Raw genomic sequence first — 125000 nt, 5'->3', positions numbered from 1 at the left:
CTACTACTACCACTGAACTACAACTACTACCACTGAACTGCAACTACTACTACTACCACTGAACTGCAACTACTACTAAACTACTACAACTACTACTACTACCACTGAACTGCAAATACTACTAAACTACTACAACTACTACTACTACTGAACTGCAACTACTACTAAGCTACTACTACTACTACCACTGAACTGCAACTACTACTAAACTACTACAACTACTACTACTACCACTGAACTGCAACTACTACTAAACTACTACAACCACTACTACTACCACTGAACTACAACTACTACTAAACTACTACAACTACTACTACTACTGGACTACAACTACTACTACTACCACTGAACTACAACTAAACTACTACTACTACCACTGAACTACAACTACTATTAAACTACTACAACTACTACTACTACCACTGAACTACAACTACTGCTAACGACAACAACTACTACTACTACTGGACTACAACTACTATTAAACTACTACAACTACTACTACTACCACTGAACTACAACTACTACTAAACTACTACAACTACTACTACTACCACTGAACTGCAACTACTACTAAGCTACTACTACTACTACCACTGAACTGCAACTACTACTAAACTACTACAACAACTACCACTGAACTACAACTACTACTGGACTACAACTACTACTACTACCACTGAACTACAACTACTATTAAACTACTACTACTACCACTGAACTACAACTACTATTAAACTACTACAACTACTACTACTACATTGAACTACAACTACTATTAAACTACTACTACCACCACTGAACTACAACTACTATTAAACTACTACAACTACTACTACTACCACTGAACTACAACTACTATTAAACTACTACAACTACTACTACCAGAGAACTCCAACTACTGCTAACGACTACGTCATGTTACCGACAGACAGGAAATGACGTCCCATGACTCAGCCTGAGCGTCCACAGTGGAGGCCGGTGCAGACGACAAGCTGGTGTATCACTGACCCGGTGCAGCAGCCGGTAGTGGTACCGTAGGCTGCAGACACGAGGCTGCAGACACGAGGCTTATTTCAAAGGAAACATTAACTAATTATTATACATCATTCAGTTTCAATGTCACAAATCCCGTGATCCCTTGCCCACACAATACCGAGCCATTTCTTTACACTTGAGCTGACCGGCCTCTTTAGTTATATTTATTTATTTATTTGTTTGTTTCATTATTTTGGATGCAGGAACCACTGTCACGGGCCCCAATAGCAACGTCAGCAGGCAGAAGTGCCGGCGCCACAACTTTTCACTTTTCTGGATAAATTTTATCTCCTTTTTTAAGCTCTTTCACTCAGCAACGCACTGTGCCATCTTCACAAGCTCCTGCACCTCCACCCCAGCCGGTTTAAGGGGATGGTGCAACGTGTCCAGCAGCTCCTGGCAGGAGTTCTGCGGTGGTCACCAGTCACATCTGCTCTGCAGAGGCACCTCCTCACAGCTGCTCACACGCTGTGGTATCTTAACGGAAAAGGACCCTCGCGATAAAAATAAAAACAGTTTAGAAGACAGATTAGGATGTAAAGTAATGATTTATGGTGAACGGTTGCACAGAAAAAGCTCGAACAGTTAAGACATCCGGCTCAAAGTCAGATATCAGGTAGAATTCCCTGGAAGAGTTCATCGATGCCACCACTGAAACTACTTCAAGCCCTCAGAGAAGTCCCCTGCATTTCTGGTTATTGGACATTTCACACCTTTATATAGTTTTTCTCCCCTTACAGTTATTTTTAACTCTGTTTCTTTTGTACTTACAACTTGGGTATTTCCAGATCAGTATCTACTGTGTGGAGCAGGCACAGTGGCACAGTCGCCTCACAAGGCGAAGGCCTTGTGTTCAAAGACGAAGGTCCTCAGAAGGTCCTGGGTTCCAACCCTCGGGTGGTCTAGCCTTGGGGGTCATCCCAGGTCGTCCTCTGTGTGGAGTTTGCATGTTGTCCCCGTGTCTGCGTGGGTTTCCTCCGGGGGCTCCGGTTTCCTCCCACAGTCCAAAGACATGTAGGTCAGGTGGATCGGCCGTACTGAACTGTCCCTAGGTATATGTGTGTGTGTGTGTGTGTGTGTGTGTGTCACGGCCCTGTGATGGCCTGGTGGCCTGTCTAAGGTGTCTCCCCACCTGCTGCCCAATGACTGCTGGGATAGGCTCCAGTATCCCCGTGACCCTGAGAGAAGGATAAGTGGTTCGGATAATGGATGGATAGTGGATGGATGGATAATGGATGGATAACGGATGGATAATGGATGGATAGTGGATGGATGGATAATGGATGGATAGTGGATGGATGGATAATGGATGGATAATGGATGAATAATGGACGGATGGATAATGGATGGATAATGGACGGATAATGGACGGATGGATAATGGATGGATAATGGATGAATGGATACCGGATGGATAATGGATAATGGATGGATGGATAACGGATGGATGGATAACGGGTGGATAATTGATAATGGATGGATAATGGATGGATAATGGACGGATGGATAATGGATGGATGGATAACGGATGGATAATGGATGGATGGATAATGGATGGATAACAGATCGATAATGTATGGAGGATGGATAACGGATGGATAACAGATGGATAATGGGTGGATGGATAACGGATAGATAACAGATGGATAATGGATGGATGGATAACGGATGGATAACAGATGGATAATGGATGGATGGATAACGGATGGATAACAGATGGATAATGGATGGATGGATAACGGATGGATAATGGACGGATGGATTATGGATGGATAACAGATGGATAATGGATGGATGGATAATGGATGGATAATGGACGGATGGATAACGGATGGATAATGGACGGATGGATAATGGACGAATGGATAACGGATGGATAATGGACGGATGGATAACGGATGGATAATGGACGGATGGATATTGTCTCCATCATATGCTGATTGGATGCTGAATGCGGACATGGCAGAGTTGGTGCTTTAGCAGAGCTAACGTTAGCCTGTCTGAACTGAAGTGAATGCACATTCTGGCTTCCCCGTTGAAAATGTGTATTCCCATAAACACCTACTTCCAATTACACGTCTAAGGCAACAATCCCGTATAGTTCTGTTCACAAAGACACACAGCAGCTGTGTTCTGCATCTATCACACTATTTTGCTATTTCACTTAATGTAATAATAATAATAATAATAATACATTTTCAAGGACACCTTACAGAACACAGTGAGAAACAAGCAGAACTAATCACACAGCATAAAGCAAAGCAAAGCGGGGTAGACAACAGAAAGGTAACACAACAGGTGAGTATAAAATCATCACCTGCCCAAAACCCAGTGAAGCGTGGGTCAGACTGAGTACGCCAGCTTGGAAAGCTGCGTTCTGGGACGGGATGTGAGGGTCGGAAGAGAGTCGGTGTTGTGTTTATTGCATTATCACACTGCATTTGTTAACCCTTCTGTTGTCTTACAGTGTGTAACCGCAGGGAAAAGACTCCACGTGATATTTGCCAGCCTGACATGTGATGACTACAGTGACCCGACATTAGAGCAAGTATAACATGGCTTTGTTCATATTTCCATGAACGCTGTACACCACCAGGGTACCGAGACTAGGGTCATGTGTGACCCTAAGACATGTGCTGGTCATGTGTGACCCTATAAATGGTTAAATGCAGTCTTTCTGCACGGCGAAGAGGGGAACCCCAGGTAGTCACACGGTTTGTGATGAAGGACAGCTCGTTCCTTCAGGTTGGGGGTTTAAAGTGGAATTAAGCTGCTTTAATCTGGAGGTTTAATGGAGGCGCCCTTAAGACGAGGGCGGTATACATCATGTGTGGGGTAAAGTAATACTGCATTGGTAATAGTGGGTTTCTGGTAACGTAAAGGGCCATTACACTGAAATGCACTTTAAAGGCCTCGCGTGCCCGTCAGCCTCCAGAGCCTGATCTGGACACAACCTGTGGCGGTGTGTCGGACAGCGGCGTGCCGTGATCACACAGTTTTCTTTCTCTCGTTGGGTCGGCGGTCCAGCTTGTCGGTTGCGGTATTGTCCATTAATTCGGGTGGAGAGGCGCTGAGCCCGAGCTCGGTTCTGCCTCACCCACTCTCGTGGCCGAGTGGCAGCCGGCCTGCATCAGACGCCGTCATGTGGACAGGTCGCTCACTTGGCCTGCTTTGCTATCAACGTGACCTTTAAGGTCGCCGTGTCACCGGCGGGCGTTATCGGGAGGCCGCGTGGGGCAATATTAACTCGGTAAACATCACCACGCGGGTCTCTTTACTTTTAGAGGAAGATCTTATTTGAGATGGGCTGTCAGGACGCACTGACCCAACTTATCAGCGGTACAATGGTTAATCTGTAAGCCGCCGGCGGTCTGAGGACAGGGCCCGCGGCGGCGGCGTGCTCGCTTTTGGGCGTCGCTAGGATTTGTGATAGGGACGCTCGGGACCACACCTGTTTTCGAGCAGGGCCGCTGCATAATCTGCATGAACCCGGAGAGAGCCGAGAGACAATATAAGCAGGGACGGCGAAGGAGCTTGTAAGTGCTGCTCACCTGCGAGTCTCAACCCGTCGCAACTTGGAGGTTTTCTAGGTTACTGCTTCTCAGCTGCTGACCATGGCTCTCGGACTTCTATTCAGGTACATTTCTCCCATGTCTTAGGCGCCGCCGTGAAGTGAGGCTGTGCGGCGTTTTTTTTTAACTCTATTAACCTCTTGTCGTGCAGGATTTCTTGCGTTTGTTTGCTGCTGTGGCACGGCATCACTGCTTCACCGGTTCAGAAGAAAGGTAACGAACGGCCTTTTCTCTTCAATGGTCCATCAGAAAGGCACAAAATTGTTTTTTTTCCCCTTGATTTCTTGTTTCTTCCCTCTCATGTCTTTTATCTTACAGTCGCGACTCCCGCGGAAGAGGTGCCCTTCAACATATTTGCAGGAGTGACCACTGATCCAGGCGCCCCACTTGAACTCCCGCCCATACCGTCCAGCTACATTGTTCAGATGCATACTAGCTTCGCGCGAGCCAAAGACCACTACGCGGAGCTGGGCTACACTAGGGATGTTCCTGTCATTGAACCAGCGAACCCAGGCCAGAAGGTCAAGACTCCCCAGAGGTAATGAACGGCTTCACAGCTCACTGACAGAAATACGTCTGACCTCGGTTCACTGACTTGCGCCTATCTCTCCGCAGAGGCGGATATTAACCCATTTGGATGTAAAAAGCTCCACTGCAACAGGTAAAACTCATGACGGCTGCAGCACCTCGGCTCCAATAGGGGGAATATTCAGTAATCCTTTCTTTCTGTCCAGCAGGTTCAGCACTGCCACCCTGCAGTTTGTGGTGTTGGCGTGAGTGAAATGAAATAAAACTGCTTCTATCCAACTTTAGTGAGTGGCTCATTTCACCTTCACAGCTATTGTATTAATGCCCGGGATTGCCCATTCAGTTCTGACAGAAGGACACGTGCCTCGATATTGACTTAAACTGGCTTTGGGAGTTCATAGCAAGATGTAAAGCGATGCAAAACTTCTCAGTTGAAAATACTAACTTCTAATTAAAAAGCCACTGTACTGATTTGGGAATGGGGAGGGGGGGCAGATATCTCTAATCTGAATTCAGCTGTTCATGCAGTCAAATCTGGCAAGCTTTCAGTTTCAGGACAAGGAACTGCAGAAAACCCAGTTTCCCCTAACGCCTATGGCTGACTAAGACAAGGCTGCACAGTGTGTTGGTATGCATTTTGAAATATTGGAATAAAGACATTGATCAGTGAGCTGTGGACTGTGCCAGGGTTCCCACACATCCTGTAATACCCACAAATTTATAGACTAGTTTTCCAGCCATGGGGTAAAAAAAACTATTTAAATTGTTGAGATGTTCTGGAAATATTAAGGTCATGGTAAATTGTAAAGTTAGGCTATAAACTGCATTTTTACTATTGAGGTATCTGTTTTTGCATAATCGTAGCTAGCTTGCATATCTTTATCCATATTTCACCACATTTTTATTTTCATGCATAATTGTAGCTAGCTTGCATATCTTAATCCATATTTCACCACATTTTTATTTTCATGCATAATTGTAGCTAGCTTGCATATCTTTATCCATATTTCATCAGCGCCGATGGCACATTAGTATTTGAAAGTTTGGGTGGTCTGTTCAAGTCAAGGCAAGTCAAGTTTATTTGCATTGCCCAAAACCACAAGGTAGCCCTGAAAGGCTTTACAATTAGTGCAATACACAACAATATACGACAACATGCAACATCCCCTGAATGAGGGAAAACTCCACAGGAAAAACCTTACCAGGGAAAAAAATGGGAGAAGGTAAAATTTGACCAGGTGAAAGTTAAACAGTCCATTTAGAGACTGTTTAGACTTCCACTGGTCCTGAGTAACGGGACCTTCTGTCACATTATTCAGTTAGCGTGTACATCCAGGCACAAGTCCTGCAGAAAACGCCGTAAAGAGTGAAAGCCCTGCGTGATTAATCACTAAAGTCCAAAATCACAATCAGATTGAACTTTGTGTTTAAAAACCTTTTGGTATAAAATACTCAACTTTTTGTTGTTGCTGTTACGTCTACAATGACTGTTTTTATACCTTTCTAACTGTTCTCAGTTGTCTCAAGAACTGTCAGGGAGTGGCCCAGTCCTTCTTAATATTCATCAGCGGACCTTTGAGTGACAAGTACGAACGAGTGGGCGGGGTTTCATATTTTGATTTGCTCTATGTTAATGAGTGGGTCTGACGTGAGGCTCAGAGAAGGTTGCAGAAATAAGCTGAACTAAGGGGAGCTTTTTAAAAAGAGAAGTAGAAAACCTGCCTATTTGTTTGTTTTTCAGTTCAAAGAGAACAAAATGCATGACAGAGGTACAGAAAATATCTGTGTTTTAATATCGGTCCAACTTCAACTGAGAATGATTATTTGTGCATGGGGGTGGTGCTGTAGCCCCAGCATAACGTCCTGAATGGGGTGGTCAAAGAGGGGCCAGTCGTTTACAGTAATTCTTTGCAAGTGCTGTTTTATATAGTCATGCAGTCAAGAGGAGACATTTGGATCAGGCAACAGGTTAATGAACCCACTGGAATCCAGACCAAAAAATAAATACAAAAATAAAATTAAGCCCTGCGGTAGACAGGGCTTCAAACACTAAGGACGTCCAGACCTGCAGGAGCTCGGCATGACAGCTGATGTCAAATCTCAGGAGTCTCGCAGATCTGCAGCACTCTGCACTCGAGCTTGCACGCTCTGCACTCCGATTTGCTTCAACTTGAAGTAAATCCATCCATCCATGATCCAAACTGCTTATCCTGCCCAGGGTCGCAGGACGCTGGAGCCTATCCCAGCAGTCAAGCCAGTCCAAAACAACAATTCAGACCTTTTTCACGACCTTGACTGTGACACAGACTCATTTGCCTCCAAAGTCTGATCAGGTCATCTACAGACCGTTGCCAGCCTTCCCTGAAAAATGTGAACTTTTACTGCAGCAGGCTTTACGCAAGGTTTTTTTAGCAATCCGCCAGACAAACAAACCACATCCGAAACGACACCCTTTGCAGCAGGGGAGAAAAACAGCACATGTGTAGACAGTGAATGCAAACCCTTGTTAGACTAAAGGTGTATGGCCAAGGGTACATATGCCATGCATGTGTGTTTATAAGAGCACTAACCGTTGTGTGGGTGTGTTGGGGCAGGATTTAACCCCTGGTTGGGGAAAGCTGAAAAAGGGTTTCAACACCATATACTATATGTAGCAAACTGTGTGAAGGGGAAGAGGATGTGAAGCCTACATGTGTACAGGGGTGTGTTGGTGGTTAATGGTGGGACCGAGGTAGGGGGCTAGTCTATGTGAAGGCCAACAACAAGATAAAGTACAAGAGGAAAAATGCACCAAAAACTGCATCAGCAATAAGATAACAAACAGCACCAACATAAACGTTTAAATAAAAGTAAGGCCGAGGAGGCCAAATTTAAGTGAGGGCTTGAAAACGTCAGCTAACCGAAGATGCCACGAAGGTCCAAAGGTGGGCCTTTCTAAAGTCAAAGCCCACAGCTCGGGCTGGGTCGCCTTATTTTTTTGTTTTAGCGGTGGTTAAGAGAGCTTTGGTATCACCTCTATCCATGGATTTTGAGAGAAACCTCACAAGAAGATCTGATCATCAGCATAACAACATCAGACCGATTCTAAACTTGCTGGTAGCCGGTGCAGTGACTTTAGACGTACACCCGAATGAGCTTGGACTGTAGCTCACACCTCTTCCTGTCAGCTGTTTTACCTGTGCTCAGCTAGTAGTATACTTATTATTTAGGGATATACTTATTACTTAGGGATATACTTATTACTTAGGGATATACTTATTATTTAGGGATATACTCATTACTTAGGGATATACTTATTACTTAGGGATATACTTATTACTTAGGGATATACTTATTACTTAGGGATATACTTATTACTTAGGAATATACTCATTACTTAGGGATATACTTATTACTTAGGGATATACTTATTACTTAGGGATATACTTATTACTTAGGAATATACTTATTATTTAGGAATATACTTATTATTTAGGAATATACTTATTACTTAGGGATATACTTATTACTTAGGGATATGCTTATTATTTAGGAATATACTCATTACTTAGGGATATACTTATTACTTAGGGATATACTTATTACTTAGGGATATACTTATTACTTAGGAATATACTTATTATTTAGAATATACTTATTACTTAGCGATATACTTATTACTTGGGAATATACTTATTATTTAGGAATATACTTATTATTTAGGAATATACTTATTACTTAGGGATATACTTATTACTTAGGGATATACTTTAGGTTTCCAGAGTCCAAAGTAATATCTTAAAATCAACAGCCAAAAAGAAAAAAAAGAAAAGAAAAATCAATTATTCATTTCACAATGATACAAATCAGAGCAAGCAAATCGTAGCATTTATGAAACTGCAACTGTTGCACCCCTGCAAAGGGGAACAATAAAGGAAAAACACAAGACACGACGTCGCTTCAGTCACCTCCAGTGCTGGAGGGTAGAGGCTAGTTGCCATCGATGCAGAGAACGGTCAACTGAGCATGCGCAAGTACTCGTGGCCTCCGTTGTTTGGGTAGGTTAGGGTTAGGGCGGGGTTAGGGTTAAAGTCAGCTAATCAGACGCAGAGTAGGGGCGGGTCTTCCTAGAATCCCGGATGCTACGCGGGGCGTGTGGCGGCGTGGGAGAGGCATTTCGCGCATGCTCAGTTGACCTTTCTCTACTCCATTTCCGTTCTCCGCATCGATGGGAACTAGCCTCCAGTAGGGAGAAACGAAGGTCACGTGCTCCCCTCCACCAATAGCTCAGACATAAGCAATCAGGAACCGATCAGTGATCAGCGGAACGCTCTCAAAGAAACAAACGTTGAAGAAAAGAATACCGTAGAAAACAATATAAAACCGTAATCAGGGAGATTTCCCCAAAATATCACCAGAAATTAGTAATGTTTTAAACACTGATTAGCCTTGTTAGTTTATCACTCTATATGCTTACTCGATGAGCGACTCAAACGATTAATCAGCTACCAACACGGTTATCGATTAATTTCCTGTCTATCGACAAATTGATCGATTTACCAATTGTTTCCGCATTGACACCCAGCGCAGCTCCTCTAGACCCCACCTGAGAAATGCATCGTCCGTCCATGGCGGTCAGCGGCAGACATTTTAGCCCAGTCAGAAAAGAGCTCTGGCTTACGGGTAGCATAGCGGGCTATTCCGTTGCCTAGCAACGCGGGGATATCCGGTTCCGATCCCCGCGTTGCCTCCGGCTTGGTCGGGCGGCCCTACAGACACAATTGGCCGTGTCTGCGGGTGTGTCCTGGTCGCTGCACTAGCGCCTCCTCCGGTCGGCCCAGGGACCACGGCCCTGCCTGGAGCTGTGCCCGAACAGGTAACACCGAGGGCGGTCTGACGGTACGCGGAAGCGGGGCAAGCTAAACTAACTGCTAGCCGGTCTGGCGCCGGCCTAGCCTAGCCTAGCCTCGCCTGTGTCTTTTGTGTTGTCCTGTGGAGTGCGGGGAGGTGTGTGGAAGGTGTCTGGCTGAGGGGGCCTGGTCTGCCGCGTCCTGTAGGCCCAGGGACCACCACGGCCCTGACTGGAGCTGCGCCCAAAGAGGAAACACCGAGGGCAGGCTAAGCTAACTGCTAGCCCATTCAGACGGGCAATTCCCAGTCTTCCTGGCTGGCGTTTGTTCTCCTGGATAGTGACCCCCCCCCTCTAGTTTAGATATGTGTTAGTTAGGATGTTCTTGTAGGTTTTGGATGTGTTTTTGTCTTTGTGTTACATAGAACCTGGAGAGGTGGAGGTATGCACTGCAGAGAAGAGGGATGAAAGTCAGTAGGAGCAAGATGGAATACCTATGCGTGAATGAGAGAGAGGACAGTGGAATGGTCAGGATGCAAGGAGTGGAGGTGACAAAGGCATTTGAGTTTAAATACTTGGGGTCAACTGTCCAAAGTAATGGGGAGTGCAGTAGAGAGGTGAAAAAGAGAGTGCAGGCAGGGTGGAGTGGGTGGAGAAGAGTGTCAGGAGTGATGTGTGACAGAAGGGTACCAGCAAGAGTTAAAGGGAAAGTTTACAAGATGGTAGTGAGACCAGCTATGTTATATGGTTTGGAGACAGTGGCACTGACGAAAAGACAGGAGGCGGAGCTGGAGGTGGCAGAGTTGAAGATGATAACATTTTCACTGGGAGTAACGAAGAAGGACAGGATTAGGAACCATTATATTAGAGGGACCGCTCAGGTTGGACGGTTTGGAGACAAAGCAAGAGAGGCAAGATTGAGATGGCTTGGACATGTGTGGAGGAGAGATGCTGGGTATATTGGGAGAAGGATGCTGAATATGGAGCTGCCAGGGAAGAGGAGGAGAGGAAGGCTAAAGAGGAGGTTTATGGATGTGGTGAGGGAAGACATGCAGGTGGCTGGTGTGACAGAGGAAGACGCAGAAGACAGGAAGAAATGGAAACGGATGATCCGCTGTGGCGACCCCTAACGGGAGCAGCCGAAAGTAGTAGTAGTTTTGTCTTTGTGTTACACTGCTGTGGGCTGGGGGGGAATGACAGCTGATTCTGATTTCTGATTCTGATTCAAATCACGTTCTGTCACATGTATACGGCGCATTTGGATTTGTTGAAGAATAAGGTTGTAGGAGGACATCTGCTCTGATCATCTGCTTTCATACTATTACATTACAGATGGTTAAGTTTAGGGATTCTTTATTCAAATTGTACTTTACAAGGCACAGCAAATGGACATTGGCGTCATTTTTGCAAAGGAAATGCTTGACTGTTTGGGTTTTTGATTGGAAGCTTTGTACAGCAAAAAAAGCAAAAAACAAACACTTGTAGCATATTTTCTTTTGCAACAGATTGTTTCGCCACAGTCTCTTGTGGGAAGCTGCTGGTCTTTTCTTTCCATCAGTAACTTCTGTTATTTCAGAAGATTAAAGTTAAATGAAAGTTGAGGTTGGCTTGCAAGAAAGGGGCTTTATTCAGACAGAGAAGTATTTTTATTCATAAATAGATGCTGCAAAGCTTGGTAAGAGGTCTATCAGAGTTCTTGGAGTTACATTAAAATAGCTGATCCAAAAATGGCCAAAGCACCAGTTGACAACCTCATTGGTTAATATTTATTTCAGCTAAAACAAAGATAATCAAACTGATGAAAAGGCAGAAACAATATTGAAGATGACATGGTTTTGATGAGAGACTCTTAAATACGTGGGCTTGGTTGTACAAATATGTATTATCTAGTACAAAATGGGAAGATGGACTTGAGAAAGAAAGCCACTTTATTTTGCCATTGTATTCTTACAACTGATTTGTTCTCTGCATGTAACCCATCCTATTGTATAGGAGCAGTGGGCAGCTGCAGCGCCCGGGGACCAACTCCAGTTCTTCTTTCCATTGCCTTGCTCAGGGGCACAGGTAGGAGTTTTAACTCTAACATGCATGTCTTTTTGGTGGTGGGAGGAAACCGGAGCACCCGGAGGAAACCCATGCAGACACAGGGAGAACATTCAAACTCCACACAGAAAGGACCTGGGACAGCCTGAGGTTCGAATCCAGGACCTTCTTGCTCTGAGGCAACAGTGCTAACCACTGGGCCACTGTGCCAAGAGGAAGCAAAAGCATACGTGTACGCAGAAAAAGAGGGAAGTATAAGATGACTTGATTTAGTCTGAAGACATATATATGGTCAGCTTCTGCTGCGATATAGAGAAGACCAGCTTGTGCAAATGGCTGTGTTTCTGCCTTCAGAAGAGCCCCAAATACAAATTGAAATCGGGGATTATCAGGAATTCCCCAATACCGACGATAAGGAACGTCTAACAGAGAAGAGCCCAAAGTCAGGTAAGAAGTCAGAGAGGTACCGGTTGGTTTTGTTTCAGTGTTTGTTGTTTTCGAAATGACATGGTTAAGTGCAAATGGCTGTGTTTCTGCCTTCAGAAGAGCCCCAACTACAAATGGAAATCGGGGATTATCAGGAATTCCCCAATACCGACGATAAGGAACGTCTAACAGAGAAGAGCCCAAAGTCAGGTAAGAAGTCAGAGAGGTACCGGTTGGTTTGGTTTCTGTGTTTGTTGTTTTCGAAATGACATGGTTAAGTGCAAATGGCTGTGTTTCTGCCTTCAGAAGAGCCCCAACTACAAATGGAAATCGGGGATTATCAGGAATTCCCCAATACCGACGATAAGGAACGTCTAACAGAGAAGAGCCCAAAGTCAGGTAAGAAGTCAGAGAGGTACCGGTTGGTTTGGTTTCAGTGTTTGTTGTTTTCGAAATGACATGGTTAAGTGCAAATGGCTGTGTTTCTGCCTTCAGAAGAGCCCCAAATACAAATGGAAATCGGGGATTATCAGGAATTCCCCGATACCGACGATAAGGAACGTCTAACAGAGAAGAGCCCAAAGTCAGGTAAGAAGTCAGTGGGGGACCGGCTAGTTCTGTTTCAGTGTTGGTTGTTTTCGAAATGACATGGTAAAAAGTATAATATTTCTTATGAGTGTCGTTGTTTTAAAATGTAATTGTTCATTTTACAGAGACTCCACATGTACGTTTATGTTTGAATTGATAAATCCATAAGATATGAATAAGACCATTTACCCCTTCACCATGCTCATGCTCCTGTGTGTGTGTGTGTGTGTGTGTGTGTGTGTGTGTGTGTGTGTGTGTGTGTGTGTGTGTATGTTGAACAGAGAGAAGAAATCTCAGTTTGGTTATTTTTACCCTGGGGCTGTTGTGTCTCATTCAAGCTATTCTCAACATTTCTCTGAGGCTTGCTTTGGGTGAGTACTGTGATTTCAGACCGTTTCGACCAATTCATACCAATAACCTGCTGAAGTAATGAAAATATGAATGGTGGATCACAGGTATATAGAATATGACACCGTGGAATGATATAATCTGGTCCATCTATCCAACCATCCATTATTCAAACCCCTTATCCTGCACTCAGGGTCGCGGGGATGCTGGAGCTTATCCCAGCAGCCACTGGGTGGCAGGCGGGGAGACACCCTGGACAGGCCGCATCTAGTTTTTTTTTTTTTAAAAAAAAGCTTTGCAAATTATACCACATTGAAGTGAAGTGAATTGTCTTTGTTTTGCATTTTAAAGGCGGCCTATTGACTTTTTCATAAAACCCATGTAAAAGTTGTTTTTTTTTACATTTTATAGACATAGAGGAATGTATGAGGAAGTCGGGAGTGGCAGAGAACTATGTAAGAGTGGGGAGTGGCAGAGAACTATGTAAGAGTGGTGCAGGATATGTGTGAGGGACGTGTGACAGTGGTGAGGTGTGCGGTTGGACTGACAAATGGATTCAAGGTAGAGGTGGGATTACATCAAGGATCGGCTATGAGCCCTTTTTTTGTTTGCAATGGTGATGGACAGGTTGACGGAAGAGATCAGGCAGGAGTCTCCGTGGACTATGGTGTTTGTGGATGACATTGTGATCTGTAGTGAGAGTAGGGAGCAGGTTGATGAGAGCCTGGAGAGGTGAAGGTGCACTGGAGAGAAGAGGAATGAAAGTCAGTATCTGCACAAGATGGAATACATATCTGTGAATGAGAGGGAGGACAGCAGAATGGTGAGGATGCAAGGAGTAGAGGTGAAGAAGGCGTATGAGTTTAAATACTTGGGGTCAACTGTTCAAAGTAACGGGGAGTGCAGAAGAGAGGTGAAGAAGAGAGTGCAGGCAGGGTGGAGTGGGTGGAGAAGACTGTCAGGAGTGATTTGCGACAAAAGGGTACCAGCAAGAGTGAAAGGGAAAGTATACACGATGTTCATGAGACCAGCTATGTTGTATGGTTTGGAGACAGTGGCACTGATGAAAAGACAGGAGGTGGAGCTGGAGGTGGCAGAGTTGAAGATGTTAAGATTTTCATTGGGAGTGACAAAGGACAGGATTAGGAACGCGTATATTAGAGGGACATCTCAGGTTGGATGGCTTGGAGACAAAGCAAGAGAGGCAAGATTGAGATGGTTTTGACATGTGCGGAGGAGAGATGCTGGGTATATTGGGAGAAGGATGCCGAATATGGAGCTGCCAGGGGAGCGGAAAAGAGGACGACCAAAGAGGAGGTTTATGGATGTGGTGAGGAAGGACATGCAGGTGGCTGGCGTGACAGAGGAAGATGCAGAGGACAGGAAATGATGGAAACGGATGATCCGCCCTGGGGACCCCTAACGGGAGCAGCCAAAAATAGTAGGAGTATAAACATATATATATATATATATATATATATATATATATATATATATATATATATATATATACACAATTCCCTCTCACCCTTTTTCGGGTGGTGTGTGTCTCCCTCAAGCTCGGGTCTGCTACCAGAGGCCTGGGAGTTTAAGGGTTCTGTGCAGTATCTTAGCTGTTCCTAGGACTGCACCCTTCTGGACAGAGACCTCATGTGTTATTATGTTATTCCTGGAATCTATTGGAGCCATTTTCCTAGTTTGGGGGGTCACAGCCCCTAGTGCTGCTATTACCACTGGGGCTACTATGGATTTCACCTTCCACATCTAATCTAGTTCCTCCTTCAACCCTTGGTATTTTTCTAGCTTCTCATGCTCTTTCTTCCTGATGTTGCCATTGCTCAGAATTGCTACATCGATCACTACTGCTGTGTTCTGTACCTTGTCAACCACCACAATTTCTGGTTGGTTAGCCAGCACCCGCTGTCAGTCTGGAACTTGAAGTCCCACAGGATCTTAGCTTTGCCATTCTTGATCAACTTTGGCGGTGTCTCCCATTTGTACTTGGTGACTTCCAGTCAGTACAGATATTCCTGTTACATATCCCAGCTACTTTGTTATGTCTTTCAACGTATACTTTCCCAGGTAGCATTTTACACCCTGCTATTAAGTGCTGGACTGTCTCAGGGGCATCTCTGTATCTGCATCTTGGGTCTTGTCTGGTGTGGTAGACCATTGCCTCAGCCAATCTGGTGCTGAATGCCTGTTCTTGTACTGCTATGATCAGAGCGTCTGTGCTGTCCTTCAGTCCAGTCTTTTCTAGCTAGGAAAGCTAGGTAAGATTTCTCAGTACCATCCATGTCTTCTGGCTGTCGATGGCACATCCCAAGAAGGGGCTTGGTCTTCCATGATACCTCCTCTTCTTCTTCCCCATTCTCTTCATCTGCTGCTTCAGGTACTCACTCAGCAATTCATCCTTGGGGGCTCTCTTTCTGATGTACTCATGGATGTTCCTTGTTTCATCCTGGATAGTGGCCCTGACACTCACTAACCCTCAGCGCCCATCTTTTCGTTTATCACACAGTCTCAGGCTGCTGGACTTTGGGTGGAACTCGCCATGCATTGTGAGGAGTTTCTGTGTCCTGATATCTATGGCCTTTATCTCCTTCTTTGGCCAGTTTATTATTATCAGCTGGGTATCTGATGACTGGTTGGGCATATGTGTTGTTGGCTTGGATCTTATTCTTCCCATTGATCTGACTCCTCAGGACCTGCCTCACTCTCTGGAGGTATTTGGCTATAGCTGACCTCCTTGCTGCCTCCTTATGGTTTCCATTTACCGGTGGAATACCCAGGTACTTGTAACTGTCCTGTATGTTGCAGTGTATGTTGCCATCTGGCAATTCAACCCCTTCAGTCCTCACCACCTTTCCTCTTTTTGCAACCATTCAACCACACTTGTCCAGTCCGAATGACATCCTTATATCGTCGCTGTAGATTCTGGTGAGGTGGATCAGCGAGTCAATGTCTCGCTCATTCCTGGCATACAGCTTGATGTCATGCATGGAGTAGGTGGATGATGGTAACGCCACTTCTGAACCTCTATCCATATCCAATCTTTGTGATGATCTGACTGAGGTGGTTCAGGCCTATGCAGAGCAGCAGTGAGGACAGTGCATCACCTTGGTATATACCACATTTGATGGTTACCTGTGTGATTGTCTTTGAGTTGGCCTCTAGTGTTGTTTTCCACTGCCGCACTGAGTTCTTGATGAAGGCTATTAGTGTGTTGTTGGCTTTGTATAGTACCAAGCACTCCAGTAACCATGTGTGGGCATTGAATCATAGATTTTCTTGTAGTCAGTCCAGGTTGTGCTCAGGTTGGTCTGTCTGATCTTAGAGTTTTGGGTGACTGCTCTATCAACCAGTAGCTGATGCTTTAACCCTCTGGTGTTGTTCCCAATCCCTTTCTAAGTTCTGCTCATGTATTGGCTCATGTGTCCATTTAGCTTAGCTGCTATGATGCCTGACAAAATCTTCTATGTTGTGGAGAGGCAGGTATCGGCCAGTCGTTTGAAGGTGTTGTACCCTTGTGGAGATCCTTCATGATCAGTATTGTTCTCCTCTGTGTTAGCCAGTCAGGGTGAGACCTTGATGTTAGTAGCTGGTTCATCTGTGTTGCCAGGTGTTCATTGACTGCCATTAGCTTCTTCAGCCAGTAGGCATGAATCATGTCAGGGCCTGGTGCAGTCCAGCTGTTCATGTTTGAGACCCATTGTTGGATGTTGGCCACTGTGATGATAACTGTTTCTTGTTCTGGGATATTGCTGTTGTCTGCTCTTACGTCCACCAGCCAGCTGCTGGGCATTGGTGCTGTGTGATGCCTTCTTTTCCCGTATATCCTTCCAGTATCGCTCAGTCTCTGCTCTGGGTGGGTCTGATGTTTTTCCCTTGTTACTCTCCAGCTGGGAGTACACTTTGGATGGTTCTTTGAGGAACAAACCATTTACTGTTTTACGTTCTGCTTCTCCAGTGTATCTCTTCAGTCTGGTGGCCAGAGCTGCGAGCCTTTGTTTGGCATTTTCCAGAGCCTCGCTTATGGACATCTTGGTGTACTTCATCAACCAGGGCCTGTCTAACATCACACCTTACCTCTGTTAACTGGCTAACATCTCTCCACGCTGCTTTGATTTTGGCTTCCAGCCTTCTCTTCCATGGAGGGTATTGTTGGTTACCTGTGTTCTTAATCCTGTATCCAAGCATCTTCAGGTTTATAGTTGCAGTGCCATTTACACGCTTGTTGGTCTCTGTTATGGTGGCAGTTGAGATATTACGTAAGGCTGTGTTCACATCCCTAAGCAGGCTTTGTGATTGTACTTTGTCACTGAATCATAGAAGCCATGCCCATGAGTTGACTGTCTTTAGTCTGGCCATGATTCTCATTTGAACCTCAGTAGCTTCAGCTGTCATAGCTGGTAGGATTGTTTCAGCTAGCTAGAATCTGTCCTCGTGTATCTTCTGTCTACTGGGTGGCCGTTCAGGGTGCTTAATTGTATTGTTATGCTGTTGGAGCCTCTCCATCTCAAGTTGTGACAGTAGCTTCCTTCTATAGCTTTCAAGTATTGAGCCACTAGCTGCTTCTGATTCAGTGTAGAAGTAGGTCATCTACTGGTCCACAGTTCTCTCATACGCTTCATATTGACCCTCTCCTGGGGCCTGCTGTTACAGTAGTATTCCATCAGTTCCATGTTCTCGGCCCTTGTCCATGAATATCTTGTTTCAGTAGCCCATTTCTCATCAGGTATCCCTGGTTCCCCAACACCTGACACGGACCTTGATAACCCGGGTGACGTCGGAGCCGGTATGACTATATTCGTGTTACTCTCACTCATGGGTTTGGAGTAAAGTATGGACATATAATGTAGGACAAGTCAAATTTATTTGTACAGCCCAATATCACAGATTACAAATGTGCCTCAGGGGGCTTTACAGCAACACAACATCCTGTCCTTAGATCCTCGCATCGGATAAGGAACAACTCCCTGAAAGCCCTTTGACAGAGAGGAAAAAAATAGGAAGAAATCTCAGGGAGCACAACAGAGGACGGAGCTCTCTCCCAAGGCGGACAGCGTACAATGGATGTTGTGTTTACAGAATTAACAGAATACAACATTGGAAGAGGATAACAGAATTATAATGGAATTATAAAATATATGAAGAATATAATACAAGTCAAACTACCTTTAGGGTTTTATTCACTTACACAGAACTGATGCAAATGCAACCAATTTGCATTTTATTTCTTGTGACTTGACAATTGGATGGAAACAATACAGTTGATGTGCTTGCTGATGTGTGATGTATTGGTTTTTTTAAAATTTGTTTTGTTTTCTTTTTTCTTTTTGGCTGTGTGATATGGTTTAACAGGAGAAAACAGCTGCCTACAGGGGTGGATAGTATTTGGTTCAAGCTGCTACTACGTCTCCTCTGAGAGGAGGAGTTGGAACAAGAGCAGAGAGGAGTGTCAAGAGAGAGGAGCTGACTTGGTGATCATCAACAGCAGAGAGGAACTGGTCAGTCTACTTTCTGTTCACTTCCTAGGTCAGCGTTTCTAAAAAATGAAGCAGCAAACAATAGGCTTATCTGTCATGTTCAGCTAAGATCTGTGTAAAATGGTATAGCTGACATTATCAAACACGCATGTTTTCTTTGAGACAAATTCTTAATATGTGCAAACTTACCTGGCTGTCAATAAAGTTGAACTTACATTTTGATTGCTCAGGAAGACAGCGCTTGTTTGCACTTTATTTTACAGTACACTAACAAGTCGTACTTTGTATCAAATTTGACAAAAACTAGAACTAATATGTTCTTTATTAGACAGTAAACAAACACAGTTAGACCCTTATACGACACCCTCTAAGAAAGTCTAATAAGGGCCTAATGGTGGGAAATAAGGATGCAATGTCCTGGCAGTTTCCATAGCCTAATTTTAACTGGGTCAGAGAGTAACATGGCATTAAATGGTCAAGTCAAGCCAAGTCAATTTTATTTGTATAGCCCAATATCACAAATTACAAATTTGCCTCAAGGGGCTTTACGGCAACACAACATCCTGTCCTTAGACCCTCATATCGGATAAGGAACAACTCCCTGAAAAATTTAATTTAACAGGGAGAAAAAATAGGAAGAAACCTCAGGGAGAGCAGAGGCGGGACCTCTCTCCCAAGACGGACAACATGCAATGGACGTTGTGTTTACACAATTTACAGAAAACAACATTGAAAGAGGATAACAGAATTATAATGGAATTATAAAATATATGAAGAATATGATGAGGAGGATGCCAAGCAGTGTCAGCACACCACCAGAACAGCCCAGGGACCCAAACCACACGACAAGCATAAGCAAAAATTGGTCACACCTTAGTGAGAGAAGGAAATAACATTAAAACAGGGTAACAAAATTATATGTATTTGTAGGATATCCATCCATCCATTATCCAAGCCGCTTATCTGAATTCGGGTCACGGGATGCTGGAGCCTATCCCACCATCCCGTGACCCGTTACAAGGTATATAAAAAGAAAATGCGATGAGGGGGATGCCAAGCAGTGTCCAGGTGGCGACCACCATCACCATGGTGACCTAGGAGGAGGACAGACTGCATGCACGTGCGCACAAGGGAGACTCACATGACACCATTCACACAGAAAAAGAGAAAGGAGAAGACATCATTCAGCGAGAGAGAAAAGACATGTGAGAGAAGAGATTATTATATAGATTATGACTATTTGCAATAGTCATAATCTATATGCTATAATCACATCAGCCGAACAGTGCTTGGTAAATTCATTGAGACAGAAACCAACCCGCCATGCAGTACAGGTTCTGAAACACTCAACTTAAAGGCAACTAATTGTAGGCTAGGCAAAAGACGAGTTTTAAGTTTGGATTTAAAGGACTCAACAGCCTCTGATTGTCTGATGCCAGCAAGCAGGTTCTTCCACAAGAACGGATCCAATAGGGAAAGGCCCTGCCACCAGCTGACTTCTTTTTAACTTTGAGTACACACAAGAGCCCTGTATTTTAAGAGTGAAGAGCTCGAGATTGAATGTACAGTTTAAGGAGATCAGACTGGTAAGATGGCGCAAGCCCACTTAGGATTTTATAAGTCAGCGGAAGCACCTTGAAGTCTGATCTAACATGGATAGAAGGCCAATGAAGGGAGGCAAGAAATGGCGTAATATAGTTGAATTTTCTAGTTTTAGTTAGGATTCTAGCTGCAGCATTCTGAACCATCTGAAGACTTTTAGTACCAGCATGTGGCAGACCTGAAAACAGAACATTACAGTAATCAAGTCTGGATGAAACAAATGCATGTATTAAAGTCTCTGCGTCAGCCATGGACAAGAAAGACTGAATTTTAGCTATGTTATATAAGTGAGAAAATGCAGTCTTGGTGATTTCTTTAATGTGCTTATCAAAGGAAAGGCTGGAATCAAACGTAACACCAAGATTTTTGGCTGCCACAGTTTGTGAAATCACAGAATTGTTGATTGATAACATTACTTGATCAAGTTGGTGTCTGTGTCTAGCAGGGCCGATGACCAGCATCTCAGTTTTATCCAAATTTAAAAGCGGAAAGTTTAGTGACATCCAATTTTTCACTGCAGCCAAGCAGGCCTCTAAATTCGTCATTTGAGTATGATCATCAGCCCTTATAGGCACATACAGCTGAGTATCATCAGCATAGCAATGGAAATGTATTCCACAACCGCGTATAATTTGGCCAAGAGGTGAAATATAAGGAGAGAAAAGTAGAGGGCCAAGAACTGAGCCCTGAGGTACACCATATTTAACGTCAGGGAATTTTGATTTAATATTAAAATAGCAGACACAATGTGTTCTTCCAGATAAGTAGGACTTTTTTTTTCTTTTTGGAGGGATTTTTCTCCCCAGTTGTACTTGGCCAATTACCCCATTCTTCTGAGCCATCCGAGTTACTGCTCCACCCCCTCTGCCGATTCTGGGAGGGCTGCAAACTGCCACATGCCTCCTCTGATACATGTGGAGTCGCCAGCCACTTCTTTTCACCTGACAGTGAGGAGTTTCGCCAGGGAGACATAGCGCATAGGAGGATCACGCTATTTCCCCAGTTCCTCTTCCCCCCCAAACAGGTGCCCTGCTCGACCGACCGACCAGAGGAGGCACTAGTGCGGTGGCCAGGACACATACCATCATCCGGCTTCCCACCCGCAGACACAGCCAAATGTGTCTGATCCCTGTGTTGGTAGGCAACAGAATAGACTGCCATGACACCCGGACGCCCCCAGATAAGTAGGACTTAAGCCAAGAGAGAGCTAAGCCAGAGACACCAAAATTAAAATTTAATCTGTCTAATAGTATACAGTGATCAATGGTGTCAAAGGCTGCACTGAGGCCCAGTAGCAGAAGCACAGAAGCGGAATCAGAATCCATAGCTAGTAAAACATCATTCACCACTCTGGTCAGAGCAGTTTCAGTGGAGTGACAGGCCCTAAAAGCCGATTGAAAAGGTTCATATAGATGGTTTTCTTCTATATGGCTCGAAAGTTGTTGATACACAACTCTCTGCAGTACTTTAGCAAAGAATGGAAGATTAGGGACTGGTCGATAGTTATTTAGAGACCCTGGATCGAGGTGCTTTTTCTTTTTATGTAGAGGTTTAACCACAGCTGTCTTAAAACCACTGGGAACAATGCCAGTAGTAAGTGATAAATTAACAATGTCTAGCAATGTAGGTCCCAGGAAAGGCCAGAGGTCTTTAAGAAGTTTTGCTGGTAAAGGGTCAAGTAGGCAAGTAGTTGGTTTAGAAGCTGACACAAGCTTAGTCAAAGTATCGAGAGAGATGGTCTCAAAAGCTGTTATAACAGGGACTATCAGTGACTCGTCGTATAGATATGAATTTAGTAAGACAGGATCTGCAGGAGTAGCTGGAGTAGAAGAACTAATTTTGTCACTCATCACTCATCTCAGTGACCTCTTCGGAAGACTGAAGAGGTCACTTAGATGAGTGATTAAACATATCTGTCAATAAATGTTGTATCCAAATGAACTGGTTCAACCTTCTTTGAATATCACTAAATGTTTTGTATCGTCAAATCAAATCACATCCCACCCTACGTTTTGTCCCGCCCCAGTATCCTGTTTTACTTCAAAATACAACTCATTATGGAGGCACGATATGGCTTTTTTTCCCTTCTTTATTTGGGTGAGGGTTTATTAAACAGTTCATAGTCTTCTACCATGTTCAGGGAGCAAGATATGCTCTGAACTGTGTATCGTACTTACATAGTCAGACAAACTTGTGGATACTTTTTTTTTATGTCTGTGCATGCAGTTTGAAGGTACATATGTTGAATTGTAAATAGCCTAGCTTAGCTCAATTGCTGGATGTCTACCAGGATCATTAGCGTTCCTCTCTAAAGAAACTCCAAAGCCGATTGTTAATACTGTTTACTCGTTAACCTAGTGTAAACAAATTTTCTTAACCAACGTTTTCAGAAGTACATGAAAATTCCCCAAAATTTGATTATATTTTCAAACTAGTTTTCCATAATGCATAGGATATGTATCTTCCTCTATGGCAAATCATCTTCTTACATGGATGATTTTTGAAATTCTGCCACACATGGATTGATTTAATCATTCCCCAAAGACACGACTTCATATTTTGATGACTGGACATGGGGTCTGGGTTTTCTATGGGTATTCCAATGACTGAATCGCTGATATGATCTGCCCTTGGATTTAACTTACACTGTCAGTTCATACCATTATTTTCTGACATTTCTCTGACTGCACCTAGTTTTCTTTCCCTTCAGACTGTTCCTTGAAAAAGGGGGAGCCACAAAGGACCGAAAAAGAATAGTAAAAGAGGTCCAATGGTGTTGATAAAATGTAATTGGTTGTATACAGTTACTAAAATGTAAGACACCGTATACTATATTGTGTTTTGTAATCTGTGTGCTGTTGTATAAATCAGTGCCTTATGGACACGCTCAACTCGGTAAATTCTAATTCATATGTAAACTGTCCTTTGTTTTTGGGGGTATTTTTTAAGAGCATCTGGATTTATGACAGGAATTTCTGCTGAGACAGAAAAAGGCAGCGTGGGTCGGAATGACGGACCGGGCTAAGGAGGGAATTTGGACGTGGATTGATGGGACACCAGTGACTACTGACCCGTAAGACAGATGTTAGGCTTCAGTTTTCTACTGCTAAATACTGGTTCAATGCTGTATACAAAAGTTCACTGCTAACTCCATCCTGAGCTCCATCACAATTTGATTTTATACAGACAGTTGATATGAGTGCAGATTTTTGAAATGAATTAATAAAGAGATAAACTAATGGAGTGGGAATGACCGAGTGAATTCATGTAGCATAATTTAAACAAGCAAGTTCTATCGTTTATTCCCTCTGAACACTGATTTCAATGTGGCGGCTACCTGTTATCTCTCATCAAGTTAGCATATATGTGGCTAAATGTAGCCCACTTTTAGAGAAGAGAAGAGTCTTTAGGTATAAGATCAGCAACAGCATGAAGATATGGGAAAGAGTAATAGAAGCTAGGTTAAGAGGAGAGGTGATGATCAGCAGCAGCAGTATGGTTTCATGCCACAAAAGAGCACCACAGATGTGATGTTTTCTTTGAGAATGTTGATTGAGAAGTATAGAGAAGGCCAGAAGGAGTTACATCGTGTCTTTGTGGATTTAGAGAAAGCATATGACAGGGTGCCGAGAGAGGAGGTGTGGTATTGTATGAGGAAGTCAGGGAGTTGCAGAGAAGTATGTAGGAGTGGTGCAGGATATGTATGAGGGAAGTGTGACAGTGGTGAGGTGTGTGGTTGGAATAACAGATGGGTTCAAGGTGGAGGTGGGATTACATCAAGGATCAGCTCTGAGCCCTTTCTTGTTTGCAATGGTGATGGACAGGTTGACGGACGAGATCAGGCAGGAGTCTCCATGGACGATGATGTTTGCGGATGACATTCTGCTCTGTAGTGAGAGTAGGATGCAGGGCGAGGAGAACCTGGAGAGGAGGAGGTATGCACTGGAGAGAAGAGGAATGAAAGTTAGAAGGAGCAAGACGGAATGGGTGAATGAGAGGGAGGACAGTGAAATGGTGAGGATGCAAGGAGTGGAGGTGACGAAAGCGTATGAGTTTAAATACTTGGGGTCAACTGTCCAAAGTAACGGGGAGTGCAGAAGAGAGGTGAAGAAGAGAGTGCAGGCAGGGTGGAGTGGGTGGAGAAGAGTGTCAGGAGTGATTTGTGACAGAAGGGTGCCAGCAAGAGTTAAAGGGAAGATTTACAAGATGGTTGTGAGACCAGCTATGTTGTATGGTTTGGAGACAGTGGCACTGATGAAAAGACAGGAGGTGGAGCTGGAGGTGGCAGAGGTGAAGATGATAAGATTTTCACTGGGAGTGATGAAGAAGGACAGGATTAGGAAGGAGTATATTAGAGGGACCGGTCAGGTTGGATGGTTTGGAGACAAAGCAAGAGAGACAAGATAGAGATGGTTTGGACATGTGTGGAGGAGAGATGCTGGGTATACTGGGAGAAGGATGCTGAATATGGAGCTGCCAGGGAAGAGGAGAAGAGGAAGGCCAAAGAGGAGGTTTATGGATGTGGTGAGGGAGGACATGCAGGCGGCTGGTGTGACAGAGGAAGATGCAGAGGACAGGAAGAAATGGAAACGGATGATCTGCTGTGGCGCCCCCTAACGGTAGCAGCTGAAAGTAGTAGTAGTAGTAGTAGTAGTAGTAGTAGTAGATATTTGATTTGGCAAAGGTTTTACACCAGATGCCCTTCCTGATGCAGCCCTCCACATTTATCCAGGTTTGGGAAGAATGCACTGGCTTGTGCATCCTAAGTGGCCGGGTTTCCTCAGTCACTTTGGTTGCGTCACACTTGGACTTCCAGGCTCCCTAAATTTGCAATTTTTGAGGAATTTAGGTTTTACGTAGCACTGAACTTGTGGACACTTAGCCTCTGACTGATGAGGATTAACTCAAACCGTGTCATAGTCATGTGACAAGACAGACCCATATGTGAAAGTAGAAATGAGTGACATCAGATGGAACATAGGTGAACGTTCAGTTCAACGGTGACTCTGTTTATAATAGATTATAAACTTACTTTATCTTTTTTGTCTTTATTCTTTTTTGTGGTTTTCAGTTCCTTTTGGGCTCGTGGACAGCCAGACGGAGCCTTTGGTGGAGAAGACTGTGGTGACATACGTGCAATGGAAGAGTTCGTCGGTTTAAATGATTTCAGGTGTAGCGCGTTATCTCACTGGATCTGTGAGAACAATTGTGGTAGACAATAACTGAGACCTTGTGAAAACTCAGTTTGTCAAGCTCATATTAAAACCGAAAGGAATGTGTGGGCTGCCAGTTGCTCTTAAGTAAAATTTGCTTTTCTTTCTGCATGGTTCATAAGATTATATAAAAAAAGGCTCTCAGATGTGCTTTGATGCATGTGAAAAGAAGGCGAATGGTGTTTTATCTTAAAGCTGTGTTTCATTAGGACCTTCCAGGAACCTGTTCATGTTCCTTGATCCTCATAAATATGTCATCTCATCTCATCTCATCTCATCTTCAGCTGCTTCTCCGGGGTCGGGTCGCAGTGGCAGCAAGCTAAGTAGGGCACTCCAGACGTCCCTCTCCCCAGCAACGCCCTCCAGCTCCTCCCTGGGGGATCCCAAGGCGTTCCCAGGCCAGATTGGACATGTAGTCCCTCCAGCGACTTCTGGGTCTACCCCGGGGTCTCCTCCCAGTTGGCCGTGCCCGGTAAACCTCCAAAGGAAGGCGCCTTTGGAGGATATATATGTATATATATACATATATATCCATCTATCCATTATCTGAACCGCTTATCCTGCTGTCAGGGTCGCAGGGATGCTGGAGCCTATTCCAGCAGTCATTGGGCAGCAGGCGGGGGGCACCCTGGACAGGCTGCCAGGCCATCATAGCCCCCCCCCCACACACACACACCTATTCATACCTAGGGACAATGTAGTATGGCCAATTCACCTGACCTCCACGTCTTTGGACTGTGGGAGGAAACCGGAGCCCCCAGAGGAAACCCACGCAGACACGGGGAGAACATGCAAACTCCACACAGAGGACGACCCGGGATGACCCACCAAGGTTGGACTACCCCGGGGCTCCAACCCAGGACCTTCTTGCTGTGAGGCGACCGCACGAACCACTGCACCACCATGCTATATATATATATATATATACAAACCACCAAACCACTTATGGCATGAAACAGACTCGTACCTCTCTTTTTCGGGTGGTGTGTGTCTTCCTCAAGCTCGGGTCCTCTACCAGAGGCCTGGGAGTTTGGGGGTTCTGTGCAGTATCTTAGCTGTTCCTAGGACTGCATTCTTCTTGACAGACACCTCACATGTTGTCCCTGGAATCTGCTGGAGCAGCTCTCCCAGTTTGTTTGGGGGGTCACAGCCCCTAGTGCTCCTGTTACCACGGGGACTACTGTGGATTTCACCTTCCACATCCCATCTAGTTCTTCTCGAAGCCCTTGATATTTCTCTAGCTTCTCATGCTCTATCTTCCTGATGTCGCTGTCGCTCGGGCTCGTTACATCGATCACTACTGCTGTCTTAGATTCCTTGTCGGCCAACACAGTGTCTGGTTGGTTAGCCAGCACCAGCTTGTCAGTCTGGAACGTGAAGACCCACAGGATCTTAGCTCTGCCATTCTCAACCAGTGGCAGTGTCACCCTTTGGACTTGGGGGCGTCCAGTCTGTATTCAGTACAGATGTTCCTGTATGTATACTATCCCAGCCACTTGGTTATGCCTTTCAGTTTGCACTTACCCGGGCCTTGACCGATCCAGTATGGTCTTGTCAATCTGCATAATGATTCGGCAAAATTTTGCGTCGGATGCCCTTCTTGACACAACCACTAACCCTATGGACGGGGGCACAGGTGACGCGCTGGAGAGCATCCCAGTATTCATGGACTTGCGCCCAAACGTTCTACTACCGAGCAATATACAACAAATATTCTCAGATAGAGAAGGGGAACAGAATTTGAGGGGGAAATTAAACTGCAAAAAATTACGTGTTTTGTACAACTTAGAAGAGCATGGGGATTTCCACCTGAGGTGTAAAATTGTGGAGCAGTGTGAGCATGGAACTCAGTACAAAGTACAAACACTACACAGTTCAGGAAGGACAAAGGTCTGATTATCAAGAGATATAGGGATGATGAAGAGTTGTGTTAACTATAAGTTTTATTTATCTCTAAATATCTCTTATTACCGCCCCCCCCCCACACTTTTCTTCCCATGACACCGAGTGGCTATTTGGGTTGTACGTAGCATTGAGATCTGTCCATTCTTGGTACATGACTTTAGGATGTGTTTTTCTTTTTCTTCTTTCTTTCTCTCATGTGTTTTTGATTTGTGTTTTTTTCTTCTGTTATTTTCACATTAGCTGAGTTTGTACTGTGCAACACAACTCGCATGGAATTTGAATTATACAGTACAGTGGGGATATAGTAGCAGAGTTAACTTAAGAGTAGGGGAGAAGGGGTAGGAAAAAACAAGTGTATACTTCCTACTACTGCTTTTCCCACATGTGACAAATGCATACGGAGATGTGTTCACTGGGTTTGATGTGTGGATTTGTTGATCACTTCACATTATTGGCAATAGCTTATCTGCACGTTATAGCCTGCTTATTAACATGTTTGAAATAAATCATTCATTCATTGAAGTTTGAGCATTGAGCAACTAGCTGCTTCTGAGTCAGTGTGGAGTGGGTCTCCTACTGGCCCACGGTTCCCACGTTCGCTTCATATAGTCTCTCTCCAGGGGTCCGCTGTTATAGTAGCACTCCATCAATTCCAGGTTCTCGGCCCCTTGTCCATGAACGTCTTGTCCCAGTATTCCATTTCTCATCAGGTTGCCCCGGTACCCCAACACCTGACATGGCCCTCGTTAACCTGGGCGACGTCTCAGCCGGTATGACTCTATTCATGTTACTCTCACTCCTATCTGAGGTAGCTGGCTTGTATAGCATCAGGAGTCTAAGCCACAGACTCTTACTGGACACTTGTCCCACCCGGGGTTTGAACCCCCAATCTCCGGCATGGAAAGCTGATGTTCTTACCAACTGAGCTATCCATCCCCCTCTCACCCCCCCCACACCCCATTTGCAATGAATGTGACCCTGAACACTCAAATAGCGTCTACACGCAGGTCACAGTTTCTCACGGTCACACATTTTGATAACACCGGAGAGATATTCTAGCGTTAAACAGTAATACTGAGCAACATAGCAAACTGATTAGATGATCAAATTAAGTTTCCTTTATTAGTCCCCTAGGGGAAATCCAGTTACTGCAAATTAACCCACCCCAGCTGTGATCTGTGTAGCTGGGAGCAGTGGGCTGCCGCCTTCGTGCTGCGCCCGGGGGCCCAACTCCGGTTCTTTTCCCACTGCCTTGCTCAGGGGCACAGGCAGCAGTATAAACCCCAACATGCATGTATCTTTTCGATGGTGGGCGAAACCGGAAAACCCACCGCAGACACAGGGAGAGCATGCAAACTCCACAACCCCCGGGGTTCGAACCCACGACCTTCTTGTTGAGAGGCGACAGTGCTAGCTACTGTGGCGCCCAATCAATCAATCAATCAATCAATCAATCAATCAATCAATCAATCAATCAATCAATCTCTCTCTCTCTCTCTCTCTCTCTCTCTCTCTCTCTCTCTCTCTCTCTCTCTCTCTTTCTCTCTCTCTCTCTCTCTCTCTCTCTCTCTCTCTCTCGTTAGTATCTATCAACGCACCCCTGCTAGTTGAAATGTGCCACATGCAGTCATGAATGCAAGTACTCCAGGCCAAAAACATATCAGCCCCACTGATCAGAGGAACATTTTGATCCCTCTTTCCAGAAAAGACCCCCCCCCCCACCACCAAAAATAGTATCATATTTTCGAGCATATTTGGCCTGTGTTTCCTGACATTTATAAAAAGGATGAGATGGGCTGTGTAGATAAGGGTCAGTGATGGTGATGTGGCTTAAAAAACACACAATGATTACACTGCGTGTACACAAACTGGTCCAAGTGAGCAGCGTGGTTCACATATTCATCTATGTACTTGTGTGTTTTTATTTAATCTCCCGAATGTTAACATACACACTTTGTTGTTTAAATCGCTGTCACAACTGCCGGGCTACCCAGCGTAACCTGCAGTTGGTTAACACAGTGGTTCTCCACCTTTTTGGGGTCCTGGACCCCCTGCGTATTTTTGATCTACCCTGAGGACCCCTCCACCTGATCTTGGGAGAGGGGGGTTGCAATTTGATAGAAACAGTAGAAACTGCATTTTAAATTGCATTATAGCATTTATTCACTCTTTGGGGCAAAATAAGAGCTTTCAGTTGTAACTTAGATATATGTAACAAAACAGAATTCTTATGCAGTAACTTTCAGATATATGTAACAAAACAGAATATGTATTCAGTAACTTTCAGATATATGTAACAAAACAGAATATGTATTCAGTAACTTTCAGATATATGTAACAACACAGAATATGTATTCAGTAACTTTCAGATATATGTAACAAAACAGAATATGTATTCAGTAACTTTCAGATATATGTAACAACACAGAATATGTATTCAGTAACTTTCAGATATACACTACCGTTCAAAAGTTTGGGATCACCCAAACAATTTTGTGTTTTCCATGAAAAGTCACACTTATTCACCACCATATGTTGTGAAATGAATAGAAAATAGAGTGAAGACATTGACAAGGTTAGAAATAATGATTTGTATTTGAAATAAGATTTTTTTTACATCAAACTTTGCTTTCGTCAAAGAATCCTCCATTTGCAGCAATTACAGCATTGCAGACCTTTGGCATTCTAGCTGTTAATTTGTTGAGGTAATCTGGAGAAATTGCACCCCACACTTCCAGAAGCAGCTCCCACAAGTTGGATTGGTTGGATGGGCACTTCTTTGAGCAGATTGAGTTTCTGGAGCATCACATTTGTGGGGTCAATTAAACGCTCAAAATGGCCAGAAAAAGAGAACTTTCATCTGAAACTCGACAGTCTATTCTTGTTCTTAGAAATGAAGGCTATTCCATGCGAGAAATTGCTAAGAAATTGAAGATTTCCTACACCGGTGTGTACTACTCCCTTCAGAGGACAGCACAAACAGGCTCTAACCAGAGTAGAAAAAGAAGTGGGAGGCCGCGTTGCACAACTGAGCAAGAAGATAAGTACATTAGAGTCTCTAGTTTGAGAAACAGACGCCTCACAGGTCCCCAACTGGCATCTTCATTAAATAGTACCTGTTAGAGCCTGTTTGTGCTGTCCTCTGAAGGGAGTAGTACACACCGGTGTAGGAAATCTTCAATTTCTTAGCAATTTCTCGCATGGAATAGCCTTCATTTCTAAGAACAAGAATAGACTGTCGAGTTTCAGATGAAAGTTCTCTTTTTCTGGCCATTTTGAGCGTTTAATTGACCCCACAAATGTGATGCTCCAGAAACTCAATCTGCTCAAAGAAGTGCCCATCCAACCAATCCAACTTGTGGGAGCTGCTTCTGGAAGTGTGGGGTGCAATTTCTCCAGATTACCTCAACAAATTAACAGCTAGAATGCCAAAGGTCTGCAATGCTGTAATTGCTGCAAATGGAGGATTCTTTGACGAAAGCAAAGTTTGATGTAAAAAAAATCTTATTTCAAATACAAATCATTATTTCTAACCTTGTCAATGTCTTGACTCTATTTTCTATTCATTTCACAACATATGGTGGTGAATAAGTGTGACTTTTCATGGAAAACACAAAATTGTTTGGGTGATCCCAAACTTTTGAACGGTAGTGTATGTAACAACACAGAATATGTATTCAGTAACTTTCAGATATATGTAACAACAGAATTTTTATGCAGTAACTTTTAACAATGCAAACGGGAGCGAGATCTCTTATTAAAATACAATAAACTACACTTGTGAAACAGATGTAATTAGAGAAAAAAGTCCTGTTACCCTTTATAGTTTAGGTAGATAAAGGTCTCAGTCACATTTGAGTAAAATCCTATTTCTATAAATGTCATAGGATCTTTTTTTTTAAAGATATTTTATTTTCACGGACCCCTTGCAATTACACCACGGACCACTAGGGGTCCGCGGACCCCCGGTTGAGAAACACTGGGTTAACAGACATCATAGCGAACGCTCGCGGTGACGTCGTTCACCGCAGGGCAGGAAGTGGACGGCAGAGGGCGGCAGATTGACCGAACGAGCTGGAAGCTGCCGGACAGACTCACGAAGAAGAACCTGCCGCGTCGTCGTTTGGGGGCGCTGTCGTTTGGTCTTCACAGAGGACGACGCGACTGCGTAAATAAAGAGACGTTATTGTCCACAGACACTTTGGGGCCCTCTTGTGCGATTATAATCACCAGGTAGGCTTATTGTTCCCTGCTGGCGTCGTAAACTGCCTCCTTTATAGAATAAGCCGCGTCGCCCTTTCCGGAAGTGGTTTGCGTTTTGTTTCCGCATGTTGACGGGAAGCTGCTTGTTTATGGTGTTTTGTCCGTTTAGGTTTTCATGGCTGATCTTTTTTTTTAAAACAGAAAGAAAGAAGTGCACCACTAAGTAAGAAAGGAGAAAAAGATACTGAAAGTTGGGATACTTTTCTTACAGTAGATCACATGGCTGTGCCAGGTTTCCTGTATGGACGTTCAGCACAATGGACACAATGTATCCATCTCTTGTGGAGTAAACTCGCCTGGCCCTCTCATTAGATACTGTACCCTCAGAAAGCAGGGGTTTCCCTATATTGTGTATTTCTTGCACAATATTAATCTATTGGGTTTTGTGTCGGTGGCTGTGCTGATGGCTTTCTGACTGGCTGTCGAGAGAATTTTCATTGGATAAAAAAAGATTGCATGATTTTGGAATCGTTGATGGACTTTTTAGGTCTCAGTTGTTGCTTACAGAGTTTGGGATAACCAGGGGAGAGTCAGGAATATCTTGCAAAACAAATAAACACACAAATAAACAAAAGTCCTAAACTTTGCACAGAAGAAGTTATGACAATTAGCCCAGGGCGAATCTATGTGGTGGCCAAGGCTTTAACATAATCTATATCTGGGCACCCCTGCAAATACAGTTAACAAAAGTACAGGAAGGAGGATATCTACTCACATATTTTCGGAATGTGTGTGTGTGTGTGGTGTTAGTGTGTGTGTTGTGTTAGTTAGTGTAGATAGGACGACCGAAAACTGAAGCACTTATGATCCTAATTCTTTTTGGAGGTGGTAGGTATTGTCTCAGAGAGTAAGGGAAAAATCCCAGAAAATTAAAATTATGCATAAATATGCAAAATATGCACTTTTCTAAAAAATGGCTAAAAACCACTTTTCTCGGCATTTCAGATGATTCTGAGCATCTTTGATTTTTGATCTAAAATTTTTTTTCTGGGACTTAGAAATGTTTTGGCATTATGCAAAATATATGCATTTTTGCAAAAATGCACTTATGATCCTAATTTTTTTGGAGGTGGTAGGTATTGTTCCAGAGAGGGCCAGAAACAGCAGAAAATTAAAATAATTATAATAATTATGCAAAATATATGTATTTTCTAAACATGGCTAAAAACCACTTTTCTCGGCATTTCAGATGATTCTGAACATTTGGGGGGAGGGAGTTGCAGTGGGGGGGGGGTTAGGGGCAGGATGAAGAGGAGGGAGATTTAGACGGGTGGATAACCAAACCCCTACATTGTAGCGGGATTCTTCTAGTATGATATATAATTTTAAGAACAGTATGAGTGCCTCCCTCCAACAAACGTTGGCCCCTCTTTGCCCCCCTCATTTAAAATGTTCCGATGTCACTGCAATTTACTAATTGCAACAGGATTAGGAAATAATTTAAATGACTTTTTTTTTTTTTAACGGTAGCACGGTGGTGCAGTGGTTAGCACGGTTGCCTCACAGCAAGAAGGTCTTGGGTTCGAGCCCTGGGGTAGTCCAACCTTGGGGGGTCATCCCAGGTTATTCTCTGTATGGAGTTTGCATGTTCTCCCCATGTCTGCGTGGGTTTCCTCCCACAGTCCAAAGACGTGTAGGTCAGGTGACTCGGCCGTACTAAATTGTCCCTAGGTGTGAATGTGTGTTGGCTCTGTGATGGCCTGGTGGCCTGTCCAGGGTGTCTCCCTGCCTGCCGCCCAATGACTGCTGGGATAGGCTCCAGCATGCCAAGACCCTGATTAGGATAAGTGACTTGGATAATGAATGAATGGATGGATGGATGTTTTTTACACGTCAGCACGTTTTTGCCAATATGCAGAATGTCCAATCAAGTTTATGGTTCTAGATAATGAGTTATTATGCCCCACATTCTAACTCAGACAGAGGACACTAATGGTATTCACAAGCAGAGGAATAGTATCGCCTAGTGTATGGAAAGAAATAGAAAAAAACGAATTGTGATTATTATCTGATAAGGAAATAATTTGAGTAAGAACATATCGGATACTTGCTATCTAGATTTTTTTAAATTCTCGGTTTAATGTACCAAATTAAGGTGCAAGAACCACTAAAATTTGCACAGACGAGGTTGTTCATATAGTCTTGGAGAACCCAGCTGAAATTTGTGCACGATGTGTGAATTTCGCCTACTTATTTCCCTGCAGTATTCAAAATATGCTCATAAGTCATGAGCACTTAACAGATCTGTCCTTTGGATGGAATTTGCTTGTAAAAGCTAACACTTGGGGGGCGGCGCGGTGGTGCAGTGGGTAGCGCGGTTGCCTCACAGCAAGAAGGTCCTGGGTTCGAGCCCCGGGGTAGTCCAACCTTGGGGGTCGTCTCGGGTCGTCCTCTGTGTGGAGTTTGCATGTTCTGCCCGTGTCTGCGTGGGTTTCCTCCGGGGGGGCCGGTTTCCTCCCACAGTCCAAAGACATGTAGGTCAGGTGAATCGGCCGTACTACATTGTCCCTAGGTGTGAATGTGTGTGTGTCGGCCCTGTGATGGCCTGGCGGCCTGTCCAGGGTGTCTCCCCGCCTGCCACCCTTTGACTGCTGGGATAGGCTCCAGCATCCCGTGACCCTACTTTGGATCAGCGGCTTGGATAATGGATGGATGACATTGTGTTTTAGATAAAGCACACCTGAACTCCAGGCATTTTCAGAAACGTCATGTTTGCCCCTGACAACATAAATGATTTTTCCGTGGTCACGTTTGAAGCCGTTCCCTGAAACCACAGTCTGATTCGCGGTCCACGGACACTTCTCCAGTTTAGTGCAATGACCCGCTTTGCTTGTAGTATACACAAATATTTATAAAAGTATACTCTTTTATTTTGTAGCTGTAGGGTGACCGGGTGTAGGCCCAGAATAAACAGCTTGGAGTCCCAGGGGAGTTTTTTTTAGACACGATCTTATCTGTCATGTTGACGATTTCTTGCCAGCATTTCTTCATTTTGGCACATTCCCGAAGGCAGCGATGAAGTGTTCCTCACATATAATGCCAGTATCGGGAGGATGTTATTGTTAAACGGATGCATTTCGAGGGGGTTATATATGTGCTATACGTGCGCATCAACCATTTGTGCTGGACCAGTCTCAAACTTGTGTAATAATCACTGTTAGTAGGTTCTCATGTTTTCATATTGAGGACCAACACTGCCAGGATCCACAATCTCACTGTGTGTGTGTGTGTGTGTATGTGTGTGTTTCAGATAGATCGTTTGCCGTCATGACAACCAAGCGTCGCCTTATCACCGACTCGTTCAAGGTGGTGAAGAAAACCCGGAGAGGCAAAAAGCGAGAGAAAAGGAGCCCTTCGCCCGTGAAAGGTGACGAGCATACTGTAGCAGTACTGACACGTGTGAGTGTTGTTGTTTTAAGGTTATCTTAAGTGGTGGTGTGCGGAGCTGGTTTTGGATCTTGTTTGCATCTTTCTGCCGAAAAGCCAGAGAGGTCAGAAGAGTCAGGAGACACGCTTCCTGTCATGACGTAACGTGTCCCAAATTACCCGTTATGCGCCTGTTTAGAGTTGTATGAAGTCCCGGAATGCACAGGAATAATCCACATCAGAAACTCAGTCTGTCATAGCCGCTCTCGGTTCCAGACATTCCAGTCCTGGTTTCTATGTCTCATGTCCTGTCCTGCTCTGACAACACCACCCCAGTCCAGAATCCTGTCCAGTTTTCCTCTGTCACCCATTTGCCCCAAAGCTGTTGCTGATTATTCAACCAAGTTTCGGTGTAATGGGGGTATCCGGGTAGCATGGCGGTCTCTTCCGCTGCCTACCAACACAGGGATCATCGGTTCAAATCCCCGTGTTACCTCCGGCTTGGTCGGGCGTCCCTACAGACACAATTGGCCGTGTCTGCGGGTGGGAAACCAGATGTGGGTATGTGTCCTTGTCGCTGCACTAGCGCCTCCTCTGGTCGGTCGGGGTGCCAGTTTGGGGGGATGGGGAACTGGGGGGAATAGCGTGATCCTCCCACGCGCTACGTTCCCCCGGTGAAACTGCTCACTGTCAGGTGAAAAGAAGCAGCTGGCGACTCCACATGTATCAGAGGAAGCATGTGGTAGTCTGCAGCCCTCCCCGGATTGGCAGAGGGGGTGGAGCAGCGACCGGGGACGGCTCAGAAGAGTGGGGTAATTGGCTGGATACAACTGGGGAGAAAAAAAGGGGGGGGAAGTTTCTACATAATTAAGTTTGGCTGTTTAGTTTGTTGGTAGTCAGAGCATTCCATCCACCATGGTACCACCATGGTACCACCATGGTACCACATACCACATCTGTGCCATGTCACTGTAGAGTTATTGTCATGTGTGTTCCTGATACCCTCGTGTTTCCTGCCAGTAAACCTGTAATTTAACCTGTTACCGCGTCTACATTTGGGTCCTCAATTCATGCTGCCACTGGGACATCGTCACTTTTCATGGCTCTGAATTACTTTGTCACCAGAATAAATACATAAATAAATAAAGAAGTGCAGTGGTTAGCACGGTCGCCTCACAGCAAGAAGGTCCTGGGTTCGAGCCCCAGGGTAGTCCAACCTTGGGGGTCGTCCCGGGTCGTCCTCTGTGTGGAGTTTGCATGTTCTCCCCGTGTCTCGGTGGGTTTCCTCCGGGGGCTCCGGTTTCCTCCCACAGTCCAAAGACACGTAGGTCAGGTGAATCGCCCGCACTAAATTGTCCCTAGGTGTGAATGGGTGTGTGTGTGTCTCGGCCCTGTGATGGACTGGCATGCTGTCCAGGGTGTCTCCCTGCCTGCCGCCCAATGACTGCTGGGATAGGCTCCAGCATCCCGCGACCCCGAGTAGGATAAGCGGCTTGGATAATAGATGGATGGATGGATAAAAAAGAAGGACACTTTCTGATTTCCAGATTCTAATGTGAAATGTAAAGTTGTAATAATATTTTTAGCATCATTTACGGGTGCTGAACTGATTCAGGAGATACCATTCTGCACATAGTGTTGTATACAGAAACATGCAGAGTCTAAATCCATTCCACATGCCACACGGTAATGTCAGGAATTAACCAAGGAATCGTTTTACGCTGCTTTTTTGTGTTTAATATTGCTCCATTTTCTTTAAAAAGTTTTGAATAAGTATGGCATACTAATGAAAGTAAGCTACTTGCCTATTAAAACACATCAAATTCCCGTCTGCACGGGAAAAAAGCAGCAGATCGTTGTGTGTGGATTCAACAAAGTGGCTCTGACTATATCGACATGTTCTTGCATGAAAATTACATATCTCGTGTTTAATAACAGTCACACAAAAAAGCATAAATATTCACTTCATTTGAAACTGACACTGAACGGGGACAAACTGCTGACACAGACTGATAAGTAAGAAGTCAGGTGTAAGCGTTGATGTATAAGTTATTATATTCATTGTGCATCACAATCTTTCTCCGTCTGATTCGAGCAAGTTGTTTTGCTTTGATTTGTTATTTTAATTTATGGACTAAGGTTTTAATCTTCTCTTCTCGTCTTTTCCAATGTTATATTTTTTGACCGGTCAGAGGCTGAAACCGGCCCTGTGACAGAAAGAGAAGAGGAGCTGCAGAAACTGAAGGAGTTTGATCTGGACTGGCGATATGGCCCCTGCACAGGTAACACATAAACATCATTCATACATCATGAATGGTTTTACACTTACATCTCGTTCATAATGCTACACATCTCGTTCATGATTCTACTGTAACACTTGAAAGCATATTACACCTTACTTGGGGTAGCAAACCCCAGCCAGACAATGGTGAAGCGTGCTAATATTTCCAGAAGCCTTTATTTATCTTCAGCTGTCAGCAGTATTTTGAACACAAATTTACTTTCCCTCCTGTTAAACCTTTCCTTTCTGAAACACCATAAGAGCGTTAAATCAACCAAATAACAGATCACTGTAGATAATCATAAAACATATCGAGTCACACTATACCTTGTTCCTTTATATTTATATTGCTTTATATTGCAGAGCAATGTCGTGTAACCTCCCTTCCTTCTGTTCTCCGTCAATTCGCATACTTTTAAATGCGAGATCCCTATTCCACCGCAAAGGCACACGCAAGATCCCTATTCCACTGGAAAGGCACCAAAATAAAACACCCAGAATATTTAAAAAGGGCACTAACAAAAGAAAATCTTGCAGGAAGTGCATACCTTATTAAAAGACCTTCTTAAGTCATTTACACTCCCGCCAACTATGAGTGAATGGAATGGAGCGGCATACAGTTTGCATCAAGCATGAATGATGTCAAACTGAAAATGAACTTCCCTATCTATATAAGAGCACAAATAACTCATGCAAAAGGTGGAAACCCCTTATAAACTACGTAAGATTATGACTATAGGGAGCGGGTATGAACTATAGGGCGAGTGAGCAGATTTAGCCAGTCTCCAGCAGCAGGACTGGCTTCTGGGGCCTCATGTATCTATCGTTACTCTGGGCAAATCTGTGCGTATACACCCATGGATTTTTTTAGCCCTCAAGTTTGTCTGACAGTCAGCAGCAAAGCATGATGGTTATTTGTAATTCCTTTCTTCTTACATCTATTGTCTACCTCTTGCAACGAGCAATCACCCAGGCCTGCAAAGACATCAGTGTTTAGCCAATCGGTGTCTAAATTCAGGGGTTACCCAGGTTCTACACTGGTCTCTGAAACAAACTTCAGAGCTAAAAAATCCCATGGGTGTGTATGCACAAATTTGCTTATAGTAACAATTGCTACACGAGGCCCCTGGACTGGGCACTCGACTTCAGACATCTTATGGAGACGCTCCCCTTTCTTGCCAAGCTTCCCGTCACCGAGGGAGACCTTAACTCTCCTTACTAGTCTGTCTTTGTCAGTAGTGGTTTCTGAAACTCTTCCCAATGTCCACTGGTTCCTGTGCACTGCCTCTCCTTTCATCATGACACTATCTCCAACCTTCAGATTTCTTTTTGGAGTATGCAAGCGCTGTCTGAGAGCGATGTTGGCAAGGTATTCTTTTCACCATTGACTTAAAAACTGTTCACTTGGGGTAGGTTAGGCCTTGACAGATTTCATAGTCAGAATATGATTAGGGGTCAGTGGCTCTAGGCTATGGGGATCACTGAGCTTTTTAAAGGTCACTGAACGACTGTTGACAATTGACATAGCTTCAAAGAGGAAAGCCTGTAGCAAAGCGTCATTCAGCCTGCCAGAGGAAAGGGTAAGCGTGGACCTTAGGATGCCCCTCACTGTCCTAATCTGTCTCTCCCACAGCCCTCCAACATGGCTTGAATAGGGTGCCTTCACGCTAAAGTTGCATTATTGCTCGGCAAGAAATGCAGCCAGCCAGTCTGCATTAACTTGCTTCAGAGCTTATTTGGGTTAATTTTTGGCTCCGACAAAGTTGCTTCCTTGATCGGATTTGATCTGACGAACGGTGCCACGTATGGCAATGAAACATCGAAGGCCATGATGAGGGCATCTGTGAACATCAGGAAGGAATCAAGAACATTTTATTTGTCATTTCACCTCATATACTTGCGCATATGAAAAAAAAATCACTGTTCAAGGGAACAAAGGCCAGCCAGGATGACTGTTGGAACCGCTGGTCTTGCATGGGCTAGCAGTTAGCCTAGCCTGCCCCGATTATGCGTCCTGCCAGACTGCCCTCCGTGTCCCCTCCTCGGGTGCAGCTCCAGGCAGGGGCCGTGGTCCCTGTGGTAACCGGACGAAGCAGACCAAGCCCTCCCAGCTGATCCAGCGCCAGCTCTCCCAGCTTGCTCCCCTAGCCAGACACCCTTGACACACCTCCCCGCACTCCACATGACGACATCAAAAACACCAGTCAACGCCAGGTGAGGCCGCCGCCAGACCACCCTCGGTGTTATTGGTACTGCCGGTCTGCATGGGCTAGCAGTTAGCTTAGACTGCCCCGCTTCCGCATCCTGTCAGACCACCCTTGGTGTTACCTCCTCGGGTGCAGCTCTGGGCAAGGCCACGGTCCCTGGGCCCACAGCGCAGCAGACCAAGCTCTTGCAGCCGATCCAGTGCCAGTTCTCCCAACCAACAAACGAAGACAAAAATTTAGATGCAGACATGGACAAAGACACTGCACCGACTGCACTGGGTGAGGTCGCCGCAAATGTGAATTTGCACCGCCATCTTCCCACAGCGGTACTGGGTGAGACCACTGCGAACATGAATTCACGCTGCCACTTCCCACACCGGAAGCGGAACCCTTCCGGAACATGTCATGTATCTTAATATGAATGGCACAGGAGCTAAGGCAAGTGAAGAGAAGTTCATACCTTTTGTTATCATTTCTTCCTTGCTTCGTAAGGAACAAGCCGAAGCAGTCCATTCTGCAGAAGGTGAAGTGGGGTGATGGTTCCATAGGTTCAGAGGGTAGATCAGCCATCCTTTTCCTCTTCCTCAAAGAGGAGCTGGTTAATTGAGTCCACAGGAAATCGAGGATATATTGAAGCTCTCAAATTCAAAAAGCTTTGTTACCTGACCTACTAGGCACTAAAGCTAGCTGGATGCCACGGGAGAGAAACAGGCTACGGGAGTAAACCCCTACAGAAAATCAATGTCTACAGTGCTGTTGTTTTTTTGTTTTTCTTGCCCTTTTGTATTTGTTTAAGTCGGAGAGTACCGCTGGTGTCATGTTTGGCTGCCGCTTCTCCCTCTCATAGCCCCCCTTCCTATCCACCCCTATATGTCTGTGTTACGCTTATCTGTTGTCTTGTTTCACTGCCGTTTATTTTAAAGTGACTTTGGATGCTAGAAAAGTGCTATATAAGTTTGATTTATTATCATTATTATTAAAGCTCAGGGAGCATTAGTTTGCTGACGTTTCCAGAGCATCAACCGGATGGACACTCCATCTAAGTTTTTCTTTAGATTGCAGAAGAAAAATGTGCAGAGCAGGTAAGTCCACACCTTAAGTCAGCTGACTCAGAAGAACTCACAGAACCTCATGGAATCCAAAGACTTACAATGCCGTTCTACTCTGAGCTGTACAAAACAGTATGTGGAGAGTGAACGGCTGTTTGAGTGTTTCTGTGAGAGTTTTCCCACAGTCTCCTGACATGACCATCCTGAGCTGGAGGAGCCACTGGTCTTAGAGGAGCTGTATGCAGCCCTGCAAGGGATAGATGGAAGAAAAGCCCCGGGCATTGACGGGCTTCCTATGGAGTTTTATAAGACCTTCTGGGATGAACTTGGTGGAGACCTTACAGAGGTTTTCAATGAACGTTTTAATAATCTGACTCTGCCTCTGAGCTGCAGGAGAGCAGGAGACTTTCAGGACATTAAAAACTGGTGGCTAGTCTCCCTCCTCTGCTCAGATTATAAAAACTTGTCCAAGGGTCTGGCTAACTGGTTGAAACATGTGGTGGATGAAGTAATTCACCCGAACCAGACTTACTGTGTGCCTGGTAGGTCCATCACACAATGTTTCTTTAATCAGGGATGTTTTGGATGTCTCTAGTTCTTTGTGCACACATTTTTGGTCTCATCTCATTAGACCAAGAAAAAGCATTTGACAAGGCTGAGCACCTTTATCTCTGAAAGGTTTTGGAGTGGTTTAGTCTCAGCCTTCGTCTCATTGCTATGATCAAGGTTTTGTACCGAGATATTCAGAGTATATTGAAGATAACTAGGGGGGCCGAGTGTTCCCATCACAGCACATAGAGGTGTGAGACAGGGCTGCTGTCTATCTGGAATGCTCTATGCATTATCTATTGAACCTTGTTACACAAAATGAGGTCTTGTATTGATGGTTTGGTTTTATCAGGTTTTAATACTGCTCATGTTTCGTGTGCTTATGCTGATGTTGTCATGGTCCTGACTGGAAACCAAACTGAAATTAATATTGTTGACAACATTGTGTTTGACTTTGGTCATATACTTGCTGCAAAGGTATACTGAAGAAAAAGTGAAGCACTGGCAATTTGTAACTGGTCTGGTGGTCTTCTCGTTTTACCGGGGGGTTTGGGATGGAAACAAGATTGTATCAGATATCTGGGTGTTTAAGTCAAGTCAAGTCAAGTCAGTTTTATTTGTATAGCCCAATATCACAAATTACAAATTTGCCTGAAGGGGCTTTAGAGCAACACAACATCCTGTCCTTAGACCCTTGCATCGGATAAGGAACAACTCCCTAAAAACATAAGAGGAGATGGTTAAGAGAAACTGGGAGGGCATGTTAGAGAAGATAAAGGGAAGGTTAAACAAGTGGAAATGGCGGCTCTCTCAGATGTCTTTTAGATGAAGAGCTCTCGTCATCAGTGATATTGTAGCATCAGCACTATGGCATCGTTTAGCTTGTATGGAGCCACCTACCTGTTTACTCCCAAAATTACAAGCAGTTTTAGTAGATTTTTTCTGGGATAAGATGCATTGGGTACCTCAAAGTGTGCTTTACTTACCAAAAGAAGAGGGGGTCAATGCCTGGTACACCTAGCAAGTAGAGTGGCAACTTTGCACAGAAATATCTAACTGGGTTTAAATACCCAGTGTGGAAGGAGTTTGCAAGTAGCATTTTGAGAAGAACAGATAAGTTAAGACTTGATACTGTAATGTTTTTAATGGATTCTGGGTTTTTAAGTTTGTTAGGTTTGCCTGGGAGTTTTAAAGGCGTGGCATCTTTTTAAAAAAGCAAACTTTTGGAGCCACTAGTCTCCCTGTACTGGTTACTGGAGGAACCTCTTAGTGGTGGATCCAGAATGGACATACTGGACAGTGGAACACCAGGCCTCCATCACGCACTCTGCACTGCTGGTGCTGCAACTCTCAGATGGATAGTGGATTTATGAACACCGAAGCTGTGGCTGCACTGGTTGGATTGAAATCTGTTCGCCATGTGAGGACCATTTTAAATGGCTGGACTGCAAAATTAACAGAAGCAGATGATGAACTGTTGAAAATGCTTCGGGAAGGTGAGGAGTTTCCAGATGAAGAGGACCCTTTTCCAGATTTGGGACTGTTACGAGATTTAAACTGTTGTTCCGATTTATTGTTGGATGTCAAACAGAGAAAAGACAGTTTGGAGGGAACAACTTGGCATCAGCAACAATGTGAAGCCAGTTTGGAGAGTCGTCTATAAACTGCCTTTAAACAAGCCAACAGGTGACTTGCAGGGGAGAATACTACATGGAGCTGTTGCAGTGAATTCTTTTATCTCTGTAATTAAACACACGGTTTCTAACGAATGTCCTTTCGGTGGGTTGGTAGAAACTGTTTTCCATTGTTTTTTAGGCTGCAGAAGACTTGGGGAACGTTCTGGTGTTTCAGATTGTTTGTTTACTTTAATGAAGTGTGGTCTAAAACTGCTTTTATTTTCGGGGCAGGATACCAGAAAATGAATGCAAAAAGGGGCAACTTTTAAACTTCCCTGCTGGCGAAGCTAATCTATCTATCTATCTATCTATCTATCTATCTATCTATCTATCTATCTATCTATCTATCTATCTATCTATCTATCTATCTATCTATCTATCTATCTATCTATCTATCTATCTATCTATCTATCTACATACATACATACATACATATATATATATATATATATATATATATATATATATATCAGCAGAAAGGACAGGATAGAAGGGAAACTGTGTGAAGAAATAGTCCATGTGTTCACCCCTCTAGTAAAAGGCAGAGTTTTATTTGATTTAAAGTTCATAAATTAACGAATAGCATGGTTGTGTCTGTACATCAGTGGTGTTATAATGACGCCCTTTCTTCAGTGATGGACGATGAATTCATATTTTTTTTATGTTTTTTGGATCATGTTATTTCTATAGCTAGTTAACAGTCTGTCTGTCTGTCTGTCTCTCTCTCTCTCTGGCTCGCCCCCCCCCCCCCCTACAGGTATAAGCAGACTCCAGAGATGGGAAAGGGCAAAGCTTCATGGATTGAACCCCCCTGAAGACATCAGAGACCTGCTGCCGTGCACAAACACAGATCCCCAGTACACACAGAGGTAACACACACACACACACACATCAAGCGTCACACAACACTTGTGAAGCTTCACAGTAATAATGATTGTCCTGATGTGTGCTTGGTCTTTCAGCTTGTGGAACGACTATCCCTTGTGAAGAAGATGGCAGAAGAGAATAACGCTGGTAATGGAAGAATGTCAAAAGTTACCTTGTATTTGATTGTTTTTCTTCGTTTGTTTAGTGCACACTAAGTTTATTTAGATTGAAATGTTCAATATTATTACCAAAAGATCAGCTTTTTTCTCTTTGGACACACACACACACCCACACCCCAACAGTATCCTGATGGAGTTAGATGTTGTTGTGTTTTGCTGTGGCGGTGACGGTAGTGAGTAGACACGTGAGTCTCACGGGGAAGTGAAAGGGAAAGTATTGTAAATGTAAACATATTAAAACAGCCAGGTTGTGAATTAGTCAGTTACACTCACCTGTTGTTAAGTGTAGTGGACTACCATCCATCCATCCAGCCATCCATCCATTATCCAAGCCGCTTGTCCCAGTCGGGGTGGCGGGGATGCTGGAGCCTATCCCAGCAGTCACTGGGCGGCAGGCGGGGAGACACCCCGGACAGGCCGCCAGTCCATCACGGGGCCAAACTACTACCTGGTAGAATAGAAAAACCAGCCTTCTGGTGGTCACACGACAAAGTCATTGCGATCATGATTAGTGACTGTCGGGTCATGTGACTTCATTTTTACCTGTCTGTGTTTTCCTGTTACAGAAAGAGACTGTGAATAGCTAGAGATGACAGTAACTATGTTAATGGGGTATGTTTGTGATCTTATATGGAAATGTGTCATTTTTAGTGGTCCATTTTAGTGCGAAGAACAGCTTCTGAAGCCTTTAAGCCTCTTAGGAGAGATAAGTGAAGTGTCATTGTGTGTGTGTGTGTGTGTGTGTGTGTGTGTGTTGGGGCTGGGGGGTGGGTGTAAAAACTCTAAATAGCGTGCAAACAACTTACTTGTCACTTTGTCGTTTACTTGTAATGTGACGCCAGCTCTCTGGGTGCCAATTCCTAAGTTGGTCGATGTTTTAAGTCATTCTGTGTTCAGCTTATTTTGGGTTTGGTTTCCGGGTTGTTTGAATATTTATTGCGTTGGCGTAACCACATTTATATTATAACCGATGTTACGCATGATGAAAGTATACATTTTTTATTCCTTTGTATTGATTTGTCTTCCTGAATTAATCGAGCCACTTGTTTCACTTGATTAATACATATGCTAGCCTTGCAACATGTCCAAGGCCACGATAGGCCACCACTTTTACAATTCCTGGCTCCTATGTGCATCTTCACAAGGTGACAATAAAATGGTAACACACAACACCAAATACCGCGCTGAGCTCTTTGCATGTTAGCACGGGGCTGTGTCTTGTTCACGTTCACTCTTGGCTTTCTTTCTTTTTCTTTTTTAAGGTTCTGGTTTGAGTGACGTTTGTACGAGGTCAAACCTCAATTACATGACTCCCCCCCCACCCATCCACATTTGGCTGCTGTACATCCATCGTACGGCAGGCCGTTTTGTCATTCATCCATTGTAAGGCACTAGGAACCAAAATCTAAATACTAGTACTTATTTTTTAGACAGTAGTTGCTAGTCTGACTCTCACTAGGCACTATTGTAAAGCCACTTCACTAGCAAGGACCACACCATGACGAGTGAGTTTACAGGTTCAGTGAGGGATTATTGGGTGATGGGGATGGATGATGGAAGCGAGGGTGAGGATGGATGTGGAGGTCGTAGGATTAGGCCGGTCTGGGACATCTTGACATACAGTGGCAGGGGAGAAGGAGGCTCAGCGTGGGGGTTCTGTCTCAGGTGATGGTTTTCCCGAGCCCACTGCGTACCCCCCAAAAAGTCAGATCCTTGAGATTATTGCAGATGTAAGAACAATATCTGAGATGCCCAGTCTGGCTGCTGTGGTAGCCGGTCCGATACAGAAGGAATGGATAGAACAGTGTTCTGGAAATATGCCGGAGATGCGAAGAATATGTCGGAGATGCTTGTTAAACCAGAACCTGGTGGCCATTATCGCGGTTCAAGTAAGAAAGACCGGGTCTTGAGGTGACGCGTTTGCTGCATACCTGGAACGGACATATTTAGATAGCAGGATACTAGTTCTATCAGAATGAGCACAAGTAATCAATCCTATCATGACTTAGGACCTTTCTCTTTTACTAATAATTCAATAAACACTAGTTCTTTTATGTATTGTTGATAACGAAAAAGCAATAGTCGCTCTTCTAAAAGAGGTTTGTTACAAATGGATCTCTCTTCCTGTTGAGCTAAGACGAACTAAGTCTCTAGCTTCTTTTAAATCTCGTCTCAAAACTTTTCTTTTTATGAAAGCTTGTGCAGATGTTTGATATTTGTTTTTATTTCTACTCTTATTTGATCTTACTCTTATTCTTGCCTCGTGTGGTTTTATTGTTTTTGGGGATTTTTTTGGTGAAGCACTTTGTAACATTGTTTTAGAAAAGTTTTATATAAATAAAATTATTATTATTATACAAATGTCCTTTAACTTCATGCCATAATACAACATAATAACTGGGCCCATTCCTTGGGCCTGGGGTTAGAATGAGGTAGAAGTCTATTTGATGGATGGTGCCTTTCTTAGGATGTGAGATGTTCCAAGTAGTGCCAACTTCTGTAGTTCCTGTATTCTGATGTTCCCCGTTGGGTGTATTTCTCCACCCCTTTTTACCCAAGGAAGTCCCAGGGCTCCTATCACTACTGGTATTGGTGTGGTTTTCATTCACCACATTCTTTCAATCTCAAGGTCTTTATATTTCGACAGTGTTTCAGTTACTTTCACTGAGGTGCTCCTTTCAGTCGGGATGCACGTGTCAATGAGTAGGCAGCTTATTATTGTAGCGAATTCGGGGGACAACGCAACCACAGGAACTGCCGCGGCCGGGAAGCGAACCCGTACCGTCCGCACCGCAGGAGACATCGTTAACCGCTAGACTAAAGGGTCAGACCCGCCAGCCAGCGGCCAGCGTGTCTTCTTATCCATGCACGTTACATTATTATTAGTATTATTATTATTATTGTTGTTGTTGTTGTAAACTACTAATAAGACACGTTAGCCCCTAGCTAACGGGTCTGACCCTTTAGCAGAGCGGTTAGTGATGTCGCCTTGTGGTGCAGTACACCCCGTATCGAATCCCGCACCGGGCAAGAAAATAACCGGTTATAGTTGTGTGTATGAAATGGTTATTAGTTAAAAAGAAAAATGAGTTTCATCAAATTTAGTAACTGTGATTTACAATAGCGACTCGTGACGGTCAGAATAGCAGATAGTGTTTAAAAAACTGCAGATACAATACAATAAGCAATAAACTAAAACAGTGTTTCTCAACCGGGGGTCCGCGGACCCCTAGTGGTCCGTGGTGTAATTGCAAGGGGTCAGTGAAAATAAAATATCTTTAAAAAGATCCTATGACATTTATAGAAATAGGATTATTTTACTCAAATGTGACTGAGACCTTTATCTACCTAAACTATAAAGGGTAACAGGACTTTTTTCTCTAATTACATCTGTTTCACAAGTGTAATTTATTGTATTTTAATAAGAGATCTCGCTCCCGTTTGCATTGTTAAAAGTTACTGCATAAGAATTCTGTTGTTACATATATCTGAAAGTTACTGAATACATATTCTGTTTTGTTACATATATCTGAAAGTTACTGCATAAGAATTCTCTTTTGTTAACTATATCTAAGTTACAACTGAAAGCTCTTATTTTTGCCCCAAAGAGTGAATAAATGCTATAATGCAATTTAAAATGCAGTTTCTACTGTTTCTATCAAATTGCAACCCCCCTCCCCCAAGATCAGGTGGAGGGGTCCTCAGGGTAGATCAAAAATACGCAGGGGTCCAGGACCCCAAAAAGGTTGAGAACCACTGAACTAAACAATAAACTAAAAAAGAAGCATAAAAGGTCCTGCCACCAGTCGAGCTCTACGTTATCACGCAATTTAAGCGCTTCGTCCCGCCTCCGGTTCGACAACGCCGCCATCCTATTGGCGCACAGCGACGCCAGTTTGACAGCACATGATGCTGATTGGCGTACGAGTCAGTCGGTCTCGACGCGAGCAGGCGGACGGCGCGGTGGTTGGTCAAGGCGTCGGGATGACGAAACGGATGCGACTAGCGCAAGCGTTCAGCGGGCGGGTTCTAGAGCATACCGTGAGCCCATTGGCCGACGGGGCGCGACGGATTTCTTCCCAGAGATGTGATTGGTCCACCTCCGGCCGTCGCCGCTTCCTAGGAGGAATGATAAGACAAACACCGTTAATTATACGGACTGGTCCCGTCGGCCTGCGAGACCCCCCCTTCTTCTTCTTCTCATGGTGCAGGAGTGCGCCAAACCGACGCGGACAGACCAAACGAAACGGGGCATAAAGGAGACACAACTAGCCTTCATTTAAAACGGAAGACACTTTCTTCTTTTCCCTGCCAACAAACCAGACGTCGTTTTCTGTGTCGCGTAGATTTCCACTCATGAGCCGCTTCCTATAGAGAGCCCGTCGGGGGGGAAATAAAGGGGAGGGGGGGTTGTTCCCAAGTTTTCTCCTGCCGCTTTCCTTAACGTTAAACCAGCCGCTTCAGCCACCCCGGACACATGGTGCTTTGTGCCGCCGCGATATTCTACCCCTTCGCAAAGCTGCAGCGTTAGCCGGCGGACGGACACAACGGGGGGATACGCGGACACCGCAGCGGTAAGCAGCCCGGGAGGGCAACCTGTTTCTGGGAGAGGGGGGGTGGGATTACGCCTGGCTACTTCCGGCTAAGCTAGCGCCTGGAAGGCCCCAACGGCCGTTTGAGCCCGCTGGTTCGAACGGCATCTGGACGCGGTCTTATACACGACCCTGGAGCGGGCTTGCCCTTCCTAATAAGGAAGGACACGTCTGTCCGCCGGACGGATGGAGGTGGGAAGCGGTTCCGCTGTCGGCTTTCTACGCTAGCCCGCCGTAGAGGTCCCTGTATGCCGACGGCTCCGGAGCACGAAGCGGCGTTATTCGGGGCTAGTCACGTATCGCCGAGGTTCCGATGGTGGCGATTCTGAAATGGGCCACAGCTGATTCGTGCGAAGCTAACCGGCCATTCACACAAACACAGCCCTGAAGTAGACGTTAAAATCAATTTGACCGGATCGATTGTCTTGTCACAAACCCGGTGGCTTGCCCCCCCCCCCGCCGCCGAGGCCCGGTGGGTCTGTCTCTGCGGGGACCAGCTGGAAGGGGGGGGGTTGCCTGGTTATGCAGCCGATTGCTCAGCCAGCAAGCGCTGCAACAGGGTGGTAGATTCATGTAACAGGTGCAAAGAAACACGAGTGTGTTGTGTTGCCTGTCGTCTGGTTGTCGTAATGAACGTGCCGTTGAGAAAGGTGCGCCGCCGTGTATGGGGAAGGGCCATTTAGGAGGCGTAGAATGTAATGGGAGGTCGTTGTGCACCTGCTAATATTGGGGCTGGGCCGCAACCGCCAGAGTCAAATGGCACCATGTATTTTTTGCGTGAATACCTTTATTTTGAAAATCTATCTCGCTGACGACCATTGGTGCGTTCACGGGAAGTTCATTAGTAATGTGGACGTGATGACCGATGTTGTTCGTTTCACTCATAGAAAGCAGTTGAGTAAGTTCAGAAAACTTTACACTTCTCCGTAATGCAGCCCTTAAGACCAGGGGATGACAACATATGCAATAACCCATGTTACCAGAATCGAAATCCTACATGATACCTATTCCTGAATCATGATATAGATATTATAACAGTATGTTGACAAGCTCTATTGATTATAAGAGATACCCGTTTCATTCTTTTTGCATTTCCCTCTCTGTCCTTTGCTCCCTGTTTGCCTCCCCCCCTCTCTAAATGCCCCCCTTCCCAACAACTCCCTCCCCCATCCTATTTATTCATTACTCATCTACCTCAACCTCCCTCCATCACCTGATCCACCCCATCTCCTTCTGTTCCCTGCCCTTTTTTCTCTTTTAATGCAATACTTTTCCACCCCTTCACTTCCTGCCCCCCCCCCCCCACCCTGGCTCCATGTGTAGGAATGGATAATGCCCATACAAAAACGGTGGAGGAGGTTCTGGGGTATTTCTCTGTCAACGAGTCCACAGGCCTGAGCTGTGAACAGCTGAGAAGGAGTCGAGAGAGATGGGGGCCCAACGGTATGGACACTCACTGGGAACATCTTCACTTTTTTGACAGATTGTTTAGTATTGTTTTTCACCATCAGCGACATTTCACAACAAGCAATAGAACCTCCTGTTTGCGTCACATGCTGAAAGCCACTTTTTTTCCGGTTTAAGGACCACTGCAAAATTTTCACCCATTGTGCAAACTACAGAAGAGAAATTTAGCAGGCTGAAATTTAGAATGTTAAAAATGTTCCTTTAAATACACGTTTCCCGTTCCTGTCTCCCAAAAGGTGATTTTTCCATTCAAGCCTCCCAACAATTTAATAGATAAAGCTCATGAATTTTATAAGAAAAAACAGAATGCATAACACGTCTACATTGGACTTACACATTTCCTTTTATTTCTTTTGTTTTGTCTTTCTTTCTCTTTTTTCACCATTAGAGTTGCCAGCTGAAGAAGGTAAGTGACTCACCTCTCTCTTTCTCTCACTCTCTAATGTTGACTATATGTTTCTCTATCTTGTTGCTTTTTTAAAAAAAATTATTTTAGGGACTTGTTCCTTATCCGATGCGAGGGTCTAAGGACAGGATGTTGTGTTGCTATAAAGCCCCTTGAGGCAAATTTGTAATTTGTGATATTGGGTTATACAAATAAAATTGACTTGACTTTTTCCCTCGGCACCATTTCCTCTCTTCTTCCCTTCTCTATCACTAGTTCTGCATTATTACTATTGCCTTTCTTTTTCTTTTCTTTTTTTCTTCCTTTCACATTATATCCTCTCCACTTCCTTGCAGGCAAATCTCTTTGGGAGCTGGTACTGGAACAGTTTGAGGATCTTCTAGTTCGAATCTTGCTGCTGGCAGCCTGCATCTCCTTTGTAAGGCTGCATTCGTTGTACTCAAGTTGTATTAGCACAAGCAAACACCTACACACTTGTATGCTGCATTGGTTGTACTCAAGTTGTATTGGCACAAGCAAACACCTACACACTCGTATGCACAAGTAAACACACAGGGACATGCATACAAAGACCAATACTAACAGAGATAATATGTGAAAATAAAATGTACATAGAAGAACACTTGCCCCATACACTCTAAGACTTGACAATGCATAAAATCTTTCTCTTTCTTCATTTTCCTGTTTTCCCTGGCAGACCCTGGCATGGTTCGAAGAAGGACAAGGGACAATTACAGCCTTTGTTGAACCGTTTGTGATCCTCCTCATCCTCATTGCCAATGCCATTGTTGGAGTGTGGCAGGTAAACCGTATGGGTTCTGTATGCGCTTGAGACATGACAGCTTCAAATAGAATGCATTCACGTTGAAATATCAAGGAGGATTGGGAATTTTATGCTATTACAGTTTATATTTTCACTTAATCACTATTTGGAAGATGAACTGTTCAGCAGTGTGTGCATGTGTGTATATTGATGTGTGTTTGTGCGTGCGTGTATGTACGTGTGTGTTGCGGCCCTGTATGATGTAGTCAATGTGAAGGTTTAGTTGTCTGTATGCTCTAGCAATTTGAATGGCTGTTTCTTGAAACAATTTCAGTTTTCATGTATTAGCGCTACTGGATATACAGTGCCTTCCGAAAAAAGACACCTTCCTTGATCCTAATTCTGATTTCTAGAAAGAAAGTATATACCCCCTCAGATTCAGTTGGTAGTTTGCCCTTGGGGAATTTTTGCCCATTCCTCCATGCAAAGTGGTTCCAACTCTGCTATATTAAAGCGGGTACACAGTATATGATTTAAAGTTTGATAATAACCCCAATTTTTCTGTGATGTCAAGATGGTGTAGAGTCTGCACTGTACTGCACAAATAGTGCGGGTCACCATGGCACATGTTAACTTTAAAGCCAAGACCCACCAGGCCGACGGTCGGCTGTCGGCAAACGTCGGGCCGTCGGTGAGCGTATGTGGCTCTAGTTTTTGTGGTGTGTCCCGCACCGTTGGCACTAGTCGGACCCCTGTCGGCAACCTTTCGGCCGATTCAGCATGTTGAATCGGCGGCGGAGCCTGTCGGTGAGAGAGATCACTCTGATTGGCTACTCAAACGACGAAGTCAAGAGGCCACACGGAAGGCTCTCCTCAGTTTTTGTCTTCATCTCACCTGAACATTTCAAGAATTTTTCCTCTTACGCAGGCACAGAAAGTACACGCTAGTTGGCCGTTGGTCGTAGTCTTTGCCGTGTGTTTGAGTGCTACTTTTTGGCCAAGACACAGGTGACGTGAGGCGACGCAACAGTCGGCCTCCGTCACCGCAAGTTCTCTGATGTGGGTTTGGTGTGTCTGGGCCCTTGTAGTGTGTGGAGGTTTAATCAAATCACTCTCCTCCTGAGCGAGCCGTTGACCAGTCAGCCATCATAATCATGTCAAAACTGTTCATAGAAAGTTGAATCATTTCATCTGGACACAACGTTTATTGAGAGAAATGTTTCATCACTCATCTAAGTGACCTCTTCAGTCTCAACTGACTGCAGGAACCCCACCCTTATAAACAATACAGTGGCATAACAACCGAAAACAATGATCGGTTTCATATGCAAATTAACGCGACCATTAACTAGAGTTACAATGGCCATGTGTACTATTCACAGAGGATTGGGTAATTGTTGCAATCACAGCATTGTAAGATGGCGACAGGTGTACTCTTAGTACTCTTAGCCCCCCCGCCCCCCCCCCCTTCAGGGATCGTCATTCCCTCTTCATATAGATGGCCTCTTTGACTCTCCGTTCAAACCAGCGTTCCTCCCTATCAAGGATGTGCACATCCTCATCCTTTGAAAGAGTGGCCACTGGCCTGTAGGTGGTGTAGACTGTGGAGTCCTGGCCTGACGTGTTAGCTCTTCTGTGTTGTGCCATCCTCTTGGCCAGCGTCTGTTTAGTTTCCCCGATATACAAGTCATAGCAATCCTCCTGGCATTTTAATAGCGTACACTATATTGCTCTGTTTGTGCTGGGGGACCAAATCTTTCGGGTGGACCACTTTTTGCTGCAGCGTGTTTTGGGGTTTGAAAGCAACTGAGACGCGGTGTTCGGAAAATACGCGTCTCAACTATTCCGACACTCCCGCCGCATACGGAATCACCACTGGTTTATGCTTAGGCAGCTGTTGTCCTTCTTTCTTCGATCGGCTGGCGCACTGTTTGGGTGTCTTCCTGGCTTTGACAAATGCCCAGTTAGGATAACCACATTTAACCAGGGTCTGTTTAATGTGGGATTTCTCCCCTTCCCCGGCCGCTGTGTCGGTGGGGACGTTGTCAGCTTGGTGGTACAGCATCCTGATGACTCCTAGTTTGTGCTCCAATGGATGATGAGAGTCAAACCTTAAGTACTTATCAATATGTGTTGGTTTACGGTAAACATCAACAATCAAATGTCCCCCCATCACCAATTGCAATTTCACAGCCTAAGTACACTAACCTGTCGTTTTTCACATCCTCCCTGGTGAGGTCGACCACCAGGGAGAAGGACAACAACTGTCTTAAGGCTCATTTATGCTCCCTTTATGTACGTAAATAGATGCGTCCGTTTCAAATGTTCTAAACGTCACTGCCCACATACTTCCCATCCGTGTTTTATGTTGGCATGTTTGTTAAGCAATGCATCCGCTAGAGAGTAGTTCAGAGTTAAGTTCAGAGTTCACTTTCGAGTTCAGGGTAAGGTGTCTAGGCTGCTGGAAATTCACACGAAGAAGAAGAGAGCAAACATGGCGACGGCCGAGGAGCTCATGATGTATCTGTTAAAAAAGAGGCAGCGTAGTAGACGGCGGTGGTCTGTGCATCCATTAAATACATCGCGGCATGTGGACAGAGAATTCTTCTCCCAACTGTTCTTTAGGAGTTGTTTGTCTCTGTGCCCAGGCGAGGTAACATCATAAATATGTTTGTGACTACATACCAACTCACACAGCCTTTCCTCAAAAATTTCTGCCATTTCTTCGTCTCCTTTGTTGTGTGTTGCTGGCTGGTCGCGCGTGAGCTATTAACTACATTGTGCAACACTGCCCCAACGAGTACCTGTGGTATTTCCAGTGGTACTGCTCCGTTTGTACAGCTCCGCCAGCTCCCAGAAAACGTGCAGAAATACGGATGAAATGAACGCAGAGTATGGACAGAAGGCTCCGTCCATATACGTATTTAACGTTGAGCATAAATGAGCCATTAAGTGTAAACCAGTGGCGACTCCAAGGATTTGGTCCCGCGGCACAAACAGAGCAATATAGTGTACACTCGCAAGTGCCAGGAGAATTGTCGTGACTAGTACATTGGGGAAACCAAACAGACGCTGACCAAGAGGATGGCACAACACAGAAGAGCTAACACGTCAGACCCGGACTCCACAGTCTACACCATCGACAGGCCAGTGGTCACTCTTTCAAGGATGAGGATGTGCACATCCTTGATAGGGAGGAACGCTGGTTTGAATGGGGAGTCAAAAGAAGCCATCTATGTGAAGAGGAAACGACCATCCCTGAAGGGGTCGGGCGCTAAGAGTACATCTGTCACCATCTTACAATGCTGTGATTGCAGCTATTCCCCAGTCCTCTCTGAATAGTACACATGGCCATTGAAACCCTAGTTAATGGTCATGGTAATTTGCATATGAAACCGAACGTTGGTTTGGGTCGCATTGTGTCAGTTGAGACTGAGGAGGTCACTTAGATGAGTGCTGAAACGTTTTTCTCAATAAACGTGTCCATGAACTGATTCAACCTTCTGTGATTTCCTTCCTGGATTATTGAGCATGCATAAAGACATCAAAACTGTTTGATTTTTACATCTGTAATGTGGACAAGTCCGAGCTCGGTGTGCACACCTCTCTGACTGCAGTCGTAACCGTTGTGCTTGTTTAAGACTGTCTGTTCTTTGAAATGTCTGTTTTTGTTGAGCCAGGCTGTGAGCCAAAGACTTTGTGGGACAGTAAAAAGAACTGAACTATAAAAAGAACTGAATTGAATTACATCTGTAATCTGTGAAAGTCAGATATTAAGTTTGTGGTGCAGAGTCTTCCCAGTCAATCAGGATTTATGAGGTGTCCAAGTTTGTTCTGTCCTTTGGACGGAGAACAAAAGTGGACAGCGATTCTCAGGTCATAGGATTTAGTCCTAGCTTTGGGTAGGCCATTCCATGTACCCCCTTTCCACCAAAATTAGCGCGTATATGTGGGTTTTTAAACATGGGAAAATCCACTAAAAATAGGCGATTGACTCCTTTCCCATTGCCAGTGGATGAGTATGCCAGAAAAGGGAGGACATTTTGCGTGTCTACTTGGTTGTCATATTTCCGTCACTGCCGATTGGAGCTGGAGCTGATAAAATATCCTTGAATACTGCAGAGTCATTTGTCCTGGGAATGAATGCTGATTGTATCCTTTCCCACTAAAGACAAAAGCCAGAAGGGGCATTAGTTGTGTTTTTTTTCTGTGCTTTGGGTCATTGTCCTGTAGGAACATGAATCTTGGCTTTAAATGCAGATTTCTTGCTGACTGAAATAGGGTCGTCTCAAAGATTTGTCTGTATTTGCCTCCATCCATCTTGTCCTTGGTGACAACAAGTTTTCCATTCCCTCCTGCTGGAAAGTAACCGCATATCATAATTCTTCCACCACCGTGTTTGACAGCAGAGATGATGTTAGCCGGGGTGTTGGGCCGTTCGGTTTGCACCACACATAATGCTTTGCTTTCAGGCCAAAGAGTTCATTTTATAAATCGTGTCGGATCACAAAGAGCTCAGATTTTGTCACACGGCTTTTGGCAGACTCCAGGCTTGACTTTACTGTTGGACGTCCCCGAAGTGGCTTCTTTCTAGCAGCTCCCCTAAAGAGATTGTAAATCCCAAGACGGTTTCTCTCATTTCATCCGATGGGCTCTGCAGCTCGCTCAGTGTTGTGATGGCCTCTTGGTCGCTTATCCGAGTTTCCCTTTTTGCTCAGTTTGGTAGGATGTCCTGATCTGGGTGCGGTATTTTTTTCCCCCATTTTCTAACAATGGACTTTAAAGTGGCCCTGAGGAGGTTCAAAGCTTTGTCAGTCATTTTACAACCTTCAGCTATTTGCCTCCAGACATTATTTCAGAGCTCCACAGACAGTTCTTTGGTCTTCATGTCAGCAGGATTGATCTGGTCTGCTTTTTAAGTTGTGAGACCTCATGGAGTTGGTGATATTTATTGTGCAATCATGGAAATAAGCACACTGGATTCAAAAGCCACGAGGTGGACTTCGTAAGATCTCTCAGGAAAATTGAATATACCTGGTCCAGTTAAAGTTGTCCATACAAAGAGGTTCATTACTAATCATTCAAGTAATTTTCAGGTTTTTATTTTTGATAAAACTCTTAAGACATTGTTAAGAATGACTTCTATAGAGGTAGAAATAACAGCAGGTCAAATATATTTAACGTTCATGTTTTGCAGCACAGCAAAACAAGAAATAATCAGTGGGGGGTGACTACTTTCTGAAGCCACTGTACATGTGTGTATGCTTGTCTCCCTACTCATATAGTACAAAATGTATGTATATGTATTCCAACCATGACTTTGTGTGTGACACTTCTAGGAGCGTAACGCAGAAAACGCCATTGAGGCTCTGAAGGAGTATGAGCCGGAAATGGGGAAGGTCTACCGACAGGACAAGAAGAGCGTCCAGAGAGTCAGAGCCCGAGACATTGTGCCTGGAGACATTGTGGAAGTGGCCGGTAATTAAAAAAAACAAACAAACTACAAATTCTAGTCAGTACTCACACAATGAGTAGTGGGGGAAAAAAACTATTGTAGCTTTCTTGTTATACAGTGGAAAGGAGTTTTTTTTTTAAATAGGTTTGCAAATATAACAGGCTTACAGTTAAAGACAGAGCCGAATAGATTTTTCAGCTGAAAATCTCTTGATTGTCAGCTGCCTCCAGTGAAAATTCACAACGTAGAAATTAAACGAATCCATCCATCCATTATCCAAACCGCTTATCCTGCTCTCGGGGTCGCGGGGATGCTGAAGCTTATCCCAGCAGTCATTGGGCGGCAGGCGGGGAGACACCCTGGACAGGCCGCCAGGCCATCACATGGGTTTCCTGCGGGTGCTCTTCTTATAAATACACGGATGTTATGATAGATGCCATCCTATTGTGGACTTCTCATATAGAATTTATTTGTAAGTAGATACAGCAGCGCATTTACTTTCTTCGTAGACTCAGATCTTTTGGAGCCAGTACCAACATTATTTTTCTGTTTTTTTATTTTTTAAATCAGTTATTCAGAGTGTCATGCTATACTGCAATATGGCCTAGCTCAGCAGCCTATCTGTGAAACTTAGAACTAAACTATATAGGGCGTCCTGGTAGCATGACGGTCTATTCTGTTGCCTACCAACACGGGAATTGCAGTTTCAAATCCCTGTGTTACCACCGGCTTGGTCGGGCGTCCCTACAGACACAATTGGCCGTGTCTGCGGGTGGGAAGCCGGATGTCGGTATGTGTCCTGGTTGCTGCACTAGCGCCTCCTCTGGTCGGTCGGGGTGCCCATTTGGGGGGGGGGACTGGGGGGAATAGCGTGATCCTCCCACCTGCTACATCCCCCTGGTGAAACTCCTCACTGTCAGGTGAAAAGAAGTGGCTGGTGACTCCACATGTATCAGAGGAGGCATGTGGTAGTGTGCAGCCCTCCCTGGATCGGCATAGGGGTGGACTAGCGACCAGGATGGCTCGGAAGAGTGGGATAGTTGGCCAGTACAACTGGGGAGAAAAATGGGGAAAAATCCACAACCCCCCCCCAAAAAGCTAAACTATATAATGAAATCCAAATCTGTGTGAAGGTTATTGGTCAACCTGTGGCACACTCTTTTCAGGCAACTCACAACAAGAGCACGCTCTCACTAGACTTGCCAACAGTATCTCTTCTGACGCCTCTCATGTTTTAAACGGAGAACACCCAACTTCTGCCCTCCAATAGGCCATTTAGAGTCCGATTTAAATGCAACAGGCTGAAGAATTCTTTTAGACATCAGTCTATCGTGTTGCTAAACCAAAATCGGTGTGCAGCTAAGTGAGATCTGAATCCCGAGAATATAATCTGATATGTGTGTTTGTCATGACTGTTTGTGTTTTGTATGTCTGTGATAAGTGTCACATGCGTAACTGTGTTTGTGTGTTAATCTCTTGGACGGAGCTGCCTAAGGATGCAAAATGAATTGTAGTGCAAACTGACAGTTTTATTATATCAAACTAAAAGATTACAAATACCATCATTTCGTAGTCATATTGATAGCAGAAGTGATGGGTAACGAATAACTGCTGAACCTGAGCCGTTGTACTGAGGGACATTGGAGCTAGTTGGTGTCTTTAAAAGTACGATTTCCACTGTCCTCCATTCAGAGCCTCCATATAGATCGAGTACGTGGCTATAATCTCAGATCAAACAACTGTGGCCATTTAATTGTTATGAACCTGCATGTTAACTTCACCATAATTCTGCTTTTTGGAAGTTCCTCGACAATTAATCACTTACTACTTCAACTCTCAATAGGGGTGCAAGATCATGGCCCAAATGATAATCCACATTATTTTGCTTGATATTGTGATCGTGGTTATTCATCCATTTTGGGGAACAGAATTGTATTATATTGAGTATTTTGAATAAACAAAACTGCTTTCACATTCACAATGTATTCATAAACCTATGAATAAATAAATACAGTTGCAATCAAAATTATTCAACCCCCATTGCATATTAGGTTTGTTGGCAAAATGTACAATTTTTCAGCTGTTTGCAATAAGCACATTACACAATAACGGTTTAAATAGTTCAATAAAACTTATATTACAAAGGTTTTATCCAAATTCAACACAAAATGTTACTTTTAATGACTACTGCAGTCTCAAAATTATTCAACCCCCTGAATAGAATCCCTCATAAGAGCACACATTATCAAATCAGGTGTTGTCTCAAGCACACCTGATGCAACTAATCAAGGGCTTCATTAATTGCATCAGGTGTGCTTGAGATAGAACACATCAAATACCTGGACTGGCTCGGCGTTTGTTTACGGTGACGTTTGGTTACATGTTAGAAATATGGCTAAGTCACGAGAATTGTCCAAAAAGTTAACAGAAGAGATCATTGCCTTGCACAAACAAGAAAAAGGATACAAAAGGATAGCAAAGGCACTGACTGTTCCTAGAGATACAGTTGGAAGCATAGTTCACAAGTTCAAAGTTAAAGGAAGAGTGGCTACACTACCTGGATGTGGCAGAAAGAGGAAGCTATCAATGGCTGCCACCAGATTCCCGAGGAGGCAGGTGGTCAAAAACCCCCGAGTGACTGCAAAAGACCTGCAGCAAGACTTGGTGGAAGCAGGCACTGAGGTTGCAGTTTGCACAGTAAGGTGTATACTAAACACTGAAGGGCTCCATGCCTGAACTCCAAGCCGTACACCACTACTGACCCAAAAGCACAGGAAAAGTCGGCTCCAATATGATCGGAACCATATAAATAAGCCAAAGAGGTTTTGGGATTCTGTTCTGTGGAGCGATGAAACAAAACTGGAACTTTTCGGGCCTATGGATCAGCGGTATGTCTGGAGGAGGAAGAACGAAGCATACGCTGAAAAGAACACCCTGCCTACAGTGAAGCATGGCGGTGGCTCGGTGATGCTCTGGGGCTGCTTTGCTTCCTCTGGCACTGGAAACCTGCAGCATGTGGAGGGCAAGATGGATTCAATCAAGTATCAGGAAATTCTAGGAGAAAATGTCATACAATCTGTGAGGAAGCTGAAGCTTGGGCATCAGTGGACCTTCCAACAGGACAATGATCCAAAGCATACCTCAAAGTCCACCAAGGCTTGGTTTTAGAAGAAGTCCTGGAAGATTCTAGAGTGGCCGTCACAGTTGCCTGACATGAACCCCACTGAAAATCTCTGGTGGTATTTAAAGAAGGCGGTTGGCAGCATGCAAACCCAAGAATATTAGTGAACTGGATGCCATTGCTCATGAGGAATGGGCTGAGATTCTTCAGGAACACTGCCAGAAGCTGGTGTCTGGCTATGCATCACATTTGCAGCAGGTCATAACAGCAAAAACATTCTCTACTAAGTGCTAAAGACGCTTGTCATGAAGGGGTTGAATAATTTTGAAATGCAGTAGTCACTAAAAGTGGCATCTTGTGTTGAATTTGGAGAAACCACTTGTAATAATAGTTGTGTTGAGCTATTTAAATTGTTCTTGTTTGATCTGTTTAATGCAAACAGCTGACAGTTTGTAAATTTTGCCAATAAACCTAATTTGCAGTGGGGGTTGAATAATTTTGATTGCAACTATATATCAACATTTAAATCAAAACAATAGATTCTTCACACCAGAGCAAGCCAAACTCAGCATGAAATTTTGCACCTGGTCACAATCAATAAATTGTGGGAGCCAACATCCAAATCGCGATTAATATACAAGTAATTGTGCAGTCCTAACTTTCAATCATCTTTATCACTTTTATTTTCATTATTTAATTTTCACTTACTGCCACTCTTTATATTTACCCTGAGTCTACACCGGAAGCTTTTTTTCCCCACCTGTCTTTAATAGTAGTCGAAAATAGTTTCCTTTGCTAGAACTGTATTTTTAACCATTTGTAAATAAGATGCAAAACCTTTCAAAACAAAAGACTGTAGAAAAAAAGGGTTTTGAGCAGTCTATTATAAACCTCAGTGGAGCAGGAGCCACAAGCAGATCCCAGAATGCCCTTCAAATGTCTCACACCAGTTGGAGGGGACGGTCTACACACCAGTGTCAATTAGCTGTTCATGTTTTATGCCACATTCCACGCTGTTGAAGGTTTGGCTTAAAAGTCATTTGTTTGGACACAAATGAAGGTTTCACACAAGATATCTACATGTTACCAAAATCCTTCTGTTGAATCAGGTATTAGGGATTGTCAGTAAGTTTAAACAGGTGGCTTTTCAGCAAGTCGTGGAAAAAAAACTTTGCTTTACCTTCCTTCCTGAAGTGCCCTCCTTTAGTTTGTCATAGGAGCTTAGCTTTTCTGATTGAATAGGGCTTGGTCTTACTCTTAGGTTTTATAAGTGTAAGCAGAGCAGTTGAGTTTAGGATTGTCAAGTGAATGTTATTTGAAAGCCCAATTTCGCAAATTACAAATTTGCTTCAAAGGGCTTTACAGAAACACAACATCCTGTTTTTAGATCCTCACATCGGATAAGGAGCAACTCCCTATAAAAAAAAACCCCATTTAACAGGGAGAAAAAATAGGAAGAAACCTCAGGGAGAGCGACAGAGGAGGGATCTCTCTCTCAAGATGGACAACGTGCAATGGATGTTGTGTTTACACAATTTACAGGATACAACATTAAAAAAGGATAACAGAATTATAATGGAATTATAAAATTTATGAAGAATTTGATGAGCAGGATGCCAAGCAGTGTCCAGACACCCCCATAACAGCTCAGGACCCAAGCCACACGACCAGCATCACCATGGGAAAAAAAAGAAATTAGTCACACATCTTATTGAAAGATAAATAGGACATTGAAACAGGATAACAAAATTGTATGGATTGATAAAATATATAAAAATAAAATGTGATGAGGGGGATGCCAAGCAGCGTCCAGGTTGTGACCACCATCACCACGGAGACCTGGGAGGACAGATGGCACATGCACAAGGAAGACTCACATGACACCATTCTCACACACAGAAAAAGAGAATGGAGAAGACATCGTTCAGAGAGAGAGAGAGAGAGAGAGAGAGAGAGAGAGAGAGAGAGAGAGAGAGAGAGAGAGAGAGAGAGAGAGAGAGAGAGAGAGAGAGAAAAGACGTGAGAGAAGAGAACAGTTTGCAATAGACAATAATCTATAAACTATAATCTCATTGGCAGAACAGTGGTTGGTAAATTACATTGAGACAGAAACTGACCCATCATGCGGTACAGGTTGTGAAGCACTCACTCAAAGGCAGCTAATTATAGGCTAAGGCAAAAAGACGAGTTTTACTTCTGGATTTATAGGACTCCACGGACTGATTGTCTGATGGCAGCAGGCAGGTTATTCCACAAGAACGGGGCCCGATAGGAAAAGGCCCTAGCCACCAGCTGACTTCTTCTTAACTTTGGGTACACACAGGAGCCCTGTATTTTGAGGGTGAGGTGCTCGAGATGGAATGTATGGTTTAAGGAGATCAAACAGGTCAGATCGGGCAAGCCCATTTGGGATTTTATAAGTCAGCGGAAACACCTTGAATTCTGATCTAACATGGATAGGAAGCCAATGAAGGGAAGCAAGAATTGACATAATATGGTCAAATTTCCTAGATTTAGTTAGGATTGTAGCGGCAGCATTCTGAACCATCTGAAGACTTAGTACTAGCATGTGGCAGACCTGAAAACAGAAAATTATAGTAATCAAGTCTGGATGAAACAAATGCATGTATTATAGTCTCTGTGTCAAACATGGACAGGAAAGACCGAATTTTAGCTATGTTATATAAGTGAAAAAAGGCAATCTTGGTGATTTCTTTAATGTGCTTATCAAAGAAAAGGTTGGGATCAAACGTAACACCAAGATTTTTGGCTGCCACATTTTGTGAAATCACAGAGTTGTTGATTGTTACCGTTACTTGATCAAATTGGTGTCTGTATCTAGCAGGGCCAATGACCAGCATCTTGGTTTTATCCGAATTTAAAAGCAGAAACTTTAGTAACATCCAGTTTTTCACAGCAGCCAAGCAGGCCTCTAAATTAGTCATTTGAGTATGATCATCAGCCCTTATAGGCACATATAGCTGAGCATCATCAGCACAGCAATGGAAATTTATTCAATAACTGTATAATTTGGCCAAGAAGTGAAATATAAAGAGAGAAAAGTAGAGGGCCAAGAACTGAGCCCTGAGGTACACCATATTTAATGTCAGAGAATTTTGATGTAATATTACTATAGCAGATACAGTGTGTTCTTCCAGATAAGTAGGACTTAAGACAAGAGTGCTAAGCCAGAGACACCAAAATTACAATTTAACCTGTCTAATAGTATGCAGTGATCAGTGGTGTCAAAGGCTGCACTGAAGTCCAGTATTAGAAGCACAGAAGCAGAATCAGAGCCCAAGGCTAGTAAAAGATCGTTCACCATTCTGGTCAGAGCAGTTTCAGTGGAGTGACAGGACCTGAAAGCCAATTGAAAAGGTTCATACAGATGGCTTCAAAATGGGTTGAAAGTTGTTGATACACAACTCTCTCTAGTACTTCAGAAAAGATTGGGAGATTAAGGACTGGTTGATATTTATTAAGAGACCCTGGCTTGAAGTGCAGTTTTTTTTTTAAGTAGAGTTTTAACCACATCTATCTTAAAACTGCTGGGAACAATGCCAGTAGTAAGTGATAAAATAAAAATGTCTAGCATTGTAGTTCCCAGGGAAGGCCAGAGGTCTTTAAAAGTTTTGCTGGTAAGGGATCAAGTATGCAAATAGTTTGTTTAGAAGCTGACACAAGCTTAGTCAAAGTATCAAGAGCGATGGTCTCAAAAGCTGTAATAACAGGGACTATCAGTGACTTATTGTATAGATATGAATTTGGTAAGACAGGATCTGCAGGAGTAGCTGGAGTAGAAGAACTAATTGTGAGAAGTTAATTATGGAGATGAGCCCCCCTGACCCCCAATTCAATATAAAAAAGCATTGGAGGAAGTTATGTAGGCTTCAGAAGACTTACCGACAACTAAAGAGTTAACAAGGCAAGAGCAACAAACCAAGAGAGACACCAAAGTGACAGAGAAAACCCGGACATAACAGCTCTGTCATCCAAGAAAAGGCCAACAACATTATTTATAACACAGATGAGGGAATCAAAGCTAGCAAACTTTCAGGAGTATTCTGCTAGTTTTGCCATTTTGTGCGCTATGTAAGTGGATTTGAATTTAAGCTTTTTTGGGGCAACAAAGTGATAAGAAAGTGAGATAAAAGTGAGATTAAAAAGTCTGTAGGATTAGTGGATGTGTCACAAAGGGCATCCGATGTAAAATTTTGCCAAATCAGTATGTGGATTGACAAGACTGTACTGGATTGGTCGAGGCCCCCATTAACAACAGCCAGCATTGGCGCTGTGCGATCACAGGGTCCTGATGGAAACTGTAAAATCTGCTTTGGCAACCCCTGAAAAATGGGAAAAGCTGAAAGAAGAATTGAGATAAAAAGCAGGAGACAGTCTTGATTTCTTTTTTGTTTTTGGTTAAAATCATTCGTCTGGAAAAAAAGAAGAGCGTCGTAAAAATGATTTAACTTCATCACTGAATTCTACATCATCGTTTTGCTAAAACTGTGTAAATGTACCCGAGTTAGCTAAGAGGCTAGTTTCCATCGACAGTCTCTTTGCCTGATGTTGTTAGGCATCCTAGGATAATAAAATAGTACAAAAAAAACATACAACATAGTTAACATACAATACAAGAACAACAAGAGCAAACAATAAGAAAATATATACAGAATATACAAATAATGTAGAAAAAGATAATAAAAACTATATAGAAAATAATATAGTATATAAAAAGCAGACATAGAACACAGCTAATGTACAATACAGTTAAACACCATGTTAAAAGTGTGTGTGAATAGCATCAATGTTGACATGGTTGGTTCTTAATAAGTCATTTCTTGCCGTTGCACTTAAATGAATAATAGGATGGGGACTCTCTAATTGATCGTGGTGCTGAGTTCCATTGATGTGATGCTCTAAAGGAGAAGATGATCTGACTAAATGCAGTTCTCCTGAGTGAGATTGAGCAGACCCCTCTAGCTGCACCTCCACCCCCCCCCCCTTTCTCCCCAGTTGTATCTGGCCAATTACCCCACTCTTCCGAGCTATCCCAGTCGCTGCTCCACGCCCTCTGCCGATCCGGGGAGGGCTGCAGACTACCACGTGCCTCCTCTGATACATGTGGAGTCGCCAGCTGCTTCTTTTCACCTGACAGTGAGGAGTTTCACCAGGGGGACGTAGCGCATGGGAGGATCACGCTATTCCCCCTCGTTCCCCCTCCCCCCGAACAGGTGCCCCGACCGACTAGAGGAGGCGCTAGTGCAGCGACCAGGACACATACCCACATCCGGCTTCCCACCCGCAGGAATGGCCAATGGTGTCTGTAGGGATCCCTGACCAAGCCGGAGGTAACACGGGGATTTGAGCCGACGATCCCTGCGTTGGTAGGCGATGGAATAGACCGCTACGCTACCCACACCCCCTGTTTGTGGTAGATTTGAAGATGTTGAAGCTGGAGAGATGAGGAGGAGCTAAACCATGCACGATCTTATAAACTAGGCAGACATTTGTGTATTTGATAAGGTTTTCCTAACTCAGTAGATTATACTTTTTAGAATGTGGCAGTGGTGAAAAGTGAATGGCTTCTTGTCTAAGGTTTTGAGTGCTTGTTTGTGTAACGATTCCAGTGGTTTTAATCTTGTAGAGTGTGTGTCAGACCGGCTTCTCAGACAATAGGTGATGTAGGAAACAACCACTTAGTAGAAGTAACATGATTAGTATTGGCTATTTCAGCACCTAGTTTATATGGTTATACATTTTTCCTGTCCTTCATCCTCTTCTCCCCGAGTGGTGATGCTGGACAGACGGAGGGAAGGGCTGAAGTAACACTCAAACTATAATCAGGCGGTGCTGTTGGAGCCATTGCACAGGTCTCCGACCTTATCTTGCCTCCGAGGGCAAGTATTGTATTGATAAAAAGTCAATATATAACTTTGTCAGCACACACTCACTGAAATATGTCCTTCATGAGACGAGGTGCGTCTGGATTAATTAATAGCTAGGATTTATTAGGTCTGTACAGTTGTGTTCTCACGCACACCCTCAGCCGAACGCAACAAGAGTCAACGCAAACAACTGCCGGGATATTCCGAGGGAAGTGAAATGGGGGCCGTGATGGTGACGGCTGCTACACACAGACTGCCCCCCCTGTCCACAGTGTGTTACCACCACCGTGAATGTGGGCATGGCTGCCGAGTCTCGGGGAAGCCCGCGCTGCGCCCCGAGTCCTTTATATCTGACGCGGTGTGAAGTATGAGACGTCCTCCGGGGTCTCGGCACGCCGCGTTTCCATCGAAGGCAAGCCGCCCCCGCTTTGTTTAGACGGAGCTGAAATAATGTTTTTGCGTCTGCGTTCAGTTATCCTTGGCACACGGCGTGCCGTGCATGCCTTCGCCGGGATGTCAAGCCCGTCCTTTGTGTTATTGTCATGGATATCCAGAGAAACACAAAGCCCTCAATTCCATCTGGGTAAAGGGCGTCCCGAGCGGACGGCGGTCGTGGGAGCTCGGGTCGTAAAAGCAGCATGTAAAGGACGGGGTGGTCCGACGCAGTGTCTTTAGGATATGTCTTTACTCAGTAATACCTTCACGTGCACTAGACCGTGTACAGTCGAGACTGTGACGGTTCTGATAAGCACCAAACTCGAACCCGTGAGACTGTGTGTCGCTTAGCCCCAAGAGCCGCGAGGAGGGAGCTGCTTTCATATTCAGCAGCTGAAATGATTGAGCGAAGCTGGTTTTCAGAGAAGCACTGCGAGGTCAGTTATTTCCACAGATGAAAATCAGTCCAGCTGGGCTGCTTATACAATGTCCGTCCAAATAACAGCTTGTCATATACACACACACACACACACACACACACACACACACACACCATTTTCTCTCCACAGAGCCTGAAATAGTACAGAGTAACTGGAGAATTCAACAATTTTCCTTTTAGGCCGTGTGTGTGTGTGTGTGTGTGTGTGTGACCTATTATGTGTAGAAGTGCACTTGTGTAGTACTTGCATGCACATATCTGCGGTTGTTTGTGTAATTTATCGTCATGTGTCGTTTGCGCGGCTGTTTGATTCATCTCGGCGGTGCATCCGGGAGTTTAATGAGGGCCGTTGTTAAGATGCACACACCAGCACGACAACATCATTTTGACTGCGTGCCTACATTCACGTTTGACCCGTTTGTGTGCGTCCGTGTCCATGTGTGCGTGCAAGTGGCCCGTGTGCATGCTGATGTATTTGGTTCAGCTCTCCTGTGTCAGTAGCAAGGTCTGTGGTCTGCAGAGCATGGGAACTCGGTGACACCAGTCGCTTGGAGCAACAGGAAGGGGCTGAGTGGAGGAGGATGTTTAGCGTGACACACTATTATTAGTCCTTATTAGTTCACTTACACGATAATTCCATCTCTGCCCATCTCGGTCTGCACTTTATGAGATGGTGTGAACTGGCGCTTTTATTTAGAAAAATTTACATTTTCAGCTGACAAGTCCCCATTTCCCTCCAGTACGACCTGATCCTGAGTCTCGTGCTGGTTCTGCCTGGTAACCCAGTCTGATTCTGACCGAGTCTACTTAAACCTTCTTTTTTTTTTTGGGACTCCCCCCCCACCATTTTTTTTCCCCTCTCTACTGTTGTATCCGGCCATTTGCCCCACTCTTCTGAGCCATCCCGGTCGCTGCTCCGCCCCCTCTGTTGGTCCGAGGGGGGCTGCAGACTACCACATGCCTCCTCTGATACATGTGGAGTCGCCAGCCGCTTCTTTTCACCTGACAGTGAGGCGTTTCACCGGGGGGACGTAGTGTGTGGGAGGATCACACTTCCCCCCCCAGTTCCCCCTCCCCCCCGAACAGGCACCCTGACTGACCAGAGGGGGTGCCAGTGTAGTCATCTTTTTCTCCCCAATTGTACTTGGCCAATTACCCTATTTTCCGAGCCATCCTGGTCGCTGCTCCGCCCCCTTCTGTCGATCCGAGGGGGGCTGCAGACTACCACATGCCTCCTCTGATACATGTGGAGTCACCAGCCACATCTTTTCACCTGACAGTGAAGAGTTTCACGGCGAAACTCCTCACTGCTCACATGGCGAAATGCCAGGGGGACTTAGCACATTGGAGGATCACGCTATTCCCCCCAGTTCCCCCTCCTCCCCAAACGGGCGCCCCGACCTACCAGAGGAGGCACTAGTGCAGCGACCAGGACACACACCCACATCCGCCTTCCCACCTGCAGACACGGCCGGTTGTGTCTGTAGGGACGCCCGACCAAGCAGGAGGTAACACGGGGATTGAATCCGGCGATCTCCGTGGTGGTAGGCAACGGAATAGACCGCCACGCTACCTGCACGTCCCTGAAACCCAATGTAAGTTTTAGCATTTATAAAAACTAAAGCTTACATCGGCGGATAGTTTGACGTGAGAAGAAAACGACGGAGGAGAAATTCAGAGGGTGAAAGTTCCAACACGGAAAGACTTCTGGAGCCTTCCAGTCATGAGTAATTTGTTCGGATGAGGTGCTCTCTAGATATTACACGATTACTTTCCCCAGAGAAATACTCGTAGATTGTGAACATTAATTCAAACCTGAAGCCAAGTCAGTAACTTTTTTTTTGTGCGATCAGATATTTTTTATTTTATCATTTTTTAAACAAGACTCACAAATGAACAATAATGCAAACAAAAACGAGAAAAAAAAAGGGAAAAGAAAAAAAAACTACAGAAAAAATTGCAAAAAAGAAACAGCATACAGTACTCGGCCAGTGTTCAGTCAATAAAGTTCTTCAACTCAACGGCCACAGAATTCCACATGTCTATAGTTCCAGCCCTTGCTCCATGGATCCTTGCTGTCGAGAGCTCCAAATATACAATGTCCAGATATAAGAGGGACCAATGACGAGATGACAAATCATCTGGAGCTTTCCAACGCATAGCAACTATCTTCTTGGCTGCTGTGAGTCCCGCAAGCAATATGCGCTGCTTGATTTGTGGTACAGGTAGTGCAGAGAAGTCATTGAGAAGTAATACCGCAGGCTCAGCGGGTACAGTAATCGACAAAAATTGGGACAATTTATCAGCAACCATTTCCCAAAACCCTTTCACCCTTGTACATTCCCAGACCATATGAAAGAAGGTTCCAACCACATTCAGCGAACAAAGTGTACAGTTTGGGCTATCAGCAAGTTTCATACAAAACCTCTGTCGTGGGGTGCGATATGTCCGATGTATAAAATTATAGTGTATCTGCTGATGATCTGGATTCCTAGATGCTAAGAGAATACTAGACCACACCGTCTCCCAACAGAACTCAGTATCCAGATCGGGCACATCTGTTCTCCAAATTGTGTCCAGCGCAAGGGGTTTGTATGTTCTTTCCAGGATAAAGCCATACAGCACAGAAACTAAATCCCTAGTACTAACCTTTTCACTAATTATTCTATAAAGTAGATGCACTGGGAGAGAAGAGAGCCACGGCACCCCGTGAGCCTTCATGGAAGCCCTCAACTGAAGATAGAAAAAAAAAGACCAGGCCGGTAAATCATATTGATTCCTGAGATCCTCAAAAGAGCGCAGTACACACAGATTACCAAGAGAGTGTACACCCCTACTGGACCAGCTATTATGCGGGATAGGACAACGATCAACTAGGAGACCTTGGTTGTAAAATATAGGAGAGCAAACGTTCCACTTAGCGGTGATCTTACATGCCGACTCCACAGATCTCCAGACCGCAACCAGGTGTGATATGATGGGGCCAAATCGTTTCCTACACTGGGCAGTAGAAATATTAGAAAACAGTAAATCTGCTAGTCGTATGGGGTGAAACAAGTTTTCTTCCAAAGCTTTCCACGCAACCTCTGCACCAGGATCGAGCCAGGTCGTAAGTGAACGCAAGGTGTAGGCCCAACAGTAATACTTTAAGTTAGGGAGCGCAACGCCACCATCTGATCTGTTACGATTCATGGTCGTGCGTTTGAGGCGAGGAGGCTTGTTCTTCCAGACGAATTTGGTAATCGCTGAATGGAGTTTATCCCAGTACCGAGGAGGGGGCGGAAGAGGGAGCATAGAGCTAACAAAATTAACCCGCGGCAATATATTCATCTTGACGATGGAACCCCTAACACGAATGGAATTGGGCATTGAAGCCCATCTAATCATGTCCTCAGAGACCTTCTTAAAGGTCAAGTCGAAGTTAGATTTTGTTGTGACTGTCAGAGACGGAAAGATGTCAATCCCTAAATATTTGAAGTGGCTTACAATCGGAACAAGCGGGGGAAGTACGGCCGACCGCATGGCCTCGTTTCCTCCTGTCGCGGAGGAAAGATGTGAATCCGTGCGTCCTTGTATTTAAGAACACCCATCTTCCGCGCCTTCTCCAGAATATCCTCCTTCTCCCTGAAGGTCTGCAGGCAGAGCAGGTAGTGCCTGGCCGCGGGACGATTCCCTTCCTCCCCGCTCCGCAGGCGTCCCACACGATGAGCTCTCTCAACTCTGGGCAGAGTGGTCAGGTTCAGCATGTCTTTCAGGAACCTCTCAGCAAACTTGTGCTGCGGAGGCGACTCGGAACTCTCCGGCAGGCCAATGATTCTCAGGTTATTCCTCCTAGACCTCGATTCAAGATCAGCACAGCGTTCGGTCAGATATTCCACCTGAAGTTCCAATTTACCGATTTTTCCATCTCTGGTATCACCCTTGTTCTGGAGCTCGAACACGTCCGCTCGGATCAACTCGACAGACTCCTCGCATTTCGTAATGGCGGATTCCAGCGCACGCGTCATCTCAGAGAGGCACTTGTCCATCTGATCAAACTTGGCTAGAATCAGGTCAATGTGCCCCTTGATCTTCTCGTCAAACGTGTCTCTGAATTCTCTGACCATGTTCTGTACCTCCTCCATCATTTTGGCCAGTGGCTCAATCTGTTTCTGCTCTTCCCTCGACGAGCGGCCCGTCTTCCTTCTGGGAAGCGACTTGTTGCTAGCAGGTGCCTGGCTGGACCTGCTAGCATCGGAATTTTCATCCCCAGACGACATTCTTCGGCCAAAAAATCTAACAAAAAGTCGAAATACGCTGCGATAATGTGAACTTGAATACGAATGTCAAGAATACAGGATTTTGCTCGATAGAAATATGAAATAAAGTCACGGGCCTCCGGAGCTCACAGCAGACGTGGCATTCCGCTCGCTGGCCAAACCGGAAACCCCCAAGTCAGTAACTTGATTAGTAAAATATTAGTTGTGCGGCTTAATGACCACAACGTTGTGAGTCACCACCTGATTTAAAGGAAAAAATACTTGGGCCACATAATATAAACTTCTCAAAGTAGAGACCAGCGGAGACCAGGGTGTCATTGCGACCCCCGCAGCAGGCCTCTCTCCCCGTCAGCATCTCTCCTCTTTCTCCTTCTCTCTCTCGCTTCCCCTTTTCTGCCTCCTCTCCCGCCTGCAGGTCTCTCCGTCACTTTCTCTCAAATATAAACATTCGTAAACAGTTTATAAACTGCGGGGCTCTTACCGAGAAGGGATGTCAGCCATTCCTCTGCAGCATCTCTCCTTATTAGCATATGTGTTGCTGGGAACTCACCGCAGACGACTTGTCTGACTGACTTGGTTAATTATGTGTGATTGCTTCTATCAGGGTCATGATTTGGTTCAGTATTTATCGTTATCCTGGGTCCATGGCCTCCTTGTTTTTTAAAAAAAAACATTTAGTCGATGCATTGGGCTGCACGGCCCCGTCCTCCCCACTGTCCTCCCCACTATCCTCCATGTTTTGAAGTTGAACTTGCTGTTTGAATGCTGACAGAAAAATTGGGGGAATGCATTTCTACATTTAAAGTAATGAAACTGGACCGCTCTAACGCAAAAAAAAAATTATATATAGTATCTATCTATATATATATGTCTGTGAATGTTCTCATTCATCCAGGTCATGGTTATCCAAAGGAGTTGAATCAAGTGCAACTGGACTTGGTATATATCCGTGAAGACGTTTCGCCTCTCATCCAAGAGGCTTCCTCAGTTCGTGCCTTTCTGACTAGACCAAGCTAGTCTGACTGGCTGGTGATGAGACTCAGTATTTATCCTCTAGGAGTCGTTGTCAGAGCTATTGATATGCGTGGCTCTTTGTGATCCGATGTTTACCAACGCCCGTTGCTAACAGCCATAGATATGAGTGGCTCTTTTGTGTACCGATGTTTGGCCGCGCCCGTCGTTATCGGAGCACAGGCGCACAGGAGAGCCACGCATATCAATAGCTCTGACAACAACTCCTAGAGGATAAATTCTGAGTCTCATCACCAGCCAGTCAGACTAGCTTGGTCTAGTCAGAAAGGCACGAACTGCGGAAGCCTCTTGGATGAGAGGCGAAACGTCTTCACGGATATATACCAAGTCCAGCTGCACTTGATTCAACTCCTTTGGAGATATATATATATATATAATTGGAGTTATTCTGGCAGCTCGGTGGTGCAGGAGATAGCATGGTTGTCTCACAGCAAGAAGGTCCTGGGCTCGAACCCCGGGGATGTCCAACACTGGGGGTCATCCCAGGTCGTCCTCTGTGCAGAGTTTGTGTGTTCTCTCCCCATGTCTGCGTGGGTTTCCTCCCACAGTCTGAAGACATGTAGGTCAGGTGAATCGGCCGTACTAAATTGTCCTGAGGTGTGACTGTGTGTGTGTGTGTGTGTGTGTGTGTGTGTGTGTGTAGGAGACCTGTAATGGACTGGCAGCCTGTCCAGGGTGTCTCCCTGCCTGCTGCCCAACGACTGCTGGGATAGGCTTCAACATCCCGTGGCCCCGATTGGGATAAGCGGCTTGCATAATGGATGGGGTTCTTAAAATGTGGTAGTGGGAGCATCCGGGTGGCGTGGCGGTCTATTCTGTTGCCTACCAACACGGGGATCGCCGGTTTGACTCCCCGTGTTACCTCTGGCGTGGTCGGGTGTCCCTACAGACACAATTGGCCGTGTCTGCGGGCGGGAAGCCGGATGTGGGTATGTGTCTTGGTCGCTGTACTAGCGCGTCCTCTGGTCGGTCGAGGCACCTGTTCGGGGGGGAGGGGGGAATAGCGTGATCCTCGGAAGAGTGGGGTAATTGGCCAAAATAAAATTGGGGAGAAAAGGGGGGGATATGGAAGTGGATCATAGCGTGTCATTGGGCGTTTGTGACGGTTCATAAACAGAGATGAGCGCCTTAGTTTTACTGCTGGTGTTCTGTTGATACCGCCGCTGCCTCATGATTTGCAGGTCTTGTAATGGGTTTGTAAAACCACACTGCTGCATAAAAATGCCACTTGCACCGGCAAGGTGGTGGTACAGGGTCCGAATGATCATCTACATTAAGTAAGCCTATCTCCTTAAACAGAGTGTGAAATTAGAGTAACACATGCACCAGGATCATATAAATATGCTCATCAGAGTTTTGCTTTTCCACAAAGAAAAAAAACAGTTACCCATCTAATTTTATGTATGTAGGAGTGTACACCTTTAGCAGCCGGTTCAATTTCTTCGTTTGAATGGATCCAAATTTGTCTGTTAAGGCGTCCATTCTCACACGGGGACGCGCTGTTGTGTCTGAATGCAGACCACGACAGAGCCGTCACATTTTTTATTTTCCCCCTTTTTCTCCCCAATTGTATTCAGCCAATTACCCCACTCTTCCGAGCCGTCCCGGTCGCTGCTCCACCCCCTCTGCTGATCCGAGGAGGGCTGCAGACTACCGCATGCCTCCTCTGACACATGTGGAGTCGCCAGCCGCTTCTTTTCACCTGACAGTGAGGAGTTTCACCAGGGGGGCGTAGCGCGTGGGAGGATCATGCTGTTCTCCCCAGTCCTCCCTCCCCCCCGAACAGGTGCCCCGACCGACCAGAGAAGGCGCTAGTGAAGCGACCGGGACACATACCCACATCCAGCTTCCCACCTGCAGACACGACCAACTGTGTCTGTAGGGACGCCCGACCAAACCGGAGGTAACACGGGGATTCGAACCGGCGGCCCCCGTGTTGGTAGGCAATGGAATAGACCACCACGCTACCCGGACGGCCGCCATCACATTTGGAAACAGGTTTTAGTAGCCAAATGAAGAGGCAACATTTGGTGTTAGCACTGCATTTTCCCTTTTTTGTTCTGGACCATATGTAGTGGCCAGTCCCCATGACACTGAGTTGGGCCCATGGGATATCTTGTCCCCTGACATCCCCACTTCCTCTCTCAGTACGCAGAGTTCTGTTGCTTAAATGTCACGTTTCTTTTCCTTTCTGACAATCAAGTTGACTAGCCATTGTGTTTGCACTCGGCCGAGGATGATCGAGGGGTATTAGATACACCACCTTCATTTACATATTGCTTTTAATCAGCTTTCCCAGGGGCTACCACTGACAATAACGTCACGGTAGAGTGTCATCATCATCATCACCACAACAGGGTTTTTATGACGGAGCTGAGAGTAGAGGCACAGATTTTACATGGGCCACTGCTGGTACCGCTGAGATTTAGGAATATGAGTCAGTGTGTGAACGGACTTGACATCCCCAAACCCTGACCTTCTGCTGTGTACTGCTAGGGAATGGAGATTTTCATGTTGATGACCAGACCCCCCCGCTTTTCACATCCATCCACACTTCCGCCTCCATTCTCTCTCATCCCTACAGTTGGCGATAAGGTACCTGCTGACATCAGGCTGACATCGATTCGCTCCACCACTCTGAGGGTGGACCAGTCCATTCTGACGGGGGAGTCTGTCTCGGTACTCAAACACACGGATCCTGTACCGGACCCCCGCGCCGTGAACCAGGACAAGAAGAACATGCTTTTCTCTGTGAGTGTTGTTTGGGGGTTTGGGCAGGTTAAGGGTTGGGTTGGTGCAGGAGCCTTCAGAGATGGGCGTGTGCATGCAAGTTTTGTTTTGTTTTGTTTTTGTTTATAGGGATTTTTCTCCCCAATTGTACTTGGCCAATTACCGTATTTTCCAAGCCTTCCCGGTCGCTGCTCCACCCCCTCTGCCAAACCGGGGAGGGCTGCAGACTACCACATGCCTCCTCCCATACATGTGGAGTCACCAGCCGCTTCTTCTCACCTGACAGTGAGGAGTTTCGCCAGGGGGACGTAGCGCGTGGGAAGATCACGCTATTCCCCCTCCCCCCCGAACAGGCGCCCCAGCCGACCAGAGGAGGCGCTAGTGCAGCAACCAGGACACATACCCACATCCAGCTTCCCAGACACAGACACGGCCAATGGTGTCTGTAGAGATGCCCGACCGAGCCGGAGGTAACACGGGGATTTGATCCAGCCATCCCCGTGTTGGTAGGCAACAGAATAGACCGCCATGCCACCTGGACGCCCCTGAATCCATTTATTTAATGGGATGAGTACCACAATGCAACATGCCTGCTGTGTGTGTGTGTGTGTGTGTGTGTGTGTGCTCCTAAGTAACCAGGTGGTCTCAGGCCATACAACTATACACTGATGCTCTGTTTAAAACTTTCTTTTATGATCTCTGGTTCTTCTTCTTTGTCTTTCTTTCACTTCCTCTTTGTCTGTCTCGCTCTGTCACTCCATCTCTCTCTTTTATGTCGCTCTCGCAAACACACACACACACACACACACCTTGAACACAGCTTCCTCACATGGTTTCTGAGTGTGCGTTGAAGAGTATTGATCGACTCTGATGAGAAACAACACACGAGAGATAAAATGACAAACTCTTTCAAACTCAAACTACCTTTTTGTTTTGATGGCACATGTCGCACATCTCATTTCTGGGCAGTTTACATCATTTGGGTCTGGTGCTACGCCCTGATCTGATGTTTTGGTGGAGATGTTCTTTATTCTCTAGCAGACAGGAAACAAGCGGAGAGAGAGAGACGGATGCAACATGCAACAAAGGTCACTGGCTGAATCGAACCAGGGACAATGTGGTTATGGGGCATGTGGCCGTAACCATTAAGCTACCGCGGCGCCGGCCATAGATGGCTTTTTGTCACCGTGTCCTGTGTTGAGCTAGCTCTATTTGCATATTGTTTGTATATTATGTTCTTTGTTGTGTGTGTTGCTCCGTTGCTCAAGTCCTGGTTATTCTGACCCCACTGTAGGGCACCAACATTGCCGCAGGGCGCGCCATCGGGGTTGTTGTTGCGACAGGGGTGCAGACGGAAATCGGGAAGATCCGAGATGAGATGGCCGCCACTGATCCTGAGCGGACGCCATTGCAGCAGAAACTGGACCAGTTTGGAGAACAACTCTCAAAGGTGGGGAGCTGTTTGTCTGTCATCCTCCCCCTGACGCAGTTCTCTCTGACCTTATGTAGGCTAAATGCTTCACAAGGATATTGAATATGATCAGTTTCCTGTTTTTTAAGTCTTCTTCACTTGTTTTTTTTCCCCCGCCCCACCAAGGTGATCAGTGTGATATGTGTGGCAGTGTGGGCGATCAACGTGGGTCATTTCAACGACCCCGTACACGGTGGCAGCTGGCTCAGAGGGGCTGTCTACTACTTCAAAATAGCTGTGGCACTGGCTGTAGCCGCCATACCGGAAGGTTATCCATCTATCTATCTATCTATCTATCTATCTATCTATCTATCTATCTATCTATCTATCTATCTATCTATCTATCTACGTCTGTCTGTCTGTGTCTGTGTATCTTGCGCTGTATATCTGTGTGCGTGTGTGCATGCGCCTCCACATCTTTCTTATATAGCGCCTCTGACAGGTGGTTTGAATATCAGTCGGCCTTTTTAGACTTTTGCAATCGAGGCTTTAATCATTTATTGAACCAGTGTCTGTTGAAAAGCACATTTCTGGCAACAAAGAAGTTCTCGGGGGCCTCCGGGTAGCATGGCGGTCTATTCCGTTGCCTACCAACATGGGGATCATGGTTTGAATCCCCGTGTTACCTCCGGCTTGGCCGGGCGTCCCTACAGACACAATTGGCCGTGTCTGCGGGTGGGAAGCCGGATGTGGGTTGCTTCACTAGCGCCTCCTCTGGTCGGTTGGGGCGCCTGTTCGAGGGGGAGGGGGAACTGGGGAGAACAGCGTGATCCTCCCACGCGCTACATCCCCCTGGTGAAACTCCTCACTGTCAGGTGAAAAGAAGCGACTGGTGACTCCACATGTATCAGAGGAGGCATGTGGTAGTCTGCAGCCCTCCCCGGATCAGCAGATGGGGTGGAGCAGCGACTGGAACGGCTCGGAAGATTCGCCGAATACAATTGGGGAGAAAAAAAAAAGAAAAGGGGGGGGGTCTGAAAAAACAAAAACAAAAGTTCTCATGAATGTTCTTGTCGTTTCCAGAAAAAACTGTTAGACATCACCTTGCATGTTGTTTGCTGTTGGCAGAGTGACAACTGTGTGTTGAGATGTGTGATGGGACTTGATTTGTCAGTTTCAGGTATCAAATGTGTCAGTGTGGGTTGTGAATTTCTTACATTAACAACGTCCCCACTACCCTTCAAGACTACCGTCATTCTGTTTTTGTGTCTGTTGAGCTGACTTTTTTTTTTTTTTGACCATCTGTCTGCCATAGCGGGCCGTCTTTTTCAGTCTGTCACGCTGCCTGTCCCTGTGCTTAACCCAACCCTTACGTCATCACACACACTGCTCGTTCTTCTCAGGACTGCCAGCGGTCATCACGACCTGCCTAGCCCTCGGGACCAGGCGAATGGCCAGGAAAAACGCCATCGTTCGCAGCCTGCCGTCGGTGGAGACGCTGGGCTGCACGTCCGTTATCTGCTCCGACAAGACGGGGACGCTCACCACCAACCAGATGTCTGTCTGCAGGGTAAGACAGAGGGTGATGGAGAGACGAGTGTAGAGAGAACAGAAGGAACAAGGAGTCCTGACAGAGAGGCAGGCAGACAGGCAGGGAGAGGATGGGGATGAGGAGAGACAGAAGGAAATAGCGGTGGACTGGTTGGAGAGATGGTTGTGGGGGAAGGAAAAGAAGGAATGAGACAGAGGCAAGTCAGTAAGAAAAGCGAGGGAGAGAGATAAGTAAGACATAAAAACACAATTCTATTAAAGATGAACAGGACTCGTGAATTCAGGCAGTGGTCATTCAGTGGCGTTGTCCTTGACCCTCCCTCCTTATTTCTGGTGTGTTGTGGGAGTAAAAGCTTGTTCTACCATCGCCTCCAGCACAGGTGGACCAGGAAAAGAGCAGCTGCTGAATGTCAAATCTGGAGGAAGGCACGTTTGATTGAAGCCTCATGTCTAGTCTAAACCTCACGAGTTCAGTTTGCTGCGAGGTAGTAGTGTGGAGAAGGAGGTAGTAGTCTGGAGAGGAGGTATTAGTCTGGAGAGGAGGTAGTAGGCTGGAGAGGAGGTATTGGTCTGGAGAGGAGGTATTGGTCTGGAGAGGAGGTAGTAGTCTGGAGAGGAGGTATTGGTCTGGAGAGGAGGTATTGTTCTGGAGAGGAGGTAGTAGTCTGGAGAGGAGGTAGTAGTCTGGAGAGGAGGTATTGTTCTGGAGAGGAGGTAGTAGTGTGGAGGGGAGGTAGTAGTCTGGAGAGGAGGTAGTAGTCTGGAGAGGAGGTAGTAGTCTGGAGAGGAGGTATTGTTCTGGAGAGGAGGTAGTAGTGTGGAGGGGAGGTAGTAGTCTGGAGAGGAGGTAGTAGTGTGGAGAGGAGGTAATAGTCTGGAGAGGAGGTAATAGTCTGGAGAGGAGGTATTAGTGTGGAGAGGAGGTATTGGTCTGGAGAGGAGGTAATAGTCTGGAGAGGAGGTATTGGTCTGGAGAGGAGGTAATAGTCTGGAGAGGAGGTATTAGTGTGGAGAGGAGGTATTGGTCTGGAGAGGATCCTTTTAGAATGGATTGAGCTGGACCAGTCAATGAACACATACCTCCTGGTTTGATATCACAATGCTATTTTAACACTGATTAAATGCATATCACAATATATTAATACATTACTAATACTGCGATTGGATATTCTCATTTTTAAGGCCCCACCCCCTTTTATCTACAGCTAATTGTAAAAACTGCAATAATCCAAAGAAAATGCAAGTCTGCTGCCCTGAATAAAACATTCAAACTATTCAGGTTCAGACACTCAGAGATGTAGTACTCATGACATCAAAACTCTTCATAAGCGTCCGGGTAGCGCGGCGGTCTATTCTGTTGCCTACCAACAGGGGGATCACCGGTTCGAATCCCCGTGTTACCTCCGGCTTGGTCGGGCGTCTCTACAGACACAATTGGCCGTGTCTGCGGGTGGGAAGCCGGATGTGGGATGTATGTCCTGGTCGCTGCACTAGCGCCTCCTCTGGTCTGTCGGGGCACCTGTTTGGGGGGGGGGGTAACTGGGGGGAATAACGTGATCCTCCCATGCATGAAACTCCTCACTGTCAGGTGAAAAGAAGCGACTGGTGACTCCACATGTATGGGAGGAGGCATGTGGTAGTCTGCAGCCCTCCCCAGATCGGCAGAGGGGGTGGAGCAGCAACCAGGACGGCTCGGAAGAGTGGGGTGATTGGCCAGGTACAATTAGGGAGGGAAAAGGGGGGGGGAATCTAAATAATAATAATAAAAAAAACTCTATATAAAACCTGCCCATTCCTAGTTCAGCATTGTGATTCATGGGAAATGCCGCATGAACATCAAGTCGTCACAGCTGGGCATCAGAGTTTCTTCGCAGATTGTTTTCCCAGTACATGGCACCTCACTGCTTATCATCATCTAGACCCTTCCCGTAGTCAGCTGACCAAGACCGCCCCATACCCAACCGAGTTCCTGTTGAACCTTGTCAAGACCACCGTGAGCCAGGGGAAATTTGTGGGCCGTCTAGTTTGATGGACAGAACGGAGGATAAGAGAGGTTAGAGAGAGCGAGTGCTGCAGATGCAAGAAGTGAAATGTGGAGACAAAGAACGGCGAGGTTTTATGGCACGTTCAACCTGTTAGCTGTAACAAACTAATCAACTAACTGCTAGAGGTAATGTCTTTGTGTGTGTGTGTGTGTGTGTGTGTTTAGATGTTTGTTGTGGACAGTGTGTCGGGGGACCGCTGCAGCCTGAGTGAATTCACTGTGACCGGATCGACTTACGCCCCAGAAGGGGAAGTGTGAGTGGCTTAACCTTTTAACCCCTTAACCCCTTTAACAAACCAGGTCCCTGCAAGACCGGGACCAAAATCATGGATGTGTTTCAGCCTATTTATATAACATGTGATGTTAGAGAGCCCAGATAAACTGTCGTTATTACCCATCAGGCTCTCATGAGTCATGCTGACGTGAGCGGCTTCATCATGCAGTCTTGTGGCCATGCAGTGACTGACATGTTTAATTTGACGTTTATGGAAAACTGACGAATGAATTATTTTAGAGATCCATAAAAATCAAGCTCTGTTATTTTTTTGCCATCAAAAATGTATTTAAGTCATAAAATCTGCTGCCACTCAGTTTGCACTGCTGGATGAATGTCAGGTCATTCGTTCCACCATGAGAGGAGGATCATTAGTTTTAATTAATGACTCGCCACACATTAGTCTGAACCGGCATTATGGATATAATGGTCACACTTTCAAACCTCTGCCATTTTCCCCTCTCCTGCTATTCTTTTCTCTCTCCTTCCTTTTTGTCCCAACTTGCTCCCTCTTTTTCCCCCTCTCCATCTTTTCCATCCTTGGTTTCCCCTCCCTTTGCTCTCTTTATTACTTTTTTTTGCATCCACTCCTGCCCCTGCATGTCAGAAACATCCATTAACTTCTCGACCCTGTTTGTTCTCTCCCGCCCTATTCCCATGGTCCCCGTCCCCTTATGTGTCTTTCTGTCTCGCATGTTGTTAATCCTTCCTACTATCTCTCTGTCTTTTAATCTCTCTCTCTCTCTCTCTCTCTCTCTCTCTCTCTCTCTCTCTCTCTCTCTCTCTCTGTCTCTGTCTCTCTCCCTCTCTCTCTCTCCAGTTGTAAGGATGGAGTGGTGGTGAGGTGTAGTCAGTACGAGGGCTTGGTGGAGATGGCCTCCATCTGTGCCTTGTGCAACGACTCCTCTCTGGACTACAATGAGGTAAATACAGCTGCATGGTAAACGTAGCAGTTACAGGTGAATATGAGTGTTAACAAGTGATGTGGCAAAACCGACAGTTCCCCAAGGTAAAGGTGGTAAATATTCATGTAGGTGGAGATCAGTTGTGGGTGTCCTACTGAATATACAGGCATGGCAGTGGTTGTTCTCCACTACACTTTACTATAAACGGTATTGTCCCAAAATACAGACAACGTTTATCAAATTGGGACACTACCGGGTTATTATTTGCTGTAGCAGAGTCTTACTAATGGGTTACTGACCTCACAGAGTTATGTTATAGTCAGTTATTTAAACTTGAAGACCCAGTTATGAAAACATTTTGTCTGTGACCACACACATCTTTTACAGACAAATGACAATGAAGTTTCATAGGCTAGTGCACCTGTTATTGTACCAAACTATCAGGTATTAGTTTCTTGGCCAAACATGTAGGTAGGGAGACGTACCTTTGCCGTACAGATACATATACAGATACAGATACATATACAGATACAGATACATATACAACATGTACATAGCCTTTGATGTGCTCCACCTTCACTCCATTATGAGGGTTTTTTGTTGTTTTTTTTTTTGGAATTTTCCCCCTTTTTCTCCCCAGTTGTACTTGGCCAATTACCCCACTCTTCCGAGCTGTCCCAGTCACTGCTCCACCCCCTCTGCCAATCTGGGGAGGGCTGCAGACTACCACATGCCTCCTCTGATACATGTGGGGTCGCCAGCTGCTTCTTTTCACCTGACAGTGAGAAGTTTTGCCAGCGGGATGTAGCACGTAGGAGGACCACGCTGTTCCCACCAGTTACCCCCCCCCCCCCCCGAACAGGCGCCCCGACCGACCAGAGGAGGCAGTAGTGCAGCGACTAGGACACATACCCACATCCGGCTTTCCACCCGCAGACATGGCCAATTGTGTCTGAAGGGACGCCCGACCAAGCCGGAGGTAACACGGGGATTCGAACCAGTGATCCCCGTGTTGGTAGGCAACAGAATAGACCGCCGCACTACCCGGACGCCCCACACAAAAGCATTTTAACATGGCCAGTCAACCCAGATGTTGTATCTAAAGAGCCATTCACACTTACACGGGTGAACACACGTGAATGTCATGTGTGCACGGTGCTCATGTCATTTATAGTTTAGCATTTGGTCCAAGTGTCTGATGGGCACCTCTTCAGAAGTTATTTCCTGAGCTACCGGATGACTTGACATGTCCCCGCTTCTCAATCAAATCAAGAAGCAAACACAGCAAGCGACCACAGCCAGATATGCACTATCAAACACGCACCATCAGACATGCACCATCAAACATGCACTATCAAACATGCACCGTCAAACATGCACCATCAAACATGCACCATCAAACATGCACTATCAAACATGCACCATCAAACATGCACTATCAAACATGCACCGTCAAACATGCACCATCAAACATGCACCATCAAACATGCACCGTCAAACATGCAACATCAAACATGCACCATCAAACATGCACCATCAAACATGCACCATCAAACATGCACCATCAAACACGCACCATCAAATGGTCCCTGCATCTGTTTCCTGTTCACCTGATTGGTTTGGCGTGGACACAATGACAAACAACAGCTTACAGATTGTGAACCTCTCACTTTGTGTGTGTGTGTGTGTGTTTTCAGTCAAAAGGTGCTTATGAGAAGGTCGGGGAGGCAACAGAAACAGCTCTGTGTTGTCTGGTGGAGAAAATGAACGTGTTCGACACTGACCTGACAGGACTTAGCCCTGCTGAGAGAGCCACGTCATGTTGTTCTGTAAGTCCGTGTGTGTGTGTGTGTGTGTGTGTGTGTGTGTGCGTCTATCTGTGTAAATATTTATATAAGTGTGTGAGTATTTTCTTTTTGTGTCATCAGAAAGTACGTGATTGTTTTTGCTTACTTATCTTGCTGTGAATATAAACGTGTACGTGTGCACCGTAAGTAAATGGAGAGAGAGACAATATGCTCACACGTTTGAAGGAGAGTGTGAGGGAAATGATGTGTAGCCTTTGCATTTTTGGAGTCTATGCCAACTTCCTGTTTAACCCCTCAATACTTCTAAAGCTGCAGAATATTGTTGGGAAATTACAGTGGATTTTTATACATTTTGTCCTTGCTTTTGTCCAGGTGATCAAACAGCTGATGAGAAAAGAACTGACGCTGGAGTTCTCCAGAGACAGGAAGTCCATGTCTGTCTTCTGTTCACCCAATAAAATGTCAAGGTCTTCTACCGGGGCCAAGATGTTTGTCAAGGTCAGATCATAGTTTTGTTTTGTCTTCTTTTCTTTTTCTTTTTTCTTTACGGTGTGAGAAAAGTTTCTTTCCTTCTCTCCTTCTCAGGGAGCTCCAGAGAGCGTGTTGGAGCGTTGTAAATACATCAGAGTCAGTGGTTCAGCGCGTATCCCGCTCAGCACGCCGGTGCGAGAGCAACTCCTCGCCTCCGTGCGGGAGTGGGGCTCCGGCCATGACACGCTACGCTGCCTCGCCATGGCTACCAGAGACACGCCACCTGACCCCCGCTGTCTCAACCTGGAGAACACCGCTGCCTTCGCAGACTATGAGGTCAGACCGATATCAGTCAGTCCATAAATCAATCAGTCAGCCGGGCAGTCAGTCAGTCAATCAATCAGTCAGTCAATCAGAACTTTATTTATATAGCAAATTTGGCACATTACGGTGCAGTGTGATGCGCTTTACGTTATGGGAAAGTGCACAGATAAAAAGTAGGTAATGACAGAGGAAAACAAACAAAGCAAAAACATTGTGATGAAGAGAAAATAGAAATAAAGAGTTAAACATAAATAAAAAAATAAAAATTTCAGTTTTAATAAAATGGTGCAAGGAAAATATGAAAGAATAATGAGAAACAGTGACATGACAGAACCTGGTTTGATTACCATACTTTGTACCTATTAGCAGTAGAGATGTCCCGATACAATTTTTCCACTTCTGATACCGATACAAATACCACGGCTTTGGCTATCTGCCGATACCGATATCAATCCGATATTTTGTTTTACTCTTGTAGTACTACTACTACTAATACTACTATGACTACTTTCAGCTGCTCCCGTTAGGGGTTGCCACAGCAGATCATCTGTTTCCATCTCTTCCTGTCCTTTGCATCTTCCTCTGTCACGCCAGCCACCTGCATGTACAAATAATAATAATAATAATAATAAAATACACAGAAGCACTGTGCTTCTTCCCCGGGTGCTGCACGGCGGCTGCCCACTGCTCCTAGCTACACAGCGAGGATAGGTTAAATACAGATCGTAATTTCCCTATGGGGATCAATTAAGTATCTCTCAAACTATGATAGCCAATTACCAACCTAAAAACATCTCACTCAAATGGAGAACAACCAAATACTTCCCCATTATATAGTCCACAAAAACAGTTGGTTATGAAAGACTGCCACCCTTTATTCAAACACTACAAAAAAACAAAAACAACCAGGTACTGTAGTACTTAAAGTGAACCGGTTTAAAGTCAAAACCATCAGTATTCAGCAAAACATATACACAATTTAAATATGTATAACATTCCAAATAAATAACATAACATTAGCAAACATAGTGTAAACTGACTGTACTGACCTAGCTGCTTTATTTTTACGTTTTGCATTTGGCCGTTGGATTTTTTTTCCTCTGAAATACTTCCACACCGCTTACATGACTATTCCACAGGTAGTTAACGTTCATACACTGGCGACTAATTCTACTACTGTTGTTATCACGTGATACGCTGCTCCGCTCAACAGGAGGTGCGTGGCACGGGAAGTGCTAATATGAAGAGGCCAGAAAGAAAATGTTACACATTCTTGTACAGTAGGTGGCGGTATGCACCTTAAAATTGTTTGCGATCCACCAGTAAACCGAGAGAAGAAGTAAGAAGCAGAAAACGAAGAAGACAAAGAAATAATATTGTAGCGAATTCGAGGGGGCAGCCATACGGGACAAGAACCCGTGTCTCTCGCACCACAGGCGACTACATTAACCAGTCGACTAAAGGGTCCGACCTGTTAGCCAACGGCTAGCAAGTGTACTTATCCGTGGTCGTTACATTATATAAGCATTTAGGTGATGGTTTAAGCTAGATTTCCCCATGGATTGTATCGGATAGGTGTCGGATAATTTTTTTTCTCTCCCCTCTGATATCCAAGCCAGCATTCTGGGCCAGTATCGAACCGATGCCGTTGATCGGATTGGGACATCCCTAATTAGCAGTATTGCTGGCTAGGTTATGTATATCTCTTTATTCTACACACAAATAGAGGTGGGACGATATGAACATTTCGTGTCACGATTATCCTGGCCAAAATAATTGGGATTCACAAAATTATCCCGATGGTCATTAAAATATGCTTAAAACTCTTAGAATGGCATTGAATCACACTGAAATCACTTTACCTTTCATTTTGTTAAGAAACAATTTTTTTTTTATTGCATCACAGATGGGACGCACATCTTTTTGGCTGGACCGGCCAGCGGGGCCAGCCCTAAAAATGTGAACGTCCCTGACTGATTGATTATAGTTAGATCATAGTTGATCATAGCTAGAGTGACTGACTGACTGAGAGATCAGTTTGACACTATTGGGCTGCTGGATCAGGTAACCAACAACAGTTCCAGCTAGCGGTGACCAACGATGTCACTGAAGTTACATGATTGGTCAGCTGACCGACAACGTCGCCTTTAAACACAGAAGTGGGAATTTCCCTATTGGCCGTGAATCAGCGCAGTGGTTCGCACACTAACCAACATAATATATTGCTGCTCATGGATACTGAGACGCCTCATTGCAAATACAGTACCCTGCAAAAGTATTCAATCCCCTTGACAGTCATCACTAATTTCTGGATTATAAAAGATACTCACACATCTGTTCCTGAACAATATTATTTTTGTGAACCCATAAGCTCTAACAGCATGTTCCCAAAGCCACAATAAGTTAGGTTTCGCTGACTTTTTAATAATAAATTAAAAACTAAAATATAGTGCTTGCGTAAGTAATTCAACCCCTTTTGGTCTGAAAGCTCCAAGTTTACACAAATGACAATTTATTCCTAAAACAAACTCAGGTAAACACAATTGGACATAATTAGTATGCACCTAAGTAAGGGTGTCATTTATGGGTATATAAAGCACTCTGTGTAATTAGCTGGCATGAACTCCATCAGATAATGAAAACAGAGCAGCATAATACTGAAGTAAGAGACAAGGTGATTAAAATGCAGAAGGTGGGAAAGCGATACAAAACTATCCAAATGTTTGGATGTCCCACGGACACTGTTGGAGCCATTGTCAGAAAGTGGAAGCTGTAACACACCACCCAGATGCTTTGTAGGACAGGCCGTCCTTCAAAACGAAGCGTCCCAGCAAGACGTGGGCTGGTGAGGAAAGCCACAGATGATCCTGCAATCATTTTGAAGGAGCTCCAGAGGTCAGTGGCTGAAACTGGAGAAAATGTGCATGAGTCAACCATATCACAGGCTCTCCATAAATTTGGCCTGTTTGGGAGGGTGGCAAGAAAGAAGCCGTTGCTCAAAACTATGCATATAAAAGCACGCTTGGAGTTTACTACCAAGCATGAGAGAGACCCAGTTAGGATGTGGGTAAAGGTTTTGTGGTCAGATGAGACGAAAGTTGAGCTTTTCGGCCAAAACTCAAAACGTTATGTGTGGTGCAAACCTAACACTGCTCATGCCCTAAAAAAACACCCTCCCTACAGTGAAGCATGGTGGCTATGGGCTTGCTTTTCATCTGCAGGCACTGGGAACCTTGTTCAAATTGGGAGAAGAATGGATGGAGCTAAATACTACAGGGGAAATTATGGAAGAAAACCTGTTGCAGTCTGTCATAAACCTGAATCTTTGGAGAAGGTTCACCTTCCAGCAGGACAATGATCCTAAGCACAACACTAAAGCAACAATAGCATGGCACAGCAACAAAAATGCGAACGTTTTGGGAGTGGTCAAGTCAAAGTCCGGACCTCAACCCCGTTGAAAATCTGTGGCACGGACTAAAAATTGCAGTCCGGAGGCACCATCCCACCAACCCGCAAGACTTGTACAAATTCTGTCAAGAATGGGCATACATTACTCTAGAAGAACATGCAAAGCTTGTACATACTTACACCAAGAGAATCATGGCTGTTATTGCAGCAAAAGGGTACTCTACAAAGTAATGATATGTGGGGGTTGAATACTTACGCAAGCACAGTATTTTAGTTTTTAATTTATTTTAAAAAAGTCAGTGAAACATAACTTATATTGGCTTTGGGAACATGCTATTAGAACTTATAGGTTCACAAAAGAGATGTGTGAGTATCTTTTATAATCCAGAAGTTATTGAGGACTCTCAAGGGGGCGGAGTACTTTTGTAAGACACTGTAAGTCCAAGTCACAAACACCAGTGCTAATAGCCACACTCTGAAAATTATTAGCATCTTCAGAGAGTTGGTGGTAACTGAACCTCATTTATAAGGGGTGTCATGCCCAGACTTTCCAGTGAGCATGGCAGCAGTGATTGTTGCCAGGTAATTATTTCATACAGAAAAATAAATTGGCCTTATTTAACCGTATAAATAATCAGGGTTTGAAAATGGCTGTCCAGTACAGCCGCTGTTTATGGAACCAGTGTCAAAACAGCCGCTTTCTAAATGTGGTCGCGGTCCAGCTATATACTAGGTTTTAACATAGTTTTAGTGAACATACTTTTAAGTGAAAAAATAAACGAGGACAGAAGAGTCACCAAGAACCAGTAGGTAATCGCCATGACAACTTGCTCTCCCATGGCCAACAAAACCTCCTCCACATAGGCGGTTTTGGGGAGGGGCCAACAGGGGTCAGTGCCCCTGTAACACTGAGCTTGGCCCCTCCTCCAAATGAAGAGTCTACACTAATAATAAATTATCGATGTCTTGCGACGATATGGCGCTGACGCGAAAGGCGGAACAAATGTGGCTCAACGTTCTCGTTGGATCCCTTAGCCGCTTCAGCGTGAAAGGAAGTAGGCTACCAACCACGTGTCAGCTCTGACCAGAAGTAAGAATCAAAGCTAAACGTTGCGAGACTACCACAAAGAATTGGCAAAACTGTTTTATTCATGCAGTTGTTACAAGGTCAGACTTCTGGTCAGGAAATGTTGACTAGTTAAGTTAATAGCAGCCAGCGTAAACAGCTGCAAGCTAACAGTTTGCTCTCATTAGCCCTTTCACATGTACGGTCACACCGGTGTGATTAGCCGTTTAGTGCGTATGCTAAAACTGGTGCGATTAGAAAAGTAGATTGGAAAAATTCTAGCTAATTTTAGCTTTGAGGAAGCAGCGACTTAACATTAAAAAATATATAGCAAATGCTAACTGAAAACCATGAGAAGCTTAATAACGCCAATGAAAACCTAATGAAACGTAATGTAACGCGCTGCAGAGCATAAAAAACAAGTTGCGCGTGAAAGGGTTGATACTTGTTGTAAGCTTTGCGATAGTGTTTGGAAGGAGTTGTCTCTCTTCATGAATGGTCAGCCTGAGCTGATGACATGCTGTACAATCGTCTCCACTGGTTTAGCCATATACTTCTGGACTGTAAGCGCAAAAGCTACCACAACACATTAATTCAAGTGAGCCAGCAATAGTATATTAATATTCTGGGTTTCTGAAGTGTTGTGCATTCCTCTCCACTGTTCTTGCTCTATAGTTATCAGCAAAATGAGGAGAGGAAAAGGTCATTATATGCCCCCCAAAATAAAAACGACCCTGATAAGGCAGACGTTGAGACAGAGCCAGATGATCCAGGTTTCGAGAGAGCTGAAGAGAAACAGCAGGAAGTGGAGAGTGCCAGGGAGAGAAAGCCAGAGGACTTGTTAGGTGGAGAGACTGGTTTTCAAAGTGAGGGCAGAGCAGAGCAGGAAGGAAAGACAGATGAAGATCCTGAGAGTGAGGCTGAGGGTGACATGCAAGCAGAGTGTGAGACATACACAGAGGATACATGCGCATCCACAAGCACATCAGGTTTGTGATGTTGAAAAAGTATTTACCTGCTTGTAAAGCGGTGTAATTACTCTTCATATGGTGTGTCCATGTACCAGTGTGTAGTCTTATGATGTTGTGGGGTTTCTTAATTGCTATAGTATATGTGCCTTTTATTTATTTATATATATATATATATATATATATATATATATATATATATATATATATATATACATACACACACACACACAACATGCAATGCAACAACTTTTACTCCTGGCTTTAGTATTCTGTGTTATCGGACCTTGCGTGTTGTTACGCCTGCAGACATTTTAGCCCTGCTAGTAGCTCAGACACAGTATTTGACTCACCATCTGGATTCAAAAACTGTAAGAAAGCAACCGACAGAGAGGGGGGTTTTGCAGTCCATGCCAAGTCTGAGCGGCACAAACAAGCAGTGATTGCGTGGAGGGCCTATCGGAGAGCTGTAACAACTAAAGAAACACTGGCAATACATCCACAGATAGTAAAAAGACTTGTTGTGAGCTTCTTTGTGTTATGTATGTCAGTGGAAGATTCCTTGGTGCCACAATTCACTTAAAACAAAATATGAGCACCAAATGTTTCATGACTCATTCTAATCTCATTTTAATTTGAAATGAGTTTGAGTGCATATTTAAAAAGCTCTCCATATAAATGTTTTTGTATTTCACTGAACTATGTTCCCATCATCTCAAGGGCCCCCTTGCAGCTCCCTGACACCCCCTTGTGGGCCCCGGCCCCCTTCTTGAGAACCACTGGTCTGCAGCGTTTGAAATGTTCCCCACTCTAATCCTGTATTCCGCCCTCCCTCCTCCCAGTCGGACCTGACCTTTGTGGGCTGTGTCGGGATGCTGGACCCCCCCAGGAAAGAGGTTCTCGGTGCGGTCCGAATGTGTCGGCAGGCTGGCATCAGGGTCATCATGATCACTGGTAGGGATGCGCACACCCACAAACATACCTGTAGATGAGCACACACATGAGCTCAAACATCCATACATGTACGCGCTCCTGTGTTTTGATCTGTTTTAATGGGTGATGTCTTTTCTTTTTTTTTTTTTTGCCGTCACTCTCGTTTCTCTCCTGGTGTCTTGAAAGTGAATCTCTCACCCGGTCTCGTTTCCAGGTGACAACAAGGGCACGGCCCTCTCTATTTGTCGACGCGTGGGCATCATTACGGAGCAGGAGGAGGAGGAGGGCGGTGCAGCGGGTGCGGGGACCCCGTTCGGTGGTGGGCTGACCGGGCGCGAGTTCGACGAGCTGCCCCCACATCTCCAGCGGCAGGCCTGCCGCACGGCGCACTGCTTCGCTCGTGTGGAGCCGGCGCACAAGAGCCGCATCGTGGAGTACCTGCAGAGTCTGAGTGACATCACCGCCATGGTGAGGAAGAGTCCCTTCAGTTACTCAAAGTGTTAGATGTCCGCCTCCATATGGAAACCATCAGTCTAGAGCAGAAAAAGGTGGAGCTTAATGACCAGCGCTTCAGTCCTCGACCGAAAACGATGTAGGCCTACTAAACAAAAGATTATGAGTAAAAGAAAGTACACACAGTACAACGTGAGATGGTAACATAGCAAATCAGTGGAAAATAACATAAAAAGGTGATTTAGTGGCAATTCAAAGATGATGCCACCGTAGTTATCATACGATTCTGAAACATGATGATGGCAGGTTCCTGACTCTGGAGCTGCTCTCTTCCTCATCGCAGAACAAAGATCTTAAATTAATCTTGGGACCAGAACTGAATTTGCTTTTTAAAGAGATGAGTAAAACTCTTCAATGTTTTGTAAGTAGCTATTGAGATGCAGTGATTAAAGTGACCTGATTGCTTGTTTTTTACCTGTTGTTGTGAGATGTCTGCATCGTAGGAGTGGTGCAGGATATGTATGAGGGCAGTGTGACAGTGGTGAGGTGAGCGGTTGGAGTGACAGATGGGTTCGAGGTGGAGGTGGGATTACATCAAGGATTGGCTCCGAACCCTTTCTTGTTTGCAGTGGTGATGGACAGGTTGACGGACGAAATCAGGCAGGAGTCCCTGTGGACTATGATGTTTGCGGATGACACTGTGATCTGCAGCGAGAGTAGGGTGCAGGTGGGGGAGAGCCTGGAGAGGTGGAGGTATGCGCTGGAGAGAAGAGGAGTTAAAGTCAGTAGGAGCAAGACAGTACATTTGCATGAATGAGAGGGAAGACAGTGGGATGGTCAGGATGCAAGGAGTGGAGGTGATGAAGGTGTGTGAGTTTAAATACTTGGGGTCAACTGTCCAAAGTAACGGGGAGTGCAGAAGAGAGGTGAAGAAGAGAGTGCAGGCAGGGTGGAGTGGGTGGAGAAGAGTGTCAGGAGTGATTAGTGACAAAAGGGTACCAGCAAGAGTTAAAGGGAAGGTTTACAAGATGGTTGTGAGACCAGCTATGTTATATGGTTTGAGACAGGTAAGACTGAGATGGTTTGGACATGTGTGGAGGAGAGATGCTGGGTATATTGGGAGAAGGATGCTGAATATGGAGCTGCCAGGGAAGAGGAGAAGAGGAAGGCCAAAGAGGAGGTTTATGGATGTGGTGAGGGAGGACATGCAGGTGGCTGGTGTGACAGAGGAAGATGCAGACAGGAAGAGATGGAAACGGATGATCCGCTGTGGCGCCCCCTAACGGGAGCAGCTGAAAGTAGTAGTAGTAGCAGTAGTTGTTAGATGTCTGCATGATCCAGTCTTAGTTTTGCTGAAAAGCCTTTTTTTCAATGACAAAAACTGAACATTAATAAAATGAAAAGTCACCTTTTAAACTAGAAAATTAGTTTTGTTTTGTTTAATTATTGTTGGTTTAGGGCATTATGTGGATAAGCAGTTTTAATAGTTAGATGGATGAATAGCACAAATCATATGTGATGATGGTGACGATGATGAGCTCTGGCAACAACACAGTTGAAAAAGGTTAAATCATGCGCAGGGCTCGGCGTTTTCGGTTTTGGCCGATTTTCACCGAGAAATACCCAGATTTTTAAACTGATCGTCACCCGGATTTTATGTTTCCACGGATCCAAAAGTTGTTCCTGTTCGTGTGAGGTTATGTAACAGTGTCCTCTTGTGGCGAACTTCGACATGCTGGATGGCTTTGAAAAATAAAAACCGAAAACGCTGAGCCTCGATCATGCGCTATCAGCTGCACACTAAGAATGGTGCGCCTGCAAACCCGCCGACATTTTTCAACCCATGTTTGTTCCACACAGTTGACACCATGTTTTGTTCTTCTTTGAGTCACGTGGGAGATTTGAAGTCATGTGAGGTTTGTCCATGTAATATTTCATGTTGCCGTGGCGGGGACACAGCTACGTGGTGGTTTATTACACGGATTATAAACAGGAGTGATCATGTCTGCTAGACTGTCGCTCCCTGAACCCCTGTTAGGACATGTTATCCAGTGATGTGCACGGACGCACTGCGAAATCTGCAGAACCACTTCATGCAAAGACCACCTCTCCTCACATCGACAACCCAGTCTAGCATACACATTTTATAAACAACAAAACTGTATAAAATTTTAGATACAAATAATCAAATTTGGTGCAAACATTATCGAATTAAAAACTTAAGCTCAATTTTCGGTTTCTGACATGTTAATCTTGATTTCAGCATAATGACGGCATCCTAGTTTCTGATTTAAATACCAAGACTAAAACTAAATCAATATATGTTGTCAAACTGAACATTTGTGTGTTTCTGCTTGTCTGTCTGTCCTTAAACATTGTGAACGTAGACATTTTTCCATGTCCCCTGTACATCATGTAATAAATCATAGTTTTAAGACAAGATAACTGAGCCTGGAATTTCTCAAATGACCTTGAAATGAGTTCCAAGCCTGTCACTTGATTGATGTCTGCTCATATCTCGCCTTCCATCCTCTTCCCGTTTCAGACCGGTGACGGGGTGAACGACGCGCCGGCGCTGAAGAAGGCGGAGATAGGCATTGCGATGGGCAGCGGCACGGCTGTGGCCAAGTCGGCCTCCGAGATGATCCTGGCCGATGACAACTTCTCCACCATCGTGGCCGCCGTGGAGGAGGGCAGAGCCATTTACAATAACATGAAGCAGTTTATCAGATATCTGATCTCGTCCAACATCGGAGAAGTGGTCTGGTGAGCAATCTACAGATGGAGAGGAGGTTGCGTGGATGGACAGGGGGCTGTGTTGACAACAAGATGAGGGATGAGGGGATGCGTGTGTGTTGCTAGGCTTTAGCTGCTGCAGCTCTGAAGCTTTCCTCGTCAGCGCCGAATGTTTGATTTTGCCACAAGGAAGAGAAAAGCAGTTCGTGTATGATTTGATGGTTCATAGGCTACTGACAAAACCAAACAACAGTCAACAACAGACAACCAAACAAATGGTTGGAGACATTAGCTGAGGAATCCCCGTCTTACCTCCGGCTTGGTTGGGCGTCTCCACAGACACAGTTGTCCGTGTCTGTTGGTGGGAAGCCGTATGTGGGTATGTGTCCTGGTCGCTGCACTAGCGCCTCCTCTGGTCGGCCTGTTCGGGGGGGGGGGGGACTGGGCGGGAATAGCGTGATCCTCCCACGCGCTATGTCCCCCTGGCGAAACTCCTCACTGTCAGGTGAAAAGAAGCACCACGTGTATCAGAGGAGACGTGGTAGTCTGCAGCCCTCCCCCGATCGGCAGAGGGGGTGGAGCAGCGACCGGGACGGCTCGGAAAATAGGGTAATTGGCCGGATACAACTGGGGAGAAAAACCCGGAGGTATCCCATTTTTTAAACAGCATTGATCTGGCTTGATATCGGTTCTGCGCAATATAGCCTATGTTGTTGAATGCATCGGTGACGGCCATGACATGCATTTATTTATGTAGCGCTTCCCTAGCTGCAGCAGCCACTCAAAGCACTTTACAATCAACGAATGCCTCACGCCCCCCCCCCACACACACACACACTCGTACACCGACGGCAAAGTCAGCCATACAAGGTAACAAACAGCTCATCGGGGGCAGTTAGGGGTTAGGTGTCTTGCTCAAGGACATCTTGACATTTTTTGCAAAGGAGCCGAGAATAGAGTCGGCAACCCTCCAGTTACCAGACGACCTGCTCTGCCTCCTGAGCCACTGTTGCACCCCCCCCCCCCAAAAAAAATCCAGAGAGTCAACGCTCAGTGACTCATTTTCTCTCAGAAAAAGGGAGTGTGTGTCGCACAGAATGTGCTAAACGTGACTCAGAAACACGAGTGTGTGTGTGTGTGTGTGTGTGTGTGTCTGGTTTTCTTCATTATTGTCTCTGAATCCAAATGCCAGAGAAAACTGCACACTCCCATGAAACCTCTGTGTCACTGAATAGAAAACATTGTGCCAAACCCACCATCATTAATACATGATCATATATCACCATTATGTCTCTCCATATTATACATTTTGAAGAAGAGCATGATGGTGAAGGAAGACGGGTGATAGAAGATGGTGAAGGAATATTTGCCAGATGCCACTGAACCCAAAATGAAACTGAGTTCGTGACTGAGTCACCGCAGTTTTCTCAGTCTTGAATGTTGACTTTCTACCTGCATTTCTAGACTCTCTTTATTTTAAAAGAATACATCCAAGTTAGGAAAACAAAATCTACCATTTCACGATTCTCACTCTCTGCTCCCCTTCTGACTGCCTCCTCTCCCCCTCTCTCCTCCTTTCCCTCAGCATTTTCCTGACGGCGGCGCTGGGGATGCCCGAAGCATTGATCCCTGTTCAGTTGCTTTGGGTCAATCTGGTTACCGACGGTTTTCCTGCAACTGCGCTGGGCTTCAACCCCCCGGACCTCGACATCATGTCCCGCCCCCCGCGCTCCCCCAAAGAGCCACTCATTTCCGGTTGGCTGTTCTGTCGCTACCTGATCATCGGATGTGAGTCCGAGTCGTGGGTCTCGAAACGCCACTCTGAGGTTTTTAAGTAAGAAGAGAGGTGGGAAAGAAAGATGAAACGACTTGGATGAAGGATGTAGTGAGAAAATGGGTACCACTTTGCAATATGACATACTTTGTAAGGGGTTTAAAAGTGATGACTAATTACTTTATTAACTCTTTGGGTTGCCAGGTTGGATGCACACATTTTGTCAATATAAGAGAGTTCCCATAATTCCCTCGGAAACTCTGTGGCCAGAAACGTGACTTGAAAATGTCACACAATACAAAAGTCAGTTTTCACATGGAAGCAATGGAAACTACAGTCACAGTGGTTAAGTTTAGGTAGAGGGGGCGTCCGGGTGGCGTGGCGGTCTATTCCGTTGCCTACCAACACAGGGGTCACTGGTTCGAATCCCCGTGTTACCTCCGGCTTGGTCGGACGTCCCTTCAGACACAATTGGCCGTGTCTGCGGGTGGGAAGCCGGATGTGGGTGTGTGTCCTAGTTGCTGCACTAGCGCCTCTTCTGGTCAGTCGGGGCGCCTGTTCAGAGGAGAGGGTGAACTGGGGGGAATAGCGTGATCCTCCCACGTGCTACACCCCCCTGGCGAAACTCCTCACTGTCAGGTGAAAAGAAGTGGCTGGCGACTCCACATGTATCGGAAGAGGCATGTGGTAGTCTGCAGCCCTCCCCAGATCAGCAGAGGGGGTGGAGCAGCGACCGGGGCATCTTGGTGGAGTGGGGTAGTTGGTCGGATACAGTTGGGGAGAAAAAAGGTGGGGGGGGGTAGGTAGAGGTTCAGTTCAGGGATAAAATAGTTCAGATTTTTTTACCACCTCAGTCTTGTTTTTTGTAATTTTTGCAGTTGTACCTGTCAGTTATGATACCATTTTACTCACCAGCTTCCTTTTGGAGAGTTTGGACCCGGGACCGACCTCTTTCTAATATCTGTTTCTGGGTTTATCTCACTCTGTCTCTCTACAACTCCTCCTCTACCTTCTCTGTTCAGGTTATGTGGGAGCAGCCACGGTCGGAGCTGCAGCCTGGTGGTTTTTGGCTGCTCATGATGGACCTAAACTTTCCTTCTACCAGCTGGTAAGCAAACGCTTCATTTCGAGACCTCTATGTCCCTTCATCCACCAGTCTCTCTGTCTGTGTGGTTTAGTATACTCCAGGTCAATAGGTAAAAGCCTAAAAGAAGCCATTAATGGTAATGCTTGATGTACTCGTGATCCTCATAAAACATATGGTGAAATGTTTGTTTACAATTTATACCAGTTCCTGCGTTTTTTAATCACATCAGCTCCTATAAAGCTGTTGATTAATTACTATCAAACTTGCACAATTTTTCGGAGATCGGTGGTTTGAATCCCCGTGTTACCTCGGGCTTGGTCGGGCGTCCCTACAAACACAATTGGCCGTGTCTGTGGGTGGGAAGCTGGATGTGGGTTGTGTCCTGGTTGCTGCACTAGCGCCTCCTCTGGTCGGTCAGGGCTCCTGTTTGGGGAGGAGGGGGAACTGTGGGGAATAGCGTGATCCTCCCACACGCTACGTCCCTCTGGTGAAACTCCTCACTGTCAGGTGAGAAGAAGCGGCTGGGGTGGCCGTAACTTGATATGTACAACTTGAACCTTTTCACCCGTTTGCTGGGAGGTGCAGGTGAAGGTTTGTCGACAGTTGTGTGCATGTCGTTGACATTGATCCACGGCAAATCTTGCAGGCATCGTGGAAAATATGCCACTGTCAATAGCACGCGCCAACAAACAGGAAACTAGTATGACCACTGCAGTAGAAACCGGAATCGGCACTGTGCAGCTGTCCCGGTCGCTGCTCCACCCCCTCTGCCGATCCGGGGAGGGCTGCAGACTACCACATGCCGCCTCCGATACATGTGGAGTCACCAGCCGCTTCTTTTCGCCTGACAGTGAGGAGTTTCACCAGCAGGACGTAGCACGTGGGAGGATCACGCTGTTCCCCCCCCAGTTCCCCCTCCCCCTCTGAACAGGTGCCCTGTCCCACCAGAGGAGGCGAAAGTGCAGCGACCAGGGCACATACCCACATCCGGCTTCCCACCCGCAAACACGGCCAATTGTGTCTGTTGGGACGCCCGACCAAGCTGGAGGTAACAAGGGGGATTCGACCTGGCGATCCCCATGTTGGAGGCTGCAGCCTGACAGCCGTCTGCTATTGAGAGATAACCGACCACAGGATGCTTGAATTAACTAATCAGAATAACAATATAGAACCTCCTCTCCATCTTTTTGGCTTGATCACCACTGTTTTTTTGATGATTCATATGCAGATCTACACCCATTCATCTTCATTCTGTTTTGCTCAAACATGTAAAGGCAGTAAAAGGCTCCAATTTTTATTTTTACTTTTTTTAATAACATGGCTTTCCTTTGGCTGATTTGCCTTGCCTTATATTTCCAAAACATAGGTGAGCATATCAATGACACCAGTATGAGACTAACGAATAAATAAAATATAACGACAATGGGGAATTCTTATCAGTTGGCCCACCCCTACTGGCTAGCAAAAAAGGCTAACCATTGCTCGCTAACAATTTCTCATTTTTGTTTCTACTTCTTGTGTTTTTTGATTTTTCATGAGGCTTCTGATATTTTTTCTTAATTGCTTCTTGGATCCTTCATCAAACTTAATTGCTAAAACAAAACGGTTGCTAATGGAGTTATTAGGTAGGTAGGTGTTTCAGAAGGTGGACGAATGGGTTAGGGGACAAGTTATTTGGGTTGGTAGGTATCATGTCCAAGATTGTACATTATTTACATGTTTTACCATTTACTCTTCTGTCTACTCTCCCTGCCCAGTCCCATTACCTGCAATGCAGCGAGGGCCACAGTGAGTTTTCAGGAGTTCAGTGTTCGGTCTTTGAGTCCCCGTACCCCATGACCATGGCCCTGTCTGTCCTGGTCACCATCGAGATGTGCAACGCTCTCAACAGGTTAGAGCAATAAGAAATAAGATGCACCACGATGCTGTTCATCACCGAATATGAAATGAACATGAAGCCAGAAACGCCAGATGTCCAGACAGCAGTGAAGGCTTCATTGAATTGTCTTTTCAGAATCAGAATCAGGAAGACTTTTATTGCCATGCGCCCTACATGCACTAGCAATTTTACGTGGCGTTGTTGGTACAATTATTAAGTTAAGAATGCAAGAAAAATACTGCCGTGAATAGAATAAAATGAATAGCAGTAACTTATCATTGGAGACATGAACCCTCTCACTCATTCACTCATACATATACACACACACATACACAAGCCTCTTCTTTCGGGCCAAAAAAGAGCTTTGGCGGTGTAAGCAAAAGCTACAGATGCCGCTTAAGCCTCCTACAGACTGTGCGGTTTTAGCAGTCCTATAAGTTTATTGCAAGCCACGTTGTGCGATATGGATCTAATAAATTTGGGTACGACATCAAGTGTGATGTATGTAGACTGTACGATGATAACACTACTGAATCACAGGCTATGACACGAAGTCCATAAAAAGGCCATCAGTGTTTGTGCTGCATCAGCGTGTGTAATCAGTCTACGCCGCTGGTAGAGCAACGTGACGCCAAGCAGCAATCCAGTCCTTTCAATAGTCGCCGCAGCTTGTGTTGCTCGTTTTGTTGAATCCACGGCATTTGGGTCACAGATACTAACAGTGTGTTTGTTTGTGTTTCGCGCCAGCAAAGATTGTGCGTGGCGTTGATTTGCGTGTCACTCTGTGCTGCATTTCTGTTGGCTGGTTAGCAGACGTAGGTCGTAGCAGCAGTCACATCGTGAGACGGTCATCCTACATTTCTGACAGTCAGACTTTTGTCCCAGGTTATCTTCGGTTGCAAGACCGTAATAACAGCCATCTCTGAACCTGCCTCACAGTGAGACGTAGGACCACCGTTTTGAACCTGTCTCACAGTGAGATGTAGGACCACCGTTTTGAACCTGTCTCACAGTGAGATGTAGGACCACCGTTTTGAACCTGCCTCACAGCGAGATGTAGGACCACCGTTTTGAACCTGTCTCACAGTGAGACGTAGGACCACCGTTTTGGAGCCATGACTAAAGATGTCGTCACGTTTAGTCGTCTTTCGTCTGAGACGGCCCACACCACACAGTCTGTAGGCGAGGACTCAACACGCATTGACCAAACCCACGATCAAAAATTGACAAAGCTGGCCGCTCTGATGGCGGAGCGGAATGAACCGCCGTTCTTGCAACCCGCTCGTCACGTGGCTGGGAGGTTCGTATCCCAGACTCGCCGTAACCGGTCACGACCAGAACATCCACGGGGTAAGACATTCATTAGGACACCCTTACCCGAGGGATAGTGGGTGTAGATCGGTGTAGTGTTCGGGGACTCGTCGTTCTCCAGCGACCACTCTGGCCCATCCGGGCATCTGCAGCCAAGCAGCCGAAAGCGTTCTCCCTACGTCTCCTTCGCGGCCTGAAGGTGATGCGATCCATGCGAGGAGGCTTCAGCGTGTAAAATAGCGAGAGAAGCCGACAAGAGTTTGAAGGAAGCTGGTGTTACGACTATCTCCTTCCTGTGGAAACGTGAGCCAGGGGAGTTAAATCGACAAGAGTTCCGGCCATATGCCATTGGGTTAATCGGGTGGGATAAAGGGGAAATCTAGAAATAAATGTATATTTTAAAAATTGACAAAACTGCTTGCGCGTGCGTGCTTATTTGGTTTTATTTGAGACGGTGTTTTTCTTGCGTTCTTAATTGTACCAACAATGCTAAGTAAAATTGCTAGTGCATGTAATGCACATGACAGAAGTCTTTCTGATCTGATTCTGAAAAGAACATAATTCAGTTAAGCCTTCATTGCTGTCTGGACATTGGGCATTTCCGGCTTCATTCAAGCCAGTGTAACCATTTCAGCCCTACTATTCAGTGTTATTACACATTTCATATCCAGTGTATTACACAGACTTACATGCACACACAAATACAAAGAACAAAACCAGTACAGATACGTAAAGCTCATTTCAGACATGACACTTGCACATTAAACGGTGTTCATTCTTGGCTGTTTGCAGGACAGAAAGAACCAGCATCATGTGTGTTTTCCTCACTCTGGCTGACGCAGTTTAAAACAAATATTCTGGTTGTGCGTTCAAACGTTTAAAGGGTTTTCTTTTTCTTTGTGCTTCCTAGTCTGTCTGAGAACCAGTCCCTCCTGAAGATGCCCCCCTGGTCTAACCCGTGGCTGGTGGGAGCCATCTGCCTGTCTATGGCTTTGCACTTCCTTATTCTATATGTAGACCCTCTGCCTGTAAGTCTGCGTGTGTATTTGTGTTCCATACTTGGTGTGGTAGGCCCTCTGATGGTGAATCCGATACGTCTGCATTTTTACCAGTTTTGCCAGGGAGGTTAAGAAAATTAAAATAAAGATAAACAGAGAGCGAACAGATCAATGCACTGAGAAGCCGATTTCACTTTAAGTCAAGTCAGTTTTATTTGTGTAGCGCAGTATCCCAAATTACAAATTTGCCTCAGGGGGCTTTACAGCAACACAACATCCTGCCCTTAACACCATCGCATCGGATAAGCAAGGCTCAGCGTTTTCGGTTTTTCTTTTTCAAAGCCATGCAGCATGCCGAATTTCGCCACAAGAGGACACTGTTACATAACCTCACACGAACAGGAACAACATTTGGATCCGTGGAAGCATAAAATCCAGGTATTTTTCGGTGAAAATCGGTAAAAACCGAAAACGCTGAGCCTTGCCGATAAGGAACAACTCCCCAAAAAACCTTTAACAGGAAGAAAAATAGGAAGAAACCTCAGGGAGAGCAACAGAGGAGGGATCTCTCTCCCAAGACAGACAACGTGCAATGGATGTGTGTAGAGAATAAAACACATGTTACGCAATACAACATTGAAAGAGGATAACAGAATTATAATGGAATTATAAAATATATGAAGAATATGAGATAGGGTGAGGAGCTCGGACATCCGGAGGGAGCTTGGAGTAGAGCCGCTGCTCCTTCGTGTCGAAAAGAGCCAGTTGAGGTGGTTTGGGCATCAGATTAGGATGCCTCCTGGGCGCCTTCCTTTGGAGGTTTACTGGGCACAGCCAACTGGGAGGAGACCCCGGGGTAGACCTGCAACTCGCTGGAGGGACTACATGTCCAATCTGGCCTGGGAACGCCTTGGGATCCCCCAGGAGGAGCTGGAGGGCGCTGCTGGGGAGAGGGCGTCTGGAGTGCCCTACTTAGCTTGCTGCCACCACGACCCGACCTCAGAGAAGCGGCTGATGATGAATGAATGAGGAGTATGATGAGGAGGATGCCAAGCAGTGTCCAGATGCCACCGGAACAGCCCAGGACCTGAGCCACGCGACCACCATCACCATGTAGACCTGACAGGAGCACAGACTACACATGCACACAGGGGAGACTCGCATCACACCGTCCACATACATGGGAGAAGAGACATTAGTCAACCATCGGAGAGAGAGAAGGATATAACGTTGAACTTTAACCCAGAAATCCCATCCGTTATTCAGAGAAGAAATGTTGGCGAGTTTGAATTTATATTTGAACTGTCATGTCAAAAGTGTCTCATGTCTGAGACTCTGTGCAGTGGTTGATATTTATTTAGTTGTCCAACATGTTTTCCTGTTTGTATGGGGAATGGGCGTTGGGACATAAGCAGAGACAATAATCTCTCAGATGAATCTATCAAGGAACGGTGCAAAATATGGACATTGACTTTGTGCCACATTGTCAAAAAACACTTAGCAGAGAGTTGGCTTCTTCAAAAAACTGTCAATAATAATACACATCAGTTTTAAGATTATTTGGCAATCTCTCTCGATCAGGCTTTTAGTCATCACCCTCCATTTCCCAAAAATAATTACTTTTATAACTGTTTTCTTGTTTAGTGGCAAATTGCAAAATAATTAGGTGATTTAAGTTTTTGTCACTTTAAGCATTCATTATTATAAATATATCTATTGAAATATCTAAACACAGTATAGCTATGTTTATATCTATCAGTTTGTCTATAGTAATTTAAAATCTTGCATTCTTTTATTTTCACATATTTTTTTGTTGGTATGCAAATTCAATTTAGATTTTGTCATTCGAATTTAAAGTGGCAGCCTTATTTTGCTCGGTTGGTCTCGATCTACCTGCCCCTTCACCTCCACCCTCCCTCCTCTGCTCCCCCAGGTGATCTTCCAGATCCGTCCTCTGACTTGGCCCCAGTGGGTGGTGGTGTTAAAGCTGTCACTTCCAGTCATCTTGATGGATGAGGCCCTCAAGTTCCTCGCCCGCAATTACATCGAACCGGGAAACCAGCTCCAGGTAAAAAGACAGTCTTTGAAAGTGCGATAACTTGCCACAGTAGCGCCACCCTGCTCGGAATTCACAGCTGCAGTCTTATACTGCAGTCGCACTTGTGATAATGTCTGACAACAAACCAGTGTGCTCAGTGGATAAACACAAACGAGCAGAATGGTAATAACATTTTTGTTAGGTTCTTTTTTCATAATTTGTGTTCTTCATAAACCATATTAACAAAAGATGATGACATTTTAATTTAGCAGACAGCTATCAAAATACAATACAATACAACTTTATTCATCCCCGAAGAGCAAATTGGGTCTGGGCTGAACATACAAAACATGACATAGGGAAAAAAAAACAAAACAAAACAAAAATTCAGTAAGACATAGAACCAACCACACAGGTACTAGAACACAAAGTCCAATAGTAGAGTGCAAATCACAATTAACGGTCCTTCTGTGTGAATGCCCTGTTCACAAGGTGGAAAGCCTCAGGACAAAGGTGGCTTTGCACTGGTTTGTTTGGCACAGGGGTTGGTGCAGGCGGTGACCAACAGGGGGAGCATCTCAAACTGGGGATGAAAGACATGTATACTGGCCCCCCAAAATGTCTTGAGCTTTCCTGATTGTCTGCTGTTTGTAGAAGGTGTCTAAGCTTCTGAGAGGGACATGATGATCTTGAAACATAATTTCACTATCGCTTGGAGACTATTTTTGTTCTTGATGGAGAGTGATGGGAACCAGCATAGAAATGAGAAACATAGGATGCCTTCAATGAATGCGCTGTAGAATATTTGGAGGATAGATTTTTGGACACCGAATGAGTTTAATTTCTCAAGGAAATATTGACATTGGTGGACTTTTTTGAGTATTGACTCTGTTGAATTAGGACTTGAGGGTGTTGTCAAATATGGTGCCTAGATACTTGTGTTGTTCAACCATGTCCACCTCTTCACCACGTATAGTTACAGGAGTCATCTGATGGGGCTTTGTCCTAAAATCAGTGACCATCTCCTTGGTCTTAACAACATTCAGCTCCAGGAGTGCACTGTCACAGCAGTCTATGAATAGAGGGCGGGGCCATATTCTTGGTCTGACCTCAAGAGTAGCCAGAGCAGGACGGTATCGTCTGCACATCTGACCAGGTGGTGGTTGGGATGGGAGCTCTAACAGTCAGTGGTGTATAAAATGAATAGGAGGGGGACAGGATACACCCTTGTGGTGAACCTGAGTAGGTGCACAATGTGTCAGATAATGTGCCATTTGTGAGGACTCTGGAGTCTGTTGGTCAGAAAGTTCATGACCCAAAGGATGGGGCCTTGGTCCAGATTGAGCTTTGTCCAGTTTCCTTGCAAGGATGGTGGGCTGCATGGTGTTAAAGGAAGAGGGGAAGTTCACAAATAAGAGCCTGGCAAAGTCTCCCCTGCTTTCCAGGTGTCTGTGGATGGTATCAAGAAGAAACAGTTTTACAGCATGAAACCCCCTGCTAGGCTGGTAGTTGAATTGGAAAGGGTCCAGGAGATCGCCAGTAGCAACCATGATTTGGGACTTGACCAGCTTCTCCAGGACCTTCAAGACAAAACATGTGAGGACTACGGGCCTGCGGTCATTGAAGGAGCAGGCCTCGTCCATTTAGGGACAGAGATGATGGTCGACATCTTCCAAGATACCAGGATCATCTCTAGGTTCAGGGAGGGCTGAAAAAGCAGTATAAAGACCCCACTGAGTTGTTCAGCACAGTGCTTCCTACCACAGACTCCATCCGGGCCAGCAGCTTTATTGGCTGGAGTGACCTTGAGAAGGCATAGCACATCCTGTTCTTGGAGGGTTAGCTGAAGTGAGGCTGTGTTGGTAGTCTACTGTGTCAGATGCCAGGTCAGGCCCCTCAAAGCGGGTGTAGAACTTGTTCAACTAATTGGATAATGGGGAGTCACTGACTGCCTCCACAATCCCATGTCTCCTCTCAGATTCGGTGATAATGGCGGCCATGTATTTGATACCCTGCCACGCTGCCCTGTAGTTACTTTGCTTAAACTTCTGTTCAGTCTTGTCTTAGAACCGAGTTTTAACCTGGGTGATAGCTTGTTTCACCCTCTTCTTCACCTGTTATTTCTCCACAGTTGTTTCTGAGAAAAACTCTTTTACTCATTGAGGATGCCCTTGAGCTTCTTAATAATCCAGGGCTTGGTGTTGGAACGATTTATCCCATTTTGGAAAAACAAGCTTCATATTATATTCATACCGATTTGGCAAAGGTGCCTTCTATTAATCAGCATAGCGTTTAGCCATTATCTTTCTAAATGCCCCTAGCCAAACGCTGGTTCTCTGTCTGACTCTTCTTCTATTTTTGAAACTAAAACCCTTACAGGAGGACGAGGAACGGCTGGCGGCCGGCGGGGGCCTGGTGAGCGCCGTGAGTGTCCGGGTGAGCCAAGCGTTCAGGGGCGTCTCCTGGTCCTTTGTGTTGATCTCCACCCCGCTTTTGGTCTGGATCTTCAGCCTGGACTCAGACATCACCAACATCTTCTGGGAGTGATGAGAGGAAAGAGAGGGACAGAACAGGGAGGTGGCAGGAAAGAATTGGGAAAGGTAGGAGAATAGAGTTAAAGTGATATTGTCAATCCAACATTTTTCTAGGAGTGGTAAAGGAGAGAGAGGAGGAGCTTTATTTTCAATGGAGGGAAAGCGGGCGAGGCGGGGGGAAAAAAGGAGCAAAGCTTAGGGTAGAAAGTTAATTTTAACACCATGAAGGAGGTTGCCTTTGGAGCAGAGGAAAGAAGAAAATACAAACAACTACTTGACGGTATTAAAGGAGACAGTAGCTGTAAAAATGTCGTGGAGTTTGTTAAGAAATAAAAAGTTTGGAGGGAGAGAGAAAAGATCTAGCCGGTAACTGACAACCAGATGAAGAACAACTGGTGAGAAATAATGTAAGATGGGTGGAGAAAGCAAATGAGCGGCTAAGGCAGAGATACAAAAAAAAAAAGAAAAGGTTGTGAGTCCAGCATCATATAAACACACAGACACACACACATACACACACCCCCACCAGCTTCACCATCAGTCAGTAACACACGTGGATCTGTGCTACACGGTAGTCGACACAACAGCATCAGGACAGGATGAAGAAGGTCACATGACTCTACTGAGCAGTCACAATGCATTAAACGATGCAATGCAAAAAATGCAAAAACACAAACAAACTAAGCAACATCATATGCACTCTCAGCGGATTTCCTTTCGGACGCTTCACGTACAACTAAATTTAAGCATTTAAGTAAAGACGGCCGGTGGACGACTGCGTGTCGGTGCCCATCGCATACTTGACATGTGCTGGGGGGGGTGGATGTTCAGTCCGTGGCCATCTTGTGACTGTCCTCTCCTGCAAGATGTCGACCGGCTTCTGCTCACGTCAGGTTTACATAAACTCGCGTCGGCCGTCCCGGATGTCCCTGGGGGTTTATAATACTGATGCTGGATTGAAACCTTTCGTCAAAAACCCGAGTGAGAGAGCTCCTTTTAAATATTTGGATAAGGGGGGTAAAACAAATCCATCATCTGAGAGGCGGTCAGTTTGAAGTTGTGGGTATGCGTAGAGAGGGATTGTTTATTTTCAGGTAATGTGTAACGTTAACACTCCTAACGGTTAGACTTGACTCCCTACATGTAAGACAAAGTAGCTTTCCAAGTAGTGCGACTATATTTAAATGGTTTTTTTTTTATTTGAAGGCTTCTGTAAAGCCCTATGTTATTTTCTCTGCACTATCGTTGCAATACTGAAGTTATGCGGGGTGGACGTCTTGTTTGTTATTAATTTTTATATATTTTTTTTTAAGTCGATCTTCCCCGAGACCGCCCCCCGCGCTGGTGAAACAGAAATAAGCCTAGAAGCTCGTGGTCGACCCGTTTCTGACGAAAACGGAGCAACGGCGAGTGTTTTGAGGGGGAAATGTGTTTATTTGTACATTTCCTGCCCGTTAAAGGCGCGTCGTTTCTTCATCGTACGCGTGCTTGTGCAGAAGGGGAGTCGTTGACGTGTGCAATAAGAGACACTTCTGCTGCCCGTTTTCTGTAACCAGCCATGACACACACTGCATGAACTCCCTCCCCACACTTCCCCCCCTGGTTTTATGTGTAGAAGTATTAATAAAGGTCACACGGCGGTGTGCGAAAACCCGTTATTTTTTTTTTTTTCTTGCCAAAAAAACGTTCTCCGTTCTCCTTAACACCATTCGCCCGTGATGGACTTAAAAAAAGACGCCCGTGTAGGAAACCCCAAGTGTGTTGTTGTTGTTTTTATACATCTTTTTAAACGATTACAGTCGTCACCAGACAGGTGAAAAGCTACGTTGTGTGACTGTAATGTGGTACTTCATTGTGACGATGGTAGAATCGCTCGCGTCCCTAACGAGTCGATGTCCAGATGAGGCGGTTCTGCTACTGGACACGGCACGGCCCCCTTTTCTTTCCCTTCACACATCCCATGTCTCCCGTGTCGCAGCTGGAAAGGTGGAGGGAAAAGAAAAACTATGGCAAGAAGGGGTTGGCTGCTGGTTCGATTCCCGTTCAGCACAGGCGAAACACCAAAGAGCCGGGGAGATGCAGCAGTCAGGCGACAGATCCCAACAGATGACGCCGGTTCTTTCTTTTTTACGTCACGCCCGGCCGCAGTTAATCTCCGCCAATGCAATACATCGTTTACGCTCTGTCTCGTTTAAAGATCTTGTTAAATATTATTGTTTACATCCGTTTTATTATTTACACCCATGCCACCGTGTAAGGGCACTGAACAGACAATTCATGCATTTGGGAAGGAAGTGAAGACTAGACTGGAAAGGGGAAGGAAGGGCAGAGGGATGGCTCACTGGGATGGCAAGATGAAAAAGAAAGAAAGGGATTTTTTTTTTTTACCTCTTTGCAGGCTGTCATTGTTAAATAAAAAAATAAAATAAACCAAATAAGAAAATAAAACGTTGTCAAATGTCAGTCTCTTTAGTACTTTAATACAAGTCCCACTTCTTTCCCCCCCCTTCCTCTGTCACGCTCCTTTTGTTCCTGAGTTTATGAGGCTTTATTGGACTTAAAACACCGATAGATGCTGCATTCAGAACAAATCTAGAGGTAATATTAAACACATTATCGATCCATATTTTAAAACTTTGAACTGATGATGATGATGGTCATGGACGGAGTCTGATGGTGACACGTGATGGAGGAGGCGGTTGGCAGCCAGAGAGCAATTTGTTTATGCCGTCGGTTAACAGATAATTCCATGTTTTTACAACCCGGATCTTACCGTTGTAGATCATGTCATCGTGCGTGTTGGTTATGAAACAATCTTCCTCACCGGCTTCATTTGGATACTCCTCCTCATCCATCATATCGCTCAGCTTTACAAAAGTGGTGCAACTGGACACGTTTATGTTCAGTTTCAACGGCTTGTTGCAACTAAAGTCAGATAACGTAGAACCTCAACATGCGCCTCGGAGCTACAAATAAAGTTTGCCATAACTAAACCCCACACCATTTTAGCAAGTTTACTGACAACTACGGGTTACAAACCATTTAAAGGTTAAACATGGCAGGCTGGTCTTAGTACTCTGTGATGTCAGCATAGCAGGATAAACACAGCTGCAGATAATAACATTAATGGATCTGTTTGATTTAACAGCATTGACACTAACTAGTCAATGGTACTGCCTGGTTCTTTTAGCACACCTACATCCAACAGATCCTTTATTAATGTTATTGGCTGTAGCCTGTGTTTATCCTGCTATGCTAACGTCACAGAATACTATATATATATATATATAACATCCAGTGATTCAAGTAAATTCTTTGAGACAGTACAAGCCTGTGTCACTTGTACTGTCTCATTAAGAAATTACTTGAATCACTGGATTATTCTGCTCCTTATTTGTTGAGCACTTTTCCTATCGTTGAGCGTTTCTTTTAGCAAAATTATACCTATATAACTCAGCTGTCAATAAAGCTTTATTGACAGCTGATGATTGCTTGTGGCATGAAACAGGCTTGTACTGTCTCAAAGAATTTACTTGATTTACTGGATTATGTGTGTGTGTGTGTGTGTAAATAAAGGTTAGCCCTGAGAGACCCTGCCTGAACTGATTTGAAAGAGGCTTGATGGCCAGGGAATACAGCATTCCAGATAAGGGAAAACCTTATCTTACACCTCTCTGAACAGAGACAGGTCAGCTGAGCCCATCACCTACCTTTAACTTAACACTTTACCTTTACACTTTTACCTTTAACTTTACACTGGCTCCAGAGGACAACAACTTAATCCATGAAATAAAGTTTTCTCCAAAACCAAAGCCTTCCAAGTGTTTTAAGCAAATAACGGTGATCGACCCCATCAAAAGCCTTCTCTTGATCTATAGAAAGAAGGCTCCTGGAGTCCAGCTCCTGGAGCTTAGATATATCAATAATGTCCCGTATCAAAAACAGACTATCCTTGATTGTACGGCCAGGAACACAGTACATCTGGCTATAATGTACAACAGTATCCATACAGTCTTTGAGTCTATTTGAAAGATATTTTGCAATTATTTTATAGTCTGTACATAATTATTAAACCGGTCTCCAGTTTTTCAGTAAGCCAAGATCTCCCTTTTTGGGACGGCCCTTCTACAACTCAAAAGGTAACGCCCCAGAATCCAAACAGTCTCTAAATACTTCATCTAAGTATGTCCAATTAGAGTCCAGAACCTCTTGTAGAACTCTGAAGGAAGTCCATTCAAAATCTTTTTTTCTCAGCCTCCATTGACACCAGAAGTCAGAGAAGAACCGACAGAAAGCTTTATCGTGTGTACATGATAAGGCGAAATACATTGAAGTGCCAGTAGGGGCAGTGTTGAAATTGTACAAGTAAGGAAAAATCTGCCACTACTAAATGGTGATCTGAAAATCCAACAGGTGATATTGTGGACTTTATTAACCTGTTATATGCTTGATTTAGATAAACCCTGTCCAACCTGGCTGCCCTCACACTACCCTCGACAGCTTTCACCCATGTGTACTGTCTAACTGCTGGGTGACGTTTCCTCCAAACATCCGCGAGGACATTTTCTGCGACCACACTGGACAGAAATGAAGCTGACGGTGGATGAGGCTCTCCTGAGTTTCTGTCAACTGTAGGATGTGTAGTGCAATTCCAGTCTCCTCCCACCACCATTATTATTTTTTTTAAAAATGTATTTCTAATTTTTCCCCTTATCCCACCCAATTAACCCAATGGCATATGGCCGGAACTGTTGTGGAATAACTCCCCTGGCTGCGATATTATGAACCCTACATAGGCCTCGCCAAAATCCCGTTTCTGGCTTTGTCACGTGTGCGCCACCGTAGCAACGCGAAAATATGTTGTTATGGGGTTAGCGCTCATCAAGGAAACGCTGTACACCCACAATTTAACCTGTCTAAGTTATCCACAATCAACATTAATATAATACCAATAACGTATCCAAGGAGCAGAGGCAGACCTTGTAACCTAAAATTGTTAGGTTAGTCAACTTAAGGCTATTCTTTCCCTCACAATCATAATTTCAACCCCATGGTTCACTTTTTAGACGATTCATAAGTTATGTAACTTAATATTTTGATTATTTTTAATCAAAACCAAAAATAATCTAGACTTCCTGCTTAATTTCGTTTTCAGGGCAAACACTTAAATCATAAGACAAACATCCTAGTCATGTCTTTCACTTCATTTACCAGAAAGTTTACATTTTCTACTAATGAGGATCATGAACAGAGGAGAGCACATAAGACTGCCATTTTAATTATTATTTTGCCACTAGGGGGAGAAATTTACTAACTTTGGCGACCAAAATTGAAGATAGCTAACGTTAGCTTTGCTTCGCACCGAGTTGATAGTTGATTGTTTCCTTAGCAACGCAGCGGAAATCCGGCGTCCGTTCGCGAGATTTGGGACAGGGTACGGGATTTTGGCGAGGGCTATGTAGGGTTCATAATATCGCCCCCTGGCTCACGTTTCCACAGGAAGGAGATAGTCGTAACACCAGCTTCCTTCAAACTCGTGTCGGCTGCTCTCGCTAGTTTACACGCTGAAGCCTCCTCGCATGGATTGCGTCACCTTCAGGCCTCGAAGGAGGCGTAGGGAGAATGCTTTCAGTTGCTTGGCTGCAGGCACCCGGGTGCGCCAGAGGGGTCGCTGGAGAACGACGAGTCCCCGAACACTACACCGATCTACACCCACTATCCCTCGGGTAAGGGTGTCCTAATGAAGGTCTTACCCCGTGGACGCTCTGGCCGTGACCGGTTAGGGCGAGTCTGGGATACGAACCTCCCAGCCACGTGACGAGCGGGTTGCAAGAACGGCGGTTCATTCCGCTCCGCCATCAGAGGGGCCTCCCACCACTCTTACTGAGCTACTATTGAACTGTCTATCATTCAGTTTGTTAAACAATTTGAAACGACCAGTGCCAGAATTATAAGCTTATACATTTATGAAAAAAAGGTATATCTCAGATTGTTGCCTGAACTAGTTGGGTTCTGCCCTGCTCTACTTCACATCCCAAAACATTTGTTAAAAGGGGGCGCTGTGAGAAGAGAACAGCTACACCTGCAGTGAGGTTGGTACCGTGGTTCAAAAAATACTGGTCTGTCCAACTCATTCCCCACTCTTAACTCATTGTCTACTGAGCTATGTGTCTCCTGTAAGAAGAGCACATCTATTTTGGGGATGCACGAGCCAGTGCATTCTTAGTGCCGGTCCCAAGCCCGGACAAATGGGGAGGGTTGCGTCAGGAAGGGCATCCGGCGTAAAATCCTCTCCAAATCAAATATGCGGATCATAAATAAGACTTACATACCGGATCGGTCGAGGCCCGGGTTACCAACGACCGCCACCGGTACTGTTAACCAACAGGGTGCTGGTGGAAATTATGCTACTGTTGGGCGAAGGAGAAGGAGAGGGGGAAAGCATGTCCAGAGGCAGCTAGAGAGGAGGAAGGGTAGGCATGTGGAGGTGAGAGTTGGAACTTTGAATGTTGGCACTATGACTGGTAAAGGGAGAGAGCTGGCTGACATGATGGAAAGAAGAAAGGTAGGCATACTGTGTGTGCAAGAGACCAGGTGGAAGGGGAGTAAGGCCAGGAGTATCGGAGGTGGGTTCAAACTCTTCTACCATGGTGTGAATGGGAGGAGTAATGGGGTAGGGGTAATTCTGAAGGAAGAGTATGTCAAGAGCGTGCTGGAGGTGAAGAGAGTGTCAGACAGAGTGATGAGTATGAAGCTGGAAATTGAAGGTTTATTGCTGAATGTTATCAGCGCATATGCCCCGCAAGTTGGGTGTGAGATGGAAGAGAAAGAAGAATTCTGGAGTGAGTTGGACGACATGGTGGAGAGGGTACCCAAGGAGGAGAGAGTGGTGATTGGAGTGGACTTCAATGGACATGTTGGTGAAGGGAAAAGAGGTGATGAGGAGGTGATGGGTAGGTATGGAGTCAAGAAGAGAAATGTGGAAGGACAGATGGTGGTGGATTTTGCGAAAAGGATGGAAATGGCTGTGGTGAATACATATTTCAAGAAGAGGGAGGAACACAGGGTGACGTACAAGAGTGGAGGAAAGTGCACACAGGTGGACTATATCTTATGTAGAAGGCGCCATCTAAAAGGGATTGGAGACTGCAAGGTGGTGACAGGGGAGAACGTAGCTAGGCAGCATCGGATGGTGGTCTGTAGGATGACTTTGGAGACCAAGAAGAGGAAGCGAGTGAAGACACAGCCGAAGATCAAATGGTGGAAGTTGAAGAAGGAAGACTGTTGTGTGGAGTTCAGGCAGGAGTTAAAACAGGCACTGGGTGGTAGTGAAGAGTTGCCAGATGGCTGGACAACCACTGCAGAAATAGTGAGGGAGACAGCTAGGAAGGTACTTGGTGTGTCATCAGGACAGAGGAAAGAAGACAAGGGGACTTGGTGGTGGAATGAGGAAGTACAGCAAAGTATACAGAGGAAGAGGTTGGCAAAGAAGAAGTGGGATAGACAGAGAGATGAAGAAAGTAGACAGGAGTACAAGGAGATGCAGTGTAAAGCGAAGTAAGAGGTGGCAAAGGAAAAGGCGTATGGTGAGTTGTATGACAGGTCAGACACTAAGGAAGGAGAAAAGGACTTGTACCGATTGGCTAGACAGAGGGACCAAGCTGCAAAGGATGTGCAGCAAGTTAGGGCGATCAAGGATAGAGATGGAAATGTGCTGACAAGCGAGGAGAGTGTGCTGAGAAGGTGGAAGGAATACTTTGAGGGGCTGATGAATGAAGAAAATGAGAGAGAGAGAAGGTTGGATGATGTAGGGATAGTGAATCAGGAAGTGCAGTGGATTAGCAAGGAGGAAGTGAGGGCAGCTATGAAGAGGACGAAGGATGGAAAGGCAGTTGGTCCTGATGACATACCTGTGGAGGCATGGAGATGTTAGGAGAGGTGGCAGTGGAGTTTTCTTTCTTTTCTTTTTTTCTTCCCCCCCCTTTTACTCCCCAATAGTATTTGGCCAATTACCCTACTCGTCACATCCGGCTTCCGACACGCAGACACGGCCAATTGTGTCCGTAGAGACGCCCGACCAAGCCGGAGGTAACAGGGGGATTCGAACCGGAGATCCCCGTGTTGGTAGGCACCGGAACAGACCGCTACACCACCCGGACGCCCGGCGGTGGAACTTCTAACTAACTAGATTGTTTAACACAGTCTTGGAAGGTGAGCGGATGCCCGAGGAGCGGAGAAGAAGCATATAGTGGTACCGATTTTCAAGGATAAGGGCGATGTGCAGAACTGTAGCAGCTACCGAGGAGTGAAGGTGGTCGGCCACAGCATGGAGACCCGGGAAAGAGTGACGGAAGCTAGCTGCATTAAGAAGAGAGGTGACGATTAGCGAGCAGCAGTATGGCTTCATTCACTACCCGAGAGCCATTATGTGATGCTCTCATGGCCGACCTGCCCTCCTCCAGCCAGGAGAACCTGTTCGGCAGTGTCACCCATAACCCCGTGTCCGGTAGACAGGGGAGGCGAACCCTCGCCAGGGAGGGGCGTCACGCTGCGCGCGCCACCAAACTCCGACCAGCTACTCCACTCACTTTGCATCAACCAGCGACGAAGTAAACGTCCTTCCCTCTTCCCGTCCCATGCAGAGAGGAAAACAGCAGTGAACCATCCCCAAAAACACTCCAGCTCATTCAACGCCCTCACTCACGCTCACACACCCAGCTTCCCAGCATGCAGTGCAGAGAGAGCGACAGAAGGGGGGGGGGTGAGAGAGAGCGTGAGGGAGGGAGAGTGAAAGAGAGAGAGAGGGGGAGGAGAGAGTGAAAGAGGGAGGGAGGGGAGAGTGAGGGAGGGAGAGTGAAAGAGAGAGAGAGGGGGAGGAGAGAGTGAAAGAGGGAGGGAGAGAGATAGTGAGGGAGCGAGAGGGAGGGAGGGAGAGTGAAAGAGAGAGAGAGGGGGAGGAGAGAGTGAAAGAGGGAGGGAGAGAGATAGTGAGGGAGCGAGAGGGAGGGAGGGAGGGGAGAGTGAGGGAGGGAGAGTGAAAGAGAGAGAGAGGGGGAGGAGAGAGTGAAAGAGGGAGGGAGAGAGATAGTGAGGGAGCGAGAGGGAGGGAGGGGAGAGTGAGGGAGGGAGAGTGAAAAAGAGAGGGTGAGAAAGAGAGAGAGAGAGAGGGGAGAGAGAGAGCGAGAGAGGGGGGGAAGGAGAGAGAGAGAGGGAGGGAGGGAGAGACAGGGGGAGTGAGGGAGGGGAGAGTGAAAGAGAGGGGGAAGGAGAGAGAGGGAGGGAGAGAAAGGGGGAGTGAGGGAGGGAGAGTTAAAGAGAGAGGGGAGAGGGGGGGAGGAGAGAGGGTGAGAGATGGAGGGAGCGAGATAGCGAGGGAGAGAGAGGGAGGGAGAGTGAAAGAGAGAGGGGCGAGAGAGAGCGGGAAGGAGAGAGGGTGAGAGATGGAGGGAGCGAGATAGTGAAAGAGAGAGGGGCGAGAGAGAGCGGGAAGGAGAGAGGGTGAGAGATGGAGGGAGCGAGATAGTGAGGGAGAGAGGGAGGGAGGGAGGGGGAGTGAGGGAGGGAGAGTGAAAGAGAGGGGAGAGAGCTAGTGAGGGAGGGAGAGAGGGTGAGAGATGGAGGGAGCGAGATAGTGAGGGAGAGAGAGGGAGGGAGGGAGGGAGGGAGGGAGGCAGGGGGAGTGAGGGAGGGAGAGTGAAAGAGAGGGGGGAGAGCTAGTGAGTGAGGGAGTGAGGGAAGGAGAGAGAGGGAGGTAGAGTGAAAGAGAGGGGAGAGAGCTAGTGAGCGAGAGAGTGAGTGAGGGAGTGAGTGAGGGAGGGAGGGAGAGGGTGAGAGAGGGAGGGAGCGAGATAGTGAGTGAGGGAGTGAGGGAGGTAGAGTGAAAGAGAGGGGAGAGAGCTAGTGAGCGAGAGAGTGAGTGAGAGGGAGGGAGGGAGGGAGGGAGGTAGAGTGAAAGAGAGGGGAGAGAGCTAGTGAGTGAGGGAGTGAGTGAGAGGGAGGGAGGGAGAGAGAGAGAGAGAGAGAGAGGGGAGGGGGATAAAACCTCTTGAACTAATGTTGGCAGTATCTTATATTGAGTTTTGGAAGTTGCTCGGAGAGACGAGTCGTGTGTACAGTCGCCATACGAGCAAAGGGAATCATTATTTCCAAATCTGCGAAAGGATAAGAAAGAAAGAAAGAAAGAAAGAAAGAAAGAAAGAAAGAAAGAAAGAGAGAAAGAAAGAAAGAAGGGAATCATTTATTCTGTAAAATAGCGCCGACGTCCTTATGGTTCACTGAAGGGGGGGAAAAAACAAAACCAACTAAATATTAATGTCGACCAAATTCATGTGATATTGAACGCCGAGGGAGAATTACAGATATCTGAGCAGAAGTCCTCCGACGTCCTGCTGAGGTACGTGACCCGTCCGTCAACGTTACGTCACGTTTTTTTTTTAAAATGATTATTTCTCACTCTTCCCTCGCCGCGAGCACGTGACACGCGCGAGACGAGACCTCCATATGTTCAGCTATGCGGACACGCGGAGCGCCTGTATGACGTCATAGCCATATACGTTTTCCCCGAGCTATTCTCCGCGTGTCATCGTAGCAACAACGAAATCAAATGGTTACTTTTGTTTGCGTAGGAGCTTAACACACACACACACACACACGTCATGACGTGTGTGTGTGTGTGTGTGTGTGTCAGTTTGTTCATGTGTGTATATGTGGGTGTTAAACTGCATGAAGGACAGAGAGAGAGAGAGAGAGAGAGAGAGAGAGAGAGAGAGAGAGAGAGAGAGAGAGAGAGAGAGAGAGAGAGAATAAACAGAGAACTTAGGCAGGAAAAAGATGCGCTGACGTCATCTGTTCTGAGCCCGCCAACGCGATCAGCGTCTTCGTCTGGATCTCTTCTCTTTTTTGGGTGTACCTCTTTCTCACCTTCTCTCCAGCCGGGTCGTCAGATTTGTATTCATATCCCTCTCACTCCATCTCTGGATTCATGGTTTCTTCCTTTACCTCATACTGTTTCTCATTCTCTCCATCTTATCTCTCTCTCTCTCTCTCTCTCTCTCTCTCTCTCTCTCTCTCTCTCTCTCTCTCTCTCTCTCTCTCTCTCTCTCTCTCTCTCTCTCTCTCTCTCTCTCTCTCTCTCATCACTCACATCCTCTCTGAACTGGAACATTTTGATCAAGCGTCTTTCTCTAATTCTACAATTTTTCGTATCAGTGTTTCTTTCTTCCCTTCAGTCAGTTTCACCGCTCACAAACCCCCACCATCATCCGTTCATCCCGTGGCTCTCCCTCCCAATCTGTGGCATGTTTCTTCTTCTTCTTTGGTTTAACCCCAAATGCCTTTCTTCTCCCGCTATGTGCTCCACCCATGTGCCTCGGTGTTGCTGTTTTGTTGATGCCTCTTTCTTTTTCGTCACTTTTCAGCTCTGCACGTTTGTCTTCCGCTCCTCTCCTTCACTCGGTGTCCATTTCAGCTCTTATCGTCTATCCCCGTGTCACCTAATTAATTCACCATCTTTTACTCATTTTTTCAGCCTCATACACTCTTCCCCCCCCCTTCTTGTCCTTAAAGTCTCTCCCCTCTTTGCCACGTGTTTGTCACGGAGATTAATGTGGTCTTTATTTGCACGCACGAAGACTTGGTCTGCAGCCAGGTTATTTTCAGCGTTTGCTGCCATTGCAGTCCACCGCACACCCGGCTTGTGTGCACGTGTCTGCGTGCGCGTGTGTGCGCGTTGAGGTGTTGGTGTGCATACGCCTTCGCAAGTACAGCAGGCTGAATCACTGTACCTCGATATAGCACAAGCCTGCACATCGGGGGTCCTGCTGACGACGGGCAGGGCGGAAATCAGAGGCACACGCACACACAGATCTTATTTTGGGTCCTTGTTGACGGGTATCTTGTTCCGTATCTCTGGACTGAAGGGATTCAGAAGAGTAGCAAATCCAGATACCGCGCTACATCTACCTGGACCTACGCGTGTGCGTGTGCTCGAGTGTCTGACTGTCTGTCTAACCTGCGTCCACATTCTGGGACACTTGATAGTCCCAACTAGAAGGTCAAGGGGGGGGGGTCCTTCCCATATCATCTGCCTCTCCTCCCCCTGTACTTCCTTCTTCCTTTGCCTCCAAACTTAATGGAGGCTCATACACGACCGGACACCGCACAGCCCGTCAGCTCGTTCACCACAGCGCGGGAGGAACTCAGTGACCATAATCGCGAATGTGTGTAGAATTCACTGTCATAATGTAACCGGTTATTTTCTTGCCCGGTGCGGGATTCGATACGGAGTGTACTGCACCACAAGGCGGCATCACTAACCGCTCGGCTAAAGGGTCAGACCCGCTAGCTAGGGGCTAACGTGTCTTATTAGTAGTTTACAATGCTGACGTGGGTGTCCGGGTAGCGTAGCGGTCTGTTCCGTTGCCTGCCAACACGGGGATCGCGGTTCGAATCCCCGTGTTAAGCCGGATGTGGGTGTGTGTCCTTGTCGCCGCACTAGCGCCTCCTCTGGTCGGGCGGGGCACCTGTTCAGGGGGGAGGAGCGTGATCCTCCCAGGCGCTGCGTCCCCCTGGAGATACTCCCCTGTCAGGGGAAAAGAAGCGGCTGGAGACTCCACCTGTATGGGAGGAGGCATGTGGTAGTCTGCAGCCCTCCCCGGATCAGCAGAGGGGGCGGAGCAGAGACCGGGCCGGGTAATTGGCCGGATACGGTTGACCTTTCGCAAAGTACCGCCCCAGAACGGTGCTGGTCCAATCCTGCCTTAGCAACGGTCCGCCAAGCTTTCAAACACACAGCAAGATGCTGAAGCGGTGTGCCTATGGGGTCTGCAGACCGGATACTAGATATGTGAAAAGTTTGGAGGGGGGGTCATTTTCTTTCCCTTCCCCAAACCCAGAATGCAAGAAGCGCAATGTGGGCAATAGATTTGGCAGTATAGCAGACCCCATGGCCAGCTTGATCCATCCAGAATCAACACAAATACCTGTCTGCTGCTAGCTAAGCTAGCTACTAGCTAGTATTGATAGCTAATACAGCTAACGTATTATTACTGTTACTTTCACCCACACAATGTGCTGATTCCTTCCTTCATGTTCCGGCTACTTCCTGGATAGTTCTGAAATGCTTGACAGGCATAGCAACAGTAACTAAGGGGGGCGGGGCTTTGTGAAAGGTCAACTGGGGAGAAAAAGGGGGGAAAAGTCCAAAACAAGAGATACTGACGTTTCTTCGTTCCGCAGTAGTTTTTATTTTGTAAAGTCGTTTTTCAATAGAAGACCACCTGGTTGTGGATGATCCCTTACACAAATGCGGTCACGCTGAGCAACCCGGAGCAGGGAGTGGGAATGCCAGCTACCACAGAGAGGCCGTCTTTCTTTGCAGGTTTTCTGGGCTATTCTTAGAACTGGGTGACGTGGAAAACACTGTTAGGACAATTATTTTGCATGGTATCGTAATCAATAAAAATCACGATATCTGCACACATAGGCAAAAATACTATGTTCAGAATCCAACCCTTTGGAAATATAAAGTATAACATCAAACCAAAACTAGTTTCAAGTAGCACGCCATACAAATCTTTCGTATCTCATTATATGATACATTTTGCTTAATAGATCCTTGTTATCATTCATTTAGATGACAAAATTGTGCATCGCAAAATGACAATATCTGAATTTCACCTATTGAATTACTGCCCAGCCCCCAGGTATTAATCTGGTGTGCTCGACTAGTATGTAATTTTTTTTTTGTTTGGTCCACCATCTGTTGCAGTCATGGCTCCAAGTCTGTCCCGGGCCTACAGGAAGAAGTGGTGGATGGCGGTGACGGCGGTCATCGAAAACTTGCTGTTCTCTGCTGTTCTGCTGGGCTGGGGCTCCCTGCTTATCATGCTGAAGAATGAAGGCTTTTATTCCCACCTCTGCACAGGTAAAACCACCGTGTAACGAAGCCTTTCTGCACGGCAACAGGACAGAGAAGCCTCCTGCAGCTAAAGGAAACATGAGAACTGGACCTTTTTTCTCCCCTGCTGAATAAAACACACCAGGAAGTGTTACAGCATTTTCTGATGGTTTTAATGACTCCATTGGGAATTTTAATGTTGTTGTTGTTGTTGATGGTTTGTAATGGTCTGTGCTGGTATGGCTAATGGCATCTACCAGAGCATGTTGTGCTCCATGGGAAGCAGTCAGGATCAGGCTTATGGTTTCTGACAGAAACCATTAGAGCTGTGTCCAAAACACTGAAAAGTGAAGGTTTTGATGGTTTCCTCCTTGGAACCCGTTAAGAGTGCCCTCACGACGCCTCTTAGGGGGACACCTTTAGAAAGCAGCTCGTGACCTGCCTGTGTAGACTCTCCCTTGTTTAGTTTCTGCCGTTGTATTACAGCATGTCAGTAGGTTTGTGTTTTCTTTGTAGCTTTACTTCTTTTCATTGGTCCACCATGTTGAAGCACTATGTCTGCTCTGGAAGGGGCTGCTGTATGAATCAGCTTTACTTACTGTATGTGACTTCTCTACCATGCAGACAACGGCACTGCGGCGGGTAACTTGACATCGTGGGAAAGCGGCGTTTGGCTGAGTTGCGTGGAGCAGGAGGAGATACTGAATCTGGGCTTTACCATCGGCTCGTTCCTGCTGAGTGCCGCGACCCTTCCACTCGGGATTCTGATGGACAAATACGGGCCGCGCCCACTGAGGCTTCTTGGCAGGTGAGAGGAAAGAGGACACGTCGACATACCAGAGCTGTGACGGCGTTAAGCGATATCTTTTCCAATGCAAACAAGTCACGTTATTTCATTGTAATGATGTCAGCATGCTAAACGCATTACAAATCACGTTGCAACAACGAAGAGAGTGTGCAAACATCAGCTTTGTGTGCGTGCACATTTCAGCTTGTGTTTTGCAGCCTCCTGTGCGATGATCGCTGCCGCTGCATACAAACCTCAAGGTAAAACCCAAAGCCCATCCTTAAAACCAATCATTCCTCACACACCGATTATCAGAAGTTACAAGGTCATCCTGTTGTTTTGTATTTACATACAACCGGCTTCATTTAGGAGATTTTGGACGCCGGTCCACCGCTGGACTCAGCTTCACAACGGGGCCTTATCAGACAACTGGACAGGGGCGTCAGACATGTTTCAAGAAACCCAATTTAACCCAGTTATCTAATTCGGAAGTGGAAACCAAAGTGAAAGTTAAAAGTTATGATGTGAAGCGTCCAACATGATCACTGGTTGATGACGTTGCTGATCGGGAACACTTCGTCATTTCATTTGAAATATCGCTTCCCCCCTGCCCACAGCAGTGCAACACGTATATCAAACTACAAAAACAACCCCCCCCCCCAAAAAATAAAAAATCACTGCTAAGCTAAATGCTAGCATGGGCTAGCAGTTAGCTTAGCCTGCCCCCCTTTCACATCCTGTCAGAACGCCCTCGGTGTTTCCTCCTCGGGCACAGCTGTAGGCAGGGCTATGGTCCCTGGGCCCACCGGATGCAGCAGACCAGGCTCCCCCAGCCGATCCAATAGCAGCTCTCCCAGCCAGACACCTTTGACACACCTCCCCACACTCCACACGACGACACCAAAAACACAGCCAACGCTAGGCGAGGCCGCCGCCAGACCGCCCTCGGTGTCATCGGAACTGCCGGTCTGCACGGGCTAGCAGTTAGCTTAGCCTGCCCTGCTTCTGCGTCCTGTCAGACCACCCTTAGTGTTTGCTCTTCGGGCACAGGTCCGGACAGGGCCGTGGTCCCTGGGCCCACCGGACGCAGCAAACCAAGCTCTCCCAGCCGATCCAGCACCAGCTCTCCCAGCCATCAAATGAAGACACAAACTTAGACGCAGACACGGACAAAGACACTGCATGGACGGTATTGGGTGAGACCGCCGCAAACGTTAAGTTCGTGCTGCCATCTTCCCACACCGGTACTGGGCGAGGCCGCTACAAATGTGAATTCGTGCTGCCATCTACTTCTCAGTTCAACCTGTAGGAAGTAGCAGCCTATGCTTACCGTAGGTAGTAGTAACCATCCACAAACTAGCCGGCCAGCACAACAGAGAAGCCATAGACAGTCATGGACACAGTCCGGCTGAGACACTAGTTGTTTAAAGGACACATTTAATAGTCCCGTTCAGTTCTCCTGTTGTAAAGCAGAGTCCAGCAGTGGCCGCGGGCCCGGAATCTACTAAATGCAGCCGGTGAGTAAAACGAGATCATAACTGAAATGTATGATGGGAAAATCTATGAAACTAAGACAGAATTATCCACCAAGCCCGGATAAGGCCGTGTCGATTATGACTTGCCCTTGATTACGAAAGGGTAGAATAAAAAGATAAAAAGCCCACTTCCTTCTGTCTTCTTCAGTCAATATCATGTTTTCTGAACCATCATAGGCCTCACCGCTTCCTCTAACCTCTGGTCTTACGTCTCCATTTTCTCCCCCAGTGCTGTCAGCCTTCATCTTCGTCGCTGTCTCCTTCAATGGCTTTGGAGGAATCTGCTTAACGTTCACCTCCCTTACAGTAAGACACACACACACACACACACACACACACACACACACACACACACACACACACACACACACACACACACACACACACACAACAGAGCAGCTCGTTTGAGGAGCTCCCTGTGTTGAATTAAGCTGAACGCTGACATCCTGTAGGATAAGTCGGCATGTGCACAGTCACATTTTCCAATATCTCACGTGCCTTAAAATGTGTAGTGTTGCCCAAACTGTGTGTAATGTGAACATGCATCATGGCAGGAAGTGCAGTGGATTTAGTGTTTACAATGCATTTACCCATTCAGAAGGAGTAGCTAGGTGGAAGAGTCATCAGAGTCCTAGGGTGGCGTCGCTTGTGGCGTTGGGTTTGTGTAATAGGGATTTTAAAAGCACGGGCCATTTGTGCTTAGTATTCTCTGATTGTGTACATTGCTTGTGATCATGAACATGTGCACCTCCACTTTTGCTGCTCCTTTTCCCCGAGGCTCTATGTGTGTGTGTGTGTGTGTGTGTGTGTGTGTGTGTGTGTGTGTGTGTGTGTGTCTTTCCGACTTGTCCTACAGTGTGTATGGAACACTCTCATTGCTATGTGTGCGTCTGTGTGTATTTTGGCCCGACAGTAGCACATGCTGTTCCACTCGGTTCTAAATTCTGCCATGCCTCTCTCCGCCAATCACAAATCTGGGCGGTTCACACACCCTCCCCCTGACCCCTCCCTCTGCAACCACCCTATCTTAAACATACAGAGCCCCTAGCCCCGCCCCCCCACCCCCACCTGCCTCCTCTCTCTTTATGACCTAGACTGTCCTGGACTTGACACGGTCAGTTTGGCCACATCTGTGCTTTTCCTAGTCCTGTGTGTGTGTGTGTGTGTGTGTGTGTGTGTGTGTGTGTGTGTGTGTGTGTGTGTGTGTGTGTGTGTGCGCACTCGGGGCTGCGTTATCTTTGTGATACGTTGTCGTAACTCAATGATGTTAACTGTTAAAATTCCCAGCGCGCTAAACCGCCCACAAACGATCCCAGGCCCAGTATCCCAGGTACACAGCAGACCGATCCCCCTGGTCCCAAATATAATGTAGCACCAAGTACACCGACCTCCCCAAGCCCAACATGTCTGCCTCTTACTGTGTGCTGCCCTGTTTGTGACCTTGGCCCAAGATCACTGTGAGTGGCTGAACCTGACAAATGGGATGAAGCTTCAAAAGCTCAGAAAGATTGAAGACACACCTCAAACATACAGCTAGTGAAACAGTCACACCTCTAACACAATACTTCAAACATACGGCTAGTGAAACAGTCACACCTCAAACACAATACTTCAAACACATGGCTAGTGAAGCAGTCACACCTCAAACACAATACTTCAAACACATGGCTAGTGAAGCAGTCACACCTCAAACACAATACTTCAAACACATGGCTAGTGAAACAGTCACACCTCAAACACAATACTTCAAACATACGGCTAGTGAAACAGTCACACCTCAAACACAATACTTCAAACATACGGCTAGTGAAGCAGTCACACCTCAAACACAATACTTCAAACATACGGCTAGTGAAACAGTCACACCTCAAACACAATACTTCAAACATACGGCTAGTGAAACAATCACACCTCAAACACAATACTTCAAACATACGGCTAGTGAAACAGTCACACCTCAAACACAACACTTCAAACATACGGCTAGTGAAACAGTCACACCTCAAACACAATACTTCAAACATACGGCTAGTGAAACAGTCACACTTCAAACACAATACTTCAGACACATGGCTAGTGAAACAGTCACACCTCAAACACAATACTTCAAACATACGGCTAGTGAAACAGTCACACTTCAAACACAATACTTCAAACACATGGCTAGTGAAGCAGTCACACCTCAAACACAATACTTCAAACATACGGCTAGTGAAGCAGTCACACCTCAAACACAATACTTCAAACATACGGCTAGTGAAACAGTCACACCTCAAACACAATACTTCAAACACATGGCTAGTGAAGCAGTCACACCTCAAACACAATACTTCAAACATACGGCTAGTGAAGCAGTCACACCTCAAACACAATACTTCAAACATACGGCTAGTGAAGCAGTCACACCTCAAACACAATACTTCAAACATACGGCTAGTGAAACAGTCACACCTCAAACACAATCCTTCAAACATACGGCTAGTGAAGCAGTCACACCTCAAACACAATACTTCAAACACATGGCTAGTGAAACAGTCACACCTCAAACACAATACTTCAAACACATGGCTAGTGAAGCAGTCACACCTCAAACACAATACTTCAAACACATGGCTAGTGAAACAGTCACACCTCAAACACAATACTTCAAACACATGGCTAGTGAAACAGTCACACCTCAAACACAATACTTCAAACATACGGCTAGTGAAGCAGTCACACCTCAAACACAATACTTCAAACATATGGCTAGTGAAGCAGTCACACCTCAAACACAATACTTCAGACACATGGCTAGTGAAACAGTCACACCTCAAACACAATACTTCAAACACATGGCTAGTGAAACAGTAACACCTCAAACACAATACTTCAGACATATGGCTAGTGAAACAGTCACACCTCAAACACAATACTTCAGACACATGGCTAGTGAAACAGTCACACCTCAAACACAATACTTCAAACATACGGCTAGTGAAACAGTAACACCTCAAACACAATACTTCAAACACATGGCTAGTGAAACAGTCACACCTCAAACACAATACTTCAGACACATGGCTAGTGAAACAGTCACACCTCAAACACAATACTTCAGACATATGGCTAGTGAAACAGTCACACCTCAAACACAATACTTCAAACATACGGCTAGTGAAACAGTCACACCTCAAACACAATACTTCAGACATACGGCTAGTGAAACAGTCACACCTCAAACACAATACTTCAGACATACGGCTAGTGAAACAGTCACACCTCAAACACAATACTTCAGACACACGGCTAGTGAAGCAGTCACACCTCAAACACAATACTTCAGACATACGGCTAGTGAAAGTCACACCTCAAACACAATACTTCAAACATATGGCTAGTGAAACAGTCACACCTCAAACACAATACTTCAAACATACGGCTAGTGAAACAGTCACACCTCAAACACAATACTTCAAACATACGGCTAGTGAAGCAGTCACACCTCAAACACAATACTTCAGACACATGGCTAGTGAAACAGTCACACCTCAAACACAATACTTCAGACATACGGCTAGTGAAACAGTCACACCTCAAACACAATACTTCAGACATATGGCTAGTGAAGCAGTCACACCTCAAACACAATACTTCAGACATACGGCTAGTGAAACAGTTGCACCTCAAACACAATACTTCAAACATATGGCTAGTGAAACAGTCACACCTCAAACACAATACTTCAAACACATGGCTAGTGAAACAGTCACACCTCAAACACAATACTTCAAACACATGGCTAGTCAAACAGTCACACCTCAAACACAATACTTCAGACATACGGCTAGTGAAACAGTCACAACTCAAACACATTACTTCAAACACATGGCTAGTGAAGCAGTCACACCTCAAACACAATACTTCAAACACATGGCTAGTGAAACAGTCACACCTCAAACACAATACTTCAGACATACGGCTAGTGAAGCAGTCACACCTCAAACACAATACTTCAAACATACGGCTAGTGAAACAGTCACACCTCAAACACAATACTTCAGACATACGGCTAGTGAAACAGTCACACCTCAAACACAATACTTCAGACATACGGCTAGTGAAACAGTCACACCTCAAACACAATACTTCAAACACACGGCTAGTGAAACAGTCACACCTCAAACACAATACTTCAAACATACGGCTAGTGAAACAGTCAC

At 45.5% G+C, this 125000-nt stretch overlaps 3 protein-coding genes across 5 annotated transcripts in view; all 3 read left to right on the top strand.

Moving 5' to 3' along the window:
- The first annotated feature begins 31685 nt into the window (after positions 1–31685).
- Positions 31686–44752, top strand: pold4 (DNA polymerase delta 4, accessory subunit). Its single transcript, XM_056280276.1, has 5 exons — positions 31686–31815; positions 35096–35212; positions 37404–37493; positions 43731–43842; positions 43936–44752. Exons 2-5 carry the CDS (start codon positions 35113–35115, stop codon positions 43958–43960), a joined length of 327 nt encoding a protein of 108 aa, XP_056136251.1. The 5' UTR covers positions 31686–31815; positions 35096–35112; the 3' UTR covers positions 43961–44752.
- A 3449-nt stretch (positions 44753–48201) lies between these two features.
- si:dkey-28b4.8 (sarcoplasmic/endoplasmic reticulum calcium ATPase 2) lies at positions 48202–107027 on the top strand. Its single transcript, XM_056281073.1, has 24 exons — positions 48202–48593; positions 49935–50054; positions 50467–50484; positions 50820–50902; positions 51182–51286; positions 56587–56725; positions 74461–74627; positions 75901–76056; positions 76204–76345; positions 77421–77587; positions 79778–79866; positions 80707–80809; positions 82489–82620; positions 82972–83097; positions 83185–83406; positions 89679–89790; positions 89984–90237; positions 92768–92988; positions 94544–94746; positions 95755–95840; positions 97577–97710; positions 99920–100037; positions 101941–102075; positions 104425–107027. Exons 2-24 carry the CDS (start codon positions 49937–49939, stop codon positions 104590–104592), a joined length of 3198 nt encoding a protein of 1065 aa, XP_056137048.1. The 5' UTR covers positions 48202–48593; positions 49935–49936; the 3' UTR covers positions 104593–107027.
- A 7563-nt stretch (positions 107028–114590) lies between these two features.
- slc43a1b (solute carrier family 43 member 1b) overlaps positions 114591–125000 on the top strand; it is a 47333-nt gene continuing 36923 nt past the window's right edge. For all 3 annotated transcript variants that reach the window (XM_056279903.1, XM_056279901.1, XM_056279902.1), the window contains exons 1-5: positions 114591–114972; positions 118348–118503; positions 119101–119284; positions 119468–119523; positions 121028–121104. In XM_056279903.1, the coding sequence (XP_056135878.1) occupies positions 118350–118503; positions 119101–119284; positions 119468–119523; positions 121028–121104 (471 nt within the window). In that variant the 5' untranslated portion in view covers positions 114591–114972; positions 118348–118349. The remainder of the gene's footprint in view (positions 114973–118347; positions 118504–119100; positions 119285–119467; positions 119524–121027; positions 121105–125000) is intronic.

The sequence above is a fragment of the Lampris incognitus genome, chromosome 5, assembly GCF_029633865.1.
Source record: "Lampris incognitus isolate fLamInc1 chromosome 5, fLamInc1.hap2, whole genome shotgun sequence".
Lineage (NCBI taxonomy): Eukaryota > Metazoa > Chordata > Actinopteri > Lampriformes > Lampridae > Lampris > Lampris incognitus.
This window is presented reverse-complemented; position numbering and strand designations above follow the sequence as displayed.

Coding starts and splice junctions, on each gene's coding strand:
- pold4 (XM_056280276.1), top strand. CDS start 35,113: ATGACAACCAAGCGTCGCCTTATCACCGACTCGTTCAAGGTGGTGAAG. Junction 35,213..37,403: donor GAGCCCTTCGCCCGTGAAAG/GTGACGAGCATA, acceptor TTGACCGGTCAG/AGGCTGAAACCGGCCCTGTG. Junction 37,494..43,730: donor GCGATATGGCCCCTGCACAG/GTAACACATAAA, acceptor CCCCCCCTACAG/GTATAAGCAGACTCCAGAGA.
- si:dkey-28b4.8 (XM_056281073.1), top strand. CDS start 49,937: ATGGATAATGCCCATACAAAAACGGTGGAGGAGGTTCTGGGGTATTTC. Junction 56,726..74,460: donor AGACATTGTGGAAGTGGCCG/GTAATTAAAAAA, acceptor TCATCCCTACAG/TTGGCGATAAGGTACCTGCT. Junction 90,238..92,767: donor TGAGTGACATCACCGCCATG/GTGAGGAAGAGT, acceptor TTCCCGTTTCAG/ACCGGTGACGGGGTGAACGA.